The sequence below is a fragment of the Thunnus thynnus genome, chromosome 5 (assembly GCF_963924715.1).
Source record: "Thunnus thynnus chromosome 5, fThuThy2.1, whole genome shotgun sequence".
Taxonomy (NCBI): domain Eukaryota; kingdom Metazoa; phylum Chordata; class Actinopteri; order Scombriformes; family Scombridae; genus Thunnus; species Thunnus thynnus.
Genome location: NC_089521.1, coordinates 30167883 through 30312061, shown reverse-complemented (window position 1 = coordinate 30312061; position 144179 = coordinate 30167883). Strand labels below are relative to the sequence as shown.

At 39.7% G+C, this 144179-nt stretch overlaps 2 protein-coding genes and 2 long non-coding RNA genes across 4 annotated transcripts; 2 read left to right on the top strand and 2 right to left on the bottom strand.

Annotated features, from left to right (window-relative positions):
- Positions 1 to 10787: 10787 nt before the first annotated feature.
- On the top strand, positions 10788 to 16487 carry tmed6 (transmembrane p24 trafficking protein 6). The gene is made up of 4 exons (XM_067591079.1): positions 10788 to 10995; positions 13953 to 14079; positions 14169 to 14323; positions 15899 to 16487. Exons 1-4 carry the CDS (start codon positions 10795 to 10797, stop codon positions 16118 to 16120), a joined length of 705 nt encoding a protein of 234 aa, XP_067447180.1. The 5' UTR covers positions 10788 to 10794; the 3' UTR covers positions 16121 to 16487.
- A 21192-nt stretch (positions 16488 to 37679) lies between these two features.
- Positions 37680 to 43269, bottom strand: LOC137183518 (uncharacterized). Its single transcript, XR_010928481.1, has 2 exons — positions 43180 to 43269; positions 37680 to 37941 (listed from the first exon to the last, which is right to left on the bottom strand). It is a non-coding gene; the product is annotated as an uncharacterized lncRNA (long non-coding RNA).
- cttnbp2 (cortactin binding protein 2) lies at positions 43270 to 143722 on the top strand. The gene is made up of 23 exons (XM_067590649.1): positions 43270 to 43546; positions 51567 to 51674; positions 94513 to 94743; positions 101466 to 102897; positions 107237 to 107566; positions 112196 to 112295; positions 114267 to 114417; positions 116056 to 116256; positions 117064 to 117181; positions 118421 to 118714; positions 125064 to 125159; positions 129590 to 129669; positions 131335 to 131421; positions 132185 to 132284; positions 133602 to 133778; positions 134665 to 134837; positions 135705 to 135883; positions 136014 to 136276; positions 136394 to 136588; positions 137298 to 137349; positions 137908 to 138007; positions 140452 to 140559; positions 142085 to 143722. The coding sequence occupies exons 1-23, from the start codon at positions 43418 to 43420 to the stop codon at positions 142463 to 142465; spliced, it is 5085 nt and encodes a 1694-aa protein (XP_067446750.1). The 5' UTR covers positions 43270 to 43417; the 3' UTR covers positions 142466 to 143722.
- Positions 91531 to 92834, bottom strand: LOC137183517 (uncharacterized). The gene is made up of 2 exons (XR_010928480.1): positions 91722 to 92834; positions 91531 to 91606 (listed from the first exon to the last, which is right to left on the bottom strand). It is a non-coding gene; the product is annotated as an uncharacterized lncRNA (long non-coding RNA).
- Positions 143723 to 144179: the final 457 nt, after the last annotated feature.

The window sequence follows — 144179 nt, the reverse complement described above, 5'->3', positions numbered from 1 at the left end:
AATTTGTGTGTCATCTGCATAACTGTGGTAGCATATTTTGTTGTTTTTCATAATCTGAGCCAGTGGAAGCATGTAGATGTTGAACAGAAGAGGGCCCAGTATGGAGCCTTGGGGAACTCTGCATGTCATTTTTGTCCGCTCAGATGTATAATTACCTATAGACACAAAGTAGTCCCTGTCCTTTAAGTAGGATTCAAAGTGCTGTGCCAGAAAGTCCCACCCAGTTTTCCAGTCTGTCTAGTTATATGTTGTGGTCGAGATCCAGTAATACTAAAACTGTAATTCCGCCACTGTCGGTGTTTAAGTGTATGTCATTGAAGACTTTAACAAGAGCAGTCTCAGTGCTGTGGTGTGGTCAAAATCCTGACTGGAAGACATCAAAACAGTTGTTTAGTGCCACAAAGTTGTTCAGCTATTGAAAAACAGCTTTTTCAATGATCTTGCTTAAAAATGGGAGATTTGATATTGTTGCTCATTAGTGAAGTGTCTAGATTGTTCTTTTTTAAGAGTGGCTTGTTGACGGCAGTTTTCAGGGCGTGTGAGAAGACACCTGAGAGAAGAGATGTGTTGACAATCTGTAGAAGATCTGAGGCCATGCAATTTGAAACAATTTTGAAAAAGCCTGTAGGCAAAATATCAAGGCAGCAAGAGGAGGATTTCAGATGTATAATGTCCTCCAGGTTTTTATGGCTAAAATCTTTTATAGCACAGTCACCCAAAATCAGAGTTTGAGGGCCATTCATTAGCTTTCCTTGTGGCCTTTTATTTTCAGATTTACTCTCAGTCCTTACCCTGCTGTGTGAAGACGAGAGCTTATCCAGGTCATCAGACGGAGATCCAGGGTCCTACAGCAGTGGAGCAAATCTGTTCTCCAGTTGTACACTGGGTTGTTGGGGAGGTTCATTGCTAGTTCTCCCTTTCGCAGCTGTCTACGGCTGTGTCCTACTAAGAACAGGGGTTGAAGAGGCGCTCTGCCTGGATGATAGTGCAGGCCAGCCAGTCACATCATAAATCTCAGGGCGCTGGGCTCTGCCTGTTACTCGTCCTCCCATTTTCCCAGGAAATTATTTACTATAAGGTAGTAGATTTATTATCTGGTTCACAGCCCTCCTGTGTCTTGGTAGTATTGGTGGTGCTAATTAGCTGTGTCTTAGCATGCTCTTGTCCACTGTTTTGAGTCCATGGTAAGGTGGTGTCATTCCCACATAGTCTATTCACTTCAACATTCACTTCTAAGCGGTGAATTTTGGTTTCCAGCAATGCAATCTGCTGTAGAAGTTTGTGGTAGTCGTCGGTGGAGAAGGGAGGCATCTTGCTGGTAATTATATTCAGCTAAGTGCTGCGTTTCCAGTCACTGCAGTACAGGCTTGTGCTGCTGGTAGGTCTCACTCATGTAGTACTGAGGTCATTAAAATGTTGAAATATAGCAAATGGCCTGCTATGTCCACACAAAAAAATCAGTCCCAGTGATTAATATGTATCCAGGAGCCGCTGCTCATAGTTTATCTCAGAAGAAAAACAAGAATATCAGCAAATGTAAGCAGAGGCGAGAGCAAGCAGAAAGGTGTCTGCACTGTGAGAAAGCAGGAAGTAAGAAGTGTAGGAAGACTGTGGCTTTAACTAAAATAACTATGTAGGATAAGACGTGGTGGTAAGAAAAGAGTTTCCTTTTAAGCTCTGCATGTAGAGTTTGTAAGCACTGAATAAAATTGCAGTGGCAGTAATTGACGCCTGCCTTTGAGCATTTTAAACTCCACTATCATAAACCTAAACATGCAGAAAGTGTTTATGACTGTGGGACTTCTGGGAAATTACAGATAACATGCAAACCTCACACACCCTCATGAAGGTGGTTGTCTCTGTGATGCTGTCTTTCATCATAAAGGCTTGACGGACTTCACACACACACACACACACACACACACACACACACACACACACACACACACACACTGATATCAGATTCACATAAATCCTGTGGTTAAAGAATATTCAAATGCTTAGATTGTTGTTTTTTTGGTTGGAGACTCAGCTGTGCAGAAAGTGCAGGGAGCATGTCCAGTTTAGTTATGAATATTCTGTAAAAGCTGTGTTCACTATTTGTTTCTGCTGCCCCAAAGTGGACAAATAATCAGTTATTGCAGGTTTAAAGGATAGTCTGTTTTAAAAGAACAGTCAGGTGTCCATATGAACAGTGAAAGAGGTTTTCCTTGCTGTTCATACTGGATATTAAAAGATCCTCCAAATGTGTTTTCAATGTAAGTGATGGAGGCCAAAATCCACAGTGTGTCCACACAGTCATTTAAAAGTAGATGTGAAGCTTATATGAGGCTTCATCAGTCTGAGTTAGTCATATCAAGTGGATATCTGACACATTTACAGTCTTTTTGGCATCACATTCCCTCTTTGTGTTTCCTCGAACAGTGTTTCCCTGTTGAGCTTTGGTGGAAGTATAGTAACAAAAAGAGGAACTTTGGCACTAAAAAGACTGAAAACACTAAAATACATGTTTTGCACAGAAGGAGGACTGTGGGTTTTGTCCCCCATCACTTCCATTGTAAGTGCATTATGAAGGGATCTTCTAATGGTCAGTATGAACAGGAGGAATGATTACAGCAAGAAAAACAGGTTTCAATATTCATTTTTGCTCCTGACTGTTGTTTTAAGACACAATATAAACTATAAATCAATCTTTTAAAATATTTTTTTTTCCTGTAGGTGAATATAATTTTCCACCCAGCCAACAAGTGATCACATAATTTATTTTTTTTTAAAATGTAGAAGCAAATTTTCTAACAATTTTATTTTGCACAAAATTGATAAAGTGCATAAACAAGAGGAGTTCTCAAAATGTTTCCATTAAACACATGTTTCTGATTTATTGGTACAATCACCAGTTGTGAATAAGAAAGTACATTTTAATTTAAGAAACAATTATTAAAGTAAGATACATAGCACCACATGAAAGGTTGGAAACCACTGGTCTGAACTAACTATACTATACTATATAAAGTATACAGCACCACCACAGCAAGAGAAAATGTTAAATCATAATTAAGATTATAATTTAGCCTTAATGTTATCTAAAACTAAAGTGTAGTCTAGATCCTTTAGAAGTAGTGCTTATATAGTAATTAAAAACATTTTTAACATTAGAGCCTCAACTTTAAATATAACTTAGACCCAAACAGCGACAGATATGGAACAAAACTATGCCCAAAGCACCACAGCTGTATTACAATTACAGAAGAATCACTGAAATAGTTGAAACCAGCTTCACCTCCAGCAGCTACAACAGTAACATGCTGCTCTAACACTGATGCTTCACTATTAATAATCTAATGATGTCATATATAATAATATATCAGTCAGAGGGACCAAACCACTACTTTTACTGCAATACTTTAACTACATCAAGCCCATAATACTTATGTACTTTTACTGTAGTAGGATTTTATCATGTTGGACTTATACTTGTTACTTGAGTATTTTCACATTGCTGTATTGGTACTTTTACTTAAGTAAAGATCTGAGTACTTCCTCTGCCAGTGATCATATGTGTTGTTTCTCACAGGTGTTATACTTTTGCATTCATCTCAATGTCATATAAGTAATAAGGAAAAATGAAAATTACAAGTGTTTCAAGCGCAAAAAAAGGGAAAGAGATTAATTAATCAGCTTGTACGAAAGTAAGTAAAGTAAGAAAGTAAGAAATTTGAGAAAAATCACCATCATCATCAACATTATTATTATAATTATTAATGCAATTATTTCATTTATTCTATTACTTGTTTATGTACAAAGTTACTGTGCACACACAGCAGCAAAATAAACCTTTTAGCTTCTACATTGGGAATTTTTTCCAGCTGCCAAGCTAGGATGAATTCTGCTAATTCGGCTTGCTTCTGAGCCTCACGGAGACAATTTAAGGCATCATTGAGCCTTTGCTTCATTGTGATGAGCTCGCTTTTGCACTGATTGCACTTAACAATGCGCTTAAAAATGTTGGCTTTGGTGCATTTCTTTATTAGTTTATCAGCTGAGTCTAGAACAGACCTGACATACTTCAGAGTATATTTCAAATCCTAACATATTTGGCTGCGCCTCGTTTCTTCGACACACTTCAACCGCCTCTTCAGTTTGTTGACTGTCAAGCTCATCAAGTCGCCTTGCTCCCGATTCCACCTCGTCTGGTGGTTCCGCCTCCTGATGGGCGGTATAGTTAAAAGGAAAACTTCAAACATTGAGGTTTCCCTAATGAGTGCCATGACCAGAGATGTAGATGCAGTTGGCCTGAAACAGAATAGAGTGACATTAATCAGACATAAATAAATGGGGACAATAAGTCTAGTTGAGGCAGAGATGGTGGACTGAGCTAAAATAAACTGAACTGACCTGAGATGAACTGAAGTAATGTGAACTGATTCTGAACTAAATATAATTATTAACCAAGGTGAACTAAACTAAGGCTGGGTCACATCTTCACACTTACATGTGACTACTAGAATCTACAATACGTCCTCCAAATTAAACGACCAGATATGTGGTTTGACCATGTGACTCCAGGAGGCGCCTCTATCAGTAGTAATCGGCAGGATAACATCATTTGTCTGCTTTCCAAAACCGTCACACATCACTGTTAAACAATAATGATGTTTAATGATGTGACAACGCTGTGGTTAAGGTCCGTCGAGCCTTTATGATGAAAGAAAGCGTCACAGAGACAACCACCTTCATGAGGGTGTGTGAGGTTTGCATGTTACCTGTAATTTCCCAGAAGTCCCACAGTCATGAACACTTCCCACATGTTTAAGTGTGTGATAGTGGAGTTTGAAATGCAGGCATCAATTAGTGCCGCTGCAATTTTATTCAGTGCTTACAAACCATACATGCAGAGTTTAAAAGGAAACTCTTTTCTTACCACCATGTCTTATCCTTTTTAGTTATTTTAGTTAAAGCCTACACAGTCTTCCTACACTGTTGTGTTAACCTGTGTTGACACATAAACACATCTGTATGCACAATAAGCTTTAACATCTGCCACCAACATCTGCCTGTAACATCTGGTACACATTTCTTGTACATATGTATCAGTGGCGGGTGGGGACTCAAAAAATTGGGGAGCACAGGAAGAAAACCAACCCACAACGTCATGTTATTTTACACTATTTGGCTACTTATCTCTACTTTCTTATGCTCAAGTTATGTTTTATTCTTATGTTGAAATGCAGGCTGTGCAGAAACCTTTAGAGGGGCAGGTGCTCAAAGTTAAAACACCATACACCAACATGATTTATAGCATAACCTGTTGAATTACAGCAGCCCACATTCAAACAGAAAGTAACATGGAGTCTTACAACAGACCACGTCTGCAATTTATCAGCTAAAATGACGTCTGATGTGATCATCATGAATGATAAAACCAAGGCATCTTATCAACTTCCTGAGAGCACAGAGGAACCGTAAAACATACACAAACACACCATTGTCCCTCAGACCTCTGTTTTATAGTTATTGCTCTTTTTTTTCTTCCTTGTTGCAGCTTTGACAGTAATCATCAGTAGTAACCTACTTGGTATCTGCGACTTTGTTTCTAGGAAGCAATAAAATGTTTTCATATCACCCACAAAATAACATATTTACATGAATACTTTGGATGAAAACAAAATGGACAAATAACAGTATTAACTTTACTTGAAAAGTAAGAAAAAAATCTGAAGAGTCTTAAATCAGATCTGCTACTAGAAATATAACCAGTAAGAAAACCCTAACTTCCTCTGCTGTGTCAAATTTTTTATGTTTTTATGTCCCCCAACAGAGAACTGAGTTGGACTATACTTGGTTGTCTGTTAGAGTATAACTTCTATATGCAGTTTGATAGTGAAATAGAAGTAGTAGTAATAATAATAATAATGATAATAATAATAATAATAATAATAATAATAATAATAACTTTATTTAATTAGCAAAAACAGAGTTTAACAGTAACATGCTGCTCTAACACTGATGCTTCAGTATTAATAATCTAATGATGTCATATATAATCTATTTTTCTGCAGAGCGAGTAGTTTTACTTTTGATACTTTTGGCTGATAACACTTCTATACTTCCACTTAAGTATAATTTTTGTATGCAGAATTTTTACTTAAATAGAGTATTTTTAGATTGTTGTATTGGTACTTTCACCTAAGGATCTCAATACTTCTTCCACCACTGTTTATGAAGACAGAGGGTGACTGATTCTGCTAACTTCATCTCCTCAGGCACGTCGTTCCAAACCAGAAGGGCCCTGATGGTAAAAGCAGGAAGTGCCCCACCTGAGGATCTAAGGCTGTGGGCTGGCTCATACGGGGTCAGCATTTCTATTATGTAGTGTGGAGCCAGACCCAAACGTGCTTTAAAAGTGATCAGTAAAATCTTAAAATCAATTATAAAACCAACAGAGAGCCAGTGGAGGGAAGCCAGGATTGGGGTGGTGTGATGTTGTCTGTTAAAACCAGTAAGAAGAAGAGCTGCTGTGTTCTGAACTAGTCTGAACTAGAGAGATGGATTTTTGTTTTATGTCGGAGAGGAGGGAGTTGCAGTAATCTAGTCAGGAAGGATTTTTTCCAGGTCAGAGTGGAAGAACATTGGCTTAATTCTGGAGATGGTTTTCTTATTTGCAGGAAGCAGGACTGGACAACTTTTTTGATGTGTGGTTAATAGAGTTATTAAGACCAGTGAACACATTTAATTATGACAACTACTCACATAAAGTGACATTACTCAGACATCAGATTAATACTTACATCACTTTAAACCTTTGGTTACAACACAAATATGAGAATATAATTCACCAGATACAGAGTATGTCATTGGTCATCCATTGTTCTGACTCATGATGGTAAGTTCAGTCCTGCTGCATTAAGTTATCTGTTCATTTCTTATCATGTGTTTTGAGGTGAGTTTTAGATTAAGATTAACAGGTTTTTAATTGTTGAATTTATAACTCAATATATGAATAAAACTTGAAAATGGAGCTCGTACCTGTGCCGCAGTGATGTCTGTCTGCTGAGGTCTGATCAGTCAGGAGTGTCTGCTCAATGAAACTTTCACAGGGCCGTTTGTCTTCTCGCAGGTCACACATGCAGTACATTAATGATTTATTATATTTAGCAGGAAAAACAGGATCATTTCGGTCAGTGCAAGGAATTCAGTAATTGAATGTTGAACATTAATACAAACCTGGTGAATGTTTTATTCTTTAATTTATGTAAAAACATTTTTGGGATCAAATGTATTACAAGGTTGATTCCAGGTTACAGTGGAGTGATTCATTACTGATGTCAACACTGAGTGGAAACTTGAAACTAGCACTTTTTCTAAAAAGGGTTGTTCAGTACAAAAAAATAACTTATTTACATCATGTAAATGAAATTTATGGGAATTTTTGCCTCAGTAAAATAGGGTTGCAGCTTGCAGATGCACTGTTAATACCTTTTTTCTGTAGCATTGCTTTTTATAGTTAAGGCTGTCTCAATGTGTGTGTATAAAAAGAACTCCAGCAACTCCCACGTTTTGGCTTGTGGCCTTCATCAGGGTCATCATAAAACACATTACAGACAACATTTAAATAAAGTAAGTTAGGTATGAAAAAAAAGATAACCAATCATGTACATCCAGACACATGTTAGCCAATGGGGCATCTACAAAGACGAGATTAACAGAAGCAAGGGGAGTGTCCAAGAAGGGACATGAGTGACACCATATTTGGTCCATAAACTGGAAAAGTGCAACTAAGGGGTGGTACTTGGGTTTGTGCAGAGGATGTGTTAAAGCAAAAATGTGCCTATTTGATATGGCATATATTAAAAGCACTTTGATTAGAATGATAATAGTAGTGATATAAATATAAAGTGCTGTGTATAGAAAAAGCAGAAAGATACATCATACAACTATAAAATAATGAAAATAAATAATGTTTCATAAAAAACACTACAAAACCACATAAATGAGAGGTATTTAAGAACCACTGCAGAAACTCATTCATGGAGAAATCCTCATTCATGCCCCCTAGAGATAAACTAATCATCAATGTGTGTGTATGCCAGTGCACCCTGAGTGTGTGGGTGTGGGCCATGTAATGTTCCTCGCACGTTTTTACACATGGCAACTCAAACAAAGAGTAGCCTCTCTCTTCCTTTGTCGCTGCCTTTTTTAACAAAGTGGAATGTTAGAAAGTTGGAAATGATGGAATAAAAGGAAAAAGACAAATGATCTCGTCCACACTCCTTCATTTGTCCTGCATCAAATTGATATCAACTGAAAACTGTCCACTCTATATGTGCCACTGATTGCAGTCTCCTATTAAACTTGTTGAGTTTTAGACTGGATTGGTTTTATTAGTATTATAAGAAATAATTCCATTTCTTCTGGAGCCTCACAATATTACTGGATTTGTACTGTATACTTTGGTCAAATTAAATTGACCACAGTAATGTTGGATTGATAAGATGACACATTTGAGATGTTGTCAACTGTGTAGAAAATTTTAAAAAAAATCCATGATTTTATAGTGTTGTAGCAGGAGCCCATTGTGTGATTGTCTGGGTCAAATCACAGAAGGAAAGCTTGTAAATACATCTGTGCACCTTATTGTTTCTTCACGCTCAGTCACTTGTAACTATATTATTATTACTGAGATCAGATGCCACAGACAAACATTTAACCTGCTTTATCATTGCCTACACATCAACTGTATTGTACATCTGTGGTCATCGAAACTGAACAATAAAACAAAGTGCGATAAGCGTGAGCCCTTTTTATTTCATGGGTAAATCTTTTATTTTTTAATGTAATATATATAGCTGCCTGCCTGCTTTTAAAATTGCAGTTAAATACTGCACAGTATTTACGGTATTGTTCTTAGAAAATGAATAAACTTGTTAATGTCTTCTTGCTCTTCTTTCATAGAAACATATCTTCATGTGTGGACAGTATGAAAAACAAAATCACACTAACAAGAGGTAACAAAGTTGAGGTAAGGTGACGTACCAACTTTTTATAACAAAAGCCTTGAGCACAATAACAACCAATCATTTTGTTTGGTATTGTAAAATATGGCCATGATACTTATATAGAGACTTGTAAATCTGAAAATCACATTTGACTTAATTAAAATGTCACTCTGCTGCCACAAGGATTTAAGATCATTACCAAAATCCTCCTCTCTGTATTTTATGTACTATAAGGTATTGTTATGCTCATTTATGAACACTAGATGGCAGCATAACATTTGGCCCACATTGTACAGTTATCTTGTTTTCATACAAGACACTACACACTACACTAAGTGTGAATTACTCTGCCATACTGTTAATAGTGTGTGTGTGTGTGTGTGTGTGTGTGTGTGTGTGTGTGTGTGTGTGTGTGGACCTTGTAATGTTCCTAGCACACTTTTACACATGGCACTATTTTTTTTTCTGGTAAAAAATAATAAGTACACACGAAGAGTAGCAGTTCAGAATTAAACTAATTATTCAGAAGCCTCTGAAACATGATCCTCATAATCAGTCCCTGAATCATCACTCTCCTCAGAGCTCTGCTCATTTAGAATTTGTCTCAAAACTTAAGCAACACCAAATCTGGCCAGTCTTCATCTGCTCGCCATTGTTGCCTAAAAAAACAAACACTAATGTCATCCTAAACTATATTAGAGAGCTAGATTTATTTCAATAAACAGAGCACATGAGGAAATCTGTGTCTGCTGCATCTTTCTCCTTCAACATGACTGACAGAATGCCCTACCTCCACCGACGGTGTGTGATACTTTAAATTAGAACCCCTGGCAAACATGAACTCAAGAAATAGTTCCATCTATTATTGATTGATTGACAAAGTCATGATAAACTGGAATGATAGAATAAAGGAAATATGACAAAGTTTACCTCTGGGGTCTGCAGGTACCCCAGTCGGTAGGATTAAGGGTGTTCTCAACATTTAAACATTTAGAGGGACACATTTTAAACCTGCCAATACTTTACATAAGTTGCAATGATTTTAAAATAACAACACAATAAAAGCATATAAAACACATCATTAATCAAACATTAAAAGCAATTCTAAAAAGGTGAGTTATTTGATTAGTTATTTGAACAGGGACAGATTGGTGTAGTCTCTGATGTGTTTAGGGAGAGAGTTCCAGAGGGAGGGGGCAGCTATGGAGAAAGCTCTGTCGCCCCTTTGGCAGCATATTTACTAGTGCAGGAAGTCACTGCCAAGAAATAATCCAGCACAAAACCCCCATAAAACTGTAACATGTGAATTAAACAAACATGATATAACATGTTTACTGGAGAGCTTCAGAGATGCTGTAGGTGGGTTGTGTTACCTTTGGACAGAGCCAGGCTAACTCTTTATGCCAAGCTATGCTAACTGCCTGCTGGCTTCATATTTACTGTGCAAACATGAGAGTGTATTTATCCCAAATTTTGAGCTATTCCTTAGAAAATGAAAAAAAGCATGACTGAATTTAGAAAAATCAGGTTTCATTTAACAACAACAAAAAGAAGCACTGAATAAGTTACATGAAATCTGTTTGTATGATTTTATCCATGAATGTCTAGTCTTTGCTTTCCACAAACACAGTACATGTTTTTGGTACATTTACAGTGATATGTTATCAAGCGTACAGCGTTGTGACTTTGAATTTGTAGACGTGGTTAATAATTCTCTTCAAGTTGATATCTGAGGATCAACAGAAGAAAGCAGCCGGTTCCTTTGTGTCCTCCTTCACGGTGAAGGCAGACTGCAGCCATGCTGGTGAACATTCTGCTTATAGTGTTGAGCTCTCAGAGCGTCTGGTCCAGAAAGTCAGAGCCTTCTCTCAGTGAAGCGTCTGCCGGTCTCTTCAGGGGATCAGACAAATATGACTTTGCCATCGAGGTTCCTGCTGCAGAGATGGAGTGTTTCTGGCACTTTGCCCACCAGAGTGGCAGCTTCTACCTGGCATACATGGTGAGAAAGCCTGAATTTTACAACCTGATCACTGTGAAGCTGCAGGATTTTGTTTCATCTTGTCTGCAAAGAAAAATATGTTTTTAATTTCATATGTCATCATGAAATATATGCACAATAGGAAATGTGTCAGTGCCATAGTGCTTTTTGTTCTCAGGCTTATCACACCGACGCTGAAGGTGATCCAGTTTGACTTCTAAAAGTGTGATTGTTATCAGTGTTCATACAGAAGCATTAGTGTGTGGAGGAATAAAGATTTAAGCTTTATATGTCTTCAGATTACAAAAAAACACACCTGGGAAAGCATTAGACACAAAAAGAAAGTTTATATATAGTTTATAGCGCCTTTCAATAACAAGGCAATTCAAAGTGTTTCACATAAGCCATAGAAAGGCATTAACACAAGATAAAAAAAGAAACACAAGGCAATATAAAAAGACTGAAGATAAAAATGAGCCAAAAATTCAATTAAAACTGCAAGCAGCGTTGAATGGGCGTTGGGCCGCGGTGCAATCGAAGGGCTTCTGTGATGGGCATGTAGATGTCTTCAGACCTGGGCTGTTTTCAGACAGTGCAAGAAGGAGATAAACATCACTTCCTTTGTCCACTATTTTGCCTGCTGCTGGGGCTGCTTTGCTGAAATTTCGTAGCGGGTGCTATTCAGCCAGTTTGCATCACTGATGGAATATTGTCATGTACACGTGTTCAGGCCGGGAGTCTTATCAAACATGTAAAGTTTGGTGCAGACTGGAGCATTTACAATAAAGTTATAGCAACTTCCTCTGTCATGGCGAAATATCAAATCTCAACCATTTTCTGCAGGGTGAGACATGTCTGTCTTGCTCACACCTGTGTCATCAAAATTATGCAAGTTTTGGGCCCATTCACTTAAATTACAATTAGTAAATTGAAAACTCTTGATGAGTTTGTGTGTAAAACAAATTATTTTCCTAATCTTCATCAAGTCTATTTTTAGAAAAGGAAAGACTTCACCCACATGACCAGGTCAAAGTTTGATTGAAATGTGTACTGTCAGGTGTGTAGAGACAATAAGCAGCTGGACACAGAAAAATACTGATACATTTGAATGGAGAGTGTGAGCAAACCACTAGGTACTCGGGCCCTAATAAAGGAAAAACTGCAGTACAGAGCCCCAAATTTTGATGGTATTTTTCCACAGCACTTTATCACTAAACTATCACCCTCACTCCATTTTTTCCTTTCCCTTCATAGCTCATATCCACTACTGAATTATACATATAAGACCTATAATTATTGTAAAATAAATGATAATAACATCAAACTTCATGCAAAGTTTGTACATAATGTATTGTATGTATGTAAGCCTTTCTGCTGTATCCTACAAAAATGAGCTGCATTCAACTCCCACACCAGTGGCGGCTGGTGACTAAAAAATTGGGGAGGACAGGAGGAAAACCAACATGGAATCTTACAACAAACTGCATCAAACTATATCAATGTCCCCCACCTGGTGAAATCAGAGGGGTGGGGGGCAATTTTATGTGCCAATAAAACAATTTCCTTTAAAAACAAAAACTCCTGAGTGGTGTAAAGGCTGCTTCTTCAAAGACATTTAGCATATATATATTGTTTCTAAACAAAGAATAGCTCATTTTAGCCATGGACTGGTTCAGATGTGTGATTTTACCAACAAAGTGAAATTCAATCATTCCTCCTGTTCATACTGACCATTAGAAGATCCCTTCATAATGCACTTACAATGGAAGTGATGGGGGACAAAATCCACAGTCCTCCTTCTGTGCAAAAATGTATTTAAAAGTTTATCTGAAGCTAATATGGAGCTTCAGCATCCAAATGAGTCAAATCAAGTAGATATCTTTCAACGTTACAGTCTTTTTAGTGCTGAAGTCCTTCTTTTTGTTACTATACTTCCACCGCAGCTCAACAGGGAAACACTGTCCGAGGAAACACAAAGAGGGAATTTGATGCCAAAAAAGACTGTAAATGTGGCAGATATGCACTTGATATGACTAACCCAGACTGCTGAAGCCTCATATAAGCTTCACATCAACTTTTAAATGCATTTTTGCACTAAATGACTGTGCGGACACACTGTGGATTTTCGCCTCGATCACTTACACTGAAAGCACATTTGAAGAGGATCTTTTAATAAACACTTGAAAAATTGTGAACCTGTCCTTTAAAAAGAAAACACTTACTTCCATCATGGTCCAAAGATGTTAAAAAACAACAACATAATATAAAGAAACACAACATATTCAACATAAAACTACACAATAAAATGTTGTGTTTTTATTGTTTGTATGTTTCAAGTTCTTATGTTTTCATGCTGCTTTGCTGCAAGAAGAAATTGACCTTGAGGGACAATAAAGATCTGAACTGAACTGAAAGTGCTTTATAACAAGAACTGACAGAATTGTTTCGTCTTAAGTATTTCTTTGTATGCAGTTTTCTATAGTTGCTACATTTTAAGGAGCATGGTATATGATTTTTTTAAAAATTGTAAACAAATCCCATGAAAAGACCAAAACCAACAACATGTTTACCGTCTCTCAACACTCTCTGACTTCCCCAGGTCTGGCTGTAGCTCTCAGCTCCTCACCCACAGGTTCCTACTGAAGACATGACTTTAAAAACGACTCACAAACATATAGTTTAATGTTTTTGAAATGACTCAATAATCTAAAATGGCTGGGTATTGCAGCTTTTAGCAAACGTTACTCAAACAGGAGGAAATAATGCTTTTGTTAGGGATTATTTTCAGCGGCGGATGAATCCACATCTGGTACTTTAGTGAGTATTTCTGCAGCAGGATGATGGGATTAGTTGACAATAAAAAAATATAGAATATCACCAACTGTAATGTCAATGCCAAACATGTCAGACAAAGCTTGAATTCTGCTGGTTTGAATGTTTCCATATAAAAGTATTTAACATGTTTAATATGAACTCAGGTTCAGTGGGTAACGGGGATGGCCAACAACCACCGGCTGTTTGTGACAGTCCACTCACCAGAGGGCGTCTTTATAACTTCAAGGAGCGAAGCGCTTGGTCAAATGAACTTCCAGACTGAAGTGACAGGTAGAATAATCAGAAACACCTCAGTAAATATCTAAGAACTGCTGTATAAATATATCATCTGTGAGGTAACTGCAGTTTCGTCCCGGCAGGTTTTTACAGAATGTGTCTTGGGAACCACTACAACCAGTTCGGAGTCACCAGGGTTTTTGTGGACTTCGGTGTCATCTATGAAAGCTTCATGGAGTCCGAGAGAGAGATGGAAGAAGGAGAGGAAGTCATTAACAGCACTTTGGCTGGTATTGAGGTGACTGTCTTAAATTTAAGTCTGGGATTTTGGGCAGGTCATGCAATGCAGTTAATAGACAGCCTGAGAGTTACAGACGTACAGTCTCTACAGGCTCGACATTGGATTCAATACTTCCTCCTTACACACGCAACACCAACCATTTTCCAGCAGATGTCAACATTTTGACTATCAAGTGTTTAATTAACCATTTTCAGCGTAATTCCCTCATTTTGCTCCAGAAAGATTAGTTTCCCCGTCACTAGGAACAAACAACCAGATATGAAAAAGTAACTCAGAAACACTGACTGACTGGAAAAATCTGCTCTTTATTCAACCAACATCAAACTGTTTACAGAATGGGGCTATTTTAAAAAAAGAGTTTTATCTTTTATAAAACTTTTATAAAACTATTATTATATATTTATGGTATTATTATTAATACAACTACAACTAATAATAACTTTATTTATATAGCACTTCTAAAATACATTGTTTACAACGTTCTTAACATTGTCTGCACATATATAAACAAAACACACAGCAAAATCATATATATATATGATTAATTAATACATTTTTTTAATGAAAACAAAATACAATAATGCCCACAGGAATAAAATAAAGGAAAAGAAAAGATCAATGTAGAAATTAAAACCATGAGTGCAAAAAGATAAAAGACGATGACACATCACAAAAAAAACACATCTATAAATATCTTTTTAGAAGAGATGTAAAGTCTGCGAGCCTCAGATCCTCTGGTAGGCTGTTCCATAATTTTGAGATTCATTAGTCTGTTATTAATCTGGAGTTTGGGACAGTGAGTAAAGACCTGCCAGAGGATCTGAGGCTGCATTCTGCCTCATAAGGAGTCAGCAGGTCTGCAGTGTATGAAGAGGCCAGTCAGTGAAATTTTAAAATCAGTTCTAGTTGAGCTGCTGCATCTTGGACCAACTGAGGTGAAGGTAATTTTTGGATGATTCCTGTGAGTTATGAGTTACAATAGTCAGGTCTGGAGAAGATGAGTGTGTGGATAACTTTTTCTCAGTCATGGTGAGAGAGCATGGGTTTGAGAGAAAGACATTGGGATTGAGTAAATGAATGCTAACATTAAATGCAAATGTGTCATTAAAGTTTAACTTGTTGTATATGGTGATACTGTGTAGTGTTACCTTCTCATCCTGAGCAGAAAGGAGCTTTAAAAAGTGGGAAATAGTTTGAAAAATACATTTTTACTGACAGTTTACTGTCATAGAGAACTAAAGACACCAGAAAATATTCACATTTCCGAAGCTGGAATCAGAGATTTTCTTGAAGATTTTCTTTGATAATAGATTATCAAAGTAGTTGGCAATTAATTTAATAGTTGGCAACTAATCAATTAATCAACTAATGGTTGCATCTCTACTAAATATATTGCCTTCAAAAAAACAATGTATGGAAAGTACACAAATAAAGCAGTGACAAGACTAGCTGTACTTCATTACCTCCAAACGTGACAACATATATTTCACCTATAATCTATAAACTATTGCAGTTACTATGAGTTATACAGTATGTGATATTAAACTTGTGTACGTACTATGTCTGCTTTAGGAAAGCGTACAGAAGCTGCAGAATCAGATCTTCCACATGTGGCGGCATTACAACTTCGCCCGCATGAGGAAAGGGAAGGACCACCACATCCTGACGTCCAACCTCAACTACGTCAACTGGTGGTCGGCGACCCAAAGCGTCGTCATCGTCCTGTCTGGATACCTGCAGCTCTTCGTCCTCAAAAGACTCTTCCGCACAGACTCCAGCAGGCCGAGATGCTGAGAGCAGCACATGCACATGTCCAGACCGTTTCTTTAAACCCTGGATATGATTACAACTTCCTGTAAAAGCAAAAGAGATCCTGCACGCTATCTGAAGCCTGCAACAATGACATTTCACTGAAAAACAGATATTGATCTATCTCAGTGGAAGGTGACAAATCAATCAGGGCATTCAGAAACAGAAACAACATTATTTAAATAGATCTGTTCTTTCATCTGTTCATGTAGCTACCACCAGCTTTTGTTGGGCCAACTATTAAATAAAGTCTTATGATGCCAGTCATGAAATAAATATCTCCACTCCACATTTAGTAAGATCTTTTGAAATCCTTTGTTGGACTGTTAACAAACAGCCAAAGCCTCCAAGCGTCAACCTCAGAGATATCAGGGAGATTCTCTGTTTGCAGATGATATCGTCCTTTTGCTTGCCAAGTGCACTGGAGTGTAACCCTACTCTGCTGTCTTTATATACCAAGTCTACTTCCGCCAGTCTCTAAAGCATGAAATTTACTTGTGACTGTATATAAATGCCTGTATGTATCGGCACTTGTAATTATGCATTTCATTTGTTACTGACTTTGTCTTAACACATACACAGAAAAACTATTTTTTCATGTTTGGTATTACAGAGAGGGAGGAAGGGAGGGAGACGGTCTCATTTGAACCTTCGCTCAGTCTCCTACTGCTCTCTGTGATCACTACACTGTGTTTTAATGCAGCTGAATTCATAATATAGTTGTTCTCATTCACATATTTTCCTGTTACTGTTGTTAGACATCATAAGTGGTGTAAATATGATCATAAATGCAACCGGTTAACCAGCAGTCATTACCAAGTTGCTGCAGATAAAATTGTTTTATGGTCATGACATCATCTGACGAAATGAACAAATATACAGCTTAATGACAGCTGCTGTGTATTGACATTTAAAATGATTGATCACAAAGAAAGTTAGAGACATAGAGGGTTGTCATACTCAAGTACAGCCACAAAGCATCTGTAACTATCTAAATAAAGTTATTTTGATGAGTATAATATAATCATAACTGATAGGAATCATTGCCAAAATTATGAAAATAAGACCCAAGTTGCAATAAAATGCAATTATCCATTAACATGCTGGCTACTGGTTTTTCAGCAATCCTTTTTTTTGTGGGAATCTTCGTGGAGCGGGCGGCTTACAGTCATAGTGAAAAGCTGTAGTTCAGTATATAATGCAAGGTAGAAAAAGCCACATTACAAACAGTAACAATGATTCCTTAATTACATGTAATCCACTTTTCATGTTTCATGCACAGCTAAACTCAAAGCATCACTTGCACACAATGACATGAAATAAAAGCCCTTCACATGCACACTTACTGCTTCAGGTGAATGACAACAGTCATCTGTGCTGTAAAATGTCTCTGAACTACTTTGAATTCAATAGACACTTTTATGTGAAAACATGTTGTGGAATTTCCAAGCTGATGGTTCTCCTGCTGTTCTTTTTCCACCTTCTCTCTTTTTTTTATGTGATCAGTCAGAGCTGGATAATATTAATACAACTTTCCCCCAGACTGACATTATTACACAAAGTGATGCAGATCTGCTCTGCTCGTTCTCCTGGTTAGATGCCCTTGATTTGACCTTTAATTTCATTTTAATTTAATGCTCAGGAGCTGTAAAAATGAAAAGAACAAGTTTATAGTTGGCAGGTTAGTTGGCACTGCACAAATACTATTTGTCCGAAATGTATTCTGCAGCATGACAATGAGCCCAAACATCAAGCTAGAGTCATAAAGGACTATCTTCTGTAACAACAAGAACAAGGAGTACTGCAACAGATGGTTTCTGATCTCAACATCATGGAGTCAGTCTGAGATTAACATGAAGAGACAGAAGCAGCTGAGACGCCGAAATCCACAGAGGAAGAACTGTGGCAACTTCTCCAAGATGCAGGAACAACCGACCTGCCGAGTAGCTGAAACACTGAGGAGAACTGCTACTGTTTTAAAGGCCTAAAACTTTTGCACAGTACTGTAAGAGTTACCAATATATCTTAAATGTTTAAATTATCTGAACTAGTTAGCTTTGCATGCAGGGAAGTATGCTTATGATTGATAATGATATTCTGAGCAACTTAAATGTAATACATTTAGTAAACTCATTACTTTTATTTCCAAGACTTGAACTCATGATTATAAGTTCTGAATGTGACAACTACATTATTTGAACTGACCTGAATTGACACTGACAGACTTAGATAATCAAATGGATTGAATGATAAAAGATTATTTGATTTAATTAAAGGAATTATGAGATTTTAGAGGTTTGGCCACATTCTCTGCATGTCTCCTCCATCTGATATAAGAAGAAATCTTTCCCCCGAGCATCTTGAAACATGAGACGTTATACCATTAGTGGCTGAAAAATAATTCACATGAGCATGTGACATGAAAGAAAATAAGCACCATGTAATAAGCACTGCACCAAAAAGCTTCTTCATCATGTAATACTTAAATCCTGTTAGACAGCCAAATATATGCCACAGTATAGTTTGGAGTTAAAACATTAGTTCAGTGTATGTTTCCTCTTTGAAACATTTCATGTTTTATTGCTGATTTATTGCTGATCATTTAAAGACTGCACATTTTAGTAAAACATAATTTATTTCTGATGAGTTCGTCCAGAAGGATGATTATTAAACACTTCACATATAGATCAAGATTTTATTTGTAGAGTTTGGGTTAGAAGACAATGTTTGTAATATAAGAAGTTATGTTGTTGTCTGACAAATGTTTCCACCACTGCAACACAACATGCAGTGTGTTCATTCAGTACACGTGGGCTGAGCACGTATTTGTACATATACAACACAACAAACAACATAACTGTATAAACAGACGCTGAGAGGCACAAACCTGTTTATGACTCATTCATTATTAATTTAATATAATTAATTTAATCACAGTGGTGGAACAAGTATTCAAGTTCTTCACTTCAGTAAAAGTAGCAACATCACAATGTAAAAATACTCTTACAAGTAAGAGTCCTGCATTTAAAATCCCCCATTAAGTAAAACTACTTACGTAATATCAGCTATATAGAATGCGGCTGGAGATTGTTTATGTTTTTCTTATTGTCATCAAATCTCATGTTTGGAGTTAAAACAACAATGAACTGATCTACTAACAAGTATTGTGTGTCTATGATTGATGGGAGAGGAAAGAGGAAAAAACAAAGTTCTGATACACAAATCTGTTTTTATTTTTTGGATTTTTTTCTCTAATCTTTGATTTTTGCTGAAATATTGGATCATTTGAACATTTATTGAAATGAAAGCATGTGAGAAGTTTAGAGGGAAAAATCACTATTAGGTGGAGCTGTTAACAACTCATAGACATGTGAAATATGACAAATAGCCACAACTACACACTGATTTTATACAAGAGCTCACAAGACTAAAAGGTTGGAAACAACTGATTTAATATTTAATAATGTGTTGTGTATTTTATAATCTCATCGTATATGTTCAATGTAAAACTGTAATCTGAAAAGTAATTAACACAGTCAAACAAATGTAATGAATAAAAAGTACAATATTTCCTTCTAAAATGTGGTGGAGTAGTATAACATAATGTATAACATAAAAAGGAAATACTCAAGTAAAGTACAAGTGCCTAAAAATTTCACTGAAGTACAATATTTGAGTGAATGTATAGTTGCAATCCACCACTGGTTACACATTAGTTAAAGTGGAACATCATACAGAGTAGTTATTGACTATCCCTTCATTACTTCATAATTATCTTACCATTATGTACATTCTGTGATTGGTGCCTAGTGTCTTTACCTACTGAACAGGGTGAGCAGGTTGAACAAATGGGTGATTATTGTTATTGTTCTGTCTATCACAATGCATTGGCATGACGTCAGATGCCTCAGATAAACACCTGAGAAGAATAAGAAAGGTGCATAAGAGTGTGATGGCACAAATTTACTTTCATTTCTTCAGGTGGAATACTCAGATCCAGAAAGGCTGCTTCCAGTCAACATCCAGTCACAGGTGAATAATCTTTTAAGGTTTTTGATTGTTTCTAACTAACTGAACTCATTTCAAAACTTTGCCTCTTACATGTTTCATCACAGTCCTGTGAAAATGATGCATCTACAAAATGTCCACTATTTATGGGCTGAGAAAAGGCTGCTTTCAGCTTTGTGACAGTGGATTTTTCAGATAAACCAATGCATTTTTAAATGGCTTGTTTTGCTTAGAAGGAGGACAGTTTTCTTAATCCATAAAGGAACATGTAAAACATTGATAAACAGTAAATAAACAATCAATGTAAATGGCTTATAACACACTATTATAATGCAGTTGTAAACAGATATAAATGTTAATTAATGTATTTGTGTGGGCACCCATTAGTGGATTCTGGTGTATAAACAGATAGTAAATGACAATATGGTAAAACACAGTTATAATAATATTTAAAAAATGTTTTTATAACAGAAGTTATAAAGGTTGACAAATACTGCACATTAATAAACACTTAAAAAGGTTCTTATATCTAAGTACAACTGCATTATGGTGTGTTATAACCCATTTATTAAATGTTTATATACTGTTTATAAATGATAGAAAAGGGGACTTAAAGTAAAGTGTTACCAAACATTTACAAACATACAAAATTTTAAAATGTCCAACTTTGGAAATACATGGTTTTCACTGGACGGTGATAATACATATAATGGACTTTTGCAGATTTTATATGCAGGTAGGCTGATATTATACATATGTACAAGTAATGTGTACCAGATGTTACAGGCAGTGTTGTGTTAAAGGTGTTAAAGCTTGTTGTGCACACAGGTGTGTTTATATGTCAACACAGGTTTACACAACAGTGTAGGAAGACTGTGTAGGCTTCAACTAAAATAACTCTATCTAGGATAAGACAAAGAGTTTCCTTTACTAAGCTTTGAATGTAAAGTTTGTAAGCACTGAATAAAATTACAGTGGCAGCAACTGATACCCTGGAGCATTTCAAACTCCACTTTCATAAACCTAAGCATGCGGAAAGTGTTCATGACTGTGAGACACCCTCACAAAGGTGATTGTCTCTGTGAGGCACAGCATTCTTTCATCAACTTTTTTTGGTTGGAGACTCAGCTGTGTAGAAAGTGCAGAGAGCATGTCCAGTTGGCTGACTTATTAATACTGCAGTGCCCGTTCAAAACGTGCCTGTTCAGAACAGGCCGATAGTTTATTATTTCTCAAGCACTGCATATGTATCAACTAACAATCGCATCAATTAAAACAACATGGATTTAATCAATTAAAGAGGTACTGCACACTAAATCGTGTTTTTTGAGCAGCTGTAAACCAAATTATATGACTGTACTATTATGAAACAGATCAATGCTGGTGTTAATATTGACAATGACACCAAATTTATAAAAATTGGCATTTCATGGGTTGAAAATGGCTGAACCTGTTATCTGCTGTTTTTCAGCCCTGAAAAGGCGGGGCCAATGCTGATGTAGAGTCGACCGTTTGAGAGTTCTCTACGTTGTGAAATTTATATAAATGGCATAATGATAACGGCCACCTCCCCACGCGCCACGTTCATTTTCAAATATATATTTATGGAAAGAGACAGTTTTAGCTTCAGCAGCTAACAGCAGCTACAGCTGTGCTGCCCGGCTGGAGGGAGTCTCTCTGTAACTGTCTGCGGGAGGAAAAGCTGCTGGCAGCCACAAAAACCCCAGCAATGATATGCAAAGATATGTGAAGGACAAACATACATACATACATACATACATACTTACATACAGACAGACAGACAGACAGACAGACAGAGATTCCTTGCTTTATATAGCGAGATAGAGAGATGCTGTCAATGCTGTGTTCACTACTTGTTTCTGCTGCCCCCAAGTGGACAAATGGAATCTCTGTTGAGATACAGTCGAAGTATAGCACAAAAAAGCACTAAAAAGACTAACTATTATTCATTTTTTTATTCTTAGGGTCTGGAGGCTTAGCTTACTGCCTGAGGTTCTCAAATTAAAGACACATTGACAATGATTGTAGATTTTGAAGTTTTATTGTCCATCCAAAACCATAGTTTCTGCAGTGCAAACAATATAATCCAAAATCATTAATACAAACTAAATAGTAAGCAACTAACCAAAATATTACTAGCTGGATTGAGTTGCAATCAATAATTAACTCAAAATATTAGAACAGACTAAAGGGAAATAAATACAAATAAACATAACATGCTTACATCCTCAGAAACACATGGCAGGGAGGTTGAATGGAGAGAAGAGAGATATGCAGTTCTGTGTGAGGGCATTATGGCTTGAAGCATACCTGTCTGCAACCGACCATCAAGCAGGGGAATGATTGGGGTCTAATGTAGTGAATATTCTGTCCACCAGAGTCTGCCATTTAGACGGCATTAGAGAATTCACAACAGTGATGTTGAAAGATATCTACTTGATTTGACTCATTTGGACGACTGAAGCTTCATATTAGCTTCAGATAAATATCCTCCAGAGATCAAATGCATCTCTTCAGTTTCAGTTCACAAGATTTTGTTCATTCTGAATTCACTTGGTTTCCAACAAATTCACTTAAGCGCAATTCAGTTAGATATGTGTAACTCACAGTTTTCTTCACTTCAGTTTCAGTTTAACTCAATCTGGTTCACTTGACTGTGACTCCATTTGATTTCATTTCAAACCAACTATCTGTCTGTCTCTACAGCTAATCATGGAAACAATAGAACCTGTATTGGGCCTTTGTAAGACCATCTACGACTTGGTTGAGAAGACGAAGACCAATAAGGAGCGCTGCCAACGACTTGCCCAGAGAGTCAAAGACCTGGAGGAACTGGTTCTGACCATCAAACAAAGGGGGCCAGGTCAAATGTCTGACACTGTGACCAACGCTCTGAAGCAACTCTGCATCACTCTGGAATCAGCCTCGGAACTGATGAAGAAATATTCTCAAACTACTGGTTTTAAGAGTTTCCTGAAGTCTGTGTCTCATGAAGACAACTTCTGCAAGGTGAATGAAAGACTGACTGATACCTTCCAGCTCCTGTCTGGCGCTCTGCAGATTGAGCATGGGAACATTTTGTACAAATTGTATGAAAATGTTTCAGGGAGGAGACAGGGTGAAGAGTACTGCAGTGGCCCCACAGACCCTGTGCCTGCCCCCTGCATATTGCCCTCCGCGCCTTCCTGTAGCACCATAGCTCCCACGCCTGTTCCTCACAAGATGCCCTCTACACCTCTCTGTAGCCCCGTAACTACCACGCCTGTAACCTGCATGATGCCCTCTACACCTCTCTGTAGCCCCGTGGCTCCCATGCCTGTCCGCTGCTTCGTGACCTCCAGGCCTCTCTGTAGCCCCGTCACTCCCAGGCCTGTCCTTCGCATCATTCCTCCTGTCCGTGTCGGCGCTGTGGCTCCCATATGTCTGCCTGTCAATGCAGCCACCATGCCTCTCACCAGGTCTATCACCTCCATGCCTTTTTCACCACAAAATAATCCACGGTAACAAGTTATGTGGTCAGTAATTCTTTTATTCCTTAAAACAAGAAAAACATGCTGTAAAAACTGTGTGAAAATATTTCTGTGGTGTGGGAGACAAACGGGGATGGCAAGGATAAGAGAAAGGCCTTTTTCTGCCTGTCTCTAGTGTAACAACCTCCAAGGCAAAGCACAGGTTCTTCTGGAGGACATTTGTGGTGTTGCTCTTGACTTTACACACAAAAAGTGAAGGAAGTAGTTGTGTAAATAGTGAAAAAAAGAGCTTGAGAAAAGTCCACATCCTGCCTTTTTTCTCAATTGCTGCATGAAGTGCATGTAATTGTCTGACTGTCGGGTTTGGAAAGAAAGTGTTATATAATGTTAAAGCGTATATGATTAATAAACTAATATCTATTTGTAACATTATTTTTTGATATACAGCCCTTAAAAAATAAACTATTTTTTAAAAATACTGTAAAAATAATCATAAAAAAATTTCTTTTAAAAAATATGTGATTGTGATCAATTGGCAAAAAAATGATCATTGGAATAAAGAAATAAACTACTTCACTGTATCTCCTTCTAATGTCATTCACATTTTGATTTCATGTGTCATGTGTTATGTATGAAACCTAGTTACTGTATTACTTACTGAAATGTACCTTACTCATTTATGTTGTGTAACTGAGCTGTATAGTTTCATAATTAAGGTGTATTATTACCACTGCAACTCTTATATCATTATCATTTACAGCAACTTAGCTATTATTATTTCTGTCATTCCTCCTGTAATGAATATTAAAAGATCCCCTATGTGATGGAGACCAAAATCCACAGTGTGTCCAAGGTCATTTTGTGCAAAAATGCATTTAAAAGTTGATCTGAAGCTTATATGAGGTTTTGAACAAATACTTTAATTTCCTGGAGTCAGAGTCAAGACCTCAATGTATTTCTGAATTTGTGGCAGGACTTGTGGCAGCAAACAGAGGGAACATTTTCAATGTCCAGATATGTACAGTTCATACAGACAAATCCACACAGACTTAAAACTGTAACCGCACCTCCACTAAATATTGACCATGCAGTCTGTAATTGAAGCTTTTATATTTGTCAGATCAAGTTGTAGGAAGCAGAATACAATTACATTGTTTCTGGTCTTATAAGTTCGGTCTGACTTGTCAGGTGCAAAAATCTTATAAACTAAACTGAACTTTTCAGCAGCTTAAAGCTGAATATGGGACATAATGAAACTCTCTCTGTTCCAACAGTGGAGAGATCTTACACCTGCAGTTCTATTAATAAAGATAAAGAGGTTAAATGATTTCTTATTGTCAGCAGCAGGAAACAAAAGCTTTGATTCTCAATCAGGTGAGTTCATGAGTGAAAATGAAACAAAGATCAGACAGCCCTGGTTTGCTAATAAGTTACTATGTTTGCTCCTTTGGTTGAATACGCGACAGGTTTATGCTCTGTATCATGAGGTAAATGTAAAAGGAAGTCTTTCAGGAGGCACAAATCTGTGTTATTGATTAATCCGAATGGCTTGTTGATACCATAACAAATACCAGACACCCACATGTTTAATGACATTCTTATAGGCTCTGTTTTTATGATTGTGTTTTTTTAAAATTACTTACACTACTGTATATTGGTTTTTTTGTTTTTTGTTTTTTTTACATGGAAACTGGTAAATACTGATAGTTAACTTTACACACCTGACCTGCTAGACTTTTGAACAGTTGCTCATGGTGTGATGTGACGTAGGTCAACCCTGCTGTTGCAATATGAGCGTCAGTTCTAGGAGACAGAGCTGCGTAGGGACATCAGTTCTCTTTACATACAGTATGTGTGGAGGTTTCTCTTACTTTCTTTCATTGATTAAATGGTTGAGCTCTTCTATGCCCCTGATAGTTGGAATAAGAGCTCAATCAGAATAAAAATGGCTGATGTAAAGCTCTAGATGAGGTGTTTGATGCTGATGAAGTACAGAAACTAAACTGACATACTTCAGGAATAAGGGTTATCATTCCATTTCCATCGTGGTCTCAACAAGAAGTTGAAGCTCTTTTCAGTAGAACAACAGTCATGTGTTCCTATCTCTACTCAGACAGGCTCCTCCAGGAAATGTTACAGCAAACACAGTGTGAAAATCCTAAAGAAAATGTAGGCATCCAGCAGCTTATTCAGTACAAAGAAAACATAAAAGGGAATAATACAAACCAGTGCAAACCAAAACAATAAGTGATAACAATGAATGCAATAAATAAAGGGGCAATAATACCTGATAGCAAGCAGACAACATGACCAGTGCACTGTAAAAAAAAACAAAAAAACATCAGTGTTGCATTCCTGGATGGATGCAACACTGAAGTGTGCTATTTATACTACTACTACAGTTTATGATACACACTGTTTTTTGTTTTTCAGGTGGTTCACAGGGATAAACATTGAGAGGCACCCCGTCCTTTCACTGAAGATGGAGAAAGATGACATCAGTCTTGTGTGTTCGATAAGGAACCCTTTTGTGTTCCTAAAGAAACTAATGGACTTTTGAATGGGACAGCGAACCCTCTCACCCACCCACACAATCAGTCTCTTAGCCACACTTTTCAGTTACTCACTGAGTTAGTCTTGGTTACTCATAGTGACTCAGTCAGTCATTCGCTCATTACAAACTTTTATAAACACACACTTGGACAGTCTGGTTACAACTTGCATTAGAGGGACATGGGTTTTTTAATGGAAAATACCAATTTTTTAAAAAAGGCACTAATATTAGATGCAGTTATTTGGTTACAATAATGTTGTGAGCATTAGTACATGGCAACAATTACAGATGTACTGTACCAAACCATCAGATTCTTAGGCTACAGACATACACCCACTAAAGCTGTCCCATTGTTCTTTAACCATATCAATTTTCCAGTTCAGTCTTCCCAGCATTTTTTGACATGCAACAGTTAGATGAGCATGTTGATATATTTTGTCTTTATTTGTGTACAATGTTCAGACAGACTACACTACTTTGAATATTTACATTTTAAATGACTTTTGAGTGTTTAGCTACCTGAATAAACTCCATGCTTTGTTCTATTACTTTACAATTGTGTACAAATGTTTAGCATCATTCATCTATAATATTAATAAAGTGAGACATGGTTTGAAAGAAACACTTTGAAGTTGTATCATTTGTCTTAACATTTGAAGTCACAATTCAAATGGCTGTTTATTCACTGTTGTAAATACTGTCTGAGTAATTATGTCAAGTAACAAGGTTTGTGGAAAAAAAATTTTAATTTAAACTCACCGTAGTCCTCACTGTTAGCAGTCAGTTAGTTTAACACAGTGGTCCGAACTGACGTTTCTGCTGCACTTATTTTATTGCTCTACTAGTGTCTTTGACAAACCAAATCTACTGAACAGTGACATGTTCCATCTTTAGTTAAAGCATGTCTCAGGTTAAAAAAATGAATATTCCTGCACTACCTTCTAACCTTTGTATCCAGGCAGGCACGTGGCATGTTTGCAACAAGGTGGTTGACTAAAAACATATGTACAACTAAATGCATCATTGTTTTATGTCCCAGAGAACCACATGCTAGAGGACGTGAATAAGTGTCATCACTCTGCAGGAGAAAGATGTTGACGGTTTGGATCGCACTGCTGGGGCTATTCGAGGCCGTGCTGCTAGAGCTTTCCACTCGGTCACTTCTGAAATGGATAATTATGAACCTGGAGTCTACACAGAGAAGGTATTGGAGGCCACCAAGCTCCTCACTAACACAGGTACCACACAAACATTATGTAATGAAACCAAGAACAGTAATGTGTTTGTTTCTGCCAATAGACTGTGCACTTACATGCAAGTGATTTGACTAGTTGTTGAGTATTCAGTTGTTGTTGTTGTTAATTGAAACTCACTGTAGTCCTCCCTGTTAGTAGTCAGTTACACAATAGTGTGTCGAGTAGTATGTCGTACATTTTGCTGTTTACGGTAAAAATCTAAGTATGCCCCTTGTGAAAAGTTCAAATTAACAGTAATACACAAGTTACTGTTAATTTACACTGCTTGTAACAGTGTTTTGCTGTAAAAGTAGAAAATAACAGTTTTATGCTCTATTTATAAAGGCACCTACAAACTGAATTTCAGCATGACACTGATTTCTGTTCCTGCAGTATAATGGTGAGTATAATGGCATATCCTGGGGTCGTGCGGTGTACGGGGCACAGGAAATTGCTCTTAAAAACAGTAAAAAACAGTATCTTTTTCATTTTATAGTTCTTTACATAGGTCTAGAATGGCAAATTCTGGGGTTGTGCGGTGTATGTAACACAGAATCTTGCCTTTTTAACAATTAGTTTTCTACAAAATCTTAATCTACAAATTAGGCTCTCTCTCAGATAGCATGTATTTCCTGGGGTCGTGCGGTGTACGAGGCACAGGAAATTGCCTTAAAAACCACTACCGTTGCTTAGTTTTTAGCTTAAAAACAGCACTGTTTGTTTCCAGTGTTGCTCTACTCCACAGACTTGAAATAAATTCCTCTCCACACATGATCAACTGTCAATAAGCATGGCCTCAATAACTGAGCTGTTCCAACAAAAGACTGAGCTCCAATCTATTTAAAATCTAATCGAAGAACTTACGGAACAGCAAGAAGCACTATATTCCCACCTCTAGTAAACTGCCCCAAATCCAATACAGATCAGAGCTGTTTAAATTACCCTAATCTCTAATGTAGAAGCGTAAAAGACCATCTCCCACGCAGTGGATGGTAACATGCAATGCAATACAATAATAATAATGTAGTTACTGAGTTATGCTAACTCTTGGCCTTGGAAATAATACCAGGTTACTATTTTAGGAAGTTAATTAGTAGTAATTATTAGAAGTAATTACTCTGACATGCTAAATGTTAGAAGCTTACATTACAACAGACAAACACATCCATTCCTTACACTTTCACTCTTAAGTTTTTTTTTACCTCTTCAGACATGAGAATATAAATGTTGAAATGTTGACATTTATGTTGAAAAGAGGTGTGCAACTGTTTGATGAAACTTCTGATAAAAACATTTAAAACTGAGTCAGTTACATTTAAAGTTTTAGTTACAGCTTACCTCTTTGTAGCAGGAGGTTGTCCTTTAAAATTAATGAAAAGATCATTTGACCAGTTGCTCTTCAAGGACACACAGCTGAGTTCAGGTCCAGGTCCAGGTTCAGATGCAGTAGAGTCTGGTCTCTTATGGATCCTGATAGAATAGAAACACACAAGTTTTATCAAAGCTCACATATCCACTGTAATTCTCCCTGGATAAAAACATTTTCAAAATATGTAATTTTAGCTGTTTTAATATGAACAAACTGAAATGAACTAATCACAGACATTATGGGTCAACTTACTCTTGCACTTACTCTTAACTTACACTTAATTGTCTGACTTTCAAATAATTAAATTGAGAACTATTTATCCTGATTTCAATTTTAGCTCATATTGTCTGATAACCTGATTTGATAACACTGAGAACAACTTACTTTTTATTGACTGGTCACTCTTGAAGGACACACAGCTGGGTCCAGGTCCAGCAGAGTCTGGTCTGTGCTGCTGCTCTGGGCTTCAACACAACACACACAGAGCTTTGAGTGTGAATAATGATGGTGTAGTGATGCGAGTGGAGAACAGGCATGGACAATCAGAGATCCTCATCTCACCTCTGAGCTTTGGTCTGGCTGTCATGTTCCCCTCACAGAGAGCTTTTAGAGGGAGGGACTCCCTCCTCTCTCTCCTCACACTGATCCATGCTGCCGAGGTCACATCCACATTGGTCACACACACTTTCTACCTGCGTCTGGAGACGAAACACACATCATAACATCATTTCTCCTGTGAAATCCTTAATACCAGCTGCTCCTCCTGTGATTGGCTATTATTTTCTGTTATATATCATTGTGAATGCAGGCAGACAGCAGTGTGAGGCAGAGAAAGCTGCCATCAGCTGCTGTACTTCTACTATCAGTCCACTAGATGGCATCATAGAGCTGCAGTGAAGTGAAGAGCTGCACACATGATGCTTGGAGGAGGAATTGCATTCACTGACACACACTGAATTTGAGGGGAAGCCTCAGTTTCATTAACCTCTTCCACTCACCGAGGACACCTGCATCACACAGGCAAATTTACAAAGGGCTTCCTTCACCTCTCATCTCAAGATATCTGAATGCAAATGAGTTGTATCCAGAAAATCAGTTCTTACAGAAATCTCCAAATGTCAAACGTTTTTGACACCAAATCACAGCATGAATTTTTCTATGGTGTTCCTAAAGGTCATGGTGTCTTAATGTGGTATTTTGGAGGGTTTTTTGGCCATTTTTTTTCCATTCTCGACTCAAGTGGTCAAAAATGGTTAAATTTTGCACCAAATCTGTGTAACAAATGGTATCAACCCAAAAATTGCTGCACTAACTTATGAGACATAACTGAGCATGGGAATGGCCATCATATACTTCCATGTTAATGTTCCAAGCCCTTATACACTCTAAACTTTCAAAATTTAAATTGGGGCCTTACCAAAACACAATGTTTATTACAGATTTATTACTAGAAAAATTTGACACGCTGTGCTGAACTGCATCTCAAATTAATCTTCAGGCTTTCAGATGATATATACCACTTCTACTGCATGTGGCATATAATGTTGACCTGCTATCTCCCCCTAATGATCCCCTGTTCCCACAAAAAATTGATCTATGGGTATGGATATTCAGCAAAAGTAACGACACTTAAACCAATAGAATTACTCTTCAAGAAAGCCATAAAAGTTCTTTCCATCATTGTAACATCTTGGAAAAATATCATTTCAATCGAGTTTTGAGAGCTTTGAAAATTTTAAATATGCTTGTTTTATGTATAAGGCTTTGCATGGGCTACCCCACCTCCTTTAAATTAATTTATTAAACAGAGGGCTGACAGTGGCAATAGCACCAGCACCAGGGCCACCGCTAGAGGGGACTGTGTGGTGCCATATAGATGCTCGGCATTTGGTGCCTGCGGCAGATCATAGATCAGTCTCGAGTCAGGGCAGAAGTCAACCAACCAAAACTGGATCCTCGACATTCTTCCATGATTAAAGCTTTGATTGACAAGCTGTGCGAAATCAATGGCAGACTTTCATCCAGGCAGTGTTGACATTGCCCTGAGGCATGAAGTGTCATGTGAGGAGTTTTACTCTGAGAGGAAGAGCAGATTGTAGAGCAGAGCAGATTTTACATTTAATTTGCAATGCACAATGTACATTTTACATTTTTTTTTGCATATTGATAGCAATATCTTGCCTTATCTATATAGAGAGATCTAAGAGATGTGTATCTGTCATTAAACATTAGAAGGTATTGTATATGATGCATGTATGGTGTGGTACTGTATGTGATATAGCATGTTACCCCAATCTTAGCTTCCCTTCACTGCTTCAAGACTACAGTTCAAAGTTTTATTAATCACATATAAAGTGTTAAATGGATTAGCTCCAAGCTACACGGACTGACAGTATCTGAACTATTTTCACTTAAATGTCATCTAAAAACACATCTGTTTAAACAGGTTTTAACTAATTTGGTGAATATTATATTGTTTTATATGTTTTCCTCAATATTTTGTTTGTAATTTTTATGTTTTGTATAATTGTATTACTGTCTCTTGTGTCTATTGTTAAAAATAAAGTTATTATTATTATTATGTACTGTGTATTCTTTTGTATTAGTGGTAGAATGGACAATAGTAGAGGTGGCAGAAGTAACAATAATGGTGTGTATTTATGTAACACTTTACAATTTTCTCTCATTTATCCATTCGCACATTGTCAGCAAGCTACCATGCAAGACGCTGGCCTCACCAGAAAGAACGATGTGGGTTTCAGTGTCTTATTTAAGAACACTTTGACATGTGGAAAGGAGCAGCCTGGGAATCAAACTATCAACACTGAGATTAATGGATGACGGGCCCAACCTGCTCAGCCAGAGCCACCCTCGCAGTAGTTCAGTTCAGTTCAATTCAGGTCAGGTCAGTTCAGTTCAGATTTTTATTGTCCCACAAGAAGAAATTCTTTTCTCACCAAGGCAGCATAAAAACACATGAAAACAAACACAATAAAAACACAATGAAACACAAAAATACATCAGAAATGTTGGTACAATACGCTCAATTCAAAATAAAGGATGTATGTTAAAAGCAAGAAACAACAACAAAAAGAATAAAGATAAGAAAATAAAGTGCTACTGGGAGGCAGTTTATAATGCATTGTTATTAATAATAATAATAATAATAATAATACATCTAATTTGTACTGCACTTTTCATTCATAGTGAAGCTCAAAGTGCTACAGTTTTAATAACATACAACACATAACATAAAGAATATTATAAATATTAATATTATAGTATTAAGACTACTTATTTTACATGGAATACAGGAAAACTTGCCATCTAAATAAAAGATAAAGGTAGTAATTGCAATTGTAAAGGAGTTCTAGTCATAATTATATATAACGGCTTAATCTTCACTCATAATAACAATAGTTGAAATTATTTTATTATTTCATAAATGCACATATTCCCAGCATATATGGGCTTACAATACACCACAAATTAATACAAACCAGATCCACAATGCAGTGCATACATTTTTAAACTAGGTTCATATGTTTTTCCTTATCTGATTTTAAAACGTTTACTTTATAATAATAACGTGTTGGAATAATCAAAAAAGAAGACTAAGTAAGAAGTCCATCTTAAATTCTTTCCCACACTTTTAAAACACAATTAGCAAATATAAATGCATCAAAGTTGTACAACTGTTCACATCATAGTATATACAATACAGAGGAAAATTGGACTCACTTAGTCATAACAGTCATAATTGTGTCAGTTGTGGAAGAAGCAACCCAACATGCAGTAGTAGTTGTAGTGAAATTATAAAAGAAAAATGTAAAATAATGGAAAACTGTAGTCTTAGTAGAAATAGCAAATGTGATTCTGGTAGTAAAATTCCCCACTCTCTTTGTATATTGCATATATGTTTTAACACACATTTATGTAGGAGGGTCCATCATGTAAGTACAATGAAGGCCTTATAACTCAGGACCCCTGTACAAGAAGGGGCCTAAAGATTAGGTAATGCAGATGTTGCCTTAGGGTCCCTCTTTCTTCAGTTTATAATATACTTTAGTGGCACATTCAGTACAGTCTTAACAGACACATCTGCAATTAATTAAATTACCAAAAACTTATTGTCACATGGTGAACCTGCAGCTGTTGGCCCTCCTGACGGTCTGTGGCTCCAGGACAGTTGCCTGCTTTATCCTGGTGATAATCCAGTGGCAGTAATGTTAAAATAAGATGAAGATGTAAGTTGTTGTAGAAGTAGTGTTGAAAGATTTGCCACTGGCTGTTACAAAACTTTCCACCAAAAAGTCTCTACATGGAGGAAAAGGTTTTCAATACAAAATAGCTTTTGGCACTTCATCCAAAACGTCACTGATGTTTAATCAGGGCGACACTTTGGCAGAACATGTAGACTGTAACGTTTGGGAGGGAAAATGTGCTAGAGGGGACGACAGCTCCATGCAGCGCTGAAGTCGTCAAGTTTCCGGATGACTCATCTTGGCATCTGAAGTCGGAGCAAGTTCTGAACAAGAGTGTCATTCTCCCTGTCGTCGGGTTGTGACCTCGGCCTCGTGCTGGTCGCACTGAACGGGACAGTGAAGCAGGGAGTCATGAGGGACTCTGTCATGTACCCAAAGTGCAAACGTTGGATTTTCTGCACCTGTCTTAAGACAGACCTTGGCCTCTTATTCTCTCTCTATATTTCATTTTCCCCTTAACTCTGTAATGCATGAATTACATTCCTCTGATGTTTAAGACTCTTTTTTTTTTGCTTTTTCAAGTGAATAAACTGTCAAGGTGAGTGTTTGAAGAACTGGTCACGTCGGTGTGCATTCTGACCATTCTTCTGAAATGTGCACACAATGTGTGTCTCAAGGAAGGACACAAGAAACAGATTCCTCAGCACACTGTGCATTGTGGTGGGTATGTGCTTCTAATTCCTGAAATCCCTTAGAACAAGAAAGTTTGGTGCACAATGAAAAGATAAACATGAAGATGTCAAGACAGGCACGGTATCGGCTGAGAGTTCAGTGCAGTTTGACCGTTTCAGTCACATTCAGCTGGACTTTATTTATGTAGAGACAAAATCATTTACAAGGGCAGCAATGATTATAATACAAGAAATTGAAAGTGCAAAGTGAAACATACACAAGCAAGAGTGCAGTATTGTAAAAATACTCTATTACAGGTTTTAAAGTACTCATTAGGTGCAAGAATGGCCCCTGTTAGTGTGTTGTACGATAGATTTACATTCACTTATATTCACCAGGTGGACACAAACACGACTCCAAATGAATGGTAATGTTGCTCCATAACTGCTGGATGTGGATATAAGCAGCTGTTTGCTAAAATGACAGCGTTTATACTTTCCCTCTCTAGTTGGTCTAGTCCTTGAAATGTGGCACACAAAAAAAAAAAAAATAGTGACTGCGGGCTTTCAGCATTTAGTAGAAGCACCTGCTCCCTCCACTTCACAGTCATGGTACTGGTTAGACAGAGAGAGACAGTGTGAGGGAGAAAGTAAAGGGAAGACATCAAAATAAATTGAGAGTGAGCGAGATTGGAGCTCAGAAGGGGAAAAAGAGAAAGACAGAGCAGCGTTGACTTCAGATCAGCAGGGATGGTGACTGAACAGAGGTCTGGTTCAGATACTGGCAAGCCCCTAAGGGACAATCAGACGGAGATGTGGCCCAGTTCCCGTCTCTCCTCCTCCTCCTCCTCCTCCTCCTTCCCTCCATTTCCTCTCTCTCTGTCAGTAGAGTCACTATCTAGACCTTCCCTGTCCTCCCATTTGAAGCTCTCGCCAGGATATGGGATCCGGGGCTCACTGTCTGACTCTTTTTGTTTTCTTTCCTGTCTGTCTGCCGGGCCGACCCGGCCTCACCATCACAGCACACAGGACCCAGTGATGTCCGACTGGCTGCCCGGCTGCCCCTCAGTCCACCATGCCCTCATCGACAAAAAGGGAGTCATTGTGCATGCTGTGTGTCCCAACAATGAGCGAGTTAATATGAGCCAAGTATTCCCACAGGATTCAGGAGGGTGGTGGGCGATCCGGCTGAGGGACCCTGCTGCTCCCAAACTCCGGCCCCGTCAATTACTGTCCATCCCGTCGTCTTCGGTTGCATCACTTTCTTGCTGTTCTCCTCTGATGATCTTCATTTCAGCTGCAGGCTGCTGTCCTGTCCTCACATCGCTGCTCACCCTTCCTGCAGGGGACCCTGTGGACATGGTTTATGGGTCACCACAAATTACAACTACAGTGATCTATTCCAAGTCAAGTCAATTTTGGTTGTGTAGCAGTTTTCATACACAATGGCATTTCAAGGTGCTTCACATCAGCATAAAAGCAAATGATCAACATGATTAAAGTCCAGATATATCTGTTGATTTTGTATCACATTCAAAAGGATGATAAATTATATAACAAGAGAAATATTACAGCGTTTTTATCTGAAAAGAGATCTCTTATTAGCCATGCTTGGTCCACAACTTTGCTCCAGACTGAAATATCTCAACAACTATCAGATGAATTGCTGTGAAATTGAGGACAGACATTCATGGTGCCTAGAGCAGGGGTGTCACACTCAATTTCACTAAGGGCCACACTGGGAAATGAGAATCACATCAAGAGTCAAACATACATAGTTTATTGACATGTTTTTATTTAATCTAAAAAATATCTTTGATTGTATTGTTGCATAGCCGTCTCACATACAATTTGGTCTACATAAAGCCCCTAAAAAAGTTAGCCATTATAGCATTTAGTCAAGCAAAACATTTGTATAAGTAGGCTACTATACAGCCAACTCACAACAATCTGTTTCACAGGCCTGAATATGACATGATGAATCACTTTGCTTTATCTTTGAGCTGTGATTGCAAATCGGCAGCTAGCTCATCCACTCGACTGACCGTGGTATTTCTAGCAAGATTGACATTTGCAAATGCTTGTCGTTTATTGGGGCATGCAATGTCGCAAACTTTTAGCATACAGTTTTTCAGGAAATCCCCTGCTGTGAGTGGCCTCCCTGATTTGGCTTTTTCCTCTGCTATGATGAAACTTGCCTTTAAAGCTCCATCACTTTGAGATTTAGCTTGAGGAAACATAATTTGCAGTAGGTGCATCGCTCTTTTCATTTCGGCGACTTTCTGAAGCCTCTGTTCCCTGTCAATGGCTCCATATCTCTGCTGGTGTGTGGTTTCAAAATGATGATGCAAATTATATTCCTTGAAAATGGAGATGGTCTCATGGTAAATAAGACACACGGGCTTCTCTTTACACTTAAGAAGTACTCAGTCTCCCACCTCTCTTGAAATTGTTTGCATTCAGCATCAACTTTCCTGTGGTTTGATTGGTTTGACGTGCATGGGGCGCGGACCATAGCTACAACTGGATGGCAAAATTTATTGAGAACCGAAACGAATATGCAGGCCGGATCAAAATTATTTGTGAGGGGCTGGATTTGGCCCTCGGGCCTTGAGTTTGACACATGGCCTAGAGGATGATCCCCTGACTTTTCATAGTGCCACCAGCAGGTCATAATTCATGCATTTATCTAGTGAAATTTCTCAACATCAATCAAGTGGACTGTCACAAAATTTTGCACAGATATTCATGATCCTCAGAGAATAAATTTTATTGGCTTTGATGAGCCTCTAAATCTTTTACCATCAGCTTGGTATTTGTTGTTTGAAGAAAATGTCTCATGATTCCCATGAAATTTGGTCAAAATAGGTCAAACTTTAATTTCGTCTGATACTTTGGTTTATGACAAAACACCTGCAAAACTAAGGACATTTCCACCAGCCTAAAACACTAAACTAAGATGGTGAACATGGTAAACATTATACCTACTAACCATCAAACCACTAAACATGTAAGCATTGTCAGTGTGAGCATATTAGCGTGCTGCTGTTAGCATTTTGCTTAAAAGCACTGCTGTTGTCTTTACTGTGGCTGTTTTCAACTGTAAACAAGTGTTATGCCTCAGACCATCTAATAAAATTAACTTCTGCCCATGTGCTTAGAAAGAAGACTAAATGTGGAACCCCCTCTAGATAAAAAAATTCCCATCACCATTTTAATTTGTGCTGCACTGAATTGCATGTTCATCATGTGCATGAGGCTTCCTCATATTAGCATTCACATGCTTTCATATGTCAGAGATATTCACCAGGTCCTAACATCATTTGAGATACAGATTTTGGAGACAGGGTTATCCATAAAACCTTGCCCTGTATCAATAGTTCCCCTGTGATGCAGCCCTTCAACCCCACAAGTCAAGGCAATTACAGCAAACATGATTAGCCACATTTGGCACTGAGTCAGTGTTTGGTTAGAGCTAGTGAGCATGAACAGTAGTTCCCTTCAGCTGCTTGTAAACAGTAATGTCAGAATTGGCAGGGTTTTGGGTTTATAGTGGATACAAGCCTATCAAAAGGTCATTGAGAGAGTAATACTGACTTTGACATTGGAAAGGTGGAAGATGTCAAGATGTGAGCACTTTGTCTAATACTGAAAATATGTGAGTATGGTGGAAAGTTTGACAGAAAGCTATGAGGCTCAGCATTAAAAGGCTGGTGTTGCTCTATTTTTTTTTTTTTTATCAATAAATCTTACTTTAAAAAAAGTTAATTTCTCTCTACATACTTACTGACTACCCTACCCTGTCTGAGGCACTCAGCCCCAAGCCCATTGGTTCCTACTGTGGACGTAAATCTGTAAAGAATAGTTCATAAATATACAGTTTAATTTTTTAAAAAGGCTATGTAATTTCCAAAACACCTAGGCACTGCGGTTTTTAGCATCATAACTCAAACAGGAGTAAATAGTGCATTTGTCAGGGACTATTTCAGTGGTGGATTAATACACATTCGGTTCATTAGTGAATTCAGTTTATTAACCTTTCAGAGATTTATAGCAATTGTCAGACAGATAAAACTACAACAAAAGGACATTACAGTTAAAGACAGATATCAAACAGCATAGTGCACCGGTTTTAAGGATCTCTGAGCATCTGTGTAGTCTGCAAAGGCGGTATCCTGTAGCCTCGTCACCATAGAGATGATGTGATGCATCACTGAGGATTGCCTGCCCTTTTCTCACCACATGGTGATGAAGGGACATGTCATCAAGAGCTCTATGGCACAGAGGAATAAGGTATTTGAAGACATATCATTGTTAGTTTTTTGTCTTGTTATTTGTAAATAAGAACAAAATAGATTATCGCCAAACTTATCCTTTAAGCAAGATATTAATAATAGTAAAAAAAAAAAAAAGTATCTAATTTTCTATATGAAAGAAACATTTCCTTTTATCTGTGTTTATGAGCAACATGTCATGATTGTCACAGTTGGCACAGTTGGTTGTCAATCAAGTGTCATCTCAGCCTCCTGGAGAACAGATCAGGGGTGAGGATCTTTTCAGCCTCGCCTTACATACTGTACATACATATTCTGACAAGCAAATGGGTATTTTTACAGTTCTGTGTTCATGACTTAAAACAAAACTTTAAAACTTCACAAGCATATAAGCGATTACCGAGTTACACATCTTTACAAATACATGTTTCAGGGAAGAAAAAACAGGGACTTTGAATACAGCTAACAGCCTCAGCAGACTCTTTTATCTGATGGCCAGAATGTAGGAAAGTAACACAGGTAAGATCTTGACATTACTCCATTATGTTTCAAGTCTATGTGCAAGGTTTAGCGTGCCATCGAACAATAGACTGCTGGTATGCCTGCGTGTGTTTCTGGGCCAACTGCTAATTTATGTTTCATGCTCTGTGTAGGATTGACGTCAGTGGCTGCCAAGAACTGCAAGCATCAACAACACACACAACAACAACACTGATGTAACCTTGACAAATGTAATCTTCTGTATGTTTTTCAGTATTCAGATGTGAATGATAAACAATGCCCTTTCATTGCATGCTTCCCAGGTGTGGGTATCAACATATTAACACATTTCTGACCTGCTTTAAGTAGCTCTGCCTCTTCGACACAATTTTTCTGGTGTTTCCTTTGACATAGTGAGTAGAAATACATTTCCACACATGGCTGCACAGAAGTCAAGGAGGAAATCAATCTGAGACTCATGGTTTGGAAACTGGTCAGCTGAAACCTAACTTAATAGGTTAAAACATACAAATCTGGTGATATCAGTAATATCCTTTAAACAAAGATTCAACTCATTGCCCATTCAGCACTCTTTAAATCACTTTAATCAATATTTATTAATAACAATATATGAAATGTCAGTGTTTAATGTCAGAGGCGTTGCTCATACTCTGCAGCTCCCCTCGGCTTCATGGAGCTTTATAGTGAGTTTCAGCTCATTGTTTAGCTGTCCGGCTGAACCTTTACCGTTTTGGTTCACTCTCAGCGCTCTCATAGCGTCGTTTTCACTGTTCACTACCTGCTCAGCACCAAATGGTAAACAGACACAGTTAGCGGTAGACTAGCTGGTGAACATAGTGGAGCATTTAGCAGCTAAAGAGACAGATATTTCCCTCAGGAGTTGGTAGAGAGCAAAAACAGAGCTAAAAGAGAGTGAATATTGGACTTACCAGGTGGACTGAAACACAACTCCAAATGAATGATAATGTTGCTCCGTAACTGTTGGATGTGGAAATAAGCAACATATCAACTTAAAAGATGATGATATGTCCGTGTTGTGTTCACTACTTGTCTCTGCTTCCCCCTAAGTGGCCAAAAAGTCAGTTAACGCAGATTTAATTACAGTTTTTGTTTGCTGGAGACGTCTCCACCAAAAAGACCACAACATAAAAAAAGCTCAAAAACTTGAAATGTCTTGAAACACATAAAACGCTCACTATTCACCTAAACCACCCCTCGACAACTTCTGTGCTCCAGTACAAGTGTACATGGAATTGTAGAACCTGAAAAAGTGTTGTCAGTGATCATAATCCATATATTTCCTCCAAATAGGGTTGCAACAATCAGAGGATGAATTCATGGGGAGATATTTGAGGCATGTCTACCATTGGGTGTAATAAGGACATTCATTTCATGTTTTGATATCAGTCTCTCAGTGTTGAGGAGCAAATGGTTTCTTTTTAGAGCTGCAATTTTGCAACATTACAACAGCAGAATAAAACAGAATACTTTTTCTCAGCTTTCACTTCTCCTATGCTATTACTATACCCGCACAGAGAATCTCTTTTTCTGGGAATCCCTCAGGAGAGTTTGTTCACCAAAACTTTTGGAAATTCACTGAATGAGAGGATATTAGAGGGAGAACTTTTTGTTATAAGCTCACTGCCAACTTCAACCGAGGGAAAGGAGGAAGGGGGTCGTCGTTTCCAAGCCAGCGCCACATCTCCGGAGTCCCCCATAATCGCTGGCTAATGGCGAGCTTCCTTTCATAGGGTGGAAGGATTATCTCCACATGACAGCTCCATCTCCGCTGATCTGCCTCAGATTTAGACACGAGTTTGGGATTTGACACATGACATGATGGTAAGAAAAAAAAAAGATCTCTGTGGGAAAGCACTGAGGGATGAATAGTTTTCATTTATGAATGTCATGAGGTGAGTTCCTGTAAAGATTTCACAATCACAGAGTCATTAATGGGCTGTTTACACTCAAAACAGATATATTTCAGTGCACCTCGGTTTCTAATTTTCTATTTTTCCCGTTGCTACTACAATAGAGCTGCTGTTTGGTGGAAACCTTGCACGTCAGAGAAATAAGAAACAGCTTTGTTCTTATCTTAACTGTAGATTTCTAAGGCTGTCCATAAGGGTTTGAAACATTTTCCTGAGCATAAAGGTTGGGAAAGTTGCTGTTTTTTCAACCTACAGAGAAGCATGTAATTAATTTTTAGCTCAAACATGAAACAACTGTTACAGTATGTTTTCCTAAAAAGTGACACCAGTTAACCATGTATTGCCTCTCACGTGTGGGGAAAATGAAACACCTCTGAAGTCGTCACACAGCTACGCTCTCATTGCAACCAGGGAATGTCGATCGTGCAACATTTGACCTAAATAGAGACTTAATAACCTCATTCTGGATGACCAGACTGGATCAGCGTCCGCTAATCCTAAATGCCACATCTGGGAGCTGAGAGGGCCCCTATCCTCTCTCTGCTTTTCTAGGATAAACAGATCCAGAGCTGAGAGATTTGAACTCTGAGCATCGACTCGTGTAAGATTAACATTTGGCTTTTGGTTCGAGTTCTTTGCTTTTTGGTTTCATTTCTAGGCCGTCAAGCAAAATGGTCGGCGATGTGAGTGGATATTACCAAGAAATGTTGGATTGATGGTGGCATTATTAGATTAATCTGCTTATTTAAATTCATTTTATGCTCAAATGTAGTGGGGGGCTGACAGAAGGTGCCTCATTTTTTTCATTTGAAAGACCCTAAAAATATATTACATTACATTCATTTGGCACATGTTTTTGTTCAAACTAAATGACCCTACGTGTATTCAAATGTAATAAGTAAAAGAGCAAAAATGAAAGCACTTTTCCTCCCCTGGCAGGTGAAACTGTTCAACCTGATCACTTCCACAGTCACAGCAGAATCACCCAAACACATAATTGCGTTAGCTTACTCAAACAGAAACACTATACACTACTGTATTATACTATACAATACTACACTACACAACACTACATTGTCCATGCTACACTACACTATATACAATAATACAATACCACACTACATGACACTACACTGTACAATACTACACTACACAGTACTATACTTGACTATATTACAGTACATTATACAATACTACTGTTCAATACTATACAATACTGCACTACACACTATATTTGTGTGATTGCTGAAAGCACACTATTGTTATCCAAAGCTTTATTGTTCTTTTTCTTCTGTATGTTTTTCGCTGGCTAACTACCTCGCATACTTTAATTTACAGAATCTATTCATATATCAATACGTTCAGCTCTTTAAGGACATTTATGCTATTAGTTTTTATTTTTTTACAACTTTCTTACTTTTAAAGATTTTAAGCTTTATGCAACATTTTTTTTTACAATGTAAGTAAATGTGAGAAAATGACACACATACAGACTTACACATGTATACATACTGTACATCATACATACATACATACTGTACATCATACATACATACATACATACATACATGCATACATACATACATACATACATACATACATACTGTACATCATACATACATACATACATACATGCATACATACATACATACATACATACATACATACTGTACATCATACTTACATACATACTGTACATCATACATACATACATACATACATGCATACATACATACATACATACATACATACATACATACATACATACATACATACATACATACATACATACTGTACATCATACATACATACATACATACATACATACATACATACAAACATACTGTACATCATACATACATACATACATACATACATACATACATACATACTGTACATCATACATACATACATACATACATACATACATACATACTGTACATCATACTTACATACATACATATATACATACATGACAAATTAAAGGAAAAACTGGTACAGGCCTGAATGCTTGACCCCTTGAGGGGATCTGGTGGCTCTGTTATGCTTCGGGGGGAATTTTGCTGGCATGGTTTGGGTCCACCTGTCCCCTTAGAGGGAAGGGTCAGGTATGATGAAACATTTCTATCCTGATGGGAGCGGTCTCTCTTCCAGGATGACAATGCCCCAATTCACAGGGCACGTGCATTTTCTAGTTCGTGTTACACTTTACAATATAATGCTTAAGTGACTTTTTAAATACATATCTCTTAAATGTAATGTACCATGGTAACCAAATTCTGCAAAGTTGTACAGATGTGGATGCTGAACAAGTGTGTTGTATTTGTAGCAATGTTTATGTAGCAATGTTATTTCAGCTGTCAGCATTCACACGCATTTTCCGCAGGAAATGCATTTCTGGTATACTATACTATACTATACTATACTATACTGTAATTTACTATACTGTAATTTACTATACTGTAATTTACTATACTATACTAGGCCATGCTACACTACACTATACTATACTATCCATGATTTCATCCAGTATTTTTAGACTCAACATATTTATATTTGACCACTTTTAGACACACACAAACACACACAAACACACAAACACACACACACACACACACACACACACACACACACACACACACACACACAGAAGTGGAGAAGGCTTTAAAAGAGAAAGATCTTCATGTCGGGAAATCTAATGTACATAGAATATAACTGAGCTGTTAATCACCCGGCACACCCTCTGGCTCATTTTTCATACAGAGGCCAACAAATGCTGTTGTCAATCAGTCCGACGAGACGCACCTCCTTTCCAGTTGGGAGCGCACCGGGGCTTCGCATCTGGATTTTACGCGTCGGTCGGTCCACGCCTACAAGACTGCCCGCCTCCCCCGCTGCAACCCGCACACTCGGCTGTGGGCTTTTCACGGCGGAGACCTGTCGTCCTCTCCCCCTTTACAGCTTTTCCAGTTTGTCAGATCTCGGCTCTCTTTCCTTCAATGGCCGTCCGTGGCGTGATTTGCATTCAGCAGCGCAATAGTTAATGAGTGCCGGATGCGCCCTCACTCCAGCAGACCGCTACAGTACGAAGATGGCGTCGGAGGGAGCCAGCGGAGAGCAGCCTCCTCCGGTACAAACACTGGCAACCGCCGTGCTGGGAAGTGTCGACACGGTAAGACATGAGGCTATAGGAAGATATGAAAGCTACACGGGTGTTTTTATCGGTGTGGCATTGAAGTAGTCACAGTGTAAAGGGGGCGGAATGCAGTGCGCATCTATTTCTCACAGGCTCGTGAAGCAACAGCGGTGGCCAGCGGGATCCTCGCGACAATGTCTGGAGAAAAACAAGGGGTTCGTGTCGGTTTGGGGTGATAAATCACCCAGAAAGGTTCTAACAGGCTCTCAAATAGGCGGAAAACACGTTTTCTTTTTAATTTCAGACATGATAGTGAATTCTTTTGTTCGCCCCTTGGCTGCTTTAAACATTCATCCCGCAGTTGAAATGTTATCCTGCGCCTGATCGAAGAGAAACCGTCGCTTGCTATACAGGTTGATATATATAACAGTAAATGAGTTAATACGCAGAGACTTAGAGCAACCTGTTTGGCTGGCTGCATGAGAGTTAAATCCTAAAATAGAAGATCTATCAAGGCCGGTGACAGATGTGTTCCCTGCCAAGGGTGAAAAATATTTCAGTCCACCTTTTTAAAATTTGTTTGCAAATGATTTTCTGTTATGACTCAGAGGTTCTTGAGGTTGGTCTGTGGAGCTGATTGTGGCATGAAAATGGTTCTTTTCTGAAGTGGCCCTGCACCAGTCAGTCCAGTATGAATCCTCACAGGCTCCCACAGCTCACCTTACAAAGCTGTGAGTCTTTCCACGGGTTATTCTGACTGTCAGACAAGACCAGCAAGTCAAGTCAGAGTGTTTTTTTTTTTTTAAGAAGTATGTGATTGTTGTCCCTAACCTTTGTTGAGCTTCACCTGTTTACACACACCTAGTTGTGATTTCTCTCGCTTGCCCTTTCGCAGGTTGAAGCATATGTGGCAGGGCAGCGGCTCTCCACCCCTCTGTGCAAATTGATCAATCTGTTGGCCCTGGCTGGAGGGAGGTCATGAAGCCTTTTGCTTCCCTTTCGCTGGCTCCATGATGCAACCCGTCAGATTGCTGTTATCGACCTGACACCTAATGCAGAATGGGCAGTGATGCCTTTGCTGCTTAACTACGAACAGGCTTAGTTTTTGTCCTTGTCCTGTTATAATGAACTTAACCTTTGATTAATGCGGCTCCACATCCCATTAAATCACAAAAGCACGTCTTCAGATGTGAGATTGAAGAGGTAGGCCGGTGGAAATGTTGCCGGAATAGAAAGCAGCCACAGTCCCTGAGGTGGGTGGGTGGGTGGTAGTGTGGGTGTTGAGGTGGGGGTGGGTTTGAGTGGTGAAGAGATGGTGGGAGAAGAGCTGCGGGGGTGGATGGAGGGCAGAGGCAGCATGGTGGAGGGGAGGGGGGGGGCGGGTGGAGGCCTGGTTCACCAGACACCTTTCTAAATTGGTCTTAATTTCAGTGACTCAGCTGGCATAGCTGGGAGTACTGGGAGCGCGCTCAGAACTGCCTCGAGGCTACTTTACATTTAGCGTCGAGGCGAACAGGTGCTCCAGAGACATGGGAGCTGGGCAGCCTCCTCAGCTCTGTCTCACCCATCTCTCTGCCAGCACACTCCTCCTTCTCCATGCTCCAGCCAACGAAAAGGGGCTTCCGCCTCCAAGCCGCCCCCCCCCCCTCTCTCCCCCCACCACCATCATGCCTGCTGTGGTTAAATAAAGCACTTTGCTCTTTGCTTACCCCTGTCAGACTCTCTGTTGTTGGCCAGAGGTGGGGGAAGCTTCTTGTTTGTGAGGACTCTGGAGGACCGGCCCACATGGTCCAGAGAGGGGTCAGAGGTCAATGAGAGGCACTCTGTCAGTCACCTCCCACTCATTTACCATAATAAATGTTAGTGTGGCAGACAATGTGTCTACAACTTGTTCTGAAGTTAAAGGAAAGCAACTTGGGTTTTATTTTTACCAAGTGATGAGATCTGATAATGCGGCAACATTACTAAAAGAGTCCAACAAGACAAGACAAGCAGTCAAGGTGTAAGAAAAAAACCCTTCAGTTCACTTCAGATCTTTATTGTCCCACCAGAGGAAATTCTTTTTGCAGCAAGGGAACATAAAAACATATACACAATAAAAACAAACGAAGATAAGACGTCATTAAAAGTGTTGGTTCTATACACGCAATTCAGACAACAAGGATGTATGTTAAAAGCAAAGAAAACAGTAACAAGGAGCATAAAGATAAAAATGATTTTCTAAACCATTTATTTGGAGGTGAAACTTAAAGTGAGCACCTGCTAAATGTTTATTTTTAATCTCTGCACAGAAAAACTTTACGCGCACAACTATGGCAACTACAGTAGGTCAAAGTTGAAGCAGAAAGTTGATCTGCAAAATAAAATAAAAGATGGTGCGATTGGATAGCAATTTTCATGTCTGCCGTCTTTTCACCTCCAAATAAGTTTGGTAAAACAGGTCTCATATGACCACTTGAGTTCTTTGTCCTGTTAGACTCAATTAGAAATTCAGTTGATAAGTAAAAATGTTACCTTAACAGACAGGAATGATACCAAAACTACAAAATAAAGCCTAGATTGTAGAAAAAACTTAGTTTTCCTCAAAATGTGACCGATTCAACCCCATCTTCAAACCTATCATCTATTGTGTAATGGAGGCCTTTGAACGGTCACCAGTTGTTATGTGGGATATGCTGCCATATTGGAAGAGTGCCATTAACATGAGTGGCTGTAATGTCATGGCTTCTTCCTCCTGACAACAACATTTCTGTGCTGTGATACTGGGGTTCAAATTACCTTGTAAACAAGTTGGTTAAAGGGCTAGTTCACCCAAATACCTCTAGTGGTATCTAACCATGCAGATATTTTGGGCTTTTCCAGGTTTTGAGATGTTTATCTCTGAGATTTCTGTCTCTAACCCAATACAACGGAGCTAAATGTGATTTTGTTAATCAGGTATTGCCCATGCTGTGGCTGATCCACATTAACCTCTTTTACTCCCTGAGGACGCCGGCGTCCGCGGGTGACATTACTGTCTTTCAGAGGCTGTAGTGGGCTCAGTTTTAAAGCTACTTATATCATGTGAAACTATCCAACCTACGGCATCCATTGGTACCATCCATGTCATGCTAGCTTGTCGGGAAGGGGGCTAAATAATGCAGCAATATTAGGCTAAATTTTGGCAAGGGAAAAACTGGCATGGCCATTTTCAAAGGGGTCCATCGACCTCTAACCTCAAGATATCTGAATGAAAATTGGTTCTATGGTTACCCACAAGTCTTCCCTTTACAGACATGCCCACTTTATGCTAATCCCATGCAGTTTTGGGCAAAAACCACACAGTTTTTTGCATGCAGTATAAACATGTTATTTTCGCCTATTCTAAAAATGGTGTATTTGAATATTTCTGCATACTGGGGACCCTAAACAGTCTTGGAATTGCATAAAGTTGGTATGACTGGAAAGCTGAGACTCTTGTGGATTCAGTGAGACCAATTGTATTCATGTATGATGATGTTAGTCTCCATAGTAGCCATTTCATTGTAGAGAGACCACTTTTTGAAATTTGACCTCGCTGTATAAAATGACCTATTGTGACCTCTAGGATAATCACAGCCTCACGAAACTTAAAAACCACAAACTAGAGACCTCAGCATTAAGAGGATGTTTGGCTTTCCTAGGTTTATTGACAATAAGGGAGTTTCTGAGCAATTTCCAGAACAGAAGTGCTCGCTGTGTAATCGCTGAAAATGCAATTCTTACAGAAATCTCCAAATGTCAAAAGTTTTTGATAACAAATCACAGCATGAATTTTTCTTTGGTGATCCTCAGGGTCTCTGTGTTTTAATGTGGTTTTTTGGAGGGATTTTTGACCATCTTTCTATCAATTCTCGAGTGGTCAAAAATGGTTGCATTTGCACCAAATGCTATCAACCCAAAAATTGCTGCAACAACTTATGAAACATAATTGAGCATGGCAATGGCCATCATATACTTCCATCATAATGTTCTAAGCCCTTATACACTCTAAACTTTCAAAATTTGAATAGGTGCCTAACCAAAACACAATGTTCATTACAGATTTATTACTAGAAAAACTTGACTCACAGTGCTGAACTGCATCTTAAATTAATCTTCAGGCCCCCAGCTTTCAGATGATGTATATCACTTCTATGTGACATATACTGTTGAACTGCTATCTCTTCCTAAGCATCCCATGTTCCCCCCAAAATGGATCTATGATGGGGGGGTTGGGAGTGAAAGAAGTTCAATACAGTTTCATCATCAATGTTTCATTCAGTCACAGTGGACTCAATTTGTAGTGCCACAGCAATCTCTGGCCTAATGTTACCTTACATTAAAATGATTTCAATTACATAGTGAGGTGTGCATATTTTAAATTTTGGGAAAAGAGAGCGCTGGTATCTGATTGGTTTTCTGTCTCGACAGACACCCTGAGTTTAGGTATCTGAGAAAAAGTTGTCACCTGTCACTTACCTTTAGGGGTATGTGAGTAGATAGTTTTTGTTTTATTTGTCCAGGTTTTGAGACTTCCACCTACACCACAGTACAGCGGAGGTGAACAGAATTTTGTTTGTGGAGCTTACTTGAAAAATATCATGTTCAAAAATTCACAGCAGTGTGTCTATCCAGAAACGGTGTCCTGTCCACAGACCTTGCAGTAAACTGTGTTTGAATTTTTTCAGTCGAAAAACTGGTGATAGTGTGAGACAGATATCTCAAAACCTGGACAATAAAATCTATCTGTGTAGCTAGATTCTATGAGATTCTGTTAAATGAAAATGCATTTTTTATGGTCATTTTAAGCTCATCTGACCTTTCAGTTCATATTGATTTCCTCATCTTGGTGGCATTTTCGTCGTAACCATTGGTAACCCCCTCAAAGGCGTCTATTTACAGGCTGTCATATCACACAGTTTTGTGCTTCAAGTAACAGGACACAAGATTGTGAGAAACTTACAGGCCTAAACAGGCTTTTGCCAGCAGAACACAGTGGAGGAACTTGCACAGAGTAAGCGGTTCCTCTCCCTTGTGGCTCAGAGTAAAATGACACAGGCCTTATTAAGTGGACCGGGGCTAACAGTGAGCCTCTGAATGCCAGCCAGGCTGCTCGTGCCCTTGGCGCACAGCACATGGCTCATGGAACAAATTAGTGTTCGCTTCCCTCACCTGCTCACTGTGCAGAAATGCCAGAGAGAAGGAGCCCTCTGCCCTCCACCCTCACTTCACAACCACCCGAGGCCCCGTGACAGGACAGCATGGCTCAGGGTTGCCGTCCATCAAGGCTCCCTGAGTCGTCCAATTCTCTGAGCGATGAAAATGCTGCCGGGAAAAAAGGGGGCTCAGGGATCGATTGGAAGGCTCGATGCGAATGAATCAATCCCTTGGAATCTCTTTGGCTTTTATTTCCAAGCTTGCCGTGATCACATCAGTATAAAAACGTGGTTTGACTAAACTGAAACATGTGATTGATGCAACACTTTCCAGCTCCTTGTTCTGAATATAAAAAAAGGTCCATAAGAGTGAGCAGGCACCAGACCTAAAAACTGATTTCTTGATAAAACGTGATGTTTCAGCACCTGTCTCGAGAAAGCTTTTCTGGCTAAAACATCACATTTTAAGTGAAAGCACTGGCCTGTTCATTCATTTAGATTTATTACCTCTGTTCCAGTTGTTTGAGCATGAACTTTTCCCCCTTATGGTGAAATAAACAATGTCACAGGAGCGTGTAAAGGACACAGAGAAGGCAGCAGCTTGTTGAAAGCTCAGACTGGCCTGTTCGGAGTCATATTTTGTGCTTGTTGGTCGAGAGAGACCTCTGGAGACGTGTGTAGATCCTTGATGAAATGGAATAATCTTGGCTGAGGTTGAGATGTAGTTTTGTAAATCAGGCCCAAATGGCTGGTTGACAACTAGACGTCACCAGAATGAGTAGGTAGCAATCAGCCTGATGTGCTTCAGTGCCTAAGAAGCTCTTCACTTCCTCCATTTGCCTCTTTGGTTATAAAGGTTTTATTGAACAAATAGCCTGATGTAAAGCTTCCAGATATTGGGAATGCAGCTGTGCCTCCAGAAGGCTTTCTCAGCAGATGGCTGCAGTAAGTCGCCAACACAGTAATTGGAAATTCTTCTGTCACTGAGATCCAGTGTTATCTTTTGGCCTCTCTATGTGAAGTTACTTCATTTCTGTAGTTGTCCAGCCAAGAATGTCACTAATTTTTCTCACTGAGGTTTTGCTTTGAATGAGTACAATGCCATTCAAGGGCCCTTAACACAACAATTTGACACTGTGCTGTTGTAATGTTTAGGGATGTGATCTGGAAAACACAGGGAAATTGCTGTCTCCCTCTTCTTCTCCTTTTGTCTCCTTCTCTTAAGACATTTTAGATAATTATTTGATTATCCCCCCCAAAATTATGTATTGATGAAAAATCCTCTTGATTTGTTGTTGAATTTTACATCTTAACTCTAGAAAGGCCATGCTTCTGTCACAAAAGTAAATTCACTTGACAGAATGGCCTCTTCCTGAGTATTACATTATCATAATATATATCAGGGCTGCAACTAACAAATATTTTCATTATTGATTCCCTTCGCCATTTCCATTGCCCAAGGTGACATCTTCAAAATGCATTATTTGTCTGAATAAGAGTCCCAAACCCAAATCTTCAATTTACAAAGATATAAAACAGAAAAGCAGCTAATTCTCACATTGAGAAGCTGGAACCAGAGATTGTTTGGTATGTTTTCTTGAAAAATGACTTAAATTATCCATCAGTTATCATTAATCAACAAATCATTTAATCTCTACTGTATATATAGTATATTATTTATTATTATGACTACTGATGAATTAACATGCAAAAAGCATGTTGATGCTATAGCTTATCCTGATTGAGTGAATTCTCACTGAAAACCTACTTTTGGGGCGTTAAAACTGTAATAATGCAACCTTTTTATTCTCTGATCTTAAGTTTCTATATAAAAGCTTTACACAACCCTGCCAGGGGAAGCTAGTTTAAAAAATACATAAGTGTTAAATGGAACAAGCCCTTGTAATGGAATGGGTCTACCCAGAAATAAATGATTTAAATAGAATTAAATAAAGTTTGGAAGTAGTGCGCCAGGTAATACTGAAAAACAAATGTTGTTTTTAAATGAGCAAAATCCTGAAAGGAAATGGTTATATTTCTTAAGTTCACACCTCTTTTGGATTTGAGCAAACCCTCCAAATAAACAGTAATTTCTGGTTTTAATGAACACTAACTGTTTGTGTATCACAGACGAAGTCATTCACAGTCAGGAATAATAAGAAAGTTTGAGATGACATTGACTTGACCTAAAACAAGTCCTGCCTTCTTCCTATGAACCCACTAGACCGAGGCAACACATGGCCGTTTTTGCTTTTTAAAAGTGGACCAGAAAAAGCTTTTAATTGACATGAGGGGAAGCATGAAGTGGTCTGGTCACTCCCAATTATAGTCATCTCCACCCGTAAGCCCTGCGGTCACCACTGACCATGTTGGTGTTTAATGACCTAGCTAGATGTAATTAGAACTTAATAGCTTTGAGGCAGAACGAGACATCTAGCCTAATTTGAGGGCTGCACTTAATGAGACCAGTTGGACACTGGGAGTTAGTGGTGCCTTTGTCATGTAAGCAACTTTTTTTAAAATTCTGGTGGAGTTCACATGAAGTTGGCGCCATCTTAGATGAGTGTCATACAATATAATTTTTTTGGTTTTGATCTTTTTACCAGTTGCAGCTGCATAATACAGCATAACCTTTTCCACCATCGGTAACATTGTAGGTAGGTAGGAGTCCAAAGTCCGAATGATTTGTGTAATGCTGAAAGCTGTACATGTTACTTGGGATTTGGCTCAAAAAAACATTGTTGATGATAATTCAAGGAACTGTGAGCATATGTACATATACATGCTAACGCTAGCATGATTGTGAAAACAACTCGGTGGGTATTGAAGAAGTATTAAGGTTTAATATTTGTGTTTGTGTTGATTGCATGATTGTGACATGTTTTTGTCCTGTGTTACAGAAATGTGAGTTCAACATGGATAACCTGAGCAAGCCAGAGCTGCTCACCTTGCTGAGTATCATGGAGGGAGAGCTGGAGGCCCGAGACCTGGTCATAGAGGCCCTGAGGGTGAGTCCAGACGACACGCTCTGTACTTCTTAGCTAAAACACTGCTGTTGTCGGGTTAAATTGAACACAGTCTATTCAGAGCAGATTGCCTTTGTGCGCAGTCTTGAGATGAGACGATTAGCTGTAATTATGACCCAGAATTGAGTTTGTGTCACTTGGTTTAATGACCAATAAATGTGATGAATTCTTCCAAATGAATGCGATATCACAAAATCTGAATTGGTGGCGTTATCCCAGAAATATGCAGAACACTTGTGTGACCGCGATGACAGACTCTGTCCCACTGTTTCTTTCTTTCCTTTGTAATTACCCACAGATAAGCAGCCTCTCTATTTGCCTTCGTTGAAAGGGAACTGGCTGAGCGACTGGTTAGCACTTTGTTTTCTTGTTTTCCTGAAAGGCCAGTTTGCTCAAATCCGTGTGTCCACCCAGCACCATCCACTCAACTAGCAGCGATTAAACAGATGATTGAAGTTGCTGGTTCTGGCTCCTGTTGTTCCTCAGTAACCATTGATAACCAATTAGGTGGATGCTGCTTGAGTTAAGGGTGTAATCGATTTTATTTGCCAGTGGAAATCTGAACCTGGAAAACAAGGGACATCTCATAAATTATTTATTTAGTGAACTTTGAGGATGCCAAGTTAGTCTTTTCAGTTAGCCACTTCAGTAGGTAGCCTACCTGCCCACGGTGAGAAATGAACTTTTTAAAATGTTAACACCTACCAGCTACTGACAGATAAATGTTCAGTTTCACCACCATTCAATAGTAAATCATTATTTTGTCTCTGAAAGCTACCAGCCACTTTCATATTTTACCACCATTTGGCTGGTGGTTGGTGCTAATTTCTCACCCTGCTCTGTTTTAAAATATAATTGGATGGTAAAATGGTCATTTGGGGGAATTCCCAGCCACACTATCCAGTGCACACACACAAAAAAGATATACAAGTTCACTCTTTGTTGCCTTTTCAGATTACACCTTGATTTTTGTTTCTAAATGTTTTGACAATTTGGATCTGTTTCAGAGATTTGAAGGCAATTTGCAGCACATTTTGTGTCCTACACCAAAACCACTAGATGTTTTCAATCAGCAATCTTGCAGCAAACTTGTAAAATCAATAAAAATAATTGAAGCAGTGGTCACACATCTCCACAGCTGGTGGACAAGCAAACCAGAACATGTGGTGTTTGAACCAAACTATAAAACCTGTAATGAGTGTTGAGCTAAGCAGCTTACTGTCAGCAGTTGGTCTACCTGCTATTATACTGTAGTCTTCTCTCTGCAGTATGTTCTGCACTTCATTTGAATGGTATGAAATAAGGGATAAGGTTGAGAGGTTGTGAGGTTCAGTGTTTCCAAGGCCTGAACATTTACTGTCCTTGGTGATTGAAGTGAAGTTGATATATGTGTGTGTGTGTGTGTTTTATACAGCCCGTGTAATAGCTGTACGATGAAGGCAGGGATGAGTTTAAATGGATGACATTGATCTGTGGTTACTGAATACTGATGTTGCGCAGATGATGACTCTGTGTGATGTCCCAGCAGCTGAGGAGACAACCTGTCTCGCCCTGACATTGCAGGTCACCTCGTTCTCCGCTGGGGCAGGAATACCGAGTTATTTCTGAACAAACCCTTGCATGTCCCTCTTTGGCTTTGCAGCTTTGTATTTAGGTCAGAATCTGCGCCTCAGTTTGTCCACGCCCTACTTTAAGGCTTTTTTTAATAGGCTCTTAATGTGCAACTCATTCACTACACTTTAAGCTTCAAGGCTTGTAGGTGATGCTCTGAAACAATACATAGAGCTTCAATGCTTTGCTCTGTTGCTTTGCTCCGAACACTATGCACATGTTGCGGGGATCGAACCAGTGACCTTTTGGCTGTGCTGCAGCTTTTCATAGCCGTCCCTGTTGCTATTGTGTTTTTTCACTGTTGGCCAGCTGTTCGGCTGACAGACATTTTGTTCAGTTTCTGTGATATTGAGCCTATTGTATGGCTTTACGGTCACTGACCTTGCTGATATTGAACAGTGCTCAATGACTCCTTACCTCGCTCGACACCGCAGCATCGGCTTCAGACAGTAATTTGAATCTTTTTACTTTCCTTCTCACTTGTTTGCATCACCTCCCTCTTCATTTTTCATTCCGGTCCATATCTCGTGCATCGTCTTACATTTCTACGGTCTCCTTTTCTTTGAATTTAGGACAGTCTTTGCCCCAGTGTCACCTTTTCTCTATCCCTTTGTGTTTCTGTTATTGGCTGTTTCCACCGCCACTTCACCCATATTTTCTGCTGGCATTAAGAGTCCCTGCAGGCCCCCTCTCCCCTGTGGGTGGATATCGTATCCAGGTTTCAATGAAATAAGCCTCCTCTCTGCTGCCCTGACGGCTCTCACAAAACACAATGAGCCTGTTTGTTCTGTCGCAGATAAGCCTCATCCGAGAGACAGACAGAGGCAGACAGAGGGAGAGACAGAGAGGAACAGAGATTGAAGAAGCGGGGAAAGAAAAAAAAAAAATCAGTGGAAGGAGTTAAGAAAGATGTGTCTACAATGAGAGGCCCAGATCGTCAGTTTGGATCTGAGTGAAGGTGATAGAGGATGGATGAGATGCAAAAGCGAGGGTGAAAAATTGAGGCCTGATATCGTCTCTGACAAAGCAGGACAGTGTGACAGAGAGGATTAAGCCAACTGCCCCCATCCACTCGCTTTCCAGTTCTCTCTCGAACCCCCCTAAATAGCTAGAAGAAAAGCATCATCTGGCAACCAGCTGAAGGGCTATCAATGTCACCGCACAGTGATGTCCCTTTTTTAAAATCATACCACAAATCAAGCTAACCAGCCTCATTAGTCAGCATTTCCAAAGCACCTTACACTGGCACAGTTACACAAAGGTACACGCAGAACTGAGCACTCTGTCCTTGCAGTTTTAGTTCAAGTCCTTTTAGCTCTGTAGGACCAACAATTCCCCCGCCGGACCACTTAACTGCCCCAACCCCAAAAGCTTGGACCAAATTTCCATTGCTTGGCACATCTACAACGATTGTTTGTGGCGTTTGGGTGTTATTAAGAAGCTTTGGTCCTGCAGATTAATTAGCGTGTGGCTAAAGCTGGCTGAGCTGCCGTATCAGGTTTCATCCTGGAGAAAAGAAAGGAGGCCGTAAGCAGATTAGCCAAACAACAGCGATATCACATGATTACCGTGGTTGACGGCTACACAAGTCACCCATTCTTTTGCGCCAAGAGCTTTTCAAAGGGCATTTGGAGACTCCATCTTTACCCATTTCTCAGAGCAGGAAACAAACTGTTTTATTTGTATTGACAGGCCAGAGCCGCAAAGCTCATTTCCAAAATGATGTAGCTGCTTTCACTGTTTTATCAACTGAGTACATTTTGGCTGAGTAGCTGCCTGAGTCAAAGTGGATAAGCTCACCAGCCAAAAGTAAAATTAAGTGATTGGCCAATGGCCATTGGCAATTTCCTGCTAATACAAAGAATAGTTTTACAAAAACACTGCGTGTAAAGCCTCTTCAGTGTTGGTGATGTTGTAGAGAGAGTGGGACACAGAAAATCTGAAGGTCATTAAAACTATTTTTACTGTCCTTGATATTTCAAAGACTTTCTGCCATTTCCACACTGGTAAGAAGTGAATGTTTGACTAGATGACTGCTTAATCACTCTCCTGTTAGCTCTGGTTTGGTCTCCACCAACTCCTAATTTAAATTATATTTGGATCTTTAGCTGCCAGATGTTTAAATTTCTTTACCAGCTAGTCATTTATTTTCATTATCTGTTTTTTCAATGCTGAGCAGTTAGCAGTTTCATTGCCTGATTTGGCATGCTTGAATTCAACCATGTAGTCTGTGTGCAGCTAGAGAACCGAAACAATAAGCTAACAGAAAGCTCAGGCTGTAAACGAGATGAGGCTGTACCCAAATGAGAACTTTTCAAGTTGATGTTGTGTCAGCAGTCTAGGCTGAAAATTCGCCTTTAGGAAGGGAGCAGTTATTTCACTTCTCCACCCAGTTGCATTACAATCCATATTGGTCATAGGTCAGTGGTAACATACTAGTGCTCCACATAGCGCGTCTCCTATGTGGCTGCTGACAGAGCTGTTAGCCGATGAGTCACACAGGACGGCAGTAGAGGACGTTTTGCCAACGTCTGGCTCAAAAGTAGTTTAGCTGACTTTGCTAACCTTCAGTATCAGAGCTGAGAGCGTCGGAGCAGAAAGGAATCAGGCTACTCTTTGTTTCCGTCATCCTTCTCTGTTTTCATCACAGTTAGTTTTTGGTCAAAACTTGGTTTGTATTTGCAGTTTTGAAAAATGCAATGATTTGACTGACAAAATGAGGATGGACTTGAGGACTTCTGGCCATCACATTTGGGGGGGCAGCCCTACTAAGAGATGCAAAAGGCTGCGTAGAGCCATTTTATTTAATATTACTATAAAAAATATAATTTAAAGGACCAGTATGTAAGATTTAGTGGCATCTAGTGGAACTGACTTGGAAGAAATGGAATATAATATTCATAAATGTTTTAATTAATGTATAATCCCATGAAAATAAGAATTGTTGTGTTTTCGTTACCTTACAATGAGCCCTTTATATCTACATAGAGAGCGGGTCCTCTTCCGCGGAGGCTGCCATGTTGCACCGCCATGTTTCTACAGTAGCCCAGACTGGCCAAACCAAGTACTGGTTCTAAAGAGGACCTTTCATGTTTGGCAGCCACCGTAGGTTCTCTTAAACGCTTGGAAGGGGAGGGTGAGGGGAGGTGTATTCATTTGGTTGCAGTCTGCAACCTCACTGCTAGATGCCTCTAAATCTAACACACTGGTCCTTTAATACAGGATTAACTAATGGTCTCTTAATAATACCGAAACATTGCAAGTAGCTGCTTCCAAATTTAATGATGTGGATACAACAAGGCACAAACAGTGCCAGATCAGTAATTCCTTTTATAAATAATTGAATAAAACTTCACATACACTCATTAATTGTACTCTAAACCAACCATGATAACTGTTTGGACATTTTGTCAAACTGTTTCTAACTGTTGGGCAGTTATGTGCTGTGAGCTTTGGTCTCAGTGGGAGAGAGAGGGATCGTACAGAAGGAGGTGTCCAGATTGGATGTCTGTGCTTTTGTGAAAATGACTTGATGGGATGATTTCACTGGCAAGAAATGATCACTGGATGGAAAATGAAAACCCATTTTAGTGACCAGGCAATAAAACTAGCAGTGGATAAGCACTAGATCAGCTTGATGAGTAGTGCCTTAGTAATTGTAGCACTTTATTTACCTCCAAATTTGTGTGGAACCTTTTAAAACTCAGCCTTTTCTAAAGTTTCTTTCCAATTCCTCTTAAAGTTTAAATGTCTGTAAAGCACTGCCTTGTGAATAAATTATGACTATATATAAATCCGTTTGCTTTTGTTGTAACATGAGGTGGCATTTGAGTAAGAAACTAGCAATGCAAGGGTTGGTAATACCATTCCCAAAGCAGCTCCCATGCTTATCAAGTGCTTCCACTCTATAAAATAACCATTTCCAACCGAATGAGTGCTGTTCTTGAGGTGGATTGGGGTAACCATCCCTACAGACAGTGGTGTTTGGGAATCCAGATGGGCGGTCTGCTTTTTCTGCCCACCAGCATCTGGCCGTATGCGGACAGGCCTCCTCGGGAGGTCATGTGATCTGCCATATGACTAAGAGAGCCCATGGAGCTGCTGTCAGCACTGGGCTCATACATGCTTAGCACAACACAACACATGCCCCGAGCCATCAGGCTTTCTCCAGCGTCACGTTATCTCCGACCATCTAGCTATTTAAGGCATGCCCTGTTGCTGGGCTTTTCCAGCTCTTCCCCCCACTCCCTACACATACACTCAGCAATGTTTGTCTTCCTCTATATCGCTGTTCATCTCTTTTTGTTCCTGTAAAATCTTTTTATTTTGCACATCCTGTCTTCTTTGTGCGTTGCTGCCCGTCCCTTACTGCTTCTTTGTTTCTATCTCTGTTTTTATCTCTTTGGACAGACAGTGTGGCATTACTCATCGTTACTGTCTTTCTTGTAGTCTCTCTCCTTGCACATAAATCTTTGAATTTGTGTCTTTTCTCTCGCTGTATCTCTCTCCCTCACTCTCCGGGCTGCACAGCTAATCCGAAATATATTAAAAAATCACAGTGCACTCCCTGAACCACAAAAAGCTGCAACTTCTTTTTTTTTTTCTCCCCCTGATAGAAAGCTTCCCCAACGAGTTCAATCGTGTGTTGTGCAAATTGTATGACCCTACAAATCATTTTATTCAAACCAAACAAAATACTGAGCAATATTATCATCTTCACCACCTGACCCATCTCCTTTTGGGTTGGTTTTCTAGATATAGGAAATTAAATTGGGTAGAGAAACCCCCTCAAACACAGGAAAGCACAGGAAATATTTACCTTTTAAACATTTTGGTTGAAAAGCCTATACAAAGAGAACATAATTATCAATATCTGTTAATAGTTACAGCCAGAATATATGCAAATTTAATTTATAATAATAAAAACACAGTTAGGACATTAATGACAACCTGTGTGCATGTTTGTTTGTCTGCATCTTCTTCTTTCTCCTTCTTCTTTTCCCTCTTTTCTATGGTCTAAAACCAGGTTTACACTTCTTGGGTTAACCCCCTCTCTCCAGATACTCACACAAGCCAATCAGCATCTTGCTCTGATTGGTCAGCTGCCTAGCAACCAGACCCCCCAACCCGGACCCTCCTTCACAGGCTTCCAAGCTCATGTTTCACTGCCACCCACTGACATGCCACTCAGGAATGAGGCAAAAAAGACTCCAGTGAGTCAATCTTACTCTCCAGCCACTCCCCCCCCCGCATCCCATTCCTCCATTTTTGAGAAAATGGTACGACCCGTTAGTGGCTGTCTTTGGAGCGCTCCTTCTTTTTTTCTTTCTTTCTTTTTTTTTGGGGGGGGGGTGTGAAGTGCTGTCAATCTGTGTAGAAGACGGGTACACTCCCATGGGGCTGAACTGTCTCAGAGTTGAAAGAGCATGTCTGAGTGTGTGTATGCATGTATTATGTATGTAGACTAAGGGTTGTTTTCATTATCATTAATCTGTCAGCTATTTCTTTGATACTTGAATATGCCCAACACAGGTTCCCAGAGCTTCAGGTAACACAGTGCAAATCCCAAAGAGGTTATATTATTTGGCATTTTAGCTCCAGTAATGGTCGAAATGATTAACCTGTTATCAGCAGAACTATGTTTTCTTTAATTTTCAATATGAGTTTCTATTGATAGATAATATAATTGATAAATTGACAGCACACTGTGTAAAAGTCCATTTATTGAATGGGACCTCTGCATTCCTACAGTAGCTAGGTTTCCATCCAAATTCAGTTTATCTTTCATCAATGTGACAAAAAATGAAACAGTTGTGTTGTGATAACTTTGCAGAGTTGTTGACTGATAGTATCTTTGCAGCGTTTGTCTGATAAACCTAAAAACTCCTGGATCTGGATCTCAAACCGGACTTCTTGGATCTTGTATAATCGTCTTATAAGATGCTTCTATCAGTGCAGCGCCTTTCGTTTTTGCTAACGTAATGCTATTTTTGTATGAATGGCCAGTAAATATATGTTTGCACTGAAAACAAATCGTTCTTCAGGCATTCTTTAGCAGAGAAAATATTAGAGAAAAGTCTTTATTGCATCTGTTTATGGGATGATTTGATGATTTGTGCGTCTATTTTATTATGTTCATAGTATTAATATCTCAATATCAGTAGGGCTGTGTGATATGAAGATATATGTTGTATGAAGATAATATTATGCTCTATTGTTTATTTCGTTGTGTCGCAAATCAGACTTTATGGCAATATTTTTCATCATTTGGAGTCCATCTTTTGTGCAGATTACGTTAATAAACACGGACCAAAAACTATTTATTCATTGAATTGAAGAAAATGTGCTATATCATAATATATATCATATGAAATAAACTATATTGGGATATGAGATTTTTGTCATATTGCACAGCCCTGAATATCAGTGTGCTGTCTGTTGGTCATTTCATTATGTGTTTGAATTGCGTAACACAATATGTCTGTGTAGCGTATAAGAAATCAGGTTTTTAATAATCTCCAGCCTGATGAGGACCCAGTATGTTTGAAACTGGTCGGCATTTTAAACCATTAATATGAATAAAGGCTTTTACATAATTTATCTTGCTCTGCCTGAAGAACGTTTTCTTTTCTGTTAATCATTTTTTTCTCTTTAAGAGCACCTTATGTTTCTAACAGACTTTCTGCTTGTGTTCTGTGGATCACTGATTGTGTGTATTTAAGCATTTTTCTGTGTCACCTAGTAGTTCTATTTTTATGTACTTGTACATATACGTCCATGTCGTGTGTGTGTGTGTGTGTGTGTGTGTGTGTGTGTTCACACTGTGTGTCTTGTGCGCGCAAAAAAAATCTTCACTGTGAAAAGGAACAATTGGTGAAGGGCTCAAAGAAGTAGGTCATAGCACCCGTCCCTCTCACTCTCTTTCTCTCTTAATCCTCTTTCTCTGCCTGTAACCCCCCCCCCCCCCCCCCCTTCATATAGGCCTATATTTCACTCTCCAGCCTCCCTTCTCTCCCTTCATTCTTTACATAAATGTATAACTTGCTGTTCGGTGGAGGCTTTTATCTTAAGTGGCTCACAGTGCGGCGGATGCATATGTCTATAACAAGGTGGTCGGACTGGGAATCAAACCCCAAACCCTGGCAGTGATCACTGATTTGCTCTGCTTGTTTCACTACACAGGGAACATGAGAGGCCTTTTTTTTTTTCATGTGAAATTGGACATCTAACTATATTTTCTGTGTTTCTGGGTCAAAAATAAAGTCAAACATGGAAGGACTTAAGTGTCAGATTATTCTGGCTGCTCATTCCCTTCCAGAAAAACCCCCATAGTGCTGTCAGAGTTACTGCATATGAGAATCCAGAGGGTGGGGAGGGGGAGGCAATATTGCAATATATATCAAGTTTAGGATTATGTTCACTGTCAGTGAATCTGTTGAGTCCTTTTTTTAGTGTATAAGCATCAGAAAATGATGAAAAATGTTCCTAGAAGTTAAAATTGCTTAAATATCTGATGATATTCAGTTGTCAAAGAGATAAAACAGCAAAGATGCTTGAATAAAATCAATATCAACAAGAACAAAAAAAAAAAAGATAACTGATAAATACTGTAATTTCTTCTTGATTAATAATCCGGTTTAAAAGCTGGTCTTGGCAACTTCCTTTTCTGGCGGCTCTATTTGGAAGACACCTGCTGATTTGTGATGCTTACAGGACTTACAAGGAAAATACTTCATGTTGGCAAGTCTAGTGTCTTCTGGATGATTAGATTTCCAGATCTATGGTGTCTGAATTAGTGGGGATGAGATGCTGGTCTCTGTTTCAGCCCCAGTTTGTTCAGTCTGGCTCATTGGACAGGATGCATTTTTACTTAAACATCAGAAATAGCTGGAAGTCAGCAGTTTGTTATTTAGTTGCTACTTATCACCACTTTACTTTGTGTTAGAGCTCATGTATTTCATGTCTGTCTCTCAGTAGTGACATAAAACATATTGAAGGCCAAAATAACACCACCACAAACTAGGACCTCAAAAATTCTTCCTTTTTCTTATATGATTCTGGGAGAAATAACCCCATTCATTTAAAAAAAGGACTAAATGTTTGTATTATTGTATTTTAAATATCATGCTATGGCTTTATTTGTCATTCTGCTCAGCTCTTATTTTGTAGCACTCTGTCTTAGCTTTCTGATTGGATGATGCTCTTCTTTCCTTCTTTCTTTGACCTGTTTGTTCATCCTTTGAATACATGTTTTTTTTCTTTTATATGCAAGGCCGCTATTTTGATAATTGAATAATTGTTTTATTCAGTCATTTTTTTAAAGAAAAAATGCCAAAAGATTGCTGGTTGTAGCTTCTCAAATGTGAGATTTTTCAAGCTTTTTTATGTCATACAGGATAATAAACCAAATATCTTTTGGATTTTTGACTATTGATCTGAAAGAACATGACATTCAGAAATGTCCCCTTGTCTCTCTGGGGATGGATACTGAACTCTGTACTTTTAAGGGTATCGACCGAATTACGTCGGTGCTCCTGAGTACCAATTCACGATCAATTGGTGCCAGATTTCGGTACCTTGAGCAGGTTGTGCTGTGAATTCAAATAAATATTGATAAAATTTCTTTTTAGCCTTTTGGAAAATCCCTCCTACTTTACCGACACAAGTGCGCCTGAAATCTCTCTCCTGTGTTTCTGTTTGATATATCAGCTTTATTTTACTGTTTCCTGATCGCTCTCTCTCTCTTTCTGTCTTTCTGTCACTCTCAGGGTCTCTTGGTTAGTTGATTTGATGACATGGCTGCTGCGTCATGTGGGCTGAAAGCGTCATGAACACTCTAACACACACGCACACACACACATACACATGCATGGCTGCTCCATGTGACAAGGTGGGGAATGAAATGATGGCGATACAAAGACAGAAACAGTCAACTCTGCTTACCTTAACCTGACTTAGTACTCAGAATTTATAGCAGCAAAAGCTCTCAACACGTTTACAGTACAGTTTGTATGTGTAACATCTGTGTGTGTCTGTGTGTGCTTTGAAACTATTCACACTCCTGTGAGAGGTGTGAAACTGATCTGTGAAGACCTGACCTGGTTTGTCATTTTTCTGTCAAGAGTGATTCGGTCACTCCGGTGGTTTGTCACTTGTTGAAGCAGAGGAGAGGAAGCAGAGCTGGTTATTGTAACATTGGCACAGAAAGAGAAGCTACATGTAAAAAAAACATTTAATATCTGATGAATCCTGCTGTTGTAGGTTCTGATGAACTAGCGAAGGATCTGAAAGGGGTTAATGATATGGATAAAAATCTTCTATCATAATGTAATTTATACTAAAATATTGACATTTATCACAACATAATGAGACTTAATTGAGATTCAGTTGATAAAATTATGATCTGGAAGTCTGTTTTTGGTGAATCCAGTCAAGGGACAAAAATCCATAAAGCAAACCTGCTCGTTGAGTTGCAGCACTGTCAACAATGTTTTAATACCAATCATATTTAAATAATTTGTGTTGTGCATTTAATCAATTAGTAAAACAGAAGATTTAAGTCATTTATGAAGCAAAGTCTCGAAACATTTTCTGGTTCCAGCATCTCATATGTGAGAAATGTTGGCATTTCCTCGTATATCATTGAAAATAAAATGCTTTTGGGATTTGGACTGTTGGTCAGACAAAACAAAGAACATGTAGACTTCACCTCGGCCTCTTGGAAATTGCAATGACAATTTCCTGACTTTTCTCAGAGCAGTTTGGCACACTAATTGATTGACAGTAGTTCTAATAGCAGGTGCTTTACTGGAAGATCTCTGTTGTCTCACAATATGTCTTTGGTGTCTTAGTTAACTGTCATTTGGGGCTGCAAACAATGATTATTTTCATTGATTAATCTGTTTTTCTTGTGAATTTATTAGTTGTTTGGTCTATAAAATGTCACCATTTCCCAAAGCCCAAGATGCAACCTAAAATGTCTTTCGCTGTCCCGACAAATAGTCCACAACTCAAAGATATTCAGTTAACTGTCATATAGGACTCAAGAAACCAGAAACACTCACATTTAAGAAGCTGGAACCAGAGAATTTCAGCATTTTTTTCTTTAAAAAGTTGGTGATTTGTTTTCTGTTGATCGACTAAACGATTAATTGACCAATCGTTGCAGCTCTACTGCCATTTTGTTCAGATATACTGTATGTCCACTTCATACCAGCGACAGGCAGTGATGTAACTGACTAGCAACAGGACGTCTACTATGTGGAACAGGAATATAATTAATGTCATACATGATGATATCTCATATTTACTGAACACGCATGTACTGTAAATGCATATTTTCTCTCTCACACACAAACACACACACACACACACACACACAGTGCCTTTTTATGTGTGTGTGTGTGTGTGTCTCTTATACAGCATTTAATAGAGTGTGGGTGTTCAGCTGGAGCAGAATGAGAGCAGCAGCTGTGAGTGGCCGACTTCAGGTTGCCATAGGGGGGTGGTGGTGATGGTGGTGGTGGTGATGGTGGTGGTGGGGGAATGAAACCCTGTTGTTTAAATTTTTTCATCTTTCCAGTTCCTCCTCTTTTCTCTGTCTTTATCGTTCTACATGAAAAAGCGTTTGTTGTTATTTGTTTGGCCCGTTAACCTGCTTCTCTCCTGCCGCTGCTGCTGCTGCTGCTGCTGCTGCTGCTGCTGACGTAGCCACAGGCAGCAGAGAGGAGCGTGGGAGTTTTCCAGCTCAACAAGAACAGAGCCGATAAAACTTAACCGTCTGCACAGTTGGACATTCGCCTTATCAGCTGTGGTAGAATCGAGAAAAGATGCAATTAATACATGATCAAAAAATAACAGGTATTATGTAACCGTATTTGTAGTGGTGTCACTACAGTGGAGGTTTAATACACCTAAAATGCTTCATGACTGTGCTTGTTCGCACATGTGAAGCTAAAAGTGAAATGAATTGCAGGTGTGGGTGTCCAACTAAACCCTTCACATGCTTCACAAATAAATGTTTTATAAATATTGTTATTTGCAACCTTCCCGGATTAATTTGAAGGGCAAATCCTACTTAATCTAAATACTAATTACATTATGATTTAGAATAATTACCATAGACGCTAGATGGATCAGTTGACCTGGTTGATAATTATATGATGTGAGCTTATCACCGATATATTTGTGTCTTTGTCACAGTTCTTTAATAATGGGATTTAAAGGATCCTTAAAAATGTTTGTTTGTTTATGTCAAAAAAAAGAAAATCAGCCAATATGCCAAATGCTGTTTTTGGTGTTTGTCGCAAAAATTCAGTGTTGGTTGGACTCTAATTACTGGAAAACAAAGGTTATTCTGCCTCTACTCAGCAATTTACGCTGTAAATTGACATTTTTGATAGGAAGATTAATCTTTGAACAGGAAGAAGGATGCTGTTCCTCCAATGCTTAGCTAAAGATGTTTCAGGTTGTGTATAACAAAAAACAAAAACTCAAAAGGTCTTTACCTTTTTCAGCAGAACAGTTGAGGCTGCAACATCCCCTTTTGACGGGAATGAACAGGGTTTATGGTAAATGTGGTCTTAATTTTGAGATGTACTAATACCAGCAATGCAACTCTTGTGTCTTGGAAGGTATAAATTTGCTTGATCACAGTGTCATTTACATTTATGCCAACGTATCACAGTTAATTTGAAAATGATTTTCTTATGAAGAAAGCAATTTCCCAACAAGTATAACTGCTTTTTACACCTCAGCCCTTCTAATAGTAGCCTTTTTATTTTTGTAACCTCAATCTTCCATCCACATTTCACTCCTTTGTGCTCAGAAGTATTCATCTTTTAATGATTCAGTAATGTTTTGAAATTTCTATTGTAGGAGCTGTAAAAATAGACAGAAAAAGGAAGCAAGACTCTCTTGTGAGGTCAGATCTTTCAGCCTGCAGCAGTTGTTGTGCTATTTCAGATATTCAGGCTTGTCCCTGTTGAAGTGCCCTTGAGCAAAACAGTGAACCACCCACCTGCTGCATACTGCCCACTACCAGCTGCTCTCGGCGCAGTCTTTATACCCCAGGTGAATGTACTGTATGTGTGTCACAGAGGGGTTAGCCAAGAACCAGATTCCCCGAGCTACCGTGTGAGATGGTGACAAAAAGATGGCGGCTGAGTCTCAACATGTGTTAAATGAATGGAGGAGGTGTTCGAGAGGCTGCGAGTGGAAGAGACGCTCTAATCTAAATGTCAAAGAACGGCTCTGAGTCATTACAAAATGGAGGGCTGTTTGGGCCGAGATGTCAACGGTGTGGGATTGTGGGCTGATGCCAAGCGAACGCAAGATGTTAGAGAGACAGCACCAACGATATGAAGTTTTAACGGATTTTTAGGTGTGTAGGTGTTGGTCCAGACTAAAATATCTCAGCAACTATGAGATGGATTGCCATGAAATTACATACATACATTCATGGTACCCAGAGGATGAACCCTAATGACTTTGGTGATCCCTTGACTTTTCATCTAGCACCAAGTCAATGTTTTCACTTATCCTGTGAAATATCCCAACATTTACTAGATTGATTAGCACAAAATTCCCAGAGAGAATCTTGCAGACTTCTTGCACCATCAACAACTATTGGGCGGATTGCCAATAAATTTGGTACTTATGGTACAAAGTCAGGACAAATTAATAACTTTAATTATCCTTTAACCTTTCCTCTACCATCATCATGTCCAATAAATTGGTTTGGGACCAAATACTTGCATAATTAATGACTATTGCCAGCATCCTTACTTTGTGTTTAGTGCTAATTAGCTAATGGTAGCATCCTATCACTCTACACTAAGATGGTAACAGTGGTAAACAGTTCTACCTCGTCAGCATGCAAACAGCAGCACACATTGGCGTTGTCACTGTGAGCAAGGTAGCATGTTGACATTCACATTCGGTTCAAAGCACCACTTTGGCCAAGTAGAGCCTCACAGAGCTGCTAGCGTAGCTGCAGGCTCTTGACTGTCTGCAGTCACTCCTTGTTTTTTAAGTAGTGCACTGTATTTACTCTCTGCCATTTTATTTGAATGTTGAATTGTGCATGTGAAATTTATATCCACTATAGTGCCCTAAAAGATTGGAATGAAATAATTAGTGTCCATGGCATGTACCCTATACTACTTTCTACTACAGCCCCAGTGCTTGTATAGAAAATTACCCTTGTTCAACTCTACCACCTGACAGCGATGACGATGATTCATAAGTGTCACAAATCTCAACTTACTTCTTATTAAAATGTGTCACCACTGAGTTTCTTCTATATATGTAGTAAAATAAATAAATGAACAAAAAAGTGATTTCAGGCATAGCTGATGTTTGGCAATTTGAAAGATTTCTCATATGCAAATTTGAAACTTTTATGCTTCCATATGACAGATATTCAGTCTTGGTTCAGACGTATGAGTGGACAAGCCATTGAAACAGCTTTTAGGTCATCACAGGATACTAAAACTCTCCCCCAAAAAAACACAGACTAATGAATTTACTTTGGAGATGGTAGCTCTATAATACAGCCTCAACTACAACACCTCTAGGATATGTTTTTATGAAAAATGATTGCCAGACAACATTATTAAAAACAAGAAAAGCAGAAAATGTGGTATTGACATATTGATATTTAGTATTTAATAAAAACCCATTATCAGCTCGATGCTTCCATCCAACTCCAGTATAGAAGAAGCTTTATGACACTAAAATTCAAGAAGAATTTCAGAGCAATTATAAAGAACATAAAACAGGTTGAAATTCCTATATCTATAACTTCAACTCTTCATATATCTGCGAATATATTACATAATGATATGTGAATTCCTTTAATTACTACAGTATATCATGTTTTTTTTCTCTGGTGATCAAATTAGTAAAATAGGTCAGATGGTGGTTAGTGACTCCGCATTAAAAATTCATGCTTAGACTTGCTACAGGCATCGAAATGGTGTCATCCACACGTCTTTTCGCATAAATTTTAAACCATGCTTTCTCAAGAGCGCTACATCTGAGCACAGGACATTAACCTTCTGCCAGGTGTTTGCTGCACCTGCCAGGTACTGCTGCCTTGGGGATGCTCTGCCACAATCTCTGTATGGAAGATAAGCAGTGAAGATGCAGAACACAGGACAGAACAGGAGATGGGAGTGGATGGAACAGGATAAATCTGTGTTTAAGTGCTGATAAATTCTCCTGGCTGGGCTCCGTGCTGGAAGGAAGCCCTGTGGCTTCAACATGCCAGATGGACATGAACACATTTAAGCTAAAAGGTGTTCTGGTGCAGGGCTAAGAGATATTTTAGTGCATTATTACTAAAGTAAGCTGCTCGCCTCTAATGTGCAGCTGTGCTGCTCTATTTGAAGCCCAAAGCAGGATTTGATAACCCAAATAGTAAAATTTGTGCCCTCAAAATGTCAATTTTTTGTTGTATGAAGGCAAAATCCCCAAATTTGGTTTATCACCCCCAAAATTTGTTATTTGTGACAATTAAAAAATTTGCTGTTTTTTTAATAATGCCAATATTTGTGTTAGAATAAAAAATTTGGCGCCTCCAAAATGTGTAATTTGCCATGGTAAATTTGATATAGCAGCCCCAAATTCCACATGTTCGGTACAATACACCTAAAATCTGTCATTTAATACACGGGGTATATAATTTCTCATACAACCTCCAAAATCTATTTGTTGCAATTCCAAAATGTGTAACCTCAAATTCCCAAATCTGGTATCTCACCCCCAAAATTTGTCATTTTTTTAATGGGTTTTTGTTGTGATCCCAACATTTGTTATAGCAATCCCAAAAGTTATTTTGTACAGTACTAATATTTGTTATAAGGCCCTAAATTTTGATATAGAACCCCCAAATTTAACTCCAAATTTGGTGTAACACCTTCAAAATGTGTTATTTGTTGGTTCGTTGCTATCCTATCCAACTTTGTTGTAGCAGGCCCAAATCAAATTGGATATGGTTCTCCAAAAATCTGTTATTTATATCCCCAAATTTGTCATACCACCTCAAAGATGTATGAGGGAGGACCCAAATATTCCCAGAATTGTTATAAAAAAACTGTTATCATAAATCTTTCAGTAGTACATTTCCAGTTTTTGTCACCATGTCCAGAGCCTCCTATGTTTCCTATGGATGTCTTCCAGTGGCAAATCTCCAATGCTATCCAGGAAGTTTTGGGTCGCCCCTTATATTTAATATAATCCCAAAATGTGTTACAATGTCCCACAAAAACCACAATTTTGTCACAGTCCAAAAATGTGTTAAAGCGCTGGCAAATAACAAATGACTTGAGCAAAGCATGAAATCCAAACCTGGAGTTAATATATAAAAATGTGAAATGGGATTTGGTTAAAAAAAAAAAAAAGAGCACTGTGTTGATGAGGTGTTGGAAAAATGTGAAGTTTATAGCATGCAAATGCAGTTGTTTTAACCATTATTCAATCCTGATGTTCCTGAGTGCTGGAGGTTTTAGTTGAGTCAGTGTGGGAATAAGGGCCTCTACCTCCTTTTCCGTTTCAGCCATTAATCGATTACGCCTCCCTCCAGCACTACTTACTGTCTCCCTCTTGGCTTCACAGTAATGCATTGTAGCAAAAGCAATTAAATTTACAAGCATTCAGCAGCTACTACAGCACTCCATCTGGGTCTTTTGCTCCCATATTTGCCATTCCTCTCCAAGGCAACGGCCCTAACAAACACCCTCCATCTCCACTTTCATGCTCTTGGTGGTGTGATCCTCACTCTGCTCTGTTCGGGATGAATCAAAGTGCTCTGCGCTGGGGTGGGGGTTGGAGGTCGTGACTGATGTGGGTGAAGAAAGTGCTGTCGAGGGGGCTGTGAGTTCTGCTTCGACACAGCTACGGCTTTGTCTAGACGTCGAGTTCCTGAGTAACACTGGCTGCCCTGTTCTTGCCCTTGACAGCAATTTCTGGTCAAATCGGCACAAAACAAGGTTTCTGTGTGAAACGATGGAGTCTTACATGTCTGTTGCTTCACATCCCCTGACATTTTGCATCTGACATTAGAGACGGGGAACAGTGGGTCGCACCTGGTGAACGATATAAGCCAAGGTTTAGTTTCTCAGTTTCTTTGTTTCATTTCAAGTGTACCTCAAACAAATTATGTTATATAATTGGATAAAGTACTTTGACCGCTCTGTATGTGCAGATGTTGTCAGCATGTGTGGCCCAAAAATGAATTTATCCAGTAATCTATACAGGACTACAGCCTTTGTTTCATTCAAAGTTAGTGAAATTAAGATTGCCTTAAGTGTGACAATGAGTTTAGGGAATCTAGTCGGGCTTGCCTGCACACACATGTACATCTGGCTTTTGAGCGTGTCAGAATACTGCTTGTTTTCAACCTTAGTACTGTAGTTAATCATATTGACAAATTTCACAAATAAAATGAAAAGTTGCCAATGATGAAAGGTGAGAGTCAGTGTTTGGCTTTGAGAAGTTGCTGCTGCTGAAGAGGGATACTGTCAATATTAAATGGTGCCACAATTCATAATTTTAATTGTTTAATCAATAAAATGTCAAAAAAATTGCTTGTTTTGTCTGATCAACAGACATGTTTATTTATGTTTATGTAAAACATACAAAAAAAATCAATTTACAGTGATATAAAAACAGAGAAGAAGCTGCAGGAATCAGCAAATATGTGGCATTTTTTTGATTACTGATTGAAACACAAAATCGATAATAACCATAATCTTTGTTTGTAATTTTGTGTTGGATGACAAAGAAAATGCAGCAACCAAAGGCAGATTTAAGGCCACATTCTGCATTTTTGATACTACAAATAAAAAATCCCTCTTTAGCTACAGTTTTTTAAGCCAAAAATGATCATGAGGACACTTTTACAGTGTGGTGCTCTGTTTTTTTAAAGTCAGTAGTTCTCATCCTGGTGCCATTGAAACTCGATTGTATGCAGGCTTTTATTCCATCCAGCTCATTTCACTAATTAGTTCCTCCTCCCTGGATGAAGACTTGTAATAATCAGCAGAATCAGCCACTGTGGTGGTTTGTTGGAATGAAAACCTGCAGACTCTGGGGGCTTAATGGCACAGGGCTGAGAATAACTGTTTCAGAGAGTGCCAGCTCTTCTCTGTTCGACAGACACAGATTAGAGGGCGTACCTGCTGCTTCTGCCCCGCCAGTGTGCCAGTGACCCTCTGTTTCACACCAGAGCTGGTTCTCGACTCGCCAACCGGCCGCATGGCAGGTCCAGACTGTGCCAGTGTTGTTTTGGACGCTCAGGTCCTGGCAAACCCCATGTGCAGAAACTATGATTCGAATGCATAATTATGAATCGGGTACCTCTCCACATAAACACTTTTGGTTTTTGGCCAAACTGGAAAATGAAGCAAATAACATCCATTCATCTGTAAATCCAGGGCTATGCTTCGAAACATCTGATCCCAAAATGAGATAAACAAATTGAAGAATGTATAAATACACCATAAAATACTCGTTGGCACAAAAAGGGGCAGAAAGTGCACATTATTGGTTAATGTTAGAAATCAGAAGTCGCTTTTTGATTACATTTTAGAGATGTAACAGTTTGTGTTTTAGATGCTGGCACCAGTAATGAACATGAAATACAGACAGACGTCTCTGAAATATGTTTTGTACATTACTGGAAATTAAAGATTCAATTAAAAAAACATCAAATTAGGGCTGAAATAATAAACCAATTAATATGAATTTGTTTAGATGATCAACAGCAAAAGTAATTGACAAAAAATGTGATAATCAATTAATCTTTTGAGTACTTTATTGAGCAAAAATGCCAAACATTCATGTCTCAAATGCAAGGATTTGCTGCTTTGCTCTGTTAACTGAATCTTGTTGTACTGTTTGTCAGACAGGGCGATTTGAAGACATAATAGACGATTGACAGAAAATTTATCAGCAACTATTTTGATAATTGAATAATCATTTTAGTCATTTTTTTTTTAGCAAAAATGCAAAATATTTGCTAGTTGTAGCATCTCCAGTGTAAAGATTTGAGGCTCTTCTCTGTCATACATGATGGTGAACTGATGATTTTGGACTGTTGATCTGACAAAACAAGACATCTGAAGACTTGACCATTAGCTCTAATAACAGACATTTTTCACAATTTTCTGACAATATTTAGACAAAAGAATTAATTGATTAATCAAAAAAATAATTTGGCAGATTAATTGATAATGAAAATAATTATTTTCAGCCCTATTTCTTAGTATTTTTTTTGACATTTTAAACACATATTGCTTAATTGAAAAACAGCTGAGAAGAAAAGTAAAGCATAAACCAAATTCCTTATGTTTAATACTCATTCCAAGCAGTTTTGATATCAAATACTTGTGATTCCACAAACCCAGATTTAATTAACATGTTTTCCAAGTTTATTGTTTTCCATTTAGTTGATTACTGGAGAAGACATTAAAACAAGTTTATGGCCAAGCCAACGCCTTTTTACTGCTCCGTTTGCACCACAAACCTTAAGCGCTGGCGTTGGTTTTATTCTGCTCTTCCCAGGCTGTTTTAATTCAGCTCTGTGAGATGTTGTTTTTAACAGTGCCAGGAGGTACCGCGTCATTACAGCGTGGTCTGTTTATGGGAAGCCCTGGAATGAACATTAGAGGTTTTCGTAAAAGGGAGGAGGCAGCTAACTATAAAGGAAAGAGTCTCTGTTTGTATGTCCTTCGCTTTTCTCGACAAACATTCATCCGATCGACCTTAAACTTGGCGAGTGTATTGCTGAGGACCCAAGGAAGTGCAGTGTCGAGTGTGAAGTTGTTTGGATGAGAGATGTTAAAGATATCGTTAAAAGAAAACATTAAGCGGATCTTGACCTCTCCAATATGGCGTCCGCACAGACGCATATCTGCAACATAAAGCAACCAATTAGGTGTTGTTTCAGCAACATAATAATGTTTTACATGTTATAATACTGTTAGTTTCATCACTGTTAAAAAGATTATGGCTTCGGCTATGCTCTCTCTGTCTCTCTGCATTGTCTACATCTCTACCTCAGCCGGCAGCCAATATTCGATTTTCTCGACAACAGTTCATCCGATCGACTTCAGACTTGGCGGGTGTATTGCTGAGGATCCAAGGAAGTGCGGTGTCGAGCGCGAGCTTATGAGAGACTACAGTCGGAGAAATAAGCGAGTCAGAGAAAAGTAATTTCACATGGCTTGCTCTAAAAAGAGAAAAGTAGATGGCAAAACAGCTTTTAATCAAGAATGGACATGTTCATTCTTCCCACGGGCAGTTCAAAACCAGTATGACTCATATGTTCCGAGACTGTGGCGATTGTGAAGCACCACTACGAGACAAAGTACAAATCTTTTGAACAAACATACCCACTCGATTTCGAACTGAAGGCACAAACAAAAAACAATCTTAAGAGCCCATTATGATCGATCCACTTGATTTTAAGATGCACATTTTATCAAAAGCTCTCTGTTATGTATTTCATTTTTAAATGCAGCCCTTATCTTACTTGAAATGAGAAAAGGACATTTTTGACTATTAGAGTACCTATTATTCATTACATTTGTGTATAATAGAATGTTAGTATCTCTCATGTTGTTGGTGTACATACTCATGGTGTTGAAGTAGCGACTGGAGGCCAATGAATCGGCCCATTATTGCTCCAGTTAGGAAGGGATGGAGGCAGTTTGGAGCTTATGTTGAGCTGGTGTTGAGTCACTAACGGTTGTTTCCTACGTGTGTGTGTGTGTGTGTGTTGATGTGTTTCTATCTTTATGAGAACCAATTAGGGTTTCAATCTGCAGAGTGAGGACATTTTTACAAAGTGAGGATGTTTTAGTCAGTCTTTACCTCTGCCAGGGCCAAGATAGACCTTTGTTTCAGGGTTACGGTTGGAATTTGGATTAGGTTGAGGTGAATAATATGTGTGTGGTGACACAAAACACATTCATACAGCATGTATTAATGTGAATCACCACACACACAAACACAAATCAGCAGCTCCACAAACTAAAGCCTCCAAAATGACTAAATAAATTGAGATGTGCATAGTGTAGTATTTGTATTGATCTAGAATGGACATGTGCCTTCAGTTTGAAAAGGATCAAATCAAAGTCAATTGAAATTCTTTGATTCTGGATTTGCAATTCGGATCAATTTGGGAGATCAGTGCGGATATCCAGCGCTAATGTGAAGCTGATGTTTCCTGAACTCCTGCAAATGTGTGTCTGTGATTGTGTTTGCACTGAGAAAATGAAAATGTTCTACCAAAGTGATATATGTTGCATAAGTGCCCACGCTTGCAACCCGCTTGATTTGTCTGAGTGGGCAGACGGCTACGGGGAAATCCTATTCAAAGTGTCGTTGGATAACTGACACACATTTCACTCATTATCTCCGTCTTCAGCCCACGATACGCCGTCTCTGCTCTTTTCTCTGGTTCGTAACTCGTTAGCTATGTTTAACAGGCAGCCTAATGATCAGAAGGACTGATTTGGTCTCACAACTCAGCTATAAACTTCTGAACCCAGAATTTCTTCCTTTGGAAGTCACTTTGGATAAAAGCAGTGAAATGGAAAAGGCTGGTAGAAAGTCAGTGCACATGAGAGCAGGTGTGCAGGCGCAGTGTCCTTACATATATGTGGTGTTGATGTCTGCTCAGGGCCGTTTGTCACTGGGCACTTGAGCAGGAGCCCACACCTGTCGCTCCAGACGTATCATGGCTTAAAGCTGTGAGGGCCGATCCAGACTCCGTCTCTTATCCACTGCATCTCTCTTTCTGTCTCTCTCTCACTAAAGATACCGCCACAGTTCCTCGACGAGCTTCCTTTTTTTTTTAATGATTTCCTCTCCTACATTTTGGTTCTCCTCATCTTGCAGCAGCAGTTGTCTTCTTTTCTTTTATATGTATTATAAAAAAAAAAAGAAAAAAATGGGGGCGGCTGTGTCTCAGGAAGTAGAGCTAACTGGAAGATCAGTGGTTTGATCTCCGGCTCCTCCAGTCTGCATGTTGAAGTGTCCTTGGGCAAGATACTGAACCCCGAATTACATCATACACTGAAGGCTGTGCCATAAAAGAATGAGTGTGTGTGTGTGTGTGTGTCTGTGTGTGTGTGCGCGAATGATGAGAAACTCCTTCTGATGAGCAGGCAACTTGCCTCTTCCATCAGCATATGAATGAATGTGTATGAAAGGGTGAATGTGTGTAATGTAAAGCGCTTTGTGTGGTGGGAAGACTAGAAAGGTTCTATATAAATGCAGCCCATTTGCCATTAATAACCCTCTTTCTGCACCTTTTTTCTTTTCTCTTTGCCTCTTTGTTTTCTGACACATTTCCTGCACAACCTTCCTGTATTTACATCACATTTGCATTTAATATATTTCTCAGACGTTTTCACCCGGAGCGACTTGCCGCGCCGTGGCTCGCGATGATTGAATAAGGTCTTGTATCACAAACATACTGTAATGAGATGCGAGAACATCGAAGGTCAGAGACGTTGTGTCCTGATTTAAATATGTTCGGCGGAAGTAAATAGAAAACAGTAAGTTAATAAACAGAAGTCAAAAGAATTTCTCTTTTGTCTCTCTTGTTCTGTGGCAGGTCCTTGAGGGTGTCTTTGTCGTCCGTTCCTGTTGTGATGGAAATCAATAAATATATGAGCAAAGAACAGGCAAAGGAGACAGAATTAGTCTTTAATTTTGATAATCGAGACATCAATTTTTCAAACAATAATGCAAAATATTTCTCCAATCTAAAGATTTGCTGCTTTCTTCTGTAAACTAAATACTTTTCAGACTGTTGGTTTGACAAAACATGCAGCTTTTCACTTGTATTTACTATGGTTGGTAATAACAATCAGAGGTTAAGAGACAAAACCAGGAATGTAACAGGCGGGAAAACGAAGAAGACACTCAGTCGTCAGCGCTGTTTTGAACTTCAAGCAGCTTTTCCCAGTGTGACAACTGACCACCAGTCGTACCAAAATCCTCTATAAAAAGAGTTTGGTTGGGGTTGTGGCATTTCGTCTCCTCAACCAACTACTTTGGCAGGTAACCCATCGTTCAGACCTCCTGTGTTTTTTTTTTTTGTTTGTTTTTCTCTAAAAGTGTCATTTCTGGTAAAAGAGTGAAACTTCAGTATTTACTGGTTGCTGTGGCCTTTTGACAAACAATTTGATTTCCTGCCTGGAATGTCATGGTGTTGTGTTTCTGTCTATATTTGTCTTTGTTTGTGATAGGGCACTCTATGTGTGTGTGTGTGTGTGTGTGTGTGTGTGTGTGTGTGTGTGTGTGTGTGTGTGTGTGGTCATGTGTCCAGGGTTGCTGAGCTCTGTGATTTTTAACTGATGTGTGATATCAGAGGAGCTGTTGAATACGAGCCCTTTGGCTTGTACCTCCGGCCTTTTTTATCTCGCCTCTGTTGCCAGGCCAGTGGTAATACACACATTGAGGTTTAGCGCACAAGTGTTTACATGTACCAACGTGTGTGTGTGTGTGTGTGTGTGTGTGTGTGTGTGTGTGTGTCTGCATCTAGCTCCTGACAACAATGTCAAATTCAGTATTTAGTATAACACTCTCTCAGAGTTTGGTCTTCTCTTATTATTGTTTGAATTGCATACAGTATGCATGTTTCTGTGTGTGTGTGTGTGTGTGTGTGTGCATGACAGCAGGGGTTTTTGCAGCTTATAGTTGTATGTTCATGTGTGTGTGTGTGTGTGTGTGTCTGTGCACTTGCAGGATTTTTTTCAGCATGGGGGTTAAATCAGCTGGATATAAAGTGCTGACACACATTTAATCAGAAAAATTGATATGCATGCGCATGACTGCACCACATACACACACACACACACACACACACACATATACACAAAGTAATAAACACACCGGAGGCCCTATCAGATGTTGGGGGGGCTTTTTGTGCTTTTGCCCGCAGGGAGTATGAAGTTTAATCAAGCAGCAGGCCTGTGTTGGTTTACTGTGGCATTAAGGATAAAAATAGGCTGCAAGGAGCTGACTCTACTGGGCAGCAGAGCCCCTCCACACAGCTGCAAGTCATGCTCTGTTTGTGTGTGTGTATGTGTGTGTGTGTGTGCGTGTATCTGTGTGTATGTATGTGTGTGTGTATGTGTGTGTGTGTGTGGGCTTTAACTGATTTACAAGTGTGTTCTGGCTCTGAAGCGTCAGTATGTTTGTGTCTGAAGTTTTCATTTCTGCATTATGTTTTCACTTAAAGACAACATTTGCATATTGTAGCTAAGGGTTTGAGAAGCTTATTGGCTCTAAATGTGTGTGTGTGTGCGTGCGTGCGTGTGTGTGTGGGTGGGCGGGTGGGTTAGTTGTTTATATGCATGTAGACATTCACAGGCTTTATTTGAGTTTTATTTTCTACAATTGCAGGTCAACATTAGTGTATTTTTGTTGTACGTGTCTAAAATTCAATATCCAGTATTTCCACTATAATTAGAACTGAATATTATGTTTTTATTATCATTTAACAAAACATGCAAAGTGTTCAGGGCATTAGTGTTAAATAAGACTATATTTTTATCTAGTAATTCTTTGAAGTGTCTATAATCAATATTTTTTATAATAAGAACATATGAAATGACAATATGTAATGTGCAGAGTTGGTAGAGAGCGAAAACAGAACTAGAAGAGAGTGAATATTGGACTTTAATTCAGCAGGTGGACAGAAACACGACTCCAAATTGGATGATAATGTTGCTCCATAACAGCTCAACTGGCTAAAAAGTTCAACATATCAGTTTAAAAGTTGATGATATGTCAGTGCTGTGTTCACTACTTGTTTCTGCTGCCCCGAAGTGGCCAAAAATCAGCAGGTTAATGCAGGTAATGCAAAAATAACGCAAGCAAAGTCTCCTGATTTTGATTGAAATATCAGTAATGATAGAATATCGGCCGCTCAGACTCTAGTTAGTTGATGTTGACTGTGATCTTTTTGTTTTTGAATACCATTGTTGGTCATTTGTTTCAGACAAATTGCATATAAAACATAAACTAAAGAGCGTAGGTGCTAAAGTTGAGCTAATTTGTTAATCAAGCTAAATATGCCGCGTATGCTAATGTAGCAGCATTCAGACCATCACAGGATGCTTTAGCTTTCTGGAAACACACACACAGTTTAAATTCAAGGCTGGACTCTTTGAAAGTCCATGAAAAAGAATCCCTTTGGAAAATGTCATTTCATTTTCACTGCAGGTTTTAAATCCTTCTGGAGCCGTGGTGAAGAGGGATCCTCTATCATAGTCAGCGGCTGATTGGCTGATATCCAGCGTCTCACAGGAGCCCAAAATTGTCCCGATTAATTGTGGTTGCTATGTTGTGTGTGTGTGTGTTGCATTGTGTGTGTGTGTGTGTGTGTGTGAGACAGACAGACATGGAGAGATTTAGGATCGGAGGGTTAGGAAGTCCTGGGAATGTTGTATCGTGATTTCCATCGGTTACTTTGTGTAGGAGAGAGAGAGAGAGATGAAGTGTGCAGTGATGAAACATCACATGACAGTATAAAGTGGGTCTCTGTGCTCATTCACATGAGGATTACTTATCATTAGATTGTATGTTATGTTTTCACATAGCAGATAACTCAGCTGCAAACTGAGAATATGGGTTTTTCATGAATGTGTGTTTTCTGTCTCCTGTGTGTGTGTGTGTTTGTATTTTGTTGTGTTTTCATGTGTGCGTGTGCATGTGTGTGTGTGTTGGCATACAGTATCTGGGGCTTCATCAAATTTTCATTGAGTCTGTCAGCTGAGCTCATTAAACATGAGTGGAGAAAGCTGCCACCGAGCGGGATTCTGGGTAGAAATATCATCACTTTAGGTCCCCCTCAGTCTCTGCTCTGTATAGTAACACGTCAACAGAAGAGTGTATGTGAGTGTTAAATCCCCCCAAGGTGAGGTGATGTGTCTTCAGTTTTAATGTCACATTTTTTCAGATGACCTCGTTCATGATTAACCCTTAAAACCCTGCTGACCTACCAGTGGATCAGTCCATATAAACTGACGCTGTGTCGCCAAACATTGTTCAAACCCACTGAATGTTAGATAGATACCAAAAGATACCAAAAATGTTGGGCTTCATTTTGTGGAAATGTGCAAAATAATGCAGAAGGCATCTGGAATAATTGATATTTGATGGAATGATGCAAAAGAACAAAACAGAAAAAAACAATCTTGTCTTGTGTTCATGTTGCTTCTATGAAAAGCTGAAACAAAGGCTGCAGCTAGCGATTATTTTCATTATCAATGAATCTGCCTATTATTTTCTCAATGAATCATTTTGTCTGTAAAATGTCAGAAAATAGTGAAAAATGCCCAGTATAATTTCCCATTGTCCAAAATGACATCCTCACATTTCTTGTTTTATCCAACCAGCAGCTCATAACCCAAATATATTCAGTTCACTGTCAAACAGTGAGCAGCAAACCATCACATTTGACAATATTTTGCATTTTAACTTGAAAAATTACTGAAACGAATAATCGATCATCAAAAAAGTTTATTAATTTGACAAATTGATTAGTTGACTAATTGTTTTGGCTGTATAGTTGATACATATTATGATACTCTGGGACAGTGTGGACTATTTTTCCAACCTTAAAGGGCAACATGCTGCTGATTGACGTGCATCAAATCGTGTCTAATGCATCAACTCAAAAACATCAAAAGCAGAAACGCTCTCCTGATTAGCACATCCTGACTACCGTACCATGATTACTTCTGTCTGCATGATACACACAGTATGGTGTGTGTGTTAAGGGAAGCTATTGACACATGTCAAGTGATGCTACGTGACTCAACAGATGTGCAAGTTCTCAAGGAGGAAAAAGGGGAAAGTTCATGTTAGTAGGATAATTAATGAACAAAATTCTGCACAAACTGTAAGCAACAGACAGTAATAAAGTAACAGTCTTTGCACCTGCAAAATGAATCTATTGTGAGAACATCACTTCATTTTTTTTGGGTGTCATGAGTGCTCTTGACCTCCACAGCTAAATTACAACAGAGAAGCACCAGGAGCTAACCACTGCTGGGTTGGTTATATAAGAACGGCCTGGTTCCTCACTGAGCGTAATGGCGGTGTCTGCCTCTGCTGACAGCACCGACGCCCCGGGCAACATGTCGACCAACCCCCTCCCTGCTCTCCCCCCTGCATGAACCAGCCACAGAGAGACAGCGAGAGCGATAAATGAACGATGGATTTTGGAATTACTCCCACTGAGGCCGATCAAGATAAATAGTTTGATGTCACAAGCAACCAACCATTCAGTAGGTACAGTACGACCACCGGTATGAGGGGGAAATCAATCATTATTATGCTGCCGTGTTTATTCAAATCTTTGGCTACATTTCTATGATTCCCAGATGTAGGTATACTTAACTTAGCAGGGATCATCCAAAGTCTTTCTCTTGAGGCGTCTTGAGGCTGAATTCCTGCCAGCAGTTTTAAAACTAAAGTGTTACACCCAAGTACCATTTATACACTAATCTGTTTCCCCAAAAATGACTTTTTTTTTCTTTGGGAGTCCATCAATTAAAAAAACTCCCAATGTTTTCTGGTTCTAATTTCTCAAATGTGAAGATTTGCCTCTTTTCTTTGTCATATATGATAGTAAACTGAATATCTTTGTGTTTTGGACTGTTGGTCGGTTGGTCCCTGAGCTGTGGGGAAATTATAACAGGCAATTTGTCATTATTTTCTGGCAATTCATAGACTATACAGTTAATCTATCAATCAAGGGGATGATTTTGAGTACATAACTTATCTGAATGTTAAGTTAATCTAAATGTGCTTTTAGTCATTTTGTTGTTATGTTTTTTTTTTAGCAGATCAGATAAACAATGTGGCAGCTCCAGTGATTTTAGTTATGCAACACAAGCATAGCTGCAGGTGCCAATTGTGCTCTTAAGGAACCTCACACCTCCATATTTGTTGCAGCGATACACACCTTAATTATTTTTTTAGTTTTTGACATGTCTTATGTATCTCTAAACTTAGGCTGTATTTATAGCAGCCACATAGCAAACAGGAAGTGATTTCAGAGACACCTACAATAACAGAACAGAACGTTCATCACTGCTACACCTCTGATCTAATTTAAAATCTTGAGAACAACTTAATTTATGTCATACGTTGCCTTTTGTTCTGTTCTTCAATCCCCAGCTCACGGTCACTTCCATGGTAGTATTACACCAATTTCCAGCTCTATGTTTATATTCTGGGGCTCTACTGGAATATCTTTGCATGATTTACAGTTCTACAGTTTATCTTATGCAGCCCTTCAGTTCAGCCTCTGTCTGAAACAGGCCGTTTTAGCTCCTGTCTCTTTAAGGACCGCCGACCGATGAGCCCGCTCTGTTCTGATTGGTTAGCTCCCACAAACTTCCTCTGTTAGACTTCTGGTGGCTCAGGAGGCCATATAAAAAAAAACAAAGGCATTAGGATTTCACTTCTTACTAATCAAACATGTTTGTACATGTTGGAGCTGGTGAATCTGATCTGAAATATGCGAGTGGACAACACAAACAACGAATGGAACTACCTTAGCAACAAAGGATATAGAGCAGACTGCTGTTTGTGGGCATGTGAGAACAATCTGATGTCAATCTTGAGGAGGAAGTAGAGGTGATATTGCAAATGAAGCGTTCAGAGCAGGTTGAAACCCTGGCTTTTGACTTGCAGGGAGCATTTTTATGTACGTTCACCTAAAAATTTTGGACTTTTGACCACGTTTAATATGAATATCTGACATCATAACTGTATAAAAATAACAGGAAATCACAAGAAGGATTTCCTTTAAGGGAAAGAAGTGCAGTTGTTGCTCTCCAGCCAGAGATTCCTAGCTTTAACCGTTAGACCGTTGCCTACTCGAGAAGGTAAAATGAAACATGATCTTTGTTTTGGATGAGTTTTTGGTGATAAAAAGATGATGCAGTTCAGGCTCAGTGACACTTTAAACCGTCAACACATTACATAACTCTGAGGGGTCATCATAGCTGTATGTGTGGACAGGCAGAGGAGGCAGTAATCGCCTGTTCTGCTGGTTCTTGCTCTTTCTCATCTTTCCCTTTCATCCTCCTTTACTCTTTCTTTCCCTCCATCCATCTCTCTGTCAGAGTCTCTCAGGCTTATTCCTCCTTTCCTGCTCTTTCTCCCTCTAAACCTCTATACTTCCCTTTTATCTCCCATCTAATTTATAGTCTACTACTCCACCGCCCCCTTTCCGTAGCTCACACTCACACCATGTCATCTGTTTCTCTGTCAAATCTCATTTTTTTTTGCACATATTGATCCCTCCAGCAAAGTGAAATCCCTTGTGATTGCAGGTCATCGGGTGTCAGATGGTCTTTCTCTCTCTCTCTCACTGCAGGGATAGATATCTGCTTCAGTGTTACAGTAACCGCCGACCGCCATCGCCCTGCATACTGATTGATGTGGTGTGATTTTGAATGTAAAGGATGCCTCTCAAAGCTCTTTGCACCTACATATTATCCACCACCGTTATCATATATGTACAGAATGTTAAAAACTCTAGGAATAATATCTGTAAACATAAAAAATATGTATTTTACTATATTCACACACTAAAATACCGAAATACTACAGTATTTTAGTATAAGCAAAGTAGAATTGGGCAATCATTCACTGTTATTATACTATAATATGTTGGTTTTAGAGGAAATATATTATGATAATGTATTGTGCCGCCTCCCCAACCACATTCTGTGCAAGTGTACAATAGTCCTATGCAGGAATATTGCATAGTTTGCAATGGTAATCTGATTAAACACATATTTTAAACTAGACTTTGAATCAGGGCTCCTTTTCATGACAGGGCCTTAATGATACGGCTGACAATGTTTTATATTTTTCTTATTGGCAACAAATCTGCAGAGCCAAACCAACAATGAAGTGATCCTATTTAACAGTATTTTGTGTGTATCCAAGGTCTAATATATTTTATTCCTCTGTGCCGTTGGTATTTAGTAAAGAGAGATGAAAGAAAATGAATGGACAACATTTTGATATTTGATTAGTCGTTCATCGTTTATGCAGCCAAAATGTCCGTCGTCTTGAATATCTTTGGGTTTTCAAGGCAAAGCAAGTTTATTTGTACAGCACCTTTCAGCAACAAGGAAATTAAAAGGGTTTAGACAACTTGAAATGTTGGGTGGACAAAACAAGGACCTAGAAGCTGTTACGTTGGGATCTGGGAAATTGTGATTGGCATTTTTCGCTATTTTCCGGTGTGTTATAGACCGAACAATTGATCAAATAACCAGAAAATAATTGACAGATAAGTCGTAAATTGTAATCATACAAGTACATGACCACACATGACCTTTAGCTTCAGCTTTTATGAGACCTTTTCTATCCTAAATGGCCGAGGTTTGTTTAATGTTCCACAGTTTATTGGATTTAAATGTCACCGCCAAATCACAGCTCATTGGCTGATAATTTGGGGAGATGCGCGTTGAAGCGAAGACAGATTAATTGGTTTGTGTGCATGTGTATGTATGACAGATGGGCCTCAGGATTTCTGCCATCTTCCCCAGGGTCAGTGCATCCTGAGGGACTATTCACCCCCTGCTGACAACCAGAGACACACTCAGAGAGTCCTCCAATATTTTGGAGGCTTCTTCATCTCCAGAGACCAGAAATGGATCCAACAAGATCACCCCCCCACCCTCCCACATCCCCAGCCAAACTCGGCTCCTTGCTGTTTGTTAGCTCATCGCGGCTTTGACCTAGAAAACCAAATCAAGATTGGAGTAAATGAGAAAGCTCAAGGGTGGAATATAATTCAGGTTGTCATGGAAAGGAGCCGCAGAGTCTGAGGTGTAATTTCTCACATTTGTACCCTGAAATTTCTTCTTAGTCTGGTCATGATGGCTCAGATTTGTGCTTGCGAGTGTATGAGAGGAGTCTCAAGGCACAGTGGAAGTCTATAAATTCAGCACAAGAAAAAAGAGAGTACACTAGGTATCTTCCACCACAGGACCTTTTCCAGGAACCTTTTTAGGAGTTCAGGAACTTAACTTAGAATATATATATACATATACACACACATAATGTCTATTTTTTATTAAATATTTCTTGTTTCATAATGTCTATTTTTTTTTCTCTAAATATTGCACTCTTTTGAGCTTCCATACACTAATCATCAGTTTTTCAAATCCAGTCAATTAATAGTCCTTTTCAGTGCCAAACGAAACTGTGACATGAATCTTATCTCTTATTCAACCCACAGTATGAGCCTGGAAGAAATAGACCAAAGCACAAGCAAAAATGTCTGTCTCAATATATATATATATAGAACTAATCACAATGTTTGTTTAAAATAACTTCTGGGTGGAAAACCCCATGTGTCACGTACAAAAATAAATGTCAGTTTAAGTAAGTAAAGAAGTAAACAAAGAAGTGTATGTAAAGAAGTATAAGCAGTAAGTAGTAAAAGTAATTAAAAAGTAAGCATAATTAAGTATAAATGAGTAAAGCAGTGGTAAAGTGGCTTCCCACCAGTTAGTCTTACTGGTGGTGAGATGTTGCTGTTGGGTAGATTTGGTTTATCAAAGACACCAGCAAAGCAAATAAGCACAGCAGAAACATCAGATAGGTCGGACTGCTGTGTTTAACTACATATATTTAAATGTTACAGTTACGGCTGAAAATGACAACAGAAATAAACGAGTTTGCTGATTTCACATATCTCCGAAATTCAAATCAACTGCCAGTCGTCTACCAGGAAGTGACTGTTGTTGTTAGCGCGTCGTCATGGGGATTCAGTTTTTTTTTTTTAGAGCACATTATACTGTGCCTTTATTCTTAAAATGGTCAATCAAGTGTATTCTTACAGTCTGTAATCACAGTAACAGAGTCAAAGGATGTCACAACAGCCATGTTCTACAAGAATTAAGAAAATAACACCCATCAACCTAAAATTACCTTTTATAGAACAAGTACAGACTCTCAAACAAAACAAAACACACAGATTAAATGGAACGATAACACTTGAGTGAATGTTCAAGTGCAAAGTGTCCTTGAGCGAGACGCTGAGCCCTGCTGTCTCACACCACATCAGTCACAACAAATCACAATAAAAATGACAAAGATAAGATCTGCTTGAAGCTTGAAGCTAGAGAGAGAGAGGGGATGGACTGAAGAGGATGATGCAGCTGACAACTGCGCCACACTGACCCGACCCTGTGTGACTGAAACAAGAACCAGGAGAGAGGGAGAGAGGTCGATATATTGACGTGAGCATCATCATCCCGGCGAGCCACGGCACACGCGTAACCAGCAGCAGCACCGCACGGCTGACAGGAAGCGTTGATTAAATGCCCCCCCCCAGTAGGAAACCGGCACCACTTACGTCTATTTGCACGATAAACCACTTTAGGTTTCCGCAGCTGTGACTATACCTCACTGAGCTCTTTGTTTATTCAATACATTTCCATCATATTCAGTGATGCTGTCTGCACAGTATGTTGCTTTATGGTGCTGCTGGACTGCGCTCAAAGTGACAAAACGTTTAATGTAACAAGACATTCACGGGTTGTTTAACAGAATAAAAATAAGGTCTATATGCAAAATGTATCCCCTTAAATCTATTAAAATGTTTAGGGCAGCAACTAACAATTAATCTGCTCATTATTTTCTCAATTTAAGAGCAGAAAATAGTGAAAAATACAGGTTATAATTTCTAGGATACCATGGCGACGTCTTGAAATATCTCGTTTTGTCCGATCAACAGTTGAAAATACAAAGAAATTCAGTTAACTACCACGTATGACACAGAAAAGCTTCAAATCCTCACGTTTGAGAAGCTACAGTGAGCAAATGTTATTAAAATAATTGCAGATTAATTTTTTGTCAATCGACTAATCGGTTAATCGTTTCAGCTCTAAAAATGTTTTCAGCACAGTTTCTTGAGGTCATCTCTCTCAACTTGCTGTAACATTTGTTCGCTCTTACATTAAAACAGAACTGGGTCATTAGTAGAGTGTGCGTCCATTATTATTACATTAATCAGCATCCAGCTACATATCTATTGATTTCTGTTGTTATTTTGACCTTAAACTAAGGCTGCAGTGGCTGTAAACAATGATTATTTCTATTATTATTAATCTATTGTTTATTCTCTGAAATACTGAATTATTTATAAAATGTCAAATAGCCCCACCACCACCACCACCATCATCATCATCATCATCATCAGGTTCCTAGAGTACAAGGTGACCTCTCAAGATTTCTTGTTTTATCCAAAACCCCAAAACATTTCATTTACAATGATATAAAACAGAGAAAAGCAGCAGATCGTCACTTTTATGGCAAACTACTAAACTATTATTCACATCAGCACTAGTTTAAACCTTAAAGTTTGTTAAATTTACTTTTTGAACCATGTAAACACCCAGTGCCAGTATCTCTCTATACATACAGTATCTACAAGTGCTTGTAAGTCGGCTTGCTTTAGATTCATATTAGATTGATTAGTTGCTTTTGACTTTGCACTTACAGACAGTGTTGTACCAGTGTCACAAAGTTAAGCTGCTGTACTTTTCTTACACTACTGGATAGAAATGTGTCTGATCCTTGAACCACTGCAGCTGGCAGACAGAAGCTGGGGAGTGATGTCAAGGTGTTATTCATCCATCCATCCATCCATCCATCCAAGAGTGTCTGTCAGGATCAGGACCTCTATTAGACTGAGTGCAGATCACATTACAACGTTTTTGAACACTACACTAGGAGGAAGCTTATTTTTCTCACCCTATTTCTTAATTATTTTAACTTTCAGTCACGTAAGCGAAGACATCCAAGACTGTGAACACCTTTTAGTCAGTGAGCGAGTAGCAGGTAGCTGCCTCTGCTGGTCTCTTTTGTCCTCTTGTTCTGCTGCTGGTCAGTGAACCCAGCAGCATCTCAAGCATCAGACACTTGAATCAAGCACCCTCAGGCTCTTAGGATCCGATGTTTGCTTGTGCATTTCTACGCACATGAACAGCTCCTGTTTTTTCAGGGTGATTTTTGGCTGCTGGCCACAGACATGACATTCGCACGGCCATGAATAGAGTTAAATGAGACACTTGAATACATGCTGCTCTTTTCTCCAATTTTCTCTACCATGTAAAGTTTAGAGTACCCCCTCTACCTCTTGCTCCTTTCTTTTGCCTTAATTGTCAGGCTTTCTTCTGCTTCACCGCTCTCTCTCTTTCCTCCTCTTTATCGCTCTCTTCTGTCTGATTTTACTCGTTGTCGGCCGTCCTTCCTCGCAGCAATTGTCATTTCTCCTCTTCTCTCATCTGTCTTCCACTTTTGCTCCATCTCCTCTTCCAGCGATGCCTCTCTGTTTTTGGCTGTGCTCCCTGAACCCTCTCACCCACTGAGTGCAGCATGCCTGTAAAGGTTGATGCTAATAATACTGAGGTCTCACTCAGAGCTCTCCACCACTGCTGCACTTGTAAATACTATAGAGTTACTGTTGCTCTTTTTGTAAATACACTGACATTACCTCCTCCAAACAGGACAGGTAAACATCTTGTTTAAACCTTATTAAACAGTGAATTCAGGAGGTGCCAGTTGGCTTCAAGCCATGTAACTGAGACATTAGAAATATCTCAGCCGATGAAATGTGTCCTCAGAGTTTTCTTCGATTTAATAGTGATTGTGTTGTCATGCCTTGAAATGGTGTAAATTGCTGCCTAGCATTGTATCATTTAACGCCTATAGTACATACAGGATGTGCTGTACAGACAAAGGAAGGACTCAAGAGGCTAGCTTGGATTTTCCAGCCAGGAACAAACGTGATGGAGTTGCTGCTCATCTGGAACATTAACACTGGAGTGACAAAGGACAGTAACAGCAATAGTGGCAAATAAATAAAAAGCTCAAGTCACGTCATGCTGCTGTTTTTGTTTTTCCCCCTTTTTAAAAAAGCTGTTTCAGAAGCAAAATCTGGAATCTGGATCGTTTGTGCTCAATTTATTACTAATATTTCAGGGAATTCATGAGTTTTATGATGAATTTACACATTTTTAAAGTCATATATTTTACTTAATGGATTTTTGAGGAGCGATAGTTTGACAAAAAAATCTCAAGGTCCTTTTTAGTATTTTTTTGTTTTCTTGACTTTCACAGTCGTCAGAAGCAGATGGAATACGCTCAGAGGTCACTGAGAAAACTGTCTCCTGTGTTGAAAAATGAGCACAATAAGAACATTTAAGTATAAAGAAACCAATTAAAAGTAATATGTTTTTCTGTGGAAGCTTCAATTTAAAAAAAAAAATTGTCATTTCAGTCAGTCTAGTCAAGCGAAAACTAATAATTTTTGTTATTTTAGTCAAACTTATTTCACATAAGATTTTATCTGATCATCTGATGGAAAAACACAGGTTGAATGATTAAGAATGCAGCTTTGTAGAAAGTGTCTGGTCTGATAGTATCAGTTCAAGGAAATACATCCAGACATGGAACATGTTCAGATTTGCATGTTTAGTTTGAACAAACACGATTCAACAACTGAGTTTCCACAATATAAGTCCCGTCTCATCATCTTCTCATGTTAGTCATGGAAAAAAAGGTCATTCACAAACATATTCAGTCATAGTTTTCATTAACAAAACTAACAATAGTATCACCCTACAAAACCTATACTGGTCAAACCCTACAGTGTATACTGTGGCTTCCCCTAATGACAACCAGTGGATCTATGGGATCAATAGAGCCTCAGGGGAGCTCAGTGTTTGACAGCTGATGAGGTCTCAAAGGATTTAGCTCCAGCGGCACAAACCCGGACGCTAGAGAGGCGTGTAATAGGGTGACCCATGACCCTGAGCCTCCCAACCAGGAAATATTGATGAACCTTTCCACAACAGCTCCGAACAGGAAGAGAAACATGCAGAGCCGAACGAGGGGAAAAGTTCACTTGTGCTCTGGTTTTTCTGGATGCTACGATGACTTTAACGGCTCAGTGCGTTTACATTTTTTCAGTGTTTTCCACGTAAGCATGACATAAGAAGGAGGAGCAAGAAAAATAAATGTTCTCAGGAGAGATAGAAGCATATCTAAGGAGGCAGATGAGTTTATTTGACACGGTGAAACACTGAATGATAAATAAACAATAAAATACATGACTTTATGTCAGAAAGAAGAACGAGGGTGACAAGTTAGGACAGTAGGATTTAGAAAACTGAATCTGAATGATGAGTACTGGCATTTTAAGTGTTTTTTTTTCTCTTACTTACCCTGGAAAACAATCCAACAACCAAAAACCTGTAATAAGTAATGGTCCTAACGTGGAGGTGAAGAGCAGCAGCTGGCTGACTGAGAGCTGTAATGGTCACTGTTTCTGTGTAAATATTTACTGGATGATCCCGGGAGGTGAAAGGCAGTTTAAAGATGGCATTGCATCGCTCCCAATTATTTACTCTGGAGCCTTTCAGAGGATCCCCCCCCCCCTATCACCACCCCCCCACCATCCCCCAGCACAGTTCAGGCCGTGACTTCACTGCTGCAGCATATCTAAGGTTCAGATCTGACTAATCTCTCTATTAAACTCAGTGTTTAATCTGTAATAACTCCTTTTTTTTGGCAGTAAACACTTGCCTGTTTACACAGATACAGAAACATTATTATTCATTTGGAGTTTTGTTTATGGTCATCTCATGAATGTAAGTCTAATATTTTCACTCTCCTTTTTAGCTCAGGGGTTTTGCTGTCCACCAGATCCTGAGGGAAATATCTGGCTCTGTAGCTGCTTCACATGCTACTCGCTAACTGTCATCCTGCCATCAGATGCTCTTTTTAGGAATTTTTTAAATTGAAAACAGCCCAAAAACGACACGATGAGAGCAGTGAGAGTGAATCAAAGTGAATCAAACCACAACAATAGTCATGTTGTTGATTTAAAATGTTAATTTAAGGGATGATTTAGTTGCTGATGTTGAGTTAGTGGTAAAATTAAATGACAAATCAGAGCAGGCAACAACTACTGATATAGTTCAGTGCAGTGTTACGGTGCTATACAAATAAATAAACTTACATAAAAACAAACATCTTAACAATGCTGCGATGTCCATGTCTGATGGTAACCAGGCGACGTGCAAATTAAAAGCCCTCTAGTGTTTCATACACGGGGTTTTGACCTAGCGTTGTTTAAATCTTTAACTTTGTAAGTATTACAAAGTGAAGTCTCTCTTTCCCTCCCTCTTCCTCCTGAAGCCGTCTGTGGTTCAGACTGACTTTAGTTTATCACCTTCAAAACACAGGTCTGACCGTGGAATAAACTTTGAACTTTATATTAAATGCTGTATTTCAGCCATATGAATGTAAGCTATCATACATATATGACAACAGACCCTACCCTGAAACCTGCAGTGTAATTCGAGCGCCGGTTCAGTGACGTTTGTAATGTTTCATGCTTGACTGTGAGCAGAGATGGAGAACAGGCCAATGTAAACACACTACAGAGAGAAAAGTGTGTGTGTGTGTTTTGTAGAGGAAGCGAGAGAGATATTTGGGGATTCACCTCAGTTTAATCCCCCCCTCTTCTCTACAGACCTTCACTTTTTTTCATCCACATCTTCTGAATAGTTTTCTCTCTTTTTTTATATTGTTTCTGTTTGTCTCTCTTTCACACACACACACACACACACACATGCACACCTTTCCTCTGTGGTGTGTTTATATTGGCTTGCTCACAGTCAGCCATCACCATGAAGAGCTGCCTCAGTCCTCTCAGGATTCACCATCAATCTTCACGCTCTGCACTCTTAAGTGTGTGTGTGTGTATTCGTACTGTTTAACTCCAAACTCCATCTCCTTCTTTGGCAAAGCATCTTGCAACACCTTCCTGCCGTTTGATCCTCGGCGTCTCTGCTGTCTGTTCTTCTGTCTCTCGCACTCCGGCTCTTCGTCTCTCTCTCTCTCGCCTCCACGTTTAATCTAAATGTCTCTCGCCCCGTTCTTGAACATTCCTCCCTCACCAACCTTCATCAACAGAACATCAACCTGTTCCGATGGATTAATTTACCTTTACAATAGATTGAATTTTACATACAAAATGCAGATTACATACTCTATGCAGTGTACTGTGCAGTTAGCTTTAGCACATATGAGCAAATAACACTTGATTTTGGTAACATACAAGTAATATTTTGTCATTTCTTGTCCCTATGCCTATTTTGTTGTCAATGCTTTTGACTCTCATGAGCATCAAGGTTTCAGTTTCACTCTGTTCTTAAAGGACACATCCAGACTTTATTCCAGAGGACAACATTGTTCACTGCAAAACATTGTAAGACTTAGGATAACAAATATAAATGCTAATCCTGTATGGTTAAAATCTGTGTTGGAAATCAGTTTGTCAACTAGCAATTAAAAGAGTTCTCCATCGTTTCAATATTGCACCTCTATTAATTCAGGGGACTCATGAGAGACAAATTTAAAAAATTGTAAAAATGAAAGCAGCAGAGATCAAGATGTCCTGACTTTAAGTGCTCAGTCAGGGTTTTCCCCTGGAAATAGTTTATCAGAGCTGGTAAACCACTCAGATCTTGACACACTTAAAGTGAGTAAATGAGTCAGTCACTGATGGTGTAAACATGATCCACATTCTTTAAATATCAATACAATATTAAACATTAAATATGGCATTTGTTGTTTGAAATAGCGACTCTGCTCTTTTTTTCCTGAAGGCTAATGTTTTACTTTATAAAAGTTCATTATTGTCTTAGGATTTTAGCGCAGATGGTCGTCGTTTCACCTCTGCAGCTCAGAGAATCCTTCAAACAGCTGGACCCTCCCTGCCTGATGAATCCACGTCTTTCAAACTGCACACCTTCGATTTGTAACCAAGGTTTTCTTGTATAAACTCGTAGCCTTCAAGTCCAAACTGAGATGACCCTGATGATGCCATTTTCTCAGTAATTTTCCTCCAGCAGAAGATATTACAACAGTTTCACAGGCTGAGTGGTACTAACCATGACGGGTAAATTGATCTTGATCTTGTTGATTCAGTGGAGCAACCCTTTAAGGCCACATTGTTTTATGGCGTTATCTTATATTGATGTCAGTCTGTACAGTTCAGTTAATGATGAACATTTCTGCTCTCTAGCACATGTTAAGAGTTTGACAACAAACTTACATAAAGGACAAAGAGCAGCAGCGTCGACATGAATTAAAATCCACATATGTTAGATTTACTTCATCAGCTGTTAACCGACCGTTGCAGTTTTTCTTTTTCTTGTGCAAATCTGCCGTAGAAAAGCAAAACGAAAAGCACAAAAGTATCATCTTCTCAGGATCTGCTCTTCCGTTTTGTGTGTAATTCGTATCTGGAGGTTTTTCGGAGTCATTAAGCTCTCTCACCACCACTTATGGTCAGCAGGGTTTCATCCTGTGCAGCAGCTGTACTGCAGCCAAGTGGGTTTTGGTCAGGTATTATTTGACCGGTGGATTACTGTGAATGGTCATCTGGCTGTGGTCAGAATGATTAAGAGCAGGTTTGACAAGGCTAATGTTGTTGAAGTATATTCAGGAACAAACAATGCCAGCTTCTGCTTAGGGCAGCTGTTGGGATAACACGGGACTTTACAGCAGCTTTATCCCCACTTACTAATCCTGATGTAACAATCCCTTCAGCTATAGAAGGTGAGCACCTATCCAGAAGTGGCATGCAGGCAGGGAGTGTAATTGTGGTATCAAAATAACATGTGATGCCTTCATAGGAAGGGCAAAATAATTAACATGCAACTTTTGCCATCAATTATTATTTTATCAAGTAAAGAAGATTTTAAGAAGCAGTGATATGGACCTGAAAATAATTTCTGTAACTGCACTGTATGTAGAGTATGAAGGTGTCGATAATACACAATTTTTCTTAACATGGATCAAATGAAGAGAGTTATCACCATAGTAACAACCAGTGGAGATGCTAATAAACAATAAAAATAAGGCATATTCAGGGCAGGATTGACATTATAACTCGTCTATTAAGAGAGGTGTCTAATAAATAGTACATCATAATAGTAGGACTGTAGTCAACCGGGTGGGGGGTTATGCTAACCCATTGTTGCTAACTTTGGAGCTAACCCCCGTCACTTTTCCAGCGTTTGGGGAAACAACCGACGTGACTTTTTAGCATTTATGAACTGACACACTGTAGTCTGTACTGTACATTTACTGCCAGACTGACAACTTACTACTAACCTTTTCCTCTGCCCCGCTCACATCCACCGTAACTTCCCTTGTTCTCGCTCTTTCCCCACTCGCTACGTAAACATACTCCTTAACGGAGCCACGCGACCAGTGGTTTCCCAGGCAACGACAGAGGTTGACTCACGTACCGGAACAGCGCTGCACAGAGACTCCCAAACGCTGTCAATTTCCGAATGAACTGATATTAATTATTAAAAAATATTTTTTTGGCCTGGTGGGGGTTCTGGTTGTGTCATTCTGGAGAAACACAGATTCAGTAAACGTTGAGTACAGTTAGACCCAGCAGTCTCCATTAGGTTGGGCGAGTTCAAAGTTGTGAAAACAACGGGGGTGTTTTGAATACACCCCCATTTTCACAGGTAATTTGTTAGTCTGTCCCCCCCGCCACAGGAAATAATGGATTAATCCTGGAAAGCTGTTGATGTAGCACTTTTCTCCTTATGAAAATAACACGGAGATTATTCAACCAATGAGAATTTAGTCGGACGAGAGCATATCGACCAACTAATCAACCAATCGACCAGCTACATTACAGCCCTACATAATAGTGCATAATTTAAAAAGCAGAATAATTGCAATAGTGAACAAACATACTGTAAACCTTGATACAGTGTTTTAATGCTCAACTTGCCCATCTTTTTCAGTCTGTCTATCTGTGTCATGTTTTTTTTCTCGGTGGTGGTGTCACACCTGCTGTGTGTCACATGACAATGATGTAAACTTTCACTCAATAGTAAACATCCAGTCAGCCCAGAAACATGAGTAAAAGTGTAGTGTTGTGACTTTGTGTACAGCCAGGTCAACAACCAGTTTGACACGGAGTTGTCTTTGACTGGTTCATCTTGACATTGTGTGAAAATAGACCAGGACGTAAGGTTCAGAATTTTGGCCCCTGTGATCAGCAGGATATTTCAAAAAGTTACTGGCAGATTTGGCTGTGAAAACATTAATTGACAAGTACTGTTTTCTTTGTTTTTGTTTGTTGAGCCGTATGCTGTTTGAAAAATTCTGCCATCTCAGGCTTCCGATTCATCTGTTAAACAGACAACATACTCTATTTACATTCTTGTGGAAGTCAAAGCTGGAAGATGAATGATAAACATTAGAGGCTGCAGCTGTTCTGCTGAAGAATGCGTCTCTTCTGGTGGAGCTTTGCAGTCAATCCAGGCTCAGCTAGTTTCATTTATTCTTTGTTCGACGTTGGGCAGGTGTTCGGTTTAAGCCTAGTGTGATACTGTGATACCTGGGCTGGCTGTAATATCAGATCAACGTTATCCTCCTGCTCTCACCTCTGACCGGCTCAGAGGACTCCATCTCCCATGTCCATCTGTCTGTGTAACCTGAGAGCAGCCGTGCTTGCTGCAGTGCTGAGTGGTTGTGGAGTCAGGCAGGCGGGCTCACAGTGGTCAGGGGCGAGTGGCGGCGGCAGCGGTGGTAGTGGTGGTGGTAGTGGTGAGGTTAGGGGCCAACAACATGGCCTGATGGACTGGACTTCTTCCTGAGCCACAGAGCTGGGGAGGAAGTTGAGGCCTGAGGGTGAGGCAGTGGCTGGATGCTGAGGCGCTTAATCATCATCATGAATATGAATCATCCCCTCTTTCATTATCTGTTGTTTGATGGCAGCGTGTCCTAAATGACTGCAGCTGTCCTATCACATATTCAGTATTGGTTGTTGATGCACAACTACATACAGAAGCTTCCAGATTACTGATGAGCACATTCTGAAACATATCTAGAAAATATCAGCGATTGTGATAAAGAATTGATCCCAATTTCAGATTGTATAAAGTGTATAAAGCCTGCAACACGCCAGTTCAATGTGGCGATACGCATTTTCCTATTCATGATCCAAATGAGGTCAGGACGGAGTCGAAATCACCGCTTTTGATCTTAAATGTGAACAAGTTAAATAACGTTTTCTCCCCTCCTCTTCTCTCTTCAGGCTCAAAGGAAGGAAGTGTTTCTTCAGGAGCGTTATGGCCACTACACCCTGACTGACCCCTTCCTGGCGCTTCAGAGGGACTTTGAGTGCGGGGTCCCCGGAGGAGACAAGGAACGGCGGCCCCTGGGCTCCAGCCCCATATCTGTCCTGGAGGCCGTCATGGCCCACTGCAGGAAGATGCAGGAACGCATGTCAGCCCAGCTGGCTGCCGCCGAGAGCCGCCAGAAGAGGGTAAGACCCCGGGGGGGGGGGCTGGAGGGAGAGGAGGGAGACGAGGGGGAGTTCCTACAGTTGTCCTCACAAACTGAATTTAAACTAAACTATTGTTAAGTAAGCTATTGTAGGGCTACGACTAGTGATTATTTTCACTACCAATTAATCTGCTGATTATTTTCTCAATTAGTCGTTATCTATAAATTATCAGATAATGGCAAAAAAATTTCCCAAAGTCAAAGGTAGCATCCTCATATATCGTTTTTTTTGTTCAACTAACAGTCTCAAGCCCAAAGATAATGGGTTTGCTGTCATGTATGACAAAGAAAGCATTAAATCATCACATATGAGAAGCTGAAACCAATAAATGTGTTGCATTTTGACGTCTTAAACAATGACTAAAACGATTATTTGATTATCAAAATAGTTGCAGATTCATCATTCTGTCATCAGTTAATCGACTAGTCGTCGCAGCTCTACTTCACTGGATCGCTTCAACCCAAAAATGATAATTCTGTCATAATCTTCTACCCTTCATGTCAGAGAATAAGTCTCTCTGATCAGTCAATACACTGAAAGTTAAGGTCATTTATATTCTTGCATAGCACTCAAAAACAGTCCAGTTGGGAAAAACAAAAGGCCAAAGGTGCCGATCATTATGACCTCTGACATACTTTGCCTATTAACATTAATTCCATACTGGTTAGCATGTTACCGTTAGCATTAATATGGAAGTGCAGCTGAGGCTGGCAGGAATTAATATAGTTATTAGTTTAATTTTAGCCTGATTGCTACATTAAAAATCAAGGAATCACCAAACTAATCAATTACATTTTTACAAAGTGCATCATTTATGACCTCGTGTTTATAGAGCTTCAGTTTAATTGCTGTGAGTCAGTAGTCGGATTAAATGAAGGTAAATAAGAGTAAGACGTGCAGTGTTTACATCAGCAGATGTGGAAGAGGTTTCTTCTGTTTGACCACAGATTCTGTTCATGTACACACGACTCAAATCTCTGTGGCTGGAATTCTCCGCAGGAGGATGTGGGAAAGGGAAAATTGTACGCTTGTCTGTGTGTATTAATGTTTTTGGTGTATGCATGGGTTTGATACTGTATGAATGTGGGAGATAGGAATGCCAGTGTGTGTGTGTGTGTGTGTATGTTGTGTGTGTGTGTGAGCTTAATTCTTATTTTCTGGTTCGTCATTTCTATTTTTGATGGTTGACTGTGTGTGTTTACGAGTGTGTGTTTGTCCTAGGTCTCTTTAGGATTATGTGGCTCTGATTAACCGGGCAGCCAGATGTTAGCCATGGCCCTGTCCCATTTTCTCTCTCCGTCGTCTCTGTGTCAGGAAATATGGATGTGTGAAAGTGATGTGGAAGTGTTTGGATGAGAGGCTGGTAGAATGGCTATGGGTGAATAATAGTGAAAATACTGTGTGTGTGTGTGTGTATGTGTGTGTCCTGTCCCTGAACTCTGTAATAATAACAGAGATGATATAGTTTTGAGCCAAATGGAACCTTTTAACCACACACACACACACAGATGAGGAGGAGGGATGGAAGAAGGAAGGAAGGGAGAGGTAGGAGTTGGCTGTTTTGACAGGAAAGCTGGTTAAATAGATTTTGGAGCTGTGGTTAGTGTACGTGCGTGTGTGTGTGTGTCTCCGTTCATGAAATGTGAATGTACAATATATCAGTTTTAATTTCAGTGTGTTCTGGCCTGATTACCTTTTATCGTGGTACTTTTAGTAGCACTCATTTGAAGGTTTTCAGTGCTGCAGACAATATGGCATCTGTGTTACGCTACCAGTGCCAAAATCTTTTTGTTAACTCAGTATGAGGAGTGTAGACATGTTTTTAATTTCATTTAAAATCCAAAATATAGCTTAAGGGCGTTTTCAAAGCTGCCTTCTTTAGACTGGTTGAATTGGACTGAATTGGTACGATTTGTTGAGGCTCAAAACCGACCACGCAGAGACTCTTTGGAGGAGGTGGTCTCGGTCCGGTGTATACGCTGCAACTTGGAGCCAGGTGCGCTTTGCATGCTGGGATGCGGATGAGTGAAATCAACAGTTGCTAGCAGCTAGCAGGAGAACGAATCGAGATCTAACCTGGACTAGCGCAACATTTGGGTAGATAGGAGCTTCCTCAGGACTTTTTGTGTTTATGTTTCCACTCCCGCCTCAGACACAACTAACCAATGAGAGGATTGAATGTTCTCATGTGGCTTTTGAGTGATGTTTTTTGATTCGTTGGGATTTTTTTTTTTCCTGTGTGAAAAGAAACCGAACCGACAAGTTCACCAACTCGTCCACTGATTCAGACCAGAGCAAACCAGCTTTTTTTTTTTTAAACCAAGGTCATTCATATATGATATCCTGATATGAGTAAACAATACTTGCTGCTATTAACACATTTCAGTCAGTACTACTATCAGTGTTACTCAGAGGAACGGTGCAGTTTGGACAGGTGTTTAAACACAACCGAGAAGTGCCTATAACAGATTCTGAGATATGGAAATAATCTAACTGCTACATCATAGGTCATATTTTTATGAACATGGCAGGATCTGAGGAGTATCTGTATCAGTCACAGGTTTCACACTTGTTTTTGTGTGTGTAATGAGGTTACAGGCAAGGGAAGTTTATTTGTATGCTTAAAGTGCTTTAAACAAGGGAAAGAAATCAGATTTAAAAATAAAATAAAACAGGAAAACAAAGCCGTGCATCATATCTTTTATGTTTGCCTTTTTTTTTCCAGCTGCACCGAGACATTTACCAAACCATGGCATCTGATTTAACAGTTCTCTTTTAAGTATGAAATTTGTGGCTATGATAATTTTAGGAACAATTTTAAATCATTTTCACCATCTATTTTCTTGTCAAATGGGATCTCTCCAGTTTTACAAGTACATGTTATAATGACAACAAAATAGGAAAATCTATTTTCTGTTTGTGACAGAAAAACAAAATTGAGTAACTGCAGAGAGTAAATCACTGGAGAAGTTGACATTTATTTCACAATACAACACCTTTTTATTTGGTTAGAATTCACAGTACAGAGTGCCATTTTGGGATTTTGGAATTGAAAACAATAAGCTACTGTGGATCAAAGGTTAAAAATGAGAGCATTTTTACATTTATCTGTATTAATGTGGAAATACCCAAGGATGATGTGGAAAACCTCACTGGGATGTATGTTTTCATAGCACAAATCCCAGATGTTTGGTTGAGAAAGACTCAGATTTGACCTATAAAACCTCAAAAGGAAACCCAGCTGTGTGACCACCAGTCCTCTGTAACCACTGTCAGCACTGATCAGAAACATAGCTCCGCAAGTTGACTTCGACCTTGAGAGGTTTTTGGTTCATTTGACCCCGGAAAACATGCGTAAAAAGGGAGAGGCAGCCACCGCAAAACAACGGTTAACCTTCTTAAGCGCAGAATAAATCACCATGTCACCGCTGATTGCTTGGTTGTACGTAAACTGTCAACAGCGGGGGCGGGATCCCGTCAGGCGGGGGACAAATTGTTTCGCTGGAACCTTGTAAAATGACTAATGACAACAAACCAAAACTGTTAAAAGACACACAGGCTCAGTGTGCTCAGAGGGATCTTCTGGTTGCTGGGTAGAGTGAATTTCACCCGGATTGTCCGTGCTATCTTTATCCCCTCCATCCGTTTCCACTCTTGTCATCCTCCTGTGAGTAAGCTGTTGAATTATCCATGAGGTCTCAGACAAGCTGAAGGAAAGCAGGCAGTTGTACGTAACACACTCTGAATCGGTTTATGGGAATAATGAAGACACCCCCGCTCCCTCCTCTACTCCTCTATGAATCAGTCATGAAGTTGGAGGAAAGGCCCCCAACCAGCCCCATCCCTCCGCTACAGCACCAACCCTCCCGACAGCGATGAAGAAACGCTGTATTTGTTAGTTTTTGTGGCTGCCCGAGTGTTTTGTTGATGTTTTGTCGTGAGGCTGAATTTGGAAGCAAGGTCACGACCGCCGGTGCTGAAATTCCTTTTTTCTTAAAATAGTCTTCAGGCCTCCTCCTTCTACTTCCTCCTTTCTGTCATCTCCAATTCTCCACAGCAGCTGAACAGGCCGCTTTATTCTGCTAGCTGATACCTTGGCGCTGCAGGTTTGCAGCTGTAAGGATAGACCTTTTAGGAGAGAGATTCTACTTGTAAGCTCCATTTTAAATATTTCATGGAGCAGCGGGGGATCTCGGGGTCCAGGGAGCGTCGCTGCTAACTGAGGTGCCTCCGAGGTATCTCCGCAAAAAGGAGCTCCACTTTAATGTCATTATTATTTCACTCTGTAGATGATGCAGCAGAATGTGCTTATGCATATGGATGACAAGTTTTAAGATTTTACTCTGTGCCGTGGTGGTAGTTGCACTGATGTAACTGCTTCTGGATTAAATTGTATTTTAGTAAGAAAATCGTCTCAGAGGGTGTTTGTTTGCATCAAGAAAACTAAGGTTCCTCATTAGTTTTAATGAGACCGCTGTGTTGACACCAGACATCTTCAAAGAAACACCCCAAAAATGCAGGGTCACCCACGTCGTGTCATCCGGCAAGGCTCCAACCACGTATACGAATATCTTGCTGCTTGTAGCTTATAGCTTGTTAAGTGTTGAGAAGGAGTAGAAAATCTGCCATGAACGAGTTGTAAAATCCAGCCTCAAAAGAAATAAAATGCCGTATGGTATATTTGTGTTTGATAAGCCTTCAAACTGGACGTCCTGGTTCGGTCCTTGCAGCAACATGTCCACACCAGTATAGACCTTTGCAGTGTTTTGTTGGTGAGCTATTGTCAGTCTGGACGCGGCCTAATGGAGTCTAAATCTTGAAAATGAGCTAATTCAGATCCCAGAAACGTCCCTGTGGCAGTTACACCATAGAGGAAGGTATCTCACTACTACTGTATGTAGGCATCATGTGTAGAACTGTATGGTTGTGATGCTGAAAAAGAGTCTTCATGCTCATTCAACTTGATTTTTGGGGCAACCTGGTCATTTAAGATTAAGGCGGCATCCCCAGTTTTTGACCTTTGTCACTTCCCATCTCTCCCCTCATTTACTGTCAGCTGTAAAAAAAAAAAAAAAGATGATTCAAAAGCTTTTCCAACAATGCATTTAGTCCATAGTGTCATGGAAAGTGGCGTTTGCTGTACTTAATTGTCATTCGTTATACTAAATTGAATTGAACGCATGAATATAATGAATAATCCTGCCTGGTTTCTATCTCCGCTGCCCAGTGTGTCACCACCTTGACAGCAATGCCGCATGTGCTCTTCAGAGGCATTAGGCTGACTTACAACAGATATAATCCACACCCAATTAGCAGCTAGTCGTAGCACCTCCTTTTGAGTAACAACTGGCCATCCCCCTTCGCTTCTAAACCTCCTCAGTATCAGCTGGCTGGTGATATGCACTCCCTGATGGTTTGGAAGAGAGAAAGTGGAGGAGGACATCAGGGAGGGTGGCAGGGAGGGAGTCTCATTTGGGACAGGGGGTGGAGGGGTGACGTACCCTTTGTTTGAGGCTTGTTAGAGTGATGGGGTCCTGGCAATTGGGTGGAGAGCCCGGTTAAGCCTTGTTACCCTCTGTGAAGCCAGCACTGAACTAACAATAGCTGTGACGCTCCAGATATAGAGTCCAGAGCTTTGACAAGTCATTGAAATTCAACCATATGCGGAGACAGTGTCTCTCTGAATAGATTAATTAGACCCAAACCACCCCATGGATTAATAAAGTGCCTATTTGTATAAATATCCACTTATCCATCTATCTCGCCTGTCTGTTTGATCGAGCTATCTCGTCTGGCTTATTTGAATAATCTTACTTGTCTATGCTCTTCTTGAAAAAAAAATCGCTGCGGCTCGTTTTAGCTTTGTGACTAACAAATGATATTCACATTCGGCTGGTTGCTTTACCCCACGGTGCAAACAGCTGCAGCTTCTATCTACCACTAAATGACAGACTAAACTGAAATACTGTGTTTGTACCCAAAGTTTTTCTGTGGGTGTTCAGGTGATAGATATTTTCAGCATGCATGTGATGCCCAGCGTGCTAAGATTGAGAGTGACGACGAGACAGGTGGCATGAGGAACATGTCTGTGAGTGATATTGGATGTTTCACATACATTTGAGCTTCAGGAGCATGTACAGTATGTACAGTCTGTATGGGTGGTGATTTGAAAAAGGGGAGGGCAAGTTATGGATGATGTCAGCGTGTCACATGCATATCATAAGTTATTTAGTCATTCCGTAACTGAAGACAACTTGACACCCGATAACTGATGTATGTGTCCTCGTATTTGCTCACTCATGTAGTGCTGAGGCTGCGGCTGCAAGTTCTCGTGGTCATACAGTATGTCTTTCTTCAATTAATTATTTATTCTATAATTTTCAGAAAATGCAGAAAATAAATTATATTAAATTTGCAATTATTTAAAACTGAAAAATGACAGAATCCTCACATTTAACAAGCTGGAAACTGCTAATGTTTTACATTTTTACCTAATAAAATACATGAATAAAATTGTTGAATTAACTTTCTGTAAATCACTGAATCATTTAATTCACTAATCATTTCAGTACTAGATGAGGCTGTGTGTCTGCATAGCCCAACTTAGATATCTATACACCATATGATGATCTGTGTCCACTATTTCTGCACTCTTTATGGATGTGTTCTCTTTTCCACTGACTCTGTATTTTTTCTCACAGCTGGAGATGGAGAAACTGCAGCTCCAGAGTCTGGAACAGGAGCACCGTAAGCTGACAGCGCAGCTGAAGGACGAGCGCGAGAAGAACAAGCACATCGTCATGATGCTGGTGCGGGAGTGCAAGCAGCTCGCCACGCGGGTGGTGGAGGAGTCGCAACGATTTGACGAGCTCCAGGCTCGCCTGGACGAGGAGAGTCGCACCTCTGGCCGGCTGCAAGGGGAACTGAGCACCGAGCGGCAACGTAGCCAACAGATGGAGGCCAAGATGGAAAAGCAGCTGTCAGAGTTTGACACAGAGCGGGAACAGCTGCGTGCCAGGCTAGGTCGTGAGGAGGCTGAGAGCCAGAGTCTGCGGCAGCAGGTGGAGCAGCTCAGGACTGAACAGGGCGATGAGAAGGATGCCGCTGCTGTCGCCCAGCCTGCTGCTGCTGCTGGAGCAGAACCTGCTGCCACCAGCCCACCACCCAAACCTAAAGCTCTAAATTCTGTTTCCGTAGCCACAGAGCCGATCAGCTCTCGAACGGCATCTTGCCAAACGGACCTGCCCCACACTGAGGTGGAGGGTCCCAAGAAGACTCCCCTCACTATACCCGTTAAACCAACCCCTGCCAACTATGTGGGCCTGAGTCTGCCAAAGACGTCTGCCCGGGGAATTGTCCACAGCAGCTCAGGAGGACTGGCACAGACAGAGAATGGCTCAGAGGGCCAAGCCCCCCATGGCTTACCCAGCGGGGTCAGCCCCCGTGTCCAGGCAGCCCGCTACAAGTTCCAGGAACAGGACCAAAACGGCACGGCCTCCCAGAGTCCTCCAGCCCGTGACCTCTCCCCTACTAATCGTGACAACTTTGCCGCCAAGCAGCAAGCACGCCACACCGTCACGCAGGTTCTTTCGCGCTTCACCAGCCCTCCAGCAGCAGGTGCTGGACCCCTGCGTCCTGGCCTGTCCCACTCCGCCTCAGAGGGAGGCCCTTTCCCCGGTCGCCTGAGCCACCCCATCGGCCTCAAGTCACCCACGGTGGCCAGGATCGACCGGGGAAACCCTCCTCCTATCCCTCCAAAAAAGCCTGGGCTTTCCCAGACCCCCTCTCCTCCTCATCCACCCATCAAAGTGGTGGGAGACAGCAGCCGCTCTCCTGGGGCGGGGCTAAAACCAGCCACGCCCCAGCTGCCGCCCAAACCTGCCCTGGACCTGGTCCCGGCCCTGACGGCCTCTCAGGTGGGTGCCTGCTCGCCCTCTCGCTCCCCGGGGCCCAGCCGGGGCCCTCAGCGGCAGCCGGCAGCAGCATGTGCAGAGTGCCCCCCCGTCATCAGCCCTGCCACCACTGTCAGTAGCCCCTCCTCCATAAACCCCCCTTCCACCTCCTCCTCCGTTAGTGCTCCATCCTCCCGTAGCCCCCGCGCCTCAGCAGGCAGCCCCCTGGCAACAGCATCAGGTAAAGGGGCTCCTCAGTGCTCCATCTCCCTCTGGTTCTCCCCACTGCCTCTTTTCTTTGACTGTCTTTCCATGGAGTTAGCTTAGCCTAGCATAGCATCAGGTCACAGGGAAACTAGTCTAACCACAGACATGCAGCACAGAATAGCACATGGGTCAGTCCAGTTTATGTGTCTGACTCTATCCCTGAATCTAAGTTACTTTGCAAGATCCAATGTCGCTCACTGCACTCTCTCTCTCTCTTACTCATCTCTCTTTCTCCGCCCTTTAATATGTCCTCCCTCTGGGCGCCTTTCGTCTCCCATGTTGTCACGTTAGCCCTGTCGGTATCAGTATCAACAGCGGACATTGACAACATGTCGCTAACGTGTGCCTGCTCTGAGACCAGAGTTTAGCTATCCCACAGATGAAGAAGCAATGTCAGGGTGAATTGAGGCAAAGCAGACGTTTCCCCCCCTCTCGTGTTTTCAGTTTGGTTTGTAGGCCTTCCTACTAGTAACCCCTATCCTCTCTGAAGCTGATGCCAGAGGCTGCTCTCTCCTCCCCTTCCCTTTTCCATCCTCCAGTAGCATGCCACCACCACTCTCCACTTCCTGCATTCTTCTTGTGTGCCGGCTTTCATTAACCCCTCCCACTGTCCACCTGTCTGTCCTGCTTCCCTCATCATCAGCAGCACTCTGTATGTGCTTTTGATATAAACGCTACTATTTCAGTTTGATGTGCTTGCAGTGCTATGTTTGGCTATACTGTGAGGTATGATTAAAGAATAATTCTATTTTATTACAATATGGGTGTTATTTTCATAGGTGGTGATAATTACATTGTACTCACCACGTCAATTGCGGAGATCTTGGAATGTAATGATATCGCTAAAAGGAAGTCCAATGGGATAAAAAAATGTGGCAATCTGACAGGTTTTAAACAAACCTTCAGGTCAACCAAACTTATTTGCATGAGAAAATGAAGGCAAATGAAGACATGATCACCTAACCTGTCCATTGGAAACATCTGTCGCAGTTTAAATGCCAACTCTCAGGTTCAGTTTTGACTTTACATCCCTCAATTTTCCTGTGCAATAAGGGATTAGTACTGACAATTTCAGATTTACAGTACCGTCAAATAAAGCAGATTAAATAATATGGCAAAACTTGATTGTCGTACTTATTTTTAGCAATACTAGCATGTTCCAAGTTATCTTATCTGATAGAAATGATGACAAAAGCTATAAAAAAACGAGACCCAATTTGTAATAAGCCATAATTATCCTTTATTACATCTTTGCTGTGAAAATCTGACCAATCACGTTTGCATCTTTGTTTTTTTTTAGATTTAAAATGACTGAGAAAACAAGTTGATAAGAATGTGGCATAAAAACAAAACAAAACAAAAAGTACTTGACAGTTATACCACGTTTTTTAAAGAAAGAAGAAGAAGCCTCACATCTGCTGATATGGCCATCAATAAAAACAGACATCTGCGAGGAATGCTGCTTTCCAAGTGTTATTTTGGCATTTTAAAGGTCACTCGCAAGTCTCTGTATGACTAAAATAATATCTTTTCCACAACACACTGATCTTGAGTTAAAAAATGGTGTCTGTCAATGTTGCCAACCTTTTTAGAGATTGCATTTAATTGCAGCATCTCGACTTAAGAATCTGATAAAGCTGCACAGTAGTTTGGGGAAAATTCTGCTCCTCCTCATCACAATTTCAAGCCACAAAAACTCACCTGTCAGCTGCCAGATATGTTTTTGTCGCCTTTTTATATATTTCTTTTTTGTTACCTATTCTCTACCTCCACCCACTCAGACAGAAGGTGCAGCCATAACAGCTACTCTTATCTACGTCCTTGAGATTTTTCCACTGCACTGTTTTTGTTCTCTCTTTTGTAAATCTCTCCTCAGTCTGCGAGACACGTTTCTGCACTGAAGTTCTTCATTCTGCCCTTTTTCAAACTAATTTTTTTTTTTTAACTCGCTCAGTCCAGAAACAGCCACATGTTTAAAAGTAGCATCTATAGTGTTTAGCATGACTTAGACTTGTTCAGGTTTTAGTATTTAGGTCTTTTTTTTTCTGCTTCATCTGTTTGTTTGTTGTGCTCATTCAACATTTTGCTTTCTAATTGCATATAAAATAATAATGTGTGTATGTAATGTTGTAATGTTTATGTTAGACTGTTGTGTGAATATTGCGGGTGATCGATGCTGCTGAAACATGAACGCTATCTGTCATCTAGCCATTAATCTGATTAGATGACGGACTCTCTTGTCGAGGCTGCAGAACGCCTCACATGTTGATTAAATTACAGATATTTTATTACAGCGTTCCTGCAGTCTGGGAAAACCCTGGAAAAGCTTTGGATTTAAGGTGTATTTTTCCAGGGCAGGGAAAAAAGTCTGCATGTTGTTATGTCAATAATGGACATTAACAATTTCTGATCTAAAATATCAAAAATACAGTTATTATGAAACACAGTAAGACAGTGAGCATCTTGCTAATGTTTGGGATGCTCTCTCTCTTTAAATTCAGTCCTTGTTCTGATTCACTGAAAGCAAACTTCCCAGCGTTATAGAAAGCTAATTTTCTGTGGAACATTTCATAGATGCCACTTGAATTTCTGAACCCTCCTGTGAGTTCTGTGTGAGAAAATTTCCATTAACCTCTTAAACTCAAACCCCCCCCGGGTGGTGTTTCAAGCTTGTGTTCCTGCGGCGAAGCGTTGTTCAAACATAGATTTATTTAAAATTCAAGTGGTGAGCCCAAAGATACCAAACATGCCAGGCTAAATTTCAGGAAAATGTGTACAAAATGATGAACAAGAAACCCGGAATATTTGTGTTTAATAGTCAACCGTAAAAACGAAGCATTATTGGTTTGCATTTTTAGTTCAAAGCATTTATCTACAATAAAAAAAGCATATAGAGAATATATATGATACTATGATACAGTGTGGAAAAGGTTATTTTTTCTACATGGAAGGAAACTAAACAATTTAAAGGACACTTATGGAGGCAATCAGGAGTTTTAAGAGGTTAAATAAGAAGGTTAAACAGGAGTGAAGCCTTAAAACCACAGATTTCATGGCTGAGTTCCAACGTAGCCTGAAACAAAGCCTCGGTATGTCACTTAACCTGTTTACCTGTTTTTCCCATAAGCCTCCTATAAGCCTACTGATTTTTTTTTAATAAATAATTAACCACCACATGGGCTTTAGCCAAGAATAGCTTCAGGGTAGAGCAATAAGAACTACCTGAGTTGCTCCTCTTTTTTTTTTAGAGGTTTAATATTTAATTTCTTTGGTGCTTTGGTGACTAACTGAAAAAAAATGCACCTACAGAGCAGTTAGCGATTCCAGGCACGCTTTCTTTGATGTTCAGCTCGCTGAGTTTCCTGTTTAAAGGCGTATAATATTAACTCATACATATATATAAGAAGCAACTGTGTCAATTTTACATCAAAGTGTGGGTTCGGTGACAGGTATCCGGACTTTACAGTTAGTTTAACTTTCGCTTGTGAGATTAGCCAGACAATGTTCCAAGTTTTCCCCCTTTTGTTTCATCTCAAGCAGCTTTAAGCTTGTTAAAAATGATAATCCACACTGTCTTGTATCATCTTGTTCCAACTTTTCATTAAAGCTACAGTAGCAGTCAAAAGTTTGGACACAAGTTTTTTTTTTTTTTTACTATTTTCTACATTGTAGAACAACACTGAAGTCAATCAGGTGCTTATTTTTTATTAATGTTCAACACTTTTTTGTTTACTACATGATTCCATTGGTTATGTGTTATTTCATAGTTGTGATGTCTTCAGTATTGTTCTACAATGTAGAAAATAGTAAAAACAAAGAAAAACCCTTGAATGAGTAGCTGTGTCCAAACTTTTGACTTGTACTGTATATTATATATATGATGTTTACACAGTATTCTTTACAATGAGGTCTTGTGCATCATTTTATACACATTCCCCCAAAATTGTGCCTGATATCTGACATCTGTAGAAACTTTGGGATCTGTACTACAATTAAAGTTCTGTGGGTTTGAACATTGATTGGCTGCACAACATGTGCAACATGGAGTGTTTATTCCAAGCTGTGGTGCTACTATTTCTACCTTGGAAATGTTTAACTACCTACCTTACTCCAGATTGCTGCTCATACCGAGAAACTGTACTAATTTATTGTATATGTGGAACTCAGGTATACTCTTCTTCCCTTCCAACTGGCCTGCTTCCTCACATCCTTGCTTTCCCTTGCTCAGCATTTCTAGTAGCATTCCTTTCCTCCTGATCTTCCTCCTCCTAGTTTAACCTGTGCCGCTCCTGCTCCTCCTTCCCCCCCTGCAGGCTGGTGTCCCTCCGTAGTCTCCTCTCTAAGCGGCGGTGGGCCTGCTGCCCTGGACGGCGGGCGCCCCCTGCTCCTCCAAGCTGCTTCCCAGGGAAATGTCACTTTATTGTCAATGCTGCTTAACCAACCAGACCCGACCACCACCACCATCACCACCACTACCACCACCACCACCACCTCCATGTCCACCAACACCACCTCTACCACCAACATCACCTCTACCACCGCCATGGAGAACAAGCCCAACCATCTTGACCAAGACCACCACCTCTACCACAACCACAACCAAACCTCTGCCTTGTTTGCTGCTGCTCAGAACGGACACTCAGGTAATTGGCTTTTTTTTAATCTATACTGGCTGGCTGGTAACATTTAAGTTAATCTAAGTTGTAACATTAAAGTTACTGCTGGTATTTGTCATGATAAAGTTATAAAGGAAAAGCCATTACTGCCATCTCATTGCCTTAATAAGGACACAAGGTCGCTACCATAGAGGTCATGTAGTGTTTTTTCTGGGATTTTTGGCATGACTTTCATAGTTTGGTTCCAGTATTTTTTAGGCTCGGTATAAATAAATTTGACTTCCTTCAGGCCAACAAAAAATAGATTAAAACATAATAAACTTAAATCATGACATACAGTAGTGGCTTTAGAAGTTCATGTTGGTAACAGATAATTAAAACAATATACCGACACTCTCAGCCTTGGTTGTACTTGCTGGACTTATGAGCTCTTTATGACTCCTGGCTACAGATTCAGCAGTGATAATATACTCGTAGGTGTCCTGATACATGAAAATAATGGACGAGGTGGGGACAAATATCGCCATGATGCAAAGCTGAGTGGCATGTCCTTCACCAACTTCCTATTCTCTATATCAGGACACCACAGAGTGGCCACTAGGTAGGTTGTGTTCAAACCATCATACATTTTGTTTATGGTTATTTTTATTAGAGTTTTTATCTGGTAATGCAGCATCAAGGGACAATATTGGGCTATGATTACTCATAATTTAATATCCTTTGTGCACAGATATAGAGCAGTGATTAAACTCAGGACCAAATCTTTGTCTGAGGTGTCCTGAGTCAGATTTTAACAGTCACCTGCCAGCAAAATCAGAAATTAAACAGCATAAATTAATATTAATATCTTTGTGACCATATTTCTCAAAATGGTTAAATAACGTCTGTAATTTTATGACCATGTGTATCCATTCATTTTACTGCATATGTGAGTGGGAATGGGAATCCTATTTGTGGTATTAGTCAGTAGTTAACTGGTTGATTGATGTAAAAGAGTATTGTTCAAGGAACCCCCAGAGGCTTGTATTGATTATCATTGATTAATAAACCGAAGGTGATACACCAAAATACAAACAAATGTTTCAAAGAGGATTGATTGTTCTGTGAGTATGGCTGAATGAATTTATGACGCATTCCTTACGAGGTCATGAGACACCATGATAGAGTTAATCTATAAATACATGAATAAGATCTATGTATACATACACACATAAACACACCAACGCCCACCAGTGTCTTTCCCAAGGACACTTCCAGTATGTTCCCTTTTATAATGTAAATAGAAAACGCAAACACGTTTAATCTGCATTCAATGAGACAGGACATAAACTGTAGTTTACGCTTGTTTGCTTTTGCCAAGCTTGAGCTTCTTAGTTATCAAATAACAAGTTCTGTTTTTCTGCATCGCTGATCCAAATAACTTCCACGTGATCTGTTTCCTTAAATAGTCAAGAGTTAAAAACTTATATCAACATCCGTCTCCTTCATGCATCAAACCTTCTGGTGTCTTTCCTGGTTGGTTGATTGTATTCTCACAACCCTACAGTCTTAGAAGTCTTGTGCCACATGAGATTCAGTTTTATTTCTCTCACTTGCACAAAACAAACTAGAGTTTGAATGAACTACTGCAGACATACCTGCTTTAATGTTTTTTTCTTCTGTCAACCATCATCGGTGTGTCTTTGAATAAGACCCTAAAGGACGGTCTTTCTCTCAGGTGTGACTAGTGCATTAATATATAGCAGAGCATAGTGAAGAAGAGCCTGCTCAGTTGATTTTGTATTAGATATAGAGCAGAAAGAATGTTTTGATCCAGGGTTGAATGCAGATAAGACTGCACTCAATGGACTGGACGACGCTATACGTCACCACAAAGGAGACTTTTCTGTTTAAGTCGTTTATTTGCCGCCATTTTCTATAGAAACTCAATCCGGGGTTTGATGCCTTGCAGTAGAAACCTTCAGAAGACGCATGTATATTTCAGTTTGAAGACAGTTTCTAACCACAAATTCTTCTGCCACCTGCTTTTTTTTTTAATAATCTCTGCAGAGACATGGTCCGGGATTGTCACTTGAACTAAATGAAATATTTATTGTGTGCTTTTGTTGGCCTGCAGCGAAGAGAAATAGGAAACGCTAATGCTCATTTTGTGGTCATTTTGTTGAATAAAAGATTTGCTCCATCATGCAGCTTTGACTCGCTGCATATCATTTAGTTAAGAACATAATCAGGCCAACTTCCTCTAAGCATCTAACTCATATGCATGAGAAGTGAGTGGTTGGTTTATCTGGTTTGATTGACAGGAAAAAAAAAAAGGAAACGGATTAAACACACAACTCACATCTGCTTCAAGTGATGGAGATTATATCAGCACTGACTGACGGAGATGTTACAAGCAAAGGAACAAAGTAACTACCAACACTGATTAAAGCTTGAATTATCTTCCATCTGCTGGATAAGGACAGTCGACTCTATATGAGGGATCATTGTAGAATACATTTGATTTTTATTTACCACCTGAACAACACCTGTGCTCATGTGGTGCTGTCATACACAATGAAAGACAGACTATATTAGACATCTATTTAGCTGAAATCGGCTGCCTGATGTGACTGATAATGACACTGATGAGAGCGCTGAGAGTGAAGCAGAGCAAAGTCGTAGGCGGGAAAACCAAAACAATAAGCTGATAGACGCCATGACGCTCCAAAGAATTGAAGGAAACTGTGGGTTCATCACTAAGAGCGACCCCCTTTCACATACAAGTAGCCATGATCATTTAGAAACATTGACATTAATAATCACAGACAGGAAAGTCTCAGCTGTCTTTCATACTTGACTGAAAATGTAATGTGTTGTTTTGATCATTTATATTTTTATGGTGACAGAAATAGAGTAATGTAAGTTAAGTTTGTATTTTTTATAAAGCTAAAAGAGTTCAACACGCATCATAAGATTAACTTGTTTACAGCAATGTCAGAAAATCTGCTGGAAGATTGTATTAATCTGTGTTGCGATGTCAACAATTCGAAAGCGTTCCCGGGCTGACATGACACTAAACGAAGATGTAGCGAGAAGACAAAAGACCCAGTGATGATAAACACTTACACATGTGCCGCTGTAAAGCTCGTAATTGCGTGAGCTGCGGCTGATCCCATTATGTTTGCTGCCATTAGACGGAGATGGACTGTCATGTCGGGGCTCTAACCTCAGCACGGACGTCGTCTACATGCTCATTTAGCCGACAAGCACGGAAAATTACACACACTGACAGTGCAGTGCATACAATCACACACACACAATAATTAATGCATGCAGACCCCTGTCTGTCTCTCACACACACACACACACTGCAGGTCTATCAAGTTTTGCCTCCCTGCTAAGATGTTTAGTAACACTCGGTCAGTCGAGGAGCATTGATCCGTGAACACGTCTAATGCAGCTGAAGGACAGCTGTACTGTCGCCTTATAGGTGGGCCAACACACAGTGAGGACACACATGCGCACAAAAACACACACAGATTTGTTGTGCTTTGCTTTTCCCCAAGAGTTTTCCCTGCCTCGTTTCACCGCCCTTCCTTCACTTTCTCTGTATACAAGTGAAACATTTTAAAGCCAACAGACATACGGTATGTTTATACGTTTAAACCACACACACACAGATGGTTGAGTCTACAATGTGAAAACATGAAATACCACAAACCTTCCCACAATGACAGACTAACACATTTACCTCAGTAAAGAGAATGCCAGGCTATTATTACTGAGACTGACTGTAGTGTTTTGTTTTTTTGGTCAACCCGTATATTGTAGTAGCTCGTGTCGCCTATATTTGTACAAGTGCTTCTTCTGATGCGCTATAGAGAGCTGACGTCCTCCTCCAGTTTCGGTTTAATTAGCTGTCATTTTCTCAGAAAGGGTTTTTCTAAAAAAAAAGCTGGAACATTTCCTGGGTGTCTGTCCATGTTATTAAATAAATGCGTACTGTACAATTATACCGGGGTTTATAATCTCAACAACTTGTCATTTTAACAAAGATAAAAGGCCACTTGGTTAGGATTCATAACTTCAGCTCTAATGGGGCTTTGATCAAGCCTCTCCGGCTCAGACGTGGGATACGCAGCCTTTGAAAGCTAACAAAGTGACTGTCCTTTGCCTTGCTGATGTGCTGAGTTTATGCCATCCAGTTCAGAAGTACATATTTAGATTATGGACAGAAGAAGGCAGTACCATGTTTAATATTTTCAGGAGAAGTGATGAAAGACATGAGAAAATAGATTGTCTGGCTGCAGCTTGTGGAACGGAGGCTCTATAACACTGAAACAACTCAAAATAGGATTTGTTACTGGCGGTATATGCAGTCATTCATAAAAAAGCTCCTCCATAAAATTGCTAACATAGATTCTGGAGGATTTTTCTTCCTATACCAGTATACGCTGTACACTGCAGTATCCATGGCAACAAGAACAGTGCCATTGCCAGTGTCATTTACTTTTAGATATTTTGGTGGTTTTTATGATGCTGTAGACTATACTTACTGTGTAGTTAAATCTGTCCCCCTATATCTACTGTTTTACACTGTATGTTTCATAGTGAACAACGATAGAATACATTATAATGTCTCTTTCTTTTGTTCTCTGTTATTCTCTCTATCAGAGTGTGTGAAGCTGCTGCTGTCTTCCGGTTCGCCTGTTGATGTTTCGGATGAAAATGGATTCACACCTTTACACTTTGCTGCCGGCCGCGGCCACTGCAGGTGAGCTCGTACGGATCCTCCTCCTGTACTGTAACTCCACAGCACATCCTGGTATTTTGAGAGGAAACTAAGAAACTAAGAGGTTTTCTTCAATAAATGACTCAAGAGATTAATCGAAACAACTGATTTCGAAACAAATTCCAGCCTTGACTAGAGCTGCAACGATTAGTCGAACGACAAAAAAATGATCAGCAACTATTCTTATCTATCTATAAATCGTTAATAAGTTATTTTTTAAGCAAAAAATGCCAAATATTTAATGGCTCCAGGTTCTTAAATGTGAGATTTTACTGCTTCTCTTTGTCTTATATTATAATAAATTGACTCTGTTTTGTTTTGACTGACCAACAGTCAAAAATCCAGACATCTGATGACTTTGAGCTCCAGAAAATTATGAATTATGATGAATTATGATTAATCAATAATGACAATAATCATTATTTGCAGCCCTAGCCTTGACCAAAACAAAGTCTTAACCCTGAAACAAATGGTTAACCTTGTGGGGACTTTGTTTTGTCACTGAGGTTTGAAGTCCTCACAAGGCCACAGCGATGACTTCAATTCATTCCACATGTTGCGTAAAAACCCTGCTGAGTCAAAGTCAAATACTTGCCTTGACCCTCTTTTGTGTGTCATTGTGGTCCATAATCGCTGCAGTATTTTGTGTGTTTTTTTGTAAATTGATGACTCATCACACATATTCCGCTGTGAGACGAGCACAGCTGGAATGTCCCACGTGTGAAATGCGACCACAAGACCCATGCCAGTAACCGCTCCAGGTTTAGATGCCAACGGCGCTGCCAGCGTGTCTGCTCGCTACCGTCACCACACCAGTTTCAACTGTGGTGGCTTTGTGGTGTACAGCGTAGGCTGTCAGGTCGAGACTCGCTCTGCATCACTCGGGAAGCTGTATGAGGTGATTTCCCACGGTTAAAATAAACCAGGATCAGGACTTAAACTGGGCAGCTGCCGTTCATGTCTGCAGCTCGACTTCCATCTCTGCTGATCGATTGTTTCGCCTCCTGAAACATCACCAGAGCTCAGAGTATTAATTATTAAGGGAAACATCTGCCCCTACTCTACGTATAGAGCGCTGTCAGTTCTGATCGCTCGTATTGATCCTGATGTATAGGCGGGATGAATCTGAAGCCTACAAGCCAGAGAGGCTCTGTCATCTACAGTGTGTGTCTGCGCCTGCCAATAACACGATGCCCTGGACCAGCTGGGGAATGTGCAGTGTTGTAATATCTGATCACAGTGTTATAAATAGTATGGGGATATCCAAAAGGCACGCTGATATATATATATATACACACACACACACACACACACATTGAGAGTTGATTCTATGGGGTTAACTGGTTTTTCAGTGGTCGTGGTAGCAGACTGGATCAGATTTCCTCAGATGATCTGCTCTCTCACTACTAGCGGAGAGCTGATCGATGTCTTCCTCTGTCTCTGAACAGGTGGCGTTCACACTCACAACTTCAGTGTGTGCGTGTGTCTACCTTATTTCTCTGCATGTTGGGCACAGGTGTATGTTAGGTATAAAACATATTATGTGTCATATCAAGTGGCTGTAATGGATATATGTGGCCAAAACCAACATCAAAAGAAAATAATTACTAAATGTTGGCTCTTATTTGTGTTTTTTACATAAGAAAATTGGCATTTTTTGCAATTTTTTGGTAATTAAAATGTTTTATCCAGTGTGTGTGACTGTAAATATAGAAAGTAAGCTCCACTGGAAATTGTAATGAGTAATGACAATCAAAAAACACAAATGTGTCTGTGTATATATATATATATATATATATATCCAAATTTTAGTCTTTGAGTTCAATAAAATAACAGCAATTATTGAAAGGGTGTATTACACCTACCCTTCGTGTGTATATGATTTTGTGTATGTGTTTGTATATGTGTATTTGTACCCCTGTGTCACTAACGTCGTCGCCCTCCTTCCTTTAGCTGCGTGGAGGTGTTGCTGGCTGCGGGAGCTGCCGTGGACGCGGCGGCGGCGGGGGGACAGACCTCCCTCTTTCTGGCCAGCGAAGCAGGAAGACTGGACTGTGTTCAGGTCCTGCTGAGCGCCGGAGCAGATCGCTCCCGCACCACAACGGTACGTCTGATTCACCGTACTGTACATGTTCTGCTTTTTAAACATCAGAAATAACACAACAGGACTCGCCTTTCAGAAGTTTGCACTTGAATTTTTGTTGTGCTCGCTCGCATTTAAGGTAATTTTCAGATGGTCACAAAGGCAGGACAGACTGCTGATACGTACACTTCCAGTAGAATTTTTGAATTTACACACTAATTAAAAACTATACCAATTAATAATCAGTAATACATTCAGTGTAAATCACAGATTGACCTCTTGAAATTGGGACACAGCAGCTTCTTGTCCTCAGATGACATCACTGCTACTTGCTCTAAACATTCCCTGTTTTCGGTTCTTTTACTCTGAAACACACATTTTTCTTTTTGGAATTTACTTCCTTTTTTAAGCAACAACCATAAAAACGAACAGAATCGTCGTCTTGTTCGCTCTGATGTTCCTCCTCATGTGATACGTTTTGTTACTCATTACTAACACGTCTCATAGTTTCACACTCAGCCCGCTGCACCGAAAGAATTTAACTATTCTCAGGGGGTCTGGTCGTCTTGATTGGTGCAAGCTCATTGATGAATGGGCTTCCTGGGTCTCCATGGAAACCATAGGGGTTTGTTAGTTGCCGTGGCAGCATGCGATGAGAGCCTATATTTAGTTACCTGCTTTGTTCTACATTTAGCTTGGCTTCCCTGCTGAGCCAGAGAGCTGCCAGAGTCTCTATAGCATATCCGACCTCTTCAGCTCAGGCGTATTTTTAGCAAATGTTGGCCTGCGAGTCGGGTCAAATGTAATGATTTAATACGGAGAAGGACTTTTAAACCAGGTTAAGAGAGTGCAGTACAGTCAGGACGCATTCATTTCAGAGTTGTTTTTTTTTTGTTGTGTTACAAACTGTTGAAAAAAAATTAGGTAGAAATATAAAAATCTGGATGAAAATTAACCCATTTTTTAAAAAATGACATTAATTACATTCCAGTTTTTCTTTTCAACATTAAATATGAGGGGAAATCAATTTAAAATGGTTTGCTCCATTTAATTATTTTGGGTCATTTTCAGTGAAAATCTGTAGAAACCGAGAACATGTACTATATATACTACTATGTTAACTTAAGAGTTAGTCAATTCATCAATTAGTCGATCAGCAGAAGATTAATCAACTACTTTAATAATTGATTAATCTTTTGGTGACACATTAGGCAGAAGTTCACTGGTTCTAGCTTCTAAAATGTGAATATTTGCTGGTTTTCTTTGTCTTTTATGATTATAAATTGAATCTTTGGGGGTTTTGGACTGTTGGTTGAACAAACAAGACGTTTAAATATGTCAGTATTTGCTCTGGTAAATTGTGATGGACATTTTTCACCATTATAGACATTAAAAAGAATAAATGATTAGTCAAGAAAATAACTGACTAAGTGATAATGAAAATATAGATTAGTTGCAGCCCGGTTATTGTATTACATTCTCAAAGCAAAATCACATTAATTCTACTTTGCACAAACATGATAAATGCAAAAGTTTCAAGAATTAAACTGGTAACTCCTTTGTTAGAATGTAAAATACCACTAATGGATTCTGTAATTTGAATCAGAGACTGATGTTGTTAGTGACGCTGTGTTCACTCACATTTTCATCTGTCTGCAGGACGGCTGCACGGCTCTCCACGCGGCGGTGCGCTCGGCACACGTGGACACGCTGCGTCTCCTACTTTGCCACCCAACTCAGGGTGACCTCACTGTGACCCTTGACCCTCCCAGCACCCTGGCACTGCCTGCTGCCCTGCTGAACCAGGGCAACAGTGACGGCTGGACGGCTGCACACATGGCTGCTGCCCTCGGCCTCAAGGTGTGTATGGAGTCGTATGTCTTCCCATCCTATTAGTCAGTATTTTTTAATAACCAGAACTAAAAGGAGAGTGAATACTGGACTTTTATTCATCAGATGGACACAAACATGACTCCAAATGAATGCTAATGTCACTCTCTAGCTGCTGGATATATAATTAGGTCATTATAAGCTAACATGTTATTGATAACACCTTCATAAGTTGATCATTTATCAAGGCTGAGTGTCTGTCAGCTTGTTTTTAGTCACCAAGCAACAGTTAAGCAGCTTTAATCTCGATGATTCCACATTAAATCAACCTTCTGTTTCATCTGCTGCTATTCTGCAGTTTATTCCACAATGTTTAAATGTTTACACTATTCTGTGTGTTTTTGTACACCAGACTGTCTCTACCTACACTCACACACTCATACTTTATCCACTACATCTTCCACTAATGTCCAGCCCCGCCATCGCTCTCCACAGTCGCCGGCTAATGGGACGGCTGACCTTGCCGGCTGGGATCGTTGCAGCTCAGCGTAAACGAAAGCAGGAGACAGTAGACTAGACTAGACTGGAGTGTCTGACTTGAATATAAATGAAGATCACTCATTGATGCGTGCGTTCACAACACACAAGAGCTTCTGTTTCAGAAATAATGTCGTCTGCGGTTGCAGTGCACAACCTTTAAGTATATACAGACGCTTCTCAGTCATACCGGGCGACTAATCTGACTTTATGAACAAAATAATCTCTTTAGTGTTGTCCTCATTTTGTTTTTATGATTGTGATCTGTCTGTGTGTGTGTGTGTGTGTGTGTGTGTGTAGGAGTGTCTGGAGGTGCTGTGCAGCCACAGTGAACAGGACATCGAGAGGAGGGATAAGTGTAATCGCACCATTCATGACGTGGCGACCGATGACTGCAAAGATCTACTTGAAAACCTCCGTGAGTGGCCTCCTGTGTGAGTGTGTCTGTCTGAGTGCCTTACAGAGGAATTACGTGTTTTCTTTTAACTAATTAGGTCTCGCTCTGTACTTGCGATCATTCTGATTGGTTCTGATATAATTTTACACATCGGCGGTAAGATTGAGAACCAGATGACATCATGTGAACTCAGCGCTGAGGCGATTAGACAGGTTGTAAAGATTGATGTCCACTCACTCAGATCACATTTTGGGTCCTGACATAAATCAGCTGGAATATTTTACTGTGAGGTTGTAACTCAGCCGACAGTGTCAATCATCCATACTGTTTTATTTCTACTCTGAACTTTAGGAGATGTTTAGTGAAGCACCGGCCAAGCCTTTTGAACACATACACTATGTTTAGATATTTACTATTTACTACTTTTCCTACAGTTATTGTCTGATCTGATTTTGGCTAAATTAATTTGAGATACTTTGAGACAATATAGAGATGGTTTACACATTTTCAGTGGTCCAGGCCATGACTGTAAACCCCTGGTCATAGTGATTAACCATCTACAACTTTATATTCATTCATATTCATTAAAGGCAGTTGATAAGTAGTAAGAAGTAAGCAAGAAGGGTGGTTACTCGACATGGAGACGACCTTTTTGAAGTTATTTGACAACACTCACTTCCTCCCAATACAAGATAACATGCACACTCTCATACAACTGAATATAATAATATATAACAAGTGCAAAAATACTGCATGCATGCAGGTATTCATACATGCATGAATGCATTTTAAGAACTTAACATGAGTAGAATATTATGATGGGCTTTTTAGTAGGTGTATATATAGGATGCATATGTCATTTATTTGCATGGAATCCTTAATTAGAAGTTTTTTCTGTAAAACAATTGAAACAATTCTGTAAAACAACATGACTTTTCATTGGAAGTTGATATGTGATAATATTGGATTATGAGTGACTATTTAAAATGAAAGCTTAGTTTTTGAGTATTTTAACAGAATATAATATGTTACATACTGATTACATTTAAGATGTGCTCTTTATTCTGGCGATAAATGATTTTCCTATGCTTAACCTTTACTGATCAATGAAAACGGTGCATTAATTTGCTCCAAACTAAAGCAATATTTGCCAAAGAAATGACTGTACCAACATTTTTTTTATATTTAATCTTTTCCTGTATCTCCCCCCTCTCTTAATCGTTCTTCCTCCCTCCCCTCTCTGTCTGCTCTCTCCTCCAGACTTGTACCGGGTCCTGGTTCGTCTCCAGTGTCCAGCCGGAGGAGGAGGAGCGGGGTCCATGTGTCCCGTGGAGGCCCTGGAGGAGGAGGGGAAGGGGGTCACCAGCAGCCAGTTGGTGCTCGGCCGAGTGTCGGTCGACCGGTCGATGTGTTGGTCTCAGCTGAGCGCCGCCCTCGGCCGCGCCCTCACCTCCCACCTCCAGGTCCTCTGCGGAGACGCTCAGACGGCCAGAGAGGAGACGCAGCGTCCTCCGCTAGGCCTCGGCCCCGCCAGCATCGCCTCCATCCTCATCGGTGAGGAGATTTAATCCCTCTGCCTCCTTATTTTATTTTCCCATTTGTCCTTTCTTTCAATCACTCACACGTGTCCCTCTCTTGCACATCTCCTTCATCCTAAACTCCTTTGCTCCGGATGACTTTTTCCTCCTTCTCCTTTTCCTTACATCTTTTTCCTCCCTTCCTCACACACTTTCCTGCCTTCCTGATAATTATTTCTCTCACTTTTGCCTCCGCTTTCTTCTTCATGCGTTCCTTCCTGCCTTACTTCCTTGTGCAGTAGAGCTGTAGCTTTCTAACAGTCCACGTCTTCCATCAGTTGATATTTAAGCTGCTGCTCCTAGTTAACTCTGAGCCTTTTCATGTACCTATTCAATTACAGCGGCCCCAGCGCACCTAAATGTGATAAAGAGCAGGATGAGGTTTAGCTCGTTGGCAGGAGTCCACTCTCTCTCGTTGTATCTGTCTTTCTGTTTAACTACAGCTTTACGTTGACAGCGTCTGTCCTTGTAGTGTAAACCGAAAAATTAATGGACTGAAGTTACAGTTTATAGAAGCTTTGTTTTTTTTTTGCTGTCGTAGCCGTATCGGAGGTCCTCGGCTCTCGGCCAGCTGTGTTTGTGCACAGCTGGTTGTGATAAATGTGTATCTTGGCTGTCATGTAGGAATGACGCTAACTTCTGCGCTGATGTTGACGGGAAAAGGATTTATTTGGATGACATATAATATCAGATAACAGTATGTTAATGTAAAAACTGTTTTAGACAGGTGTTACTTTAACTTTATCCTCATTTTAGAGGGTGTTAGTTTGCTTTATAGTGAGAAATCTTTCTAATATTTATTCCACTCTCATTGATATTGATGAGGTGGACAATCAGTGCTTGAAGTCTACATTTCTACATTTTTGGTGACTTTTTCTGGCACTTCTCACAAGCTGCTGGTACTCTTTTTCTGCCCTCTCTAATATCAGGTTCTCTAGGTGATTCATAATGCCCCCCCCCCCCCCCCCCCCCCCCCTTCATTGCACCACACACTAAAGCTAGTGTAGACAGCCTGAGGGTCAACTGGACATAGAGCATGGTGATGCATTGGGATTTCACTGGGAAGTCAGTTGAAATGGTTGTCCCCTTGATTAAATAAATGTATGTTGTGAACATGTATTTGTTTGTTTGTTTATTTAACAAGGACAGGGACAGTGCATTTTAATAAACATTGCTGTAAATTTTCATCTGTAGTCCCTGGACAGATGTTACAGAGTCACCCTGAAAACAGAATATGAAAATGAGATTGAAATGACAAAGTTACTGAGGTCTTTTATGAGAAGAACATATATAATATTAATAAAAAAACATGATTCAGGACATCCTTAGAACATGCAACACACAGACTCATGATACAAGATATGTAAGACAATAAATACATGAAGATATGAATGTTAATAGAAAAGCAGATTGAATAAAACCACGTTGAGCTGCGTTGTTAGACACTAACTAGAACATGCAGAAGCACAGATACAAAAAGCAGTAAAATACATCAATTAATCTGACACAATAAAAGCAAAAGCACAATAAGACATCAGCAACATCTCCGAGTATCTTCTCTTCACTGTAGAAGTTCAGAATGCAACACTTAATGATTTGCTGATACTGGCTGATACACGCGCCAACATGTGAATAAGAGGGAGCTCTGATGCTTATTTTTTTCCACTTCAAGCACTGTGGAAAACATTAGAAAAACCTCTCAGTACAACACAGTACAAATCAAAAGCACCATAAACTAAACTACAGCCTCCGAATTGACAATAAAGCTGAATCAAAGCGTCTCTAATACAGTTTCAACAAAAAAACAACTGAACATTATAACCTTCATCAAACGCCCAGCAAATTAAATTGAAGACTTTTTAATACTTTTTCACTGTCATACTGGTTAAAGAATGACAGAGAAGTAGAACAGTAATACTGATGATAATAGAGACAAAGATAAATGGCAGAAAATTGATGGAGATTAACCAACTACAAAATAATTAATTAATTTGAGTGAATTAAAGCAATGAGCAGCAACAACAGTGTTTGCTACAGGTCTTACATTGTAAATTAAGTCTAAGACTTTTTAAAATCCCATATAAGACCTTTTTTTTCTCTGAGGGAACTAAATTCCTCAGTTTTTGAGACTTTTCACTACATGCAGATCATCAAACTGCACCTCGGAGTCTTTACTGTTATTATCACAGAGCGGTTGTAACGTATTTGTGATTTCACTGGCAGAAGATATTTGTTTGGCTGATGGTCAGACTGAGCCACACACACACACACACACACACACACACACACACACACACACACACACACACACATATGATACTCTTCTAAACTGTTAAATAACTAATCTGTTGGAACATGTGGTGTGTGTATATGTTGCTTCTATGTTTCTGTTCTTCTGCTGATCAAATGTCATCAGTGTGTGTTTTCTTCAGATGGACGCTGGTTTAGGGTTAGAGTTACGTGTGTGTGTGTGTGTGTGTGTTAGACTGATAGAAAAGGAAATCGATGTCCTCTACCTCAAACAACGAGGATTATAATTCTCTCCTTCTGTCTGCCTCGGTGCCTCCTGTTGGTCTGTCGCTACGACTCTGTATCACACGTTAACTGTCACACAAGGAATAAGGCAGGTGTGTGTGTGTGTGTGTGTGTGTGTGTGTGTGTGTATGTATGAGTGGTGGGGGGGGGGGGGGGGGATGAAAGAAGGCACCAGCAGAGGAAGGAGGGATGCATAATGGATGAGATGGGGAGGAGGATGGAGGGAGGGGAGGAAGATGCCAATTTAAGAGAAAATGTCCGTCTTGTGTGTCAACCGGGGATCCGACAGCAGACGTTCAGACACTCTTTGGTGTCTGGCTTTGTGTCTGCATGCGGGTCTCATTTGCCTCTCAGCGTGTCTGCATATATTTCTCATTTCTCTCAGGCTGTGTGTGTGTGTGTGTGTGTGTGTGTGTGTGTGTGTGTGTGTGTGTGTCCTGCTAACACTACTCCTACACACACGTTTCAACTAGTGCTGCAACCGTGAGTCAGTTAATCGATTAGCCGACCAGCAGGAAATTAATTTTGATAGAAAGTGCCTCACTGAGATTATATTATTATTATTTATAGGAGTGTCCCGGCCAAGATAGCAACAGCATATTGATTATACAGTACATGCAGGTAGAGCTGAAACGATTAGACAGATTGACAGAAAATTAACTACAACGATTTTGATAATCTAATAATTATTTTAGTCATTTTTCAAGCAAAAATGCTAAATATTAGCTGGTTGCAGCTTTTCAAATGTGAGATTTGAGGCTTTTCTGTGTCAAACATGATAGTGAACTGAATATTTTGGACTGTTGATCAAACAAAACAAGACATTTGAAGACGTCACCAAAGGACAAAACGATCAGTAGATTAATCAAGAAGATCATCGGCAGATAAATGTTTAATGAATATATTTGTTAGTTGCAGCTCCGCATATCTCCTCAGATGGGTCGTTCTAAAGTCGAGGGGTCCTGATGGAAAAAGCACCTTTAGATTTAAGCCTCGACTTTGGAACAGCTAGAAGGGCTCCACCTGAGGGTCTGAGGCTCGTATGGGGGTCAACATATCTGTGATGTAGCTCGGAGCTTCAGACCCAGACGTGTTTTAAAAGTGATCAGTAAAATCTTAAAATCAATTCTAAAACAAACAGGGAACCAATGGAGAGGAGCCAGAATGATGTGATGTTTTTGTCTGTTAAAAGCAGTAAGAAGCCTAAATATTGAACTTCAATGTGAAGTTAAAAGTTCATTTTTTCATAAAGTTAGATGTCCCATCAGTAAGAAAAACCCTCAAACTTTTTCCCTAACAGTTTCTCTCGGGGATAAAACAAAAGCGCAGCAGCAGTTTGGTGAGTTTGCAGTAGATAATGGAGAACTTCTATAAAAGCTTCATGTCAGCACAGGGGAATGAAAGCCCGACTTCTGAAAGTTGTTCTGTACTCTGAAGTGAAGAGCTGCCCCCCAATAAACCCGATAGTTGGAGTCATCTGTCACAGAGCTTCCAGCTGAATCATCTGCCCCCTTAGTTCAACCGTCAAATTACCTTTTTATTTCCACAAAGCCGTCAAATGAGGAACGATGTTGGAAAAGCTTGAAGTTCTACAGTACATGGTGACTTTTTCTTACTGTAAAATATCACATTTTAAATTTTACTTGTGTTGTAAGTGTAACATCCTTCTAGAGCTGCTAAACAATCGACAGAAAATGAACTATTTGGATCATTGATTGGCGTTTTTTTACTTAAATGATTAAACATTTGAGGGTTTTAGCTTCTCGGATTTGAGAATTTGCTGTTTTTCTTTGCCTCAACATCATGGTAAATTGGATATTTGGGGTTTTAGACTGTTTGTTTGGCAAAACAAAACATTTGGACTGTAGGAAACTGTAACGGGCATGTTTCACAGTTTTCTGATACTTCTACTACTGATCATCAGATTCATTGATAATGAAAATAATCATTGGTTGCATCTCGTTTAGACCCTGATAGAGCTGCCTGTTCTGATCTAAGCTGTACTGGGGAGCAGGTCACTACGAAATTAGAGATAAACACAGGAAGTGATGTGTTTTTATCTTTCTTCTCGATCTATAGTCGATCTACAAGCAGCAGGCAGCACATAACATTATCATTTAACATTATCAGAAGACGAACATACAGCTTTATCACATACAGTACCGTTGTAAGCTGACAACATATGTAATAAGACTTCTGTGAGTTGTTTTTTCCTGTGCTGCCTGTGCTGGGAGTGATGTCACTCAACTAAGCTGCAAAGGATTCGACCAGTTCATGTGATGTCGAGGCTTTAGGCTACAAAGTTGTACAAGTGTCAACCTGTGATCAATGCATTTCCTTTCATCAGCCTCTTGTTTCCATTTATATCAGTGTGATATTAAACACAACTCACAGAGATTTTAACCCTGCTGATGTTGCATTGGTAGTGCGGTTAAAAGCAGAGATCGCTTTGAAAGCTGTAGTCGGTGCGTTCAAGTGCTCGTGGTGAGTTCGGCTGGTTGAAGCTCAACGAGGGCCTCGGCCTAACTCGTGTACATTAGCTTGAGGAGGAAAAACTTCCACACGACTCCAATGTTAAAAAATAATAAAACAAGTATTTATTCCACAGTTTGTCGTATCTTCTTACAGGAGTATTCAAAGCAAAGTTCTCCTAATCAGCAAACTATAGTACGGTAAGAAAACCGTGTGGCTCAGTCCTTACTAGAGCCTCGACTCACCACAGGTTCACCCTGGTAAAGTGTCAGTAACCTACTTCACTGTTTTAACAGAAAGCTTAAATAACGTTGCCTTTACAAAATATCATCAACATCAATTAAATCAAATAATTATTAGCTGAACTTTAATAAATCACTATTAATTAACTTATTCAATACCTTATATGTAATTTCCACTTATTTACTAAACTAAACGTACATAAACGCAACTTGGCTCCCACAGTGAGGTAGGAAAAACACGTCTCTCTAATGATTTAGTAGAAGAAGAGTTTAGAAGAGCTTAGTTATTATATTATAACACAGAGTCTTAATTTGATTTCAGGTGCAGCTGTACTATTAAAATGAATAACTTGCAAACATCTCATGGTTTCTCTCAAACCTTGTTGATACTGGTTCAGTATTCACAGGAGTGTCGGCATCAGACCTTCTTCTCTCCCCAGAAAATATATTTAAATGTTTAATTCCTACAACACTACTTATAATGCATCATCTTGTCCTAATCTGATGTGTATTTGCTCTGATTAGATCCTGTGAGAGAATCAGTCCCATAGAGAAGGTTATGGCTTCACGCTGCTCTACAGAGAGAGGGGGGAGAATGAGAATATTCTGTGCATTAATGTTTTATCTCTATAGCATTTCATTTAGAAAAGTACATTCTGTTATTTATTTATTTATGGATGTGAGCTCGACAGAAATAAAGCTACCGAACTGCCTGCTGGATGAGCCAAAGATAAGTTTTATTATGTCCTCTTCTATTCTAGTCACATGAACATAAACTGCAAAAAAAAAAAAAAAAAAGCAAACAGTCGTTCGTTTCAGGCTCCTGCAGCAGCTGGTCACTGAAATGGTTAAATAAACTGGTTATGTATTTATTCTTTATGCTACAGTATACACGACCTGCAGATAAATTATACATTAAGCTGCATATAATTTATGAATATACTGCGCATTAAACTATTCTACATCCTTTTCTATTTCATAGTATCTGTTAGCATTTGTGTTTTGTTTGTACAAGTCTGTTTATGTGATTTTGATTTTATTATCCTAACGCGTCTCTGTGTGTCTGTTTTCTTCCAGGAGACACTGAGTGGTTTCCCGGTCAGGAGCTGCCTTTGTCCCCCTGGGATCTGGTCAGAAAGCCTCTGAGCCAGTACGTCACCATCCGCCTCAAAGGTACAAAACCTGGCAACCAGAATCTGTCTTCACTCAACAGCACTGAGCCAAAACCCAGAATCAGAGCTGCCATCAGTGATAGCAAATGGCATTTGGTGGATGAAAGTGCCTTACAAATGTTTTTGGATTCATTCGCAGTGCGGGCATTTTTGTACCAGACTCTACCCGCTGAGCTGCACTGCATGAAGGGAAATTTAAGCCAAATTGTTTTTCCAGAATAGATACTTTGACTGAATAATAACCAGTCTGAATCTAAACTAAATCAGAAATAATAAATGATCACTGATTAAATTACAGCAGCACCGGTCATTTGAGCAGATCTGTCCTCGAGGTCCATATTTCTTAAGTCAAAATCCACATGTAGCCCGACTGGAGAGACATTTGTTTTTATTTAAAAACATTAAAACAAAAATAAACAAAATGCACTTGGACCCACAAAACCCCACTCAGAACAGATTTATAGTCCAGAGGAATCACATAACATAGAACGTTGTTTGCTTCTCTAGTACTTGCAAAAAAAAAAAAAAAAAAAAGTGAAATATGTATCTTGCAGCACATATTCTGCAGTTTCACTAATGTGTGGGACTGTCTGGGTGCACAAGGACACAAAGTAGGACTGGAGAGAGAATCAACCGGGTGTTTCACTACTGTTTTACAATCGTCACCATCACCATCGCTAACAAAAGATGAAATAATATCCACCATGAAAGCTTTCCAGATGTTGTCAGATCTTGTCTCAGAGTGTTACGAACCACTGTGCAGCTCATGGATCTATTACTGAAACCGACCTTCCTGGATTGTATTTTTATGTCTCACCGATACCTGAAGCAACACTCAGTCACCATCACATCCCCTCGTGTAGCAGCACCTGAACCCTCACGTTTTAAATTGCTACAGGTTAGACGTGTAGCTGCCTATCAATCGAACTCGGCACGCGTCTCAACGACCAGTCTGGAGTAATCCGGGAAGACCATGATGCAGTGGCCATTCCATGTCACTCTCCTTGCTTTACTATGCGCCGCTGTAGCAATCCGCTCTCTGTCCTGGAACCGGGGAAACCTGGACCGCCGTTTGGTCGACGACTGGCGACGGTCCTGTGAGCTCGGTCGATCTTGACGCCGTCGGGATAGTCCATGTAGCTGCCTGTCAACGATTGATGTGAAAGAACAGAATCATGTCTGTTTAGGGACAGAATCATAAGTGGAAGAAAAATTAAATAACACCTGCAATGAGGCCTACTGCATAACCTAAATAACTGATTTTTAGACCTTTGTTGCATGTCATACCCGTCTCTCTACCCATGCTTCCTTTCTCTTTGCACTTAAAAAAGTAATAATAATCCATCTACAGACTCATTACAGGAGCTTATACAACCTTTTAGTGTTTATACAGATATTTTCCTTCCAGTTTTGGCTGCACGTCAACATGGCAGAATCTATCATAAGAAAACAACGTTGGTATCTCACGAGCCTCTGTACATGATACTGATCCACTATGAAGATGTCTGTATTATCTGTGTGATGATGTAATGTTGTAGATTGTAAAATTGGCACAAAATGTTGAATAGGTGCCTTTTTTCTTTTTTTTTTTTTTTTGATGGAAAAAAATATCCAAGATGAAAATAATCATTTTTGAAAAGTGGGATCAGAACAAAAAAACCGATTCCTCCGACTCTGCTGTTAATGATTATAGATGAGTCACAGCAGCAGACAGTCCTGCAGATATTAGAATAATCTTTCTCTCTCTGTCTGCTGCTGCTTCTGTTGCTGCCTCTGTTCCCTGAATTGCTTTATCTACAGTATTTCTCGTCTCAGTGAGTCAGGGAAAAAAAAAAAGAAAAGCCTGAACAATAGTCTGGCACCATGAAAATCAGGGTGAGCAGCAGCCAGGCTCTCCATCTCGCTCCACCTCCTCTCTCTCTCCACCCTCCCTCCTTTCATCAATCCATTTTATCTCCTTCCTGCGTCTCCTGTGTTCTCTCTCTCCGTCTCTCTCGTTGTCTTTCTATTTCTCCTGAAGAAGACGTCTCACGGTGCGAGCAGGGGATGCATCTGTAGCCTTGTGTGTGTGTCTGAGTCTGCGTGTTTGTGTACACGATGCAATGACTCAGTGGTCCGTATCGACCTTCCCGTCCATCTGCCCTCCGTCACCGTGTTGGCGTCGAGCCAGGAAACGTCCGGCACATGTTTATTGTCTCAGAAGGAACTTGATTAAGAGACAGTGTGTAAATAATAGTTGATGGTTATTACTCACAGCCATAAATTCCAAACATACTGCACCCTCGAAGTTTGTATCGACCTTCTTCTTCTTCTTCTTAGTGTTTTTGTTGTTAGATATCAGATGCTGCCATATTTGTTTCACTGGTGACGATGCACATTAATCATCATCAACAATCTGCAGTTCCATCACAACTAAAACCTGACAAAATAGGGCAAAAAACCCCCATAATACATCACAGTTCAAATAAGCAACACTTTATTTTCCTATAATTTACTAGAATATAGCTGATAACTAACTGTAAAATATGCAGGTTTGTGTAATTGGCATTAATTATAGAGAAAATTGAGTGAGTGTTTATTTGGTTCACATCCAGTTCATTAACTCCAGTTAATTGCCAGAGTAACGTAGAGAGTCTTTAATAACAGGTCGCTGAACATGCAAAAAATAGGACATTTGCTTACAGGTAAGCATACAATTCAACATATACGGAGCACAAGGTCTCCAGTAATAAAATGAATAATGCATGAAGATTTAATTGGGTTTAATTGGAGCAAGTCTTTCAAGGAAAATTACTCCTAGAAACCAACAACTCCAACTAATAAACTCAAATAGCTGTTTCAGGGCTACAACTAATGATTATTTTCATTATTGGTTAATTAACAGATAATTTTCTTGAATAATCAGTTTGTTTAGTGTGTAAAATGTCAGAAAATAGTGACGAACGACCGTTAAGAGTCAAAGGTGACGTCTTCATGTCAACAGTCCAAAACCCCAAAGAAAATCTGATCATGTTTGACAAAGAAAAACATGAAAACATCACAATTTAGAAGCTAAAACCAGCAAATGTTGGAATATTTTACTCTAAAAATGACTAAAACTATTATTTGATTATCAAAATAGTTGCAGATTCATTTTCTGTTCTGACTAATCATCACAGCTCCACACTGTTTCAGACCATGTTTTTCTTCTTTTTCTTGATAAATTTGTACCAAATTCTTCTTTTAGGGAAATTTCCCAGGAAATTACTGACCCCTTAAAATAAAGTGTAGCAACCAGAGATACTAATGTGCTGTAAACAGTGTCCATCTTAAGAAAACAAACGTTGGTTGCATCCTGTAGTCTTTGTTTTCACTGTTTTACAGCTGTTCCTTTTGGAATGATTGGGTTTGGGGAAAAAGTCTTTTTGGCCAAATGTGTCACTTGATCCTGAAATACTTGCTTATGTGGAGAGTTGTCAGGCGTCAGCGCTGTAAAATAGGACAGGCGAGCTGTAATGACGTGTCAAGATGCTGCTGGTGTGTGGGCTTACATAGAAAACAACAGATTTGAGTATTTTTAATATGCATCAGACACAACTGGTGAATGTTCCCAATTATCCTCTGTGTTAAAATCCTTTTTTTTCCCCATAAGAAGTCAAACTGATGGGGTGTTTTACTCATTTTCAGAAACCATTTGGAAACATTTGTCACTATCTGGAAAGAGGGAATAGAAAAAAACATGAAAGGACAAACTGGAATAAGACTATAGAATAAAAGTTACTAAAAATACTCCTCTAGTATGAAAAAAATGATACTTGATACAACAATATTCTTGCAACAAAGATTTCTCGAAGCATCTGAAGACATTTGATCATATGGACGATTTGAAATAAAAATTAGAGGCAGCAGCAGATTGATTGACATCTCAAACTGATGTTTTAGCAGAGTGTCGAACATAATGATAAAAGCTTTCATCATAAATGTTAAAAATGGTTTCTGTGAGAAGTCTGAAAAATGTAGTTTAAATATTCATCTTGGAGGGGAAGATGAGTAAGTGTCGGTTTCCTCGAGAAGTAGATTAAAACCTCTCGCAGCTGTAATTCCTCCTACTCACTGATTTAAAGCATTAAGAGCTATTACTGAGTAAATAAACTACACTGACCGCTCACTCTCATTAATGGACAATATCCACATAGTGTATCACAGGCATTCAGCTGAAGAGCACCAGAGGACACACACACACACACACACACGGCTTTTGAATATTAAGGATGTCGAACCTGCGGCGTCGAAGTGTCAGGACAGTCACCTTGTGATTCAGAGCCGTGTGATGTAACCGAAGAGACGAAGTGTCTTATGGTCGCTGACACCGAGCGTGTAGACAGAGCAGATTTGTGGATTTATGTGTGTGAATTGTGTGTGTGTGTGTGTGTGTGTTTTTTTTCTTGACAGGTCTGTCTGAGTCGTGTCTCGATGAGTTGGCTCTGGATTCTCTCTTCCCCCTGCCGCTGCTGCACAACTACGTCCGCCTGGTACACACACACACATTCATGCAAAAAACACACACACACACACGCAAGGCCGCGAGGGATTGAGGGATTAGACGAGTAAAACGTTGAAAAATAGGGAGGAAGCTGGAAGACTGCAGTGAGAGAAGGACAAAGAAAGGCAGAGGAAAGAGAGAGAGAGAGAGATGTGGAGTGAAGTGATGGACAGATGAAAGGAAATAGAGAGAGAGAGAGAGAGAGAGAGAGAGGGAGGATCAGTGCTCACTATTTTCTAACAGCTACAGTGCCCCCTGCTGGCTGTGTTGAAGACCTGCAAGTTAACGTTGAGAATTTACATTTTAAAACAGCAATAAAACACAAGGCAGAGCAGGCAGATCAAAACCAATCAATGACAAACGTTCACTGAAGAGATTTCCACCAGCAGCTGCAGCTCTAAATGTTTTATGTCGCGTATTTTCACCAGTAAACTGATGCTTTAATCTACAGTGACACAAGAGCCTGACAGTGAAACATGTTTCACAGCTTCGATCACAAGTTAAGGAAGTTTGGGCCGCAACTGTTGTTTATATTAATGAATCTGTTTATTATTTTCATCTTAATTAATCATTTAATCTTTAAAATGTCAAAATTTTTGACAAATGCGCCTCGATTCAAGGTCACAGAGATCAAAACCTGAAGTATTTTATTCACAAGAATATAAAAACATTTATCATCATTTCTACAGATCAAATAATCAATTAATCATCTAATGAGATGTCATGTGCGAGTGTGTTAGGAAACCTGTTAAATGTCCTGTTTAGTGTAGTTAATTAAGGCTAATTTACCTGCTCTTTTGTTTATTTGTTCACTTTTCACTCAGAGTCACAGCTGCTCATTTAACATTCGCCTTTGAGGTATTTACTGTAGTTTCAAAGAGCATCGCCTTGATCAAAAACACATTATTAAAATATTAGACAACCTTATTGCTACATATACACCATAGCAAAAAAACCCAACAACAACAAAATAAAATGCAGTGCGGGGTCCTAATAGCAGACACCGCCATATGACAACATGAAAACAGCGTTATCATCAAGAGGACTATGTTGTCTGGCACTGAGCCTCCACTCATGTTGGATTTTAATATTTTGATCATGCTGGAGAGGCTGTTTGAATCCAGCTTGAACCTCTCTGATACAAAAGATAAAAAAACAACTACCAGATAGTAAAATAAACCAATGTGGAAAGCTGTGTAGTGTGCAACATGGCAAATAAAAACGCAACAATACGAATATATTCCAGCCGCCTAGAGGCAGATATTCCAAATACCGCAGCAGTATATAACACTATATCACCTGCGTTACATGCAGCCTGTTCTAAAGAGGTTAAATCGTACATGTGGAGTTTTTGCGGATCAAACACGATGCAAATCAAAGCTGCCTGTCTGACTCACTGACTCTCCTTTAAAGTAAAAAAAAATACACTTGGCGTGCAGCCACTTGTATTTTCAAGTAAATAACTCTTTGACTTGCAGATCACGTTGTGTCACAGCTGCGAACGTCCACAGATCTGAGTCACAACAAACACCCTGAGCACAGATACTGATCCGACACATGAGGCTTAAATGAAAGTTTTCATAATAATAATAACATTTAACGTAACACATTTTTTTTCTGACATGTTTTTTCACGTTTCTCTCTCTCTGTGCAGGTGGAACAATATGGGAACCTCATCTTTCACGGGCTGGAGGGCAGCTGTCAGGAGTACATCGCCAATCTGATCGCTCGCTGCATCAAGGTACGTCTACCGGTGCTCTAACGGGCAGCCTTGTGTGTCCAGTTTGTGGAGAAACGAGCAATAACAGTCCAGAGAGCGGTGCGTTCATCTCAAGGTCATCCATCAGGTTTAGGGTGGGGGGGGGGGGGTGTCATGTACTTTTCAAAACCAATTCATCCATGACCAGACCAGAATGAGAGAAGACAAGGCTCCTGAGTTTATAACCTTTTGGAAACCTGCACAAGAAGAAGTTACATGTAGCTCTCTGTTGCACTGCTGCAACGAGACAGACGTCACACGCAAACTGCTCTAATGTCTCGCTACAACATGACGAATCAGGTCAGGGATTTGGGGGGGGAAGAGGAAGAAGGAAAACTCCTACGACAGGATACACACTCAGAGTGATGTAACTTCCATTTTGATCTTTTTTTTTCCAGCACACCTGTAACTATCGGAGCGCACGTGATAGTGTTTTGTGAAATGGTGTTTGTTCAGTCGCACGTGAGCTGAAGGAATCCAGGAAGTAAGAAAGGAAAACGTCTTCGGCGGCATCTCGACCGCGCTGTGCTCTCAATGATCGCAGCGATGAGCCTGGAAAAGCCCCTTCAAGCTCATTCAAATTCTCCTCTTGCTCCGTTTCTCCTCACTCTTGCATAGTAGTAGTAGATTTTCTTTGTTTCCATGACAACGCGCTCCCTTCTTACCTCTCTCTGTCTGTCTCTTTCATTCATTCCCCACCACCTCGATCTCCCCCTCTCTCTCTCTCTCTCTCTCTCTCCTCCAGTCCAAGCAGGAGGCGGGGGGGCTCGGCTGTGATGTGGTGCGCGTGGAGGTGGAGGAGAGTCTGACCAAAGAGCAGCTGCTGGAGACTTTCATCACCTGTGGTAAGATCACACACACACACACACACACACACACATACACACACACACATATATACATTAAATCAGGTACTTGCACACCCTCGTTTTTGTCTCTCCGAGGGATCCTTACTGATGTATAAATGACGCACAACAGGTGGTGAACACACAACACACATGTACTGACACTCACATACAGGTAGTTCATGAAATTTTAATAAATAGTGGAAAAAAATTGCATTCACAATTTCTTAGAGGCCACAGGGAAAACCTTATGATATACAGCTCACCGTCATATATGACAAAGAAAAACAGCAAATCATCACATCATCAGAAGCTGGAAGCAGAAAATGACTGAAACAATTAATCATTAATCAAAACAGTTGGTGATTAATTTACTGTCGATCTATGAATCGTCACATGTCTACACAGCAGCAGTGTGATTTTTCTGTTTTGGGATATAACTGGTTTTTCTGGGGTGAAATATTCACTGTGAAATATACAATATACTAAATACTGTAAACATTGTGCGTCAGATGAATTAAGTATTTTAGCATCCGACAGGAAGCTTTAATTAACAGTAAATGTCAATAATGTCATTGTATTTCATACATCGCTCATATAAAGTTCTGTATTCTTACAGGATATCCAGTAAATAAGAGTTTTTGTTGTTTCATTTAGCTTTTTATCATCTATTATTTATCATTTTTAGGAACTAGATAACAGTAAAGAAAGTTCTTGATGAACATGTTCCCTGACTTAAACGCTCTAAACAACGTCCGTCACATGTTAACGATCAAAACTGAGCCAGTTTACACCTGAAGCTTTCCCTCTTGGATATTCCTCAACTCTGTTCAGCAAATCCCGACATGTTGATAGGATTCTTAAAAAAGACCCTTTTAATTAGGGTTTTTTTATATACAAAGGAGGAAATCTCTGCTAATTTAAATGATGTGATTAAAGTTGTTAATTAAGTTATAAAAGGTGCTGCAGCAAACGCTAAATATGGGCTTAATTAATCAGAATTAAATCAAGGTTCCTCAAGGTAACTCCTCGGGTTAATCTGTGCTTTAAATCTGAAGAAACATTTTGTAGTTGTGAGCTGTCAGTCAACTGTATTGCCAGGCTACCTTCTGGTTGCCATGGTAACTTTTTTAGGACATTGATTTTTATTACAGTAATGGGGATCAGGAGGAAGCTCTTGCATGTTCACTTCTCTGTCATCATTGACATCACAACCACAAAGTGACTGTAGCGTAAAGGTTATGAAATATTTTTGTGTTTCAGGTTTTACTTTATAATCTCAAAACACCTTCCCTCACTTTCCTCTTCCTGTCTCAGGTTTCTTGGTGCCGGCAGTGAGGTTGGGGGTCGGGGTGCCAGCTGGTCACACCGGTCGCCGTGTGGTGGTGCTGCTGGACGGACTGGAGAAGGCTTCGTCCCTGTCAGGCCTGCTGGGAGACCTCTGCCACAGCCTGGACAACAGAGGCTCCGCTGCCCCGCTGGTCCTCAACACCGGTACGACTGCAGCCAGATCCAGAGCCTTAAAAGACTGGAAACATAACTGAACACACCACTGAAAGCCACTAAGTAGAAGTGGTTTTCTTTTTTTTATAGCATCTTTTAAATTAAATTGATGCCATATATTTTATTTGTTGAAAACTAGACAATCTGGCTGCAGAGCAGGTGTTATTCTCTGCCCTTCATTTACAGTGTCGACCACAAGAGGGCGCCAGAGAAGGACATTTTCAAATCCCACATATAGTGGCTTTAAATTGTATAATATAGAGTTTTGAGTATTTGTTTTGAATATAGTGTGTTAAAGCATTTTTTTTTTTAAATTCATGAGCAACATTACAAAACTACTGTATGTATGGAGGACAAGAAAAGTGCAGCCACTGCCGATTTCACATTAAACATGAAGCCATTAAAGTTTACAATTGCAGCTTTAACTTACCCACAAAGTTTTAATCTAGATCCAATTACATCTCATATCCTGCTTTTATTATCATTTACATTATATCACCACATTCTTCAGAAGACATAATTCAGTATTATGTGCTGCTGATCCTCTCAGAGATGGTTTGTCATGTTGAGGGAGGTTCTACCCAGGATCAGGACCTGATATTGATGCCTCAGGATGTAATTTTAAATAATACCACGTTAATATTGTGGTAGAATCACTCTGTCCTATAAGGGCAATAAATATACAAGATTTTGGCAGTATGTCTTGATTGCTGTGAAACACAGACTTCTCTTGCAAGAAGTCTGACTTTGAGTGAAAAAATCTGGTAAAAGAGCATCATCTTAAAAAAAACCCCCACCAAATGAACAGCTGACTAGTAAAATATTGTCAAATGAATCAACTCTTTCCTTCCTTCTTTCCGATTCATTCATCCCTCAGGCCCCCACCATTTCCGTGAGGGCAGCTTCCTGATTGCCACGTTGTCAAAGCCCCGCCTCCAGGGCCCAGAGCTCCGCCTCCAGCAGCATTTCCGCTGGGTGACTCTTCGCTGGGACCAGGAGCCGCTGCACGGCCTGCTGGGAAGGCATCTCCGCAGGAAGCTGCTTCACAAGGTTGGTCAGAGGTTTTTGAAGTCGCTGCCAAAAAGAGACTGTTCACTGCTGCCTCACACCAAACATTCATCTGCAAAAGCACATCTGGACTCGTTTCAGTGGTTAATATCGTCAGACACAAAACGACACACAGCTTTTTAATATTAATTTGTTTTTAATATGGTTTTTCCAACAAAAACCCTGTTAAAAAGATCTTAAAATGACATCTACTCATGAATCTATAAATATCAGAATATTTTACATTTTAAAAGTTTAACCGCTTCACTTCAAGTTCATTCTCAGTGTTTGTGCTCTGGAGGCTTCACATCACACTTGTGTAAGTCGCATACTGGACCATGACTGGCTGCAAATTAGTTGTGACGTCACAAATCACGCTCATATGTACACGACGTAGACTCAGATTAACGTTGAGCTCAGAGAAACTTTCCTCCTTCAGCAGATGAACGTAAACTCTGCACATACATCATTCTGCACAGAGAAGCTCAAACATTACTATGACGTAAAAATAAGAAAAAACACATTTTTCAGTGGAGAGGGTCTTTAATATATGAATTTATGAATTGGTTTTCTTTTTTAGGGCTGTTTTGATGATGGATAGATGTTTTTAAATTCCAAAACTGTTGCTATGTTGTGTTTTTTTACACTGTGCCGTGACAGAAATATGCAATAAACAATGTGACAATAATATTATTAGAATACTATAACAAGAGTTCAGGAGTTTATATTGTTAAACAGGTCAAATCCATCATGTTCCTCCTTTTTTAGTTTCCTCTCTGTCTCAGTACAGATCTCAGTGGTGTTTTTATCTGCGGGATAAAAGCAAAAAAGTGAAATATTAACTTCTTCCTCCCTCCATCTCTCCTCCAGATGGGGACTGGCGTTTGGTCACCTGAAGGCGTCATGGAGCGGTCGGTGTTGTGGGTGAGCCAGGTGTGGCAGCAGCTCAACGCCTGTCTGTCCCGTCTGGGGACCCATGAGGCTTTGCTGGGGCCGCAGCTCTTCCTGTCCTGCCCGGTGGTCCCGCACAACACACAGGCCATCGTCAGGTGTGTGTTTTTATTAAACTGCATGTTAGTTTAACAGAAATATGAATGAATGTCGACAACTAAAGCAAGTAAAGTGAAGGATTATGAGGCTGACGTATGTGTGTGTGTGTGTGTGTGTGTGTGTGTTCAGGTGGCTGGCTCGGCTGTGGAACGCCGTGGTCGTCCCCCGTGTGGAAGAAGCCATCATCTCCCGGGTAACAGCCAAGCGCTCTCCCTCCTCCTCCTCCTCCTCCTCCTCCTCCTCCACCACCTCTTCCTCCACCTCGCCGTCGTCACAGCGACCGTCTCTTAGCAACTGCGGGCTGAGTGCCGGCCAGCAGGCTGTGGTGAAAGCCGCCCTCAGCATCCTGGTCAACAAGGCCGTTCTCCTGGGCTGCCCTCTGCCTCGACACGGTGCGTGTGGGCGACACAGACGATGAAGAGGGTTCATTCACGTGTTTCACGTCATTAAAATAAATTAGTACGACAAGAAAAGATATTAAAGTGTAGTTTTCCCTCCATCCTCCTCAGAGATCGACAGGTACCTGCTGGAGTTTCGAGGCGGGACCTTCCCTCTGTCCGCCATCGGCTCCTTTAAAGGAAGCGGCGGCGGCGGAGGAGGCAGGAAAGGTCGAGACAGCGGCAAGTTGAGACGATCCAACACCAGCCCTCGGAAGAAGGGGAGTCCCGCCACCAACTGGAGCTGCGGTGGTTCGTTTAGAGATGGTAAGATGTCTGCTCCCATTCAAGGTGTCAGGTGTAAAAGGAAGTAAAATATTTCAGTTTATCACCAGAAGGTTTTTCCTCAAACTGCTGTATTTAAAGGATCCTTTGAAATGTAGACTTTGGAAGATTTAGCTCTTGGATCTGGACAGTGCATCTCTGTGGCAGCTGTATCTATAAGAGGCTTTTGTTTAATAGGCTCAGCAGACGGCACTTGTTGTAAACTGTCACTTTAACAATGTGCTGGTTTTTGAAAGATAATCTCACTTTTTTTTGCACAATTCTTTTTTTGTAGGAAGTAGTTTAAAAACTGTTTTAATTTTATTAAGTTTGCTAATTTAGTTTAGTTTAGTTTTACCTTAAAATCAGGTTTTAACTCCCAAACAGCCTGAAATAATGAGTGAGGGCCAGTTATAATGTCCCAACTGTCTCGGTCTAAAACTTAAATTGGTTCTCACAAAATAGAAGTACAACAATAACACACAACAGGTAGCTGCTTTGAGTGACTGGGGTTGTCGTTATCCCAAATAACAGGGACATTGTGTCTCCAAAGACACATCTCTGAGTTGTTGTTGTTGGGTTTTTTTATGTATTTTTCAGTTTCAGAGGCAGTTTTCTCTAAAAGATCAGTGAGAAATTTTTTATTTGAATGAACTGACCCTTTAATGTTTTATTCATCATCATCTGTTCATATATATGTTTGGGATTACAGGCTCACTGTCCAGCACTGATGTCAGCTTCATTGCCAATGGAAAAATTCAGAGGTTTGTGTTTTTCTATTGATTATTACTGTCATGTAGTGATGGAGAGCAGAACTGTCTCTGGTTCAGTTAAGTGAACAGGAATAGAGCAGATGCACATTATTTATTGATAAGCATCAATAAGCACAATAATAAGAATATTCAGTAGCTAAATTAATTAAGGATTATGTTGTGTGTTCCCTCAGCTGATTGATTGATTGACAGAAAATTAATCAGCAACTATTTGGATAATCGAATAATTGTTTAACTAATTTTTCAAGCCAAATATTTGCTGGTTCAGAGTTCTCAAATGTGAGAATTTGTTGTTATTCTTGGTCTTAAATTACTGTAAATCTAATATTTTATGGTTTTGGACTCTTGGTTGATTTAAAATAAGGACAAATAAGACATCGCTTTGGACTCAAGGATGTTCTGACGGGTGTTTTTCACCATTTTCTGATGTTATATTGACCAAATGATTAATCAATTAATCAAGAAAATAATTGCCAGATGAACCAATAATAAAAATAATCGTTATTTGCAGCCCTGAAACATTTCCTCTCGGTGTGTGTATGTTTGTAGGGAGCCTGTTGGTCTGTCTGTGTTCTCTGACGACGAGACAGATTTGATCAGAGAGCTGCAGACCATGTGCTCCAGCAAGTCAGAGCCAGACATCAGCAAGGTACTGTCACACACACACACACACACGCACGCACGCACGCACACACACACACACACACACACGCACACACGCACACACACGCACACACACACACACGTCTGAGAGCTGCTGCAACAACCTGCAGTCTTATTAAAACTATTTATGACCAACATATCAGAAGATAATAAAAGATAATGTAAAATCTCATTTACAGCGATGTAGATGTTATGTTACATTCTTCAGCTTTAAAACGACACCAACAAATTAGAACCTGGGTGTCTGCAGTGATGGCAGAACAACAGCGTGATGCAGTGAATTGTAGCAGCTACAGGACGACAAAATAAGCTCCTCTGCAGTCGTAAAGGGTTTCTCGCTATGAGCTACAGAAGCTTTCAAAGTGGCTTTTGACAGAGTTATTAATGTTTTGATGACTTTCTGTTGTGCCTGAAGCCCATCCCTTTTCCTTAGGAAATATTTTTGGCTTCCCAACACATCCTGGATGCTTTGTGTTGAAGTGTCTCTGGAGCTTTGATGGATTTAGTGTCTCATTTGACAGGATTTCACCACATTCAACACACTGTGCTTTCATCTCAGCATCACCGCCTGCTTTTATGAATCTAAATTTAATGTATTCAGGGTCATATTTTCCTCACCACACACTTTGGAGCTTTTACTGGTGCAGGGTTGTCTCCCACATCACTTTTTTGTTTAAAAAAAAGAAAAAAAAGGATCCATTCTGTGTCACTGCATCTGAGGGAACGTTAGCTAGCTAACAGTGGCAACACACGTTTGTCTCTACCTGATGATGTGTTGTGATTGGCGCTGATATTCAAACGTAACTGATCATTGAAATTATACAATTTAATCCGACGTCCATCCATCCATCCATTTTATTTACCAATTCTGCAGCTGCGGCTCAGGAGGTAGAGCGGGTTGTCCACTAATCAGAAGATCGGCGGTTCGATTCCAGGCTCCTCCAGTCCGCATGCCGATATGTCCTTGGGCAAGATACTTAACCCTGAATTGCTCCTGATGGCTGTGTCATCAGTGTATGAATGTATGCGAATGGTTAGTTTCCTCTGATGGGCGGGTTGGGACCTTGCATGGTCGCCCCTGTACCCACTCAGCGTATGAATGTGTGTGAATGTGATTTGTAGTGTAAAAAGCGCTTTGAGTGGTCGGAAGACTAGAAAGGCGCTATACAAGTACAGTCCATTTACCACTTATCCTCTAGAGGGTCGCGAGGGAGCCAATCTCAGCTCCATTGACACTGGGCGAGAGGCGGGGAACACCCTCGTCAGTCAATCACAGGGCTAACATATAGCATACAGACAAGACAACCATTCACATTGACACCTGCAGGCAATTAAAAGTCACCAGTTAACCTAAACTCACCGGATACTCAGGCTTCCTCCCACATAAAAAACAAAACTTTTAAAAAATCTAACCATTTGGCAGCACCATTGCCTCTGCAGCCCACTAGATGGCGCTCGAGGCCCACCTGGTTGAGAATGGCTGCTGTAGCTGGAGGATAAACTTCACCCTGAAAGAGAAATACATGAAGTTTGACTACCACTGTGTGTCTCCTCCGTCCAGGAAAATACAAACCAAACCTCCTCAGAAAACAGTGCTGTCACATGTTTTGACTCAGTAATTCATCGCTGTCATCCTTCCGTATATAGAGGGGGGGTTATGTGATTCTTGGGCATTTCACTGGCATGTGAATGACATTAACCTTTTAACTAGTGCTTTAAACTGTGCTGTTTTTAAAATGATGATGTAGAAACCTGGCTTGGATTTCGGAGGAAATAAGGGTCAGGTAAACCGTTAAGGGTTTATTTGTACACACTGTAACAGGTATTTGGTTGAACTTCTCCAGGAGACTCAGCAGGGAGTCCCGGTGTCCTGAAAAACCACCTCATACGTTATATCTGCTCTTAACAAGGGCTTGAGCTGTTCATCTGGTTGAGATTTAAGATGATTCTAGTTCAGTTACTCACAGCTTCATGGGCGTGAGTCTTTAAAATCTGCACTGAAACCTTATCTGAAAATATTTCACCAATCTAACTGTCCAGTGTGTCCATCCACCCAAGTTGTGTTGAAAAACACTGACTCTGCATTTTTTGGAGGAATGCAAAAATCCCTCAGAGAAATATTTTACTGACTATCTCAGAAATATTATCTCTTGGCAGCTTGTGTTTAAATTACTGGTATCAGAATTGACGTTTAAAAAAAAAAAGAAGTAATCCTCTAATCTTAGACCTTTAACCAGTTTGACCCTGACACTGATGACACCTCATCACCAACATCCCACCCAGTAATTTATTCCAAGTAATGACAGTGTTCACCTGTCCATACTCACAGTACAGCCAGATGTTGATTATGATCCGTGTTGCTACTCAACCTCCACAGTCGAGGTTTTACCACCCGCCGCTTAAAGCCCGCTCTTAATTCATCTCCCGCAGATATCTCAGGCCAAAGACGACTTGATCCTGTTCTCCAGCTCTCCCAGCGGAGCCGCGCCACCTCAGAAGCAAGAACGGGAAACCGCTGTGCAGCAGCGACCGCAGACGGTGAGGGTGAAAGAAAGAAACCAAAGCAGCTCAGCATCAAACTAGATAAATAAGATTTATATGATCCATGAGGAGACATTTACATTGTTGTAACAGAATACAGCAGAGAAAAACAAGCATCTATCTACTGAAGCATGCACGCCTTTTTAAACATATGGATATATTGAAAAAATAAGATAATCTCAGTGTAAAATATGGGATTGTAATTGATTCCAGCGGCAAACAACAGTCACAGTATAATCCACTTCTCTGCCGTTGATCTGTATGTTATGTTTTTTTCCTCTCAAACACTCATACATTAGTGTCTCCGCTCCTGTGTTGCACTGTCACCTCCTCATAGCGCCGGTGTTTTGCTAGAAGTGTATTTAGCAATTTACCGGTAAAGTAAAACGTTATTAGAATATGCTAAACCAACGAATCAAAGACAAAGAAGTGAAACATTTTTGTAATATTGGTGCTTCAAGGTGCAAAAAATGTACAACTTAAGAAACATTTCTATCAATATTTAATGAGTAGAATTTAATTGTATTTTAGACACCTCAGTGAATATAATAATACATTGTGTTTGATATGTTTTTTTACACAAAAAAAGTTAAATTACAAAGTTAGAAATTCACAAAATGACATCTCCTCCTTCTCCCTCATTGAAAAAAATCACAAATCTATGAATATACAACATATAAACTAGTTGTGATGTCACAAATGATGCTTGTATGTACATGTGTGTTAAACTCAGCAGATGAATGTAAAAATCCTGCACAGTGAAGCTCAAACATTCAACTGAAAGAACAAGAAGCGAAACACATGTTGAGCTGAGGGAGACTTTAAATGACGTTCTCTGTGGAAAACACCACCCTCAACTAGACCTGTTATTATCACTCACAGTATGATGACTCAAATCTTTAAATGAACATGTGTGTGATTGTTTGTACGACTTTTAATCATGCATCTCTTGTGTGTTTGGCGTTACCTCACACATAATTGACCTGTGGTGTTATTAGCAGTTTGTACAGTTTGTTATTACTGAAGGTCTTTAAGCGTGTTTTAAGGTGTTTTCATTGCAATTACTTTACATTTGCAACAAATATGACTGGGCCTTGATATAAAAAAAAATCTGGCATTTCACCATCAGAATGGTGAACGTGGCCTGCAGGAACAAAAAGTATTCTACCAATAAAGAACAGATGTGTGGATTATTTCAATTATACTACAATAAACAAACATTTAGTACCAAAGACAGACTTTAACCATCCTACAGAGCTAAAAAAGATTTTATTTTGTATTTTCTGTCGTACTGGAGAAAAACACAACAAAGTTAAAACAAGTTTAGAAGTTGAATCTATCCCATAATGCCAAATTAGCCTAAAATAAACTACCTAATATAAATCTGGGTAGCACATGTCTGCAACTGTAGGTCCAAAACTGCTGTTGCTACCTTTATCCTGCAGGTGGGGCTGTTTTTCAGTTGACAAAAAATTATCCAACTGCAGGTTAAACTCACCAAACTCTCCGTCTCCTCCCGCAGACCGTCATCCGTCAGTCCAGCCGCAGCTCCAACCAGGCGGCCGTCCAGAGCAGCGACCGGCGTTCAGGCCCGCCGCGTGCCAAATCGCAGCTCCCGGTCCCCAGCAGCAGGGGGCAGCAGACACGAGCTTCCATCGCTGCCGCTGCTGCCGCCGCCGCCAGCAGCAGCAACAATAACAGCAGCAGCAGCAGCCCCAGCCGAACCCAGACGCCTTCCAGCCGCAGCAGAAGCACCATCAACAGCAGCAGCAGCAGCAAATCAAAGCAGGCTCCACCCAACAGCAGCAACAACAACTATTACCGCAACAACATCAACAACCAATCACACGAGGACATCTGGATCCTCCACAGAGACCTGCATGAAAACAACAACAACAAGTAGACATCTTCCTCCCCCCTTCCTCCTCTTCCTCCCCCCCTCCTCCCCCCCTCCCTACCCATAATTCCGCTGTGAACCTCCCTCCATGATGTAAAGACTAGGTACCTGATGACCTTTGACTTTTAGTATTTGTACTTGTTATCTGTACTTGTTACACTGTACTACAGTTGTGTACTTGGGGACCATAGTTTTATTCTATTACAGTATTTGAAGTATTTGATCGTTGGGGGTTTAAAAAAAAAAAAGAAAAAGCGAGGGTTTGGTACGACTTTACGAGGGGAAAAACTACAGAAAGGTAATTTACAGAAAGGTTACTTAACTGTTGCCTTATTCCAGTGTTTTAACCTGCGAGACAAGAAGCAGCGCAAGACTTTATTGAAATATTTGACTGGTGGAAACAGTATTTTTGTGTACTTAAAGTGAAATACTGTACTTCTCCCGCTGGGATAAGGCCATTAAAGAGTAACTGAAAGTTCTTACAGGTGTTACCTTTTAGTGAAAAGTGTTTTTGGATCAAAGAAAGAAACAAGCAGGTTTTTATTTTCTTTTTTTTTTTTTTTTTTTGTTGTTTTTTGCTATTAAGTATTTTGAGATATTCAAGTGTTTATCTTTAAATAGTTGCAAGGTTGGTTTAAATACTGTTGAAATTAATCAGGGTTTTACCAAATATATTTGTAAATAAGAATTAGTAAGTTTAAAATGCTCTATAGATTGGTGTATGTGGTAATGATGCTTGTACAGTGACGAAAAACCTTAAAACTGCTGAGAAAAAAAAAAAAAAAAAAAGGAAATGTGTACATAGTGTTTGTAAAAGTTTGGTTCTGAACCCTTCACTTGTTTCAAAGTGAAGGGGATGTGGCAATAAGTAATAGAACTGTATAAACACAGGATGTCCTCTGTCAACTGTAAGCCATAATAAATATTTTAAATGCCCATCATTTCCCCCCCGAGTCATGGTTCAATTCAACCCCCCCCCCCCCCGCTGAGCCCGATGGTGTAATTCACTACAAAACTTCTTTCTTTTTCATGCTTCCCATTAATCACTGTGTTCTCCGTATGTTTTTATTTTTTAAAAAAAAAGGACAAGTTTTATTTTAAAGTGGACATTGTTTATATATATACATAAATATATATATAAATATATATATATACATATGTACAGGAGAGATTTTAGTCAACCTATGATTTTGATCTGTATGATAGCTGTTTGAGGTTGTCTTTCAAGCACAAAACATTAAAAATGGCACTGTTAAAAATCCCCATCAGCCTTTCTGTTCTTTAATTAATGATTCTTCTTTTCTTTTTTTTATTGAAACAAGTCCTGAATAATGACACACACACGAGATATGGATCGATCCCTGTTGAAGGATAAATTTCTCTTAATTTCTTACATTGAAACATTATCAAGCTGATGCTCAGATGTTTATTTTTGTGGTTCAACTTAATGTCTTTTCTGCATTTCCACTTTCCCTAAATCTAATCTAATTTTGTCTAATTTGGTTTAGAATTTCTTACATTTCCCAAAGAGTTGTTTGCATCGACTCCCAGAGAAGGGATTGTGGATTTTTTATAGTAGTTTTTTTAATATTTATATTGTTTTCTGTGACATTAGAAAGTAAAAAGCATCAGCGACAGTTTGAGTACAGCCTGTTCACACTGGAAAAGTGACCAAATAAAGTAGATTCAACAGTCAGGATGCACTGACTTAAAAAAAACA

Excerpts from the sequence above, each read along its gene's own strand:
- tmed6 (XM_067591079.1), top strand. The coding sequence starts at position 10,795 with ATGCTGGTGAACATTCTGCTTATAGTGTTGAGCTCTCAGAGCGTCTGG. Across the intron at positions 10,996-13,952 it reads GCTTCTACCTGGCATACATG|GTTCAGTGGGTAACGGGGAT; the intron begins GTGAGAAAGCCT and ends ATATGAACTCAG. Across the intron at positions 14,080-14,168 it reads CTTCCAGACTGAAGTGACAG|GTTTTTACAGAATGTGTCTT; the intron begins GTAGAATAATCA and ends TCGTCCCGGCAG.
- cttnbp2 (XM_067590649.1), top strand. The coding sequence starts at position 43,418 with ATGAGTGCCGGATGCGCCCTCACTCCAGCAGACCGCTACAGTACGAAG. Across the intron at positions 136,589-137,297 it reads CGGTGGTTCGTTTAGAGATG|GCTCACTGTCCAGCACTGAT; the intron begins GTAAGATGTCTG and ends TTGGGATTACAG. Across the intron at positions 140,560-142,084 it reads TGCAGCAGCGACCGCAGACG|ACCGTCATCCGTCAGTCCAG; the intron begins GTGAGGGTGAAA and ends CTCCTCCCGCAG.